Raw genomic sequence first — 144,179 nt, 5'->3', positions numbered from 1 at the left:
AGGTCTTCCACATCACCCGATGTATCTTTGAGGAGTAGTTTGATGTATCCATATTTGAAGGCCCGCTGTACTCTCCACGTTGAGAGTGATAGGTGTAAGAGGTTCATGTAGCCTCACCACTGTAAACTCGTTATGCTGTGGCAGAATTGCATTTAGATACCCTGTCCTATACCTTTGCAAAACTGAATTTAGAAGTGTGCCCAATAAGCTCTCTGTGAAAGTGCATCTAGAAGTGTGCCCAATAGCCTCTCTGTGAAAGTGCATCTAGAAGTGTGCCCAACAGCCTCTCCGTGAAAGTTTCATTTAGAAGTGTGCCCAATAGCCTCCCTGTGAAAAGTTGAATTTAGAAGCACATTTAGAAGTTGAATTTAGAAGTGTGCCCAACAGCCTCTCTGTGATTCGAGAAGTGCGCCCAATAGCCTCTCTGTGAAAAGTTGAATTAGATGTGTGCCCAATAGCCTCATTGTGAAAAGTTGAATTAGAAGCACATTTAGAATTTGATTCTAGAAGTGTGCCCAATAGCCTCTCTGTGAAAAGTTGAATTTAGAAGCACATCTAGAAGTTGAATTTAGAAGTGTGCCCAATAGCCTCTCTGTGACTCTAGAAATGTGCCCAATAGCCTCTCTGTGATTCTAGAAGTGTGCCCAATAGACTCACTGTGAAAAGTTGAACTTAGAAGTGTGCCCAATAGCCTCTCTGTGATTCTAGATGTGTGCCCAATAGCCTCACTGTGAAAAGTTGATTTTAGAAGCACATTTAGAAGTTGAATTTAGAAGTGTGCCCAACAGCCTCTCTGTGATTCGAGAAGTGCGCCCAATAGTCTCTATGTGAAAAGTTGAATTAGAAGTGTGCCCAATAGCCTCACTGTGAAAAGTTGAATTAGAAGTGTGCCCAATAGCCTCACTGTGAAAAGTTGAACTTAGAAGCACATTTAGAAGTTGAATTTGGAAGTGTGCCCAGTAGCCTCTCTGTGATTCTAGAAATGTGCCCAATAGCCTCTCTGTGAAAAGTTGAATTTAGAAGCACATCTAGAGGTTGAATTTAGAAGTGTACCCAATAGCCTATCTGTGACTCTAGAAATGTGCCCAATAGCCTCTCTGTGATTCTAGAAGGGTGCCCAATAGCCTCTCTGTGATTCTAGAAATGTGCCCAATAGCCTCTCTGTGATTCTAGAAGTGTGCCCAATAGCCTCTCTGTGGAAAGTTGAATTATAAGTGTGCCTAATAGCCGCACTGTGAGTTTAGAAGTGTGCCCAATTAGCCTTTCTGTGAAAAATTGAATTAGAAGTGTGCCCAATAGCTTCACTGGGAATCTAGAAGTGTGCCCAACAGCCTCTCTGTGAAAAGTTGAATTTAGAAGCTCAGTTAGAAGCTGAATTTAGAAGTGTGCCCAATAGCCTCTCTGTGTGTCTAGAAGTGTGCCCAATAGCCTCTTTGTGAAAAGTTTGCCCAATAGCCTCTCTGTGAAAAGTCGAATTTAGGAGCACATTTAGAAGTTGAATCTAGAAGTGTGCCCAATAGCCTCCCTGTGAAAAGTTAAATTTAGAAGTGTACCCAATAGCATCTCTGTGAATTTAGAAGTATGCCCAATTGCCCCCCCCCCTGTGAAGCTAGGAGTGTGCCCAACAGCCTCTCTGCGATTCTAAATATGTGCATTTAGATACTGAATTTAGAAGTGTGCCCAACAGCCTTGCTGAATCTAGATCTGCACCCAGTAGCCGCTCTGTGAATCTAAAAGTGTACCCCATAGCCTCCCTGTGAATCTAGAAGTGTGCCCAATTGCCTCCCTGTGAATTTGAAGTGTGCCCAAGTGCCTCCATGTAAATTTAGAAGTGTGCCCAACAGCCTCTCTGTAATTCTAGATATGTGCATTTAGATACTGAATTTAGAAGTGTGCCCAACAGCCTTGCTGAATCTAGAAATGTGCCCAATAACCTCTCTGCGAATTAAGAAATGTGCACAATAGCCTCTCTGTGGAAACCCAGATTAGAAATGTACCCAATAACCTCTCTGTGAACGTAGAAGTGTGCCCAATAGCTGCTCTGTGAAATTAGATGTGTTCCCAATAGCGAACCCTGCGAAAGTCGAATTTAGAAGTGCGCCCAATAACGACTGAAATTAAAACAACAAGAAAGCCCTCCAAATTACAGTTGAAGCTAGAATACCATCTCTGTACAAATTGAACTTGGAAGTGTGCCAATTACGTGTCCCCACTGAACCCAAAACGACAATAAGGTATTAGATTTTACTATCCATTTAATAGCTCTTAATAGCCTAATATCATCTCTGTATAAAGTTGAACCTAGAAGTGTTCCTAATAGCCTAATATCATCTCTGTATAAAGTTGAACCTAGAAGTGCTCCTAATAGCCTAATATCTTCTCTGTACAAACTGAACTTGGAAGTGTGCCAACAGCGTGCCCCCACTGCATTTAGAACTACAATAAGAAAGCCCTCCCAAACTCTGCCTAAAAAATAAAATAATAAGCTAACTTGTATTCCAGCTTACTAGAAGAAAGCCTACCCAACAGCGTAACTGTGCTGTAGCTACAACTAAATATGCCACCCAGTAAGCATATCATAGGATCTAGCTATATCTCAAACGGCCTAATATCTGCAAGCTAGTACAATTAGCACACTAAAACCTAGAATTATTGAATAATATCACCCGACCTCTTGGAACCTTGAGTACAAGACCACTCACAGCCAGTAAAACAGCTGAACTTTTAAAGTCTTGAGACTACACCTAACAGCTCGTACTAATCATGAGTGCACCCACTCCGCCAGAGTCCGTCAGAAATGACCGCCATAAACTGCCCCCACTCCCCGATCTACCTTCCCGCCCATCCCCCCTCCCAAATCATCCCACCCTCCTTTGCACTCCCTCGCCTCTCCAAACACCAAGCCAGAGGGGCACGATTGCGAGCCAACCACCCTAAGAACACTCCTCCCATGAACATCACCACCGATCAGCCCACGTTAACCATGCCAGTTCCCCTCACTATCATAGCGAGCACACCCTGCCCACAAACCCCCACAGCCTCTGCTCCCCGAACACACCATTTCCCCTCCCTAAAAACTGCACGCCTAGCCTTTGCAAGAACCGAAGCTGCATCCCTCTCCTCCCCTGACCCCCCTACCCTCTCCCACACTCCAATCGCAATAAAGAAACTAAAGAGGAACTGTACCTGGTCCCCCTCAATCTCCCAGCACTCCTCACCTCCCCTGTATCGACCCGCAACCTCTGTACCCCAATCTCCTCCTTCCCCCATAGCTTCACCCTGCCTGAAACCCCTCTCCCTCGACTTCTCATCAACTACAACTGAAAGTCCTAACCACCCACACCCTACCTTCAAATCCTCCGAACCAAACCCGAGTATCCCAACTCACGCAGCCACCCATTCCCGCCCGAAACCTGCCAACTCCGCTGCTCGCCCACTATTCCCATCGATCATCTCCCACCGTACCCCTCTCCCTCCCCAACTTCCTCTCTCTCCGCCACCACCACCTTCCGCTTCTGCTCCGAGACCAACCTCGCCTCCTGATGTGAACTGCATCCTATTTAATGCCCGTTCCGTAGCAAAAAACAGATACTGCATCTTTGACCTCCTTACCTCGGACAAACCAGATCTGGTTTTCATCACCGAAACTTGGTTCTCGAACGATTTTGCCCCAATCGCCAGTGAAGACTTCCCCCCCGAATGCTCCCTCATCCAACTGAACTGTCCTTCTAGAGGAGGAGGAATAGCATTCGTCTTCAAGTCTCTCTTCCACGCCTCAATCATCGTCAACCAACCTTCCATTCCATCCTGCAAATCTCTCCTCGTTAGACTATCCCTCTCCCCGTCACTCTCACACAGCTTCCTAATAATCTACAGACCCCCTGGCTACGATAGACATTTTGCAAACAACCTCTGCGACTCTATTGCCACCCTTCAACTAAACCACCCCAACATCATCTTGATGCCATCTTCAGCTCCAAAACCCTGATTCATTTAAAGCCCCCCACGCCTATCCTCTGGTCCGATCACTTCATTCTCTCGTTCACCATTCACTCATCCGACCGCATTCCCGCACTCGAATCTGAACCTCCGAACCTACGCAAATGCTGGAAAAAACTAATAATTGTCCCGGACCTAGCCGACGCACTCCTCCAGTCTCCACCACCTACCTGCCTACTCAACAAACAACTAACTCCTGACGCCTTTGATTCATGGCTCAATGCATCTCTGACGCGGCTCACACCCCCTGGCAAACCATCAACCTGCCGTGGCCTCTTCCCCAGATTGTTCACTCCTGAGTTGAAGATCACTAAACAACTATATAAATACCTAGAACGCAAATGGCAGAAAGACAAAACCCAGGTGAATAGGGCCACCTTGGCCCATCACCTTTACCAGTACAAGGCCGAAATCCGGAAAGCAAAAAAAGCCCACTACAACTCCTGAATCCAAAACTGCAAAAACACAAGCAAAGAACTCCACAAAATCATCTCCGAATTCACCCAACCGGCTTGCAACACAACCCTCCCGACTCCCTCACAATCTCTGTGCGACTGACTCTCCCTCCACTTTTTCACCACGGCTCTCGAAAGAACAAATACTCTAGCCACCAACCTTGCTCTCTTACATCCTCCAAGCAATTCTCCCCCCATACCGTCCACCTCACCAGATGCGACCAGTAGGCAAACAACGTTTGAATCCTTTCGTCCAATATCACCAGAGCAATTTCTAAAACTACTATCTGCCCGCAAACCATCTGGCTGGCCACTGGACCCTTACCCAGCCACAACCCTCAAAGAAATGTTCACTTCCACCTGCGCAGGTGAACACCCAAGATCCATTATAAATGCCTCCCTTTCCTCTGGTATCATTCCCGATGCATTCAAAACGGCTTATGTCAAACCTCTAATTAAAAAACCTTCCCTTGACCCTCTCAAGCCAAAAAACTACTTCCCCATCTCAAACACCAGATTCCTTGCCAAACTCATAGACCGAACGGCCTACTCCCAACTAAATGCCTTTGTCGAAGCCAACAATCTCCTAGACCCCGCTCAATCAGGTTTCAGAGCCCGTCACGGAACTGAACCCACCCTAACCTCAATTTGGGATGACCTTAAAATGACCGCAGACTCCGAGGGATGCGCGGCGCCAATCATTCTTGACCTATCCGCCGCCTTCGACACAATCAATCACTCAATCCTCCTAGACCGCTTCCACCCCCTAGGAATTCGTGGAACCGCTCTTAAATGGATAGCTTAATTCCTCAAGGATCGGTACCAAATAATGATACTCTCCAACTATACCTCCCAAGCCCGACCAGTCGACACGGGAGTCCCACAAGGAGTGTGCCTATCCGCCCTCCTGTTCAATCTCTACTTGATCACCCTCCCACCAATAATTTGCTCGCACAACATCCTGTGCTGCAACTACGCCGACGACAACCAACTAATTCTGAAACTCCTGAACTCAAATCCCAACTGCCGACCTGACCTGGCCTCCTGCCTCCTAGACATAGAGCTCTGGATGACCCAAAGCCTCCTCCTGTTAAACCCCTCCAAAACGGAAATCATGGTATGTGGCAACATGGAACTTCTTCCACAACCACTACCCTGGCCATCCGCCATGGGCAACTCTCCGACCCCCTCCAACTCAGTGAAAAATCTTGGATGCACCCTTGACTCTGACCTAACACTCTCGCGCCAAGTCAACAACGTCTCAAAGTCCTGCCACTACCACCTTAAAACCCTTAGGCGCATCTTTCCATATCTCTCCTTTCCCAAAAGACTCTCCGCGGTCCAATCAATCATTATATCAAGACTGGACTACGCAAACCCCCTATACCTCGGAGTCCACGCGTACCAAATGAATAAACTCCAAAGGGCACAAAATGCGGCAGCCAAATTGCTTCTTGCGCTTGGCCCAAGAGTCCACATCTCCCCAGCCCTTAAAACGCTGCACTGGCTTCCAGTAGCCCGAAGGGTGACTTTCAAAACCTTGTGCATCTCGCATCGAGCACTGCATAAAACTGGACCTCAATATCTTCAAGACAAGCTAAAACCCTACAACCCCCCACGCGCCTTAAGATCAAGCTCAGCCGGCCTCCTAGTCATTCCGAAGACAAACTCAATCAGGTTAGGCAGCTCATACTTCTCAGCCTTGGCCCCCACGCTATGGAACTCACTCCCACCCCACATCTCCAAGACTGAGGATTTAATGTCTTTCCGCAAACTGCTGAAAACCTGGCTCTTCCCCTAAAACCAACACATACCAAACTAACACAAACAGACCGACAGCAACTCAATGACACCAATCCATCAAACAACCGGATGCGAGAATCTGACAGCGACCCCCAATGTAAACTAGAAGGGCAAACTTAATTAAATTAATAAAGTAGAGCAAGCAGTGAAATGGTTAATAAGAATAAATCATACAGGAACAGGAAAGAGATTTAAACTCCTGAAATGGATAGAATACATACGGAGCGAACAAAGTGAATTGCGTGGATGAATTACTTAGAACAAATAACTATATAGTTTGAATGAATGTGAGAATCGAATGAATATGTAGACCGATGAGTATATGGAATGGATAAACATGTTGAATGAATGAGTGTGTAGAGCAGGCTGGGTGTGTAGAACGGAAAAGCGTGTAGAGCCAGTACAAGGCCGAAATCCGGAAAGCAAAAAAAGCCCACTACAACAGACAAGCGTGTAGAGCAGATGAGCGCGTAATACAGGGAAGCGAGTAGAACGCAGTAGTGCGGAAAACAGATGAATGTCCAGAACGGATGTGCGTAAATGGGATAAGTGTGTCGAAAAGACGAGTATGTGAACCTGATGAGTATGTAGTGCTCATCAATATGAATAACGCATGAATATGGAAGTGCGGAGAGTGTGTAGACCTAGCGAATGTACAAAGCGGATGAGCTTATAGAACGGAGGAGTGTACAGAGCGGAGGAATGTACAGAGCGGATGAGTGTACAGAGCGGAGGAGTGTACAGAGCAGAGGAGTGTATAGAGTGGAGGAGTGTATAGAGCGGATGAACGGATAGAGCGGATGAACGGATAGAGCGGATGAACGGATAGAGCAGATGAAAGGATAGAGCGGATGAGTGGATAAGAGCGGATGAGTAGATAAGAGCAGGTGAGTGGATAAGAGCGGATGAATGGATAAGAGCGGATGAGTGGATAAGAGCGGATGAATGGATAAGAGCGGATGAGTAGACAAGAGCGGATGAGTGGATAAGAGCAGATAAGAGTGGATGAGTGGATATGAGCGGATTAGTGAATAAAGCAGATGAGTGGATCGAGCGGATGAGTGGATAGAGCAGATGAGTGGATTGAGCGGATGAGTGGATAGAGCGAATGAGTGGATTGAGCGGATGAGTGGATAGACCTGATGAATGGATAGTATGGATGAGTGAGTGCGGGGAACAAAAGAGCGCGGAGGTCAGATAAGTGCGAAGAGAGGATGAGTGCATGAGTGCATAATATGGATGAGTGCGAAATGGGGATGAGTGCGTAGTGGGATGAGTGCATAGTGGGGATGAGTGCATAATGGGGATGAGTGCGTTAGGGGGGATGAGTGCATAGTGGGGATGAGTGCGTAGTGGAGATGAGTGCATAGTGGGGACGAGTGCGTAGTGGGGACGAGTGCATAGTGGGGACAAGTACATAGAAGGGACGAGTACATAGAAGGGACGAGTACGTAGAAGGGACGAGTGCGTAGAGGGGACAAGTGCGTAGAGAGGATGAGTGCATAGAGGGGATGAGTGCATAGAGGGGACGAGTGCGTAGAGGGAGTGAGTGCGTAGAGGGGTGAGTGCGTCGTGGGGGTGAGTGTGTCGTGGGGGTGAGTGTATCGTGGGGTGAGTGTGTAGAGGGGGTGAGAGCGTAGAGGTGGTGAATGCGTAGAGGGGTGAGTGCATAAAACTAGGGAATGCTTAGAGGGGGAGAGTGCGTAGAAGAGCACGTGATGAATATAGTATGACTTAGAATGCAGAGAATGTCTGAAAGGGCATATAACTCATCTTATCTCACCACCACGCTTACTCTCTCCTTACATCACCACTCAACTAGAACACAGAGGTACTATGACACCATTAGGTATAACTGTTCTCATACCAACACTCGCCGCTCACTCCACATCATTCTAAGTAATCACTGCTGGTTACACACCCCCCAGCCAGGCGTTCTCCTCAGGCCTAACACAGCCACATCCGATCTGGATAAATCCTGCCAAAACGAACACATATTCCTGACCTCTCTACCGGCACACCTATCGCTAGAAAGCAGCTATCACACAGATCCCGCACGAGCTGCACACATACCCGGTGCTCACTCGCACCCTTTTTTTGACTATCTCTACTCTCTCTACTGATATGAACTTCGGTTCCCAAGGGTGTTCAACCTACCAGCGCCTTCAGACCATACCAATGGTATATAAGGCGCTATATAAATGCAAAATAACAATAACAATTCTAATGGAGTGTCCTGTGTAAGGATTGATTTATAGATGTCAGGTGGACAGAGGTCCATTGGGGAGTCTGTGTTATTGCTTTGTTTCACCAGCTTAAGGAATGTCACTCTTGAAATTTGGGTGAAGCTTTACAGCTTGTTCTGTGGTCCCAGGGTCGGTAGTGGATGGTGCACGGCCTGATTGATTTGTTTACTTTGTATGAATCGATGTATGTGGGTGATTTTATTTTTAAAGTGATCTGCCAGATCATCGCATAGTGTTTTTAAGGTACCAGTGTGTTATTGCATCCGGGGGGATTTTTCATCTCATTTACGATGTTGAATAGATCTTTCTGGGTGTTGGTGGCTTTTGTGATTCGGTCATCGTGACATTTCTTTTTGGCTTTGAGAGTTCCCTTTCTGTATGCTCAAATTTGTTTTAGATATATTATTCTTTTGACTTGGTCGCAGTTTTTCCTCCATTCTAGTTCAAGTTTCCATTTTTTTTCTTTCATTGTATTTATATGGGGTGTAAAACATTTTGCCACTGCTTTCTTTCGTGATGGGATAAATTGCTTTTCTGGGGAGATGCTGTCTATTGTTTTAGCAATCCATTTCTGGATTAAGTCTGCATTTTCGTCTAGGTCAGTTGTGCCCATGGTTGTGCTCGATGGTTTATAGGATTCCAGTTGTTCTTTTAACTTACTGCTTTTGATGGTATTCCAGTTTCTTTTCCAGATCAGGGAGGGGGGGGGGACTTATGGTGCTGTTTGGGTACTTTAGATAGTAGTCGGATCACAAACTGCATTTGCTCGCTCCATAGTATTTGTATTGGTGAGCCAGTTGAGATCAGTTTTCTGTTGGCAAAGATTTAATTGAGAGTGTGTACTGCTGTGTGTGTGTGTGTCGCTCGTTTCACCATTTGGTGTAGTTTCACTGGCTCAAGTGATTTTTGTGAGTTTGCGTTCAATACTTCAAACCATATGTTGAAGTCCCCGAGGATTATCATGTGATCATATTTGATGGCCAGGTTTGTGATGGCTTCCATAAAGGTGTCTACAAAGGTAGCATCATAGGTCAGTGGTCTAAAGATGAGTATGAATGTGAGGTTTGTTTTTGAGTCTGATGTCAGGTGAAGGATGAGGGATTTGCAGTTTCTGATATTCAGTGGGTCACCTGTTTTCATATTCAGGTGTTCTTTGTAGACTACTGGAAGACCTCCTTCTCGTCTTCCTTTTCTGTTTACCTGTGTGCATTTGAAGTTGTTGGGTAGACATCTGTGCAATGTGACTTTGTAGTTGCAATCTAACCAGGTTTCCGTGATGAATAGTATGTCAATTCCACCACCATCGTAGATTGAGGATGTCTGTAGCATGTTTAGACACTGATCTTGCGTTGATTAGATTGCAGTGTATTTTATTTTTTATAGTGCCTTGTTTTGTTCTTGGTTTCATCTTAGAGGGGTCATGTTGGTGAGTTTCCTTTTTACTCTCAGGATGTGGGGTTGTTCAGTAGGGTCTGTTCATCACTGAATAGATTGGTTAGGTTTCATATTGGTTTCCTGATGTCTTTTGGTTCCTCTTCTTTATCTCGTTGCCATTGCTGTAGGTGCCCTTGCGTTTAGGTGATGTATGGAGTGAAGGTTCCATTTTCCCTCTTTCTCCTTCTGGGTATTTCTGCTCTATCCATGTGCAGTCCTGGTATCTCTCTGGGGTGTCTAGCATTGTTGCTGGTCATACGTTGCTCTGGTGGGTGGTCCTTTACAAGTTATGCTGTTAGGTATAAATAGTTCTGTCTTGTTTTAGAGTTTGTTCTATTTTCTATCACACTTATGTGTGTGTGTTCCGTTGCTGTGTCCATGTTTTTTTGGCACGTTGGCATGGTGTGGTTTCATTTGGTTAATTCTTTCTCTGAGTTTTCTCTCACATTGACCTGCTCTGTGTCGTGGCACATTGTGGTCCTTTGAAATCTTCTAGTTATGGGGTTTGTGTTATTGTGTTTGGGTCACAGGGGTTCTTGCACACCTTCAACACTTTTCAGAGTTTTGTTAGGGTCTTATTTTTATATTTGTTTTTTCTGGTTTCTTTGTGGGTTTTTGTGGTGTTTGGTTATTGTTGAGGGGGCAATGTCAAGGAGGGTTCTTAGGGTCTGATAGCTAGCAGATTGGATTGAGGGGGAGGTCCGTGAAGAGGCAGAGGTGGGGGAGGTACCTGAGTGTGCGCCTTAGGTGGCCTTAACCCTTGGGCTGTCCATCTAAGGTCTACACTCTTCAGGTTATTAGACTGCTGGCAGTGTGTGGCTACCTTTCTACTTTCTGCTAGTCACCCTAGTAATCCCTAGATTCTAAGTACGTTGGAGGTGGTGGAGCGCCTGAAGTTGGGGCCCGTTACTATGCAGACACCTGATTCTGGAGTCATTTTACTCAGAGAACATCTGTAATGCTAGAGAGAGGCTAGAGCTGAACCCAGCAGAGGCAGTGGAACAACGATAGCTGGAACATGGTGTGGGCTGGAGGGGAGAATGTCTAACTTCCAGGATGGAGGGAAAGATTTCTGAACTGTAGACACAACAGAAAGTGCAAACACCTAGATTCGAGATTCCTGGATAGGGGGAAACATGACTAAATTGCTAACACAGCAGCAAATGCAAAACATCTAGGTTTAAGATTTCTTGGTAGAGGGAATTACGCCTAAATTGCAAACACAACAGCAAATGCAAAACATCTAGATTTGAGATTCCTGGATAGAGGGAAAAATGCCTAAATTGCAGGCACAACAGCAAATGCAAAACACAGCGATTCGAGATTTCTGGTTAGATGGAAAAACACCTAAATTGCAGAAACAGAAGCAAATGCAAAACACCTAGATTTGAGAAACCTGGACAGAGGGAAAAACACCCAAATTGCAGACACAACAGCAAATGTAAAACACCTAGATTTGAGATACCTGGATAGAGTGAAAAGTGCCTAAATTGAAAACACAACAGCAAATGCAAAACAACCATATTTGAGATACATGGATAGAGGGAAAACGCCTAAATTGCAAGCACAACAGAAAATGCAAAACACCTAGATTCAAGCTTCCTCGTTAGAGGGAAAAACACCTAAATTGCAGATACAACAGTAAATGCAAAGTGCCTACCACTTAAATCTTGGTGAACAGCAGTGATGGGAAACTGCTAAGTAGCTTGCTAACAGTGGTGTGCTATGTTTTATATGTAAGAGGAGGGGTTAGGATTTTGCAATACGCTGATTGGTGTACTCCTCACCCAGACCACACTTACCTTAGTCGCTGCTGGTTGACAGCGGTAAGCTTCCCAGGCGAACACGGGCAAACAAGGACTGAAGCTGCTTCTTTGTGAGCTGCCCTTTGCCTAGGGCGCTTAGCCGAGCACTTCTCGGGCAGGAAGGCTGCTCTGGGTGCTGGGTCTGAAATAGGGCAGCTGGCCCAATCACTGCACAGGGGTGCAGGTGGGAGGTGGGAACAGGGAAGTGGAGCAAGGAGAGGAAGAGCAGGGGAACAGACTGCACTCTAGTGCAAAGTTAAACACACAAAAATACATTTGACTGAAAAGTGGATGGGACACCCAGCACTCACCTGTCCTGAATCCAGAAGCTAAAATGTGGCCCAGGTGCAGGTCGTTAGGCACAGGGTCCTTGTTCACAACCACGGGCAACTGGCCCAAAATCACTGTGCAGGGGTGCGGGCAGGAGTCGGGAACAGGGAAGTGGAGAAAGGAGAGGAAGAGCAGGGGAACAGAATGCATGCTAGTGCAAAATTGAACACACAAAAATACAAAATTGCACTGCAAAGTGGGTCAGAGCTCCATCACTCGCCTCACCTGAAGCTAAAATGTGGCTCGGGTGCAGGTTGTGAGGCACATTGGGCAGCTGGCCCAATCGATGTGCAGGGATGTTGGCAGGGACAGGGAAGTGGAGGAATGAGAGGAAGAACAGTTGAACAGAGTGCCCGCAAAGTTGGTCGGAGACCCAGCACTCAACTCACCGGAAGCCAGAAGCTAAAATGTGGCTCTGATGAAGGTTGTGAGGTACAGGGTCCTCGTTGTTCACAACCACGTGCAGCTGGCCCAATTACTGTTCAGGGGTGTGAGCAGGAGGCGGGAACAGGGAAGTGGAGGAAGGAGAGTAAGTACAGGGGAACAGAGTGCACGCTAGTGTGAAATGAAATGCAGACAAATACCCAAAATCGATCCGGAAGAAAAATGGTTTAAGAAAAGTGCCATTTTAAAAGCAAACATGCGAGCTGTGCCTGCTCACAGCATTTAAAATATGACATTTGCAAGGAAAATTTGCGATGTTTGCAGCCCACCTTAAATAATAAGTCCAGACAGTATCCTGCAACTTTTCCTTTTTTAAATGTCGACCAGTCCAATCTGAGATAAAAGCACTGCATTTACAATGAGAGAAAATCTGAGTTTCTATTTTTTTTACAAGATTAAGCATCAGTAGTTTGAAAACTACAGATGTTGAAAATGGGGACCTTTGCTAGGAGTTTGATAAGCCAATACAATGTATGTTGCCCTCTGTTGTGGAAATGTAAAATCATTGGGGAAAGAAAATGACTGTAAAAAGCTGCATTTTGTGAATGAAACCAAGACAAATGAAGCTAGAAGTGAACTGACAAATTGTATGCCAACTCACATCCCCCAGCAACAAGATGCAGGAAGAGATGGCTTCTTTTCGCAAGGAAATTAACCTCTTTTTAACGGATCTATAACAGCTGATGACTGTCCCTGAACTAGTTCTAGGGAAGTCAAGCCTTGAAATAAAATTCAATGGTATCCTTTTAAAACATACATCTGTCTCTGTGTTTGGGCTTAGTAAATACATATACATTGAATTCACTATGAGCAGGGGACAATAGTGGTCTCTTCTGAAGACATCACATCTCACAACCAGCCAGGCTTTCCTGAAGAAAGGAATTTGAAACCTTGTGTGACTGAATGTCTCATCTAAGGACAACCAGATCCTGGGAACATTCAAAGTTGGCAGGACTGAATTCATAAATGGCACCGTCAGCTTAACTATGGTGACTGGCCTTTCAGTCATAAATACCCCAACCCTGGATTAACAGGATGGAACACTGGTTGCTGGGCTGAGAAAACAGTGACTATCATGTAAGATTGTGTAAAGTGGAAGAGAGAAAAAAATGCATTAGTGAAATAATAATAATTTTGATATTTATAGAGTGCTTTATCCAAAGCTCTTTACATAGCACATATTTAAATACATTATTATTATTCCCCAATAAAAATTGGTACTCACTTTGTCGACCTTGGAAGGATGAAAGGCAACCTTGCCAGGATTTGAACATGCGACCTGCAGAACAAACAGATCATAGCAACGAGTGCTTGACCCGCTGAGCCATCTTACATTGGTTACACATTTCTGCTTATAACTCTTGAACGAAACCTTGTAGAGTTTTTTTTTTCAAATGTTCTGCTTCAATGTCCCTTGTAGATGGCCATGAACATGTTTTTTGAAGTTAACTTAATTATGCAAATTAGGTGGATTTGTATTTCATCACACGTTAGTGATACACAAATGCTAGTGTCGGTACTGGTGAGGCCATTATTCTTTGTTTTATTAATAATGTGTTTCAGTCAATAATATGACTTTTCACATATATGCATACAACAAAACAAAATTCAAATTGATTGTTAAACTTCCTAACCAATCCTCGGGTCATTTTATTTGATACATCTAATACATTAATAAAACATATTTCATTTAGTAATTTCAAAACGTCCATACTTAAAAAAGTTTCATGACCTGAGAAGAGTCTTCAGTATTCAGCCACTCGATCTTCTGTACAAATCATTTGAAATCGATCATCCTCAAGATTTTGACTGCTGCACATGTATCATGATAGGCATATTAACTATTCAATCTCTTTTTTTACATGGGGAGCATTCCTCTCTTATTTTCTGGACTTTGGTCTGAATTGCCAAGAGTTCTGCAGTCAATAATACATTTATGCGAAATCTCAAGAAGGAACAAGTTACTTACCTGTAACTGTTGTTCTCCAGCATGGGTCTGGCATGGATTCACATGCTCATGAATATTCCCCGTCGTCAGGCTGGGAATCCTCGGTAAAGAAAAAGCCAGTATCAGTTTCGTTTCTGATCTGTCTTTCGTAGTAATAACCAATCACTGGTCTCTGCGTCATACTGACCACAGCCAATGACTGCCCTCTACCTAAGCACCGCCTCTGGCAGCCATCTTCAGATTTGGAAGCACGTGAAGTGGCAGTATGACCAAGTGAAGAGCCGCAGAGGGGTAGGCGGGAGGGTTCGCATGTGAATCCATGCCAGACCCATGCTGGAGAACAACAGTTACAGGTAAGTAACTTGTTCCTTCTCCAGCATGGGGTCTGGCATGGATTCACATGCTCATGAATAAAGAATACATAGCAGTACACACATGCACAACCACGGGAGGTGGCAAAGGCTCAACATTAAGCATCACATCAACTCAACATTAAGCATCTTACCTCCTCACCAGGCTCACCTCAGGCGAACAGGTTGCGCAGCACTGCTTGGCCGACCCTGGACTCCTCCCTGGAATCCCGGTCGACGCAGTAGAATTTCGTGAAGGTGTGCGTCGACCTCCACGTAGCAGCCCTGCATATGTCCAGCAGGGGCACACCAGATAGGAACGCCGTGGTAGCTGCGATCGCTCTGGTGGAATGGGCTCTCGGACGGCCAGGCAGCGGTCGGTTTGCCAACCGGTGACAGCACATGATACAGCCGGAGAGCCATCTGGAGATGGAAGCCTTCGAGAGAGCCTTCCCCTGATTGACAGGTCCAAAGTTCACAAAGAGTTGTGACGTCTTCCGAAAACCCTTCGTGCGGTCCACGTAGAACTTCAGCGCTCTAGCTACATCCAGCGAGTGCAAAGTCCTCTCAGCCGGCGACGAAGGCGACGGGAAGAACACAGGTAACACCAAGGGTTCGTTGAGATGGAAGTCCGACGGTACCTTGGGCATGAAGGAGGGGTGCGTCCTGAGCACTACCCTCGTGTCGTGGAAAGTCAAGTACGGGGCCTTGCAGGAAAGGGCCTGGATCTCTCCCACTCGTCGTGCGGAGGTGATGGCCACAAGAAAAGCTGTTTTCCACAATAGAAACTTCAACGGGGCCGAGTGCAGAGGCTCGAACGGAGGTCCCATGAGCTTGGTCAGCACCACGTTGAGCTCCCACGCCGGGGCCGGAGCCTTCACCGGCGGGAACGATCTGAACAGTCCCTTCATGAACTCTTTCACCAGACGATGAGACCACAAGGACGTCCGGCCCGTGGTTCTGGTGTATCGGGAGATCGCAGCAAGATGAATCTTGATGGACGCATGTGCCAGACCAGCTTTGGCCAGCGTCAGCAGGTACGGCAGTACTTGGGGAGCCGTAATCCGTAGAGGGTTAATCTTCTGTGCGTGGCACCAGACAGAGAACCTCTTCCATTTGTGTCCATAACATTTAAGAGTCGAGGACGCCCTGGCCTTTGCAAGAACCTCTCTGCAATCGGCCGGTATGTCGTATCCTCCAAACTCTAGTGCTGCAGGAGCCAGGCCTGCAAGTTCAGCGACTTCGGGTCGTGGTGGAGGATGGCGCCTCCTTCCCTGGAGAGTAGATCCGCGTCCGCCGGCAGCTTGATCGGCGGGGACGCTGACAAGTCCAGAAGGTCCGGGAACCATATCTGCCTCGGCCACGCAGGTGCGACGAGGATCATCCTGCACCGTGACCTCTTGAGCTGGTTGACGAGCCGGATTAGCAGAGGCAAGGGAGGGAACGCGTAGAGGAACAGGCCCTCCCAGGGGAACGAGAAAGCATCGCCCATGCTCCTCGTCTGGGGAAACCTGCTGGCGAACCTCCGGCACTTGGCGTTCGTCGCCGTCGCGAACAGGTCGATCTGGGGTGTGCCCCACCGTCGGAAGAGGCGATCCACCAGATCCTGCCGTAGTTCCCACTCGTGGCACGAGCGCAGCTCCCTGCTGAGTGAGTCGGCGATGGTGTTTCTTATCCCTGCCAGATGAAACGGCACCAGAAAAATCCCTTGGGCGACGGCCCAATGCCACAGGTCCTGCGCCTCCTTGGACAGCGCTGGGGACCTGGTTCCGCCCTGTTTCCTGATGTAAAACATGGTGGTGGTGTTGTCGGTGAAGATCCTCACCACCTTGCCCTTGAGGGACGGAAGGAAGGACCTGAGGGCCCAAAACACTGCACGGAGCTCCAGGACGTTGATATGTAGGGACTTCTCCGTCGGGAGCCAGAGTCCCCTTGCGTGCAGATTTTCGGTGTGCGCTCCCCACCCTTCCAGGGAGGCATCCGTGGTCACAGTCTCCTGGTGGGCTGGGGTCTGGAAGTCCATGCCCGCCGTCAGATGCGCGCGGGTGCCCCACCACCGTATCGCTCGTCGGAAACTCTCGTCGAGCTTGATCCTTTCCTCGAAGCTGCCCGTCGTCTGGATCCAGCGCGCATCCAGGAATTCTTGCAACGGGCGCATCCGGAGCCTGCACATGGGAATGAGGTAGATGCAGGAAGACATCATCCCGAGGAGGGACTTGATGGACCTCACTTTGGCCGCGTCGGCCACCAACATCCGTTGCACCTTGCCCAAGATGGTCCTGGTCCTCTCCTCCGACGGGGAGGCCAGAAGGGACACTGTGTCGAGCCTCGCTCCCAGAAACAGTGCGACTTGCGCGGGCACCAGGTGGGATTTGGCGTAGTTCACGGAGAATCCCAGGTCCGTGAGGAGTTGGACGGTCCTTGCCGTGTGGACCACGGCGAGCTCCCTCGTCTTGGCGCGGATGAGCCAGTCGTCCAGGTAGGGGTAGACGTGGATCCCCTCGCGGCGCAGCTGCGCCGCCACCGGTGCAAGGCACTTGGTGAATACCCTGGGTGCCGACCGTAGTCCGAAGGGAAGGGCTTTGAACTGGTAATGACGCCCTAGGACCACGAATCTGAGGAATTTGCGGTGCCCCTTTAGGATGGGAATGTGGAAGTAGGCATCCTCCAAATCCAATGACGATAGGAAGTCTCCTTCCTCCAGCTGACCCAGGACGTGCTGGAGGGTGACCATCCGGAACTTCTGCGCCTTGATGAACTTGTTCAGACGTCGCAGGTCCAGGATGGGGCGCCATCCTCCCGTCTTCTTCTTCACGAGGAAGTATCTCGAGTAGACTCCGGAGCCCCGAAGCCTCTTTGGGACGAGTTCGATGGCGCCCTTTCTGAGCATCGCCTTTACCTCCAGGAGAAGTTGAGGGACGTGAAGTTCTTTCCTGGCCACGGGGGGGATGCGCGGGCACCTTCTTTGAAACTCGAGCGCGTGGCCCCGGGCCAGGGCGTCCAGCACCCAACGGTCGGTGGAGATGGACTCCCACACGCTGACGAAGCCCGCCAGCCGGCCTCCCACCGGGGTGCTTCGGTGGGGGCCCGACCCCAAGGCCGGTTCAATCCTGCTTGGACGCGGCCTTGCCGCCTTGACCTCCTTGGCGACGACGGCGGGGTCCGCTAGACTTGCCTCGTCCTCTGTAGGCCTCTTGCGACGACGAGCGGGCCGCTTGACGGTAGGAAGCGAAACCGCCGCCGGAACCTTTGGAGGCGCCCTTGCCTCCGCCGCTCCGAAAGGGCGTCCGTCGTTGCAGGACTCCAAGGGCCCGGGCCGTCTCAGTATCCGCCTTGATGGCCTGAAGGGAATCGTCCACTGTCTTCCCAAACAGGTTGTTCCCGTCGAAGGGCATGTCCAGGACTCTGGTCTGGACGTCCTGCCGGAAGTCCGTAGCTTTGAGCCATCCACGACGTCGAAGGCAAACACCGTTGCCCAGCTGGCGGAATCCAGTGTCGGCGATGTCCGTCGCCACGGTGATGGCGTGATCCGAGGCCACCTCACCTTCCTGCAGGATCTCAAGGGCCTCCGCCCTCTTGTCGTCCGGCAGAAAATCCAGCAGAGGAGCCATCTTGTACCAGAGCTCCCTGTCGTAGCGGGCCACGATAGCCAAGGCGTTGGCCGCTTTAATCGTCGTCGCTGCCGACGAGATGACTCTACGCCCCATAGTATCCAATTTCTTTCCCTCGCCGTCCGGCGGGGAAGTCGATGTGGAGGCCGCACCCCCCCCCGCTTTCTTCCTGGCTGCCGCGGAGACGACGGAGTCCGGGGTAGGCTGCGCCCGGAGGCATAGGGGGGCCGTGTCCGGGACCCGGTACTTTTTCTCGTACCGGTCTCTTCTAGCTGGCGTCGTGGAAGGGTTCTTGAGGAGGGAAAGGCCCTCATCCCAAATGTCGTCCAACAGAGGCACTGCGAGGACCGTCTTCCTCTTGGCCTCGTGCCGCTGATAAAGGAAGCCTTCCTTTTTCTTCTCCTCAGGGCAGAGTTGGAAAAGCTCGGAAGCCCTGGAGATCATGCAGTGGAAAGATCCGATCTCGTCGGGCGGAGAGGCCCTGGTGGGAGGCGACGACGGAAAATCCTCGTCGTATGCCTCGTCGTCCGTACCCGTCGCTGCCGTGTCAGTCCCCGTATCATCCCCTCGGGCGGACGGGGAGGAGGGCTGGAAGGGGCGCGACGGTTGAAAAGGAGGTGGTGGATGGATCCTTCTTTTCTTGGTAGGGGGAACACCAGAAGGTCCCGGTTCTGGATCCCCCGACGGGAGAGGTTCCTCCGTCGGTAACGGTAGCCTCGTCCTTATCTCGGAGCATAAGGACTGTATGGCCAACAAAATGGCCGCCGAGTTGTCTTGCGGCGCTGGCAGAGGGGAATCCGACGGGCGAGCAGGGGCCCCGTCGGTATCCTCGACGATGTCGTCGTCGTCACCTGCGTCGGGGTCCATTCCGACGGGCTGGCCTTCTTCCACGCCTAGGCCGTGGCTTAAGACCTCGATCAGTTCCTCTTCTGAGGTTGAGGCCGACTCTACGACGACGCCCTGCCCCCCCTTCTTCTTCCCCACGGAGGGTTTCACGGGGGTCCTATCGATGGGCACAAAGGAAGACTCCCTCCGAGGAGGCAGGGAGATTCTGGGCCCTGAGGCCGCCACCACTGGTGCAGCCACCACAGGCTGAGCCAGGGCCGCCGCGACCGTTTCGATAGAGGGCTTGGTCGGATGGATCAAGGCCTTCACCACCTTAGGTGCGCTCACCGCCTTATCCTTGAGGGAGGGGGCACTGCCACGCTCCTCCTCTGCCTTAGAGCTCGACCGGGGCCTCTCCAGGAGCTTCGCCGGGTGCTCGGCCTTCCTCTTACCCGACCCAGAGCGTTGGCTCGTGGTTGATGGTGCCGGGGAGGGTGCGCCCTGCCTGGCGCCCGCAGAGCCCGACCGTTCGGCGCTCCCGGTGCCAGCGGACTCGCGGTGCTTGGCCTTATGTTGGGCCCCCGTCGCCGGGGCGCCCTCAAAGGTCTTAGAAGACCGCTCGGATTTCTTCTTCTTCTCGCCAGACGGGCTCTTACCCTCCAGCCAGTTGGCGAGACGTTGATGGCGGTCCTTCATGGTCCGTTCCGACATGTTGCCGCAAAACGCACAGTCCTTCTCCACGTGCGTCTTGTCCTCATGAAGGCAGTAAAGGCAGAAAGAGTGTTCGTCCTCCTTGAAGACGTTCTGCAGCTGGCATCCAGGGCAGACCCTGAACAGCTTTCCGGGCGTCGAGCTTCCCTTCTCCTGGGCCATCTCCGAGACAGGGCCTGAGAAGCTTCTGGAGTCCTCCGAAGTGTAGCTCGACGAAATCTTCACCCTTGAGGGGCACAGATGAATCCGACACGGGTCCCCGTTGATCGGATGTAGGATCGGTGGAGCTTGAGGCTCTTTGACCGAAAGAATCGAAGTTTTTGTAAAAAGCGCGAAAAAATAGCACTAACGCTCGAGAGCAATAGCACGAGGATCCCAACACATGAACGTACGGTAAAAATCTGAAGATGGCTGCCAGAGGCGGTGCTTAGGTAGAGGGCAGTCATTGGCTGTGGTCAGTATGACGCAGAGACCAGTGATTGGTTATTACTACGAAAGACAGATCAGAAACGAAACTGATACTGGTTTTTTCTTTACCGAGGATTCCCAGCCTGACGACGGGGAATATTCATGAGCATGTGAATCCATGCCAGACCCCATGCTGGAGAAGGTGCTTCTCCATCTTGAATCTGGGAATTTCTTAAGTAGGAGGGCAAGACACCCTGGGGGTTATCCAGAAGTGAAAAGCAGCTATGATGTTTGTAACCACACATTGTGACTCTTGTCACCATCCAGTCAGATATTAAAATTGCCTTCTGGATTATCTACTAGCTCCTCTACTGATCTTGAACAGTTCTGTAAAATAGCCCACGCCTTAACCTCTAGTAATGAAGAGACTGGTGGCCTCTTACTACAAGGATTTTATGTCTTGAAATAAAGTGTTTTTAAAAGGATCCTTTATAAACCGGAACAATAACATCAATTTCCAATCAAGACTGACACCCAGCGAGCTTAGGTCCAGTTCCTATCTCAACGTGGCTATTGGGAGAGACTGAGGAAGATCCAGCACTTTCCTCCACAGTCCACCTTCCAAGGGGCACCAGCTTAGGTTCTAAGCTTGTGATTCCACGTCCATCCCACACAATAAAGTTGGGAATACTTTGCCCACATCGAACATTATTAAGGGGACAATAGAACATCTACAATATTTGACTTTTAGTCTCTTCATCTGGCAAATAGATTGGTCTATCTTCCGCTTAAGTCTGTTCTCTAGATTTACAATATTAGGGTGAGAGGAGAGTTTAGATCCTAAATGCATAACTTCTTTAATCTGATGTACTGGTTGTCCATGAAGTGTCCATTTAGCACACACCAATTGTACTGTGGGGTTACTAAATAATATAATATTTGATTTTGCCGGATTAATAAGTAAATTATTTCCCTCAGCATATGATCGAAGTGCAGTTAAAAGGTGTTGAAGACCTCACAGGGTGTAGTCTAAAAGTATGAGGTTGTCTGCGTATGCAAACCACCATGGTGCTTGCCTTCCAATTTGAGGACTTGTAAATGCCTGATCTTGTAAAACCTCACCTGAATCTGCCAGATAAAGATTAAATAGGCAGGGGGCGAGAATGCACCCCTGCCTCACACCTCTCTCTGTCTCTATGGGCCTAGTTAAGTGGCCCTGTACATCCAGTCTTACCTGTATGGATGAATTTTCATGGCGATAAACTATTATTGTGAGCAAACCTGATGGAATCCCCCAAGATCTTAACTTGTTCCAAAGACGTCCTCTGTTAATGGTATCGAATGGCTTGGATAAGTCAGTCAGAGCGCCATCGAAGGGTGGGTTGCACGCTTTGCACGGTTTCTCCCTTAAGGTGTTTACTATTTCAAGGATGTATACATGCCTTCCCGAAAACCTGTCTAAGCTTAATCCAATATTATACAGTTCTCTGCCCACTCTTCCAATTCTTTGAGACTGCACCTGCAAATAATTTTCTGTTTGCATCTAGAAGGGCAATCGGGTGATATTTGGCAGTATCTTATAGATTGGTATTATGATTGCTGTTCTCCAACTTGGAGGGCAGCATGTCAGACTAATCACCTTGTCGGATAGTGCCAGGAGAACTTGTCACCATACAGCAATATTTGCTTTAAAGACTGCATTTGTTAGACCATTTTGCCCCATAGATCTCGAGCTTGAGGAGTTCTTTATTAGTTGTTCTATACCCTCTCTAGTCAAGTATAATGGTGAAGGTACACTAGTAGAGCTGACTTTCTCCTCATCAGCTAGATTTCTGTATCATACTTTGAAATGATCTGACCAGGGTACTCAACATCAATTCCCCCTGTCTTTGGTGTTTTAAGAAACTAGTAGCTTGATTCCAATTCCTATATCCAGAAAGCAGTGTCTTCTTGCCCCTTAAGATCTCTATTTTCATTGTGTTGCCCTTATTGAGAGCTATTATGTTCTTTTCGCAGATCCCTTTTAACATATCCATGTTTCATGACCGAAAGCGTGTTTATGGATGTTACTATTTTTGTTCCCATGTATGAGTGTTTATCTAGGTCCCAGATAAAATCTCTAAAGATTGAGTTGAGTTGATCTTGTGACATGAAAGTCACTATCTCACTCAGATTTTTATCGATATTGTGACCACCCCTCTACACTTTGACAATCTGTTTCCCCCTTGATTCAACACCAGTTATTTTTGCCCACCAATATCTGCTCTTGACTCCCCCAGGGAGAACTTGGCGGTAACCATATTGTAGTCACTGTTTGTAGTTGCTCTGATCTCAATGCCTACACATCGGTATCTTGATAGGAATAATTGATCTATTATGTAATTCGACTGCTCATTTTTCCATGTTGGAGCCGAGTGAAGATCCCCCTTGATACTTCCTTTTTCACATAAACAGATCCCATTCAGTTAGAAAAGATCATCAATTTGTTCCCATATTTGTGTGCGTGTGAGATTTTGTGCCAAGGTGATAATAAACAGTATGCATTCAGATCGCCTGCCATTATTACACTTATATTCCCACTCGAGGACTAGGCCTACAGCAATATTTCAGACACTATTTCCAAAAGGTTTTCTGAGCCTGAACACGAGCGGTTCCAGTAGAGATTCACGATTGTTACACGTTTCCATCGTGTTTCTGATTTTATTATTATTGAGTTCCACAAGGGGCGTCCTGCATTATGGCAATTTGCCTTTTGTTCTTATATGGAGAAACCATCTATTTTGACTTCAGTCATTAACCAGCTCTCCTGCAACAAGATCAGGTCATATTTCCCGAATATTTCTGTTTGTGTCTGATCATTTGTGAAACTCCAATAACCGGTCATGCATATCATATTAATATTGTCTTTTTCTAAAGCAAAACATTGGTGTCCCTGAGTATTTGGAACACCTCTGAGCAAATGTCAGGCATCAGGGACCATACTTAGCTTCTAGAATCAAATAAGCATCCAGAAAGGCTTGCAGTACAAATAGCCATTCAACCACTAACATTTACATCATGTATCGGAGATGACATAGGATCTTGGTTTGCTTTCCCTCTCCTTCTATTTATACTTCCATTATTATTATTATTATTATTATTATTGTTGTTGTTGTTGTATTTATTGAGCATGGACTTAGCTTTGAGAAGCAACAGAGCGCTTTATAGAAGAATACAACAATACATATATATAAGGGAGCTCTTCACAGAGGTGTACAACATTACAGCTGCATAACGGAGCACTTTTCAAAGGTAACAACAGAACAGCTATAAAGCAGGGGGTAGGATACAAAGGAACACAAAGGAGGGGTACAACTGTACCAGTTGGAGGGGAGGAGAGGGGCGGGCGTTCTCTAGCGAGTCAGGTTGCGCGAGGGACAACATGATGGGCTAGGTGTTGAGTAGGAGATACTCCTTGAGAAGGTGGGTCTTGAGTTATTTTTTGAATTGTACGAGCATGGGGGCAAGTCTGATGCCAACAGGGAGGGGATTCTACAGTCTTGAGGCGCATGCAAAGAAAGCTTGTTTTCTGGTCCTTTCTTTTTTTCAACGGCGGATTTCAAGTCTGCATGTGTCCTGGCGTCTGTCGGTGCGCTGAGTTTCTTCGCAATGCAGCTAGGTGACTTGAGGTGACTGCCTTTTAGATCATGTAGCAATACTTGAAGGTGATTTGTGTGTGATGTGGGAGGCAGTGCATGCAGTGGGAGCCAGTGAAGGTTAATGAGGGCCGGGGTGATGTTTTTGTATCTGTGCAGACGCTTGATGAGGCGTGCGGTCGCATGTAGGACACTTCTCAGGGGCAGAAGGGAGACCAACGGGAGGTCTTCGAGGAGTGCATTGCCCCATCCAGGTGGGATAGGATGAATGCTCTTCAACAGGGGATCTAAAGCTGTCCGGAGGGAGGAAGGGCTTGACTTTCCACAGGAGAGAGAGCTGATACCAAGGGTATCCAGGCATTGCTTTGAATACATAGTTTCGAATGCCAATGTTTTGGGGAAAAAATGCATTGAAAAAACACATTTCTTTGTAGGTACAGGTTTTTTTTTACTATAATGGGTGTTAAGGGGTAAAAAACAGGGGTTGGGTGGACCCCCCATTAAAAAAAAAAATAGAAATGCATTTTTTCGATGCATTTTTTTTCTAAACGTTGGCATTCAAAACTATTGCATTCAATGCAATCACTAGGAACCGATACCAAGCTGTCTGAGTAGTTTTCTTGGTGATGTGTGTCTTGAAGGAGAGGTGTTTGTCTAGGTGCAACCTGAGGGACTTGGGGCAGTAGATGAACTTCGATGTGATGCCCTCAGATTTCATAGTTGATAGCCAGGTCTGTATGTCTGGGTGTTCGGTGTTGTTGGTGAGGAGTAGGAACTCGGTTTTGGAGGGGTTGAGTATCAAGTATGCACTGGACATCAAGACTGGATCAGTGAGAGGCAGGCTTTGAGCCTTTGGGTGTACTTAATGGAGTTGATCTTGACGGATTATAGCTGTCAGTCATAGGCGTATTGGCAGATGTGGATGTTGTGTGTGGCTAAGAGGGCCCCCAGCGGCTCCATGTATAGATTGAAGATCATTGGGAATAGGATGGAATCTTGCAGGACTCCACAGCTGACAGGAAGCATTGGTTTGCTAGAGGAGTCCATCTGAACAAACTGCTTGTGGTTGGCATTGTAGGACTTGAACCAGCATAGGACAAGGTTGCAATCCCCATGCTCCAATGTAGGGTGTCCATAAGCGCCTGGTGGTCTACTGTTTCGAAAGCAGACGAGAGGTTGAGCAGAATCAGGAGACAGGGGGGGCTATCCTCAAGGATGTTGAGGGCATCTTTGACCACCAACATGGTTGCTGTCGCCATGCTACATCTGGGTCTGAATCCGGATTGGTAGGTTTGGAGGAGATTATTGGTGTTGATGTGCTGCTGGAATTGTGAGGCTAACACTTTCTCAATGATCTTACCTAGGAAAGGTGAATAGGTGAATGGGCAATAGTTACCTGTGCTGTCAGGCTCCACAGTAGATTTCTTTAGTATAGGGAGGATTTGTCCTGTTTTAGGGTCAATGGAAAGGGGCCTTGAATTAGGGAGCTGCTGATGATCTCCGGGTAGGGAAGGAGAGCTTCTGTGGTGAGGGTCTTGAGTATGGATGCTGGGAGGATGTCATCTGTATGCAATGTGGCTTTGAGGACAGCTAGGGTTTCTATGAGGTCCTCTGTCATGAGTGTCTTGAATGTTGTCCAGGGTGTGGAGATTTCACAAGGAGGAACATGAGACAGGGCTGAGGATGTAGATCTGGTGTCTATGTGCTTCACCCATATTTTTTTCTTTTTTTATTAGGTTTGCTATTCAGTATCGCATATCCCAAACTCTTAATGTCTTTAAGGGCTGCCAACAATTCATTTTCACACATTTGAGTTTTTAGGCCAATTTCTACAATGTTTGTACAGTGATCATACGCAAAATGTATATAATCAATGTCATACGTTGAAAGCAGATAAAGGTCAGGGATTTCTTTTGTCATTTGCAATATTTCCTGCCTGTTCAAAATCGACTGATCTCTTCGCTCCCCCAGTTGTTCTGACCAAACTCTGAGGTGAGCAAATGCGTATCCTTTTTCTCCTTTTGAGTACTTCCTTCTTTCTCTAGGTTTATCTTTGGCACTGGATTTGGTGGGCCCGTCCTATGTAGGACCTCCTGATTTTGTGATATGTTAATAGGATTGTTCCCATTTGAAGAAACTAAATGGCAGTCATCCTCGAGCATATTACTATTTGTTGGCAGGCATTCATCTGTTGGGGTTTTTATAATTCTTGCTTCTTTTTGATTATTTTGTCCCTGCAGAAAATGGGTTACCAATGTTTTGGAGGAGTCCTCCTCACTTTATGTGGTACCCCTAATCCACTCTTATCTGCAGTGGCTTCTTTCTATGTCATTCCTGTAGCCTGTATTGTGGTGCAAGTATCGACGTCAGGTTCATGTTCATGCCTCTCGTAACCTCCACTGTGTCTGTTTGCAGTTCTGTGTCTTTCATATCCAGCTTATTTAATACATTTCCATTGTGTAGGTCAGTCAAATCTTTCTGAGCTCATTCTTCTGCTGAGTCTGGTAGGCATGAGCTTCCCACACCTCTAGATATTATATCTACATAGGTTGTGTCCTGTATTGTGGTCTGGATACCGCTGTCTTTCTTATGCAGGTGTGTCACATTTGTGTTGCATCTCACTTTATTCAGTATTGAATCTTGAGGCGCTTTATCTTGCATCTGATCTCTACAATCTGAAACGTCCCCAGCCAGAGTCAGATTTCTCATGAATTTCTGGAGTTTTCATCTGCTTCTTTCTCCCTTTTTTTGTTTTTCCCCTTGTTTTTGTCACATTTACATTTACCGCAGCTGGTCGCGTATCGACTTCAATAACTTGACCTGCAACTACTTCAATTACTGTTCATTCTGAGACTCCTGGGTCAGGTGAGCTCAATATATGATCTTCTTCCAGATGTATTTGGTCCTGCAACATGGCTGAGTATGATGGTGGTCTTATTAATGGCGCATCACTCACAATACATTGGTGAGCCACAGTGGTTGTCACTGAATGTTTATAGGATAGGCACAGCGGCTTTTCTCTATGTGATGCTGGATCTGTATTAGCCTCCATCCCCTTCGATAGTACCCTAACTTGTTCCTTTAGATCTTCCAAGGTAACAGCTATCTTGGTATGGATCTTGGCTTTTTTTATTCCTTTTATTTCCAACAACTCCTTATTTGAGGAGTTTTATCTTTATTTCATTTAATTGAAGCGCATTGGCAGAGTGTTTGGCCTCCATATTTTCTTTAGACCAAATTTAGTGCCAAGGTGGAGGGTGCTGTCCATTTCCAAAAGTGTCTCATGATATTTTATGATATGATATATGATATTTTATTTATAGCGCGCTTATACACAAGTGTTTCAAGGCAGGACAAGGCACGGGGGGGACAAGGGAGGACAAGACAACAATCTTACTGGGCCAAGTGACATTGACATTGTGCAAGTCCAGAAAGCCTTGATGTAACTCTGGTCCCGAGGATGCACTAGAACTGAGTGGCAGGTGCTCCGTCAGTATTGAGGCAATCCCATCAGAAATTCAATTTTGGTCTAATTCCATACATTCAAATTCCCCAAGAACAGAAAGGGCAGGAACTAATGGGAGACTCATGTGCAGTTCACCCTCTAGTAAGTGGGCAACTGCTTCCAATATACTTCTATCAATTACACATTGGATTTGAGACTCTTCCTAGGGGGGTTTCGTTATTTCCTTGAATTTGAACTGGCTCCAAATTTTATGAATAATTCTTTCATTTTGCTTTGGTTCTTCGTGGTCTCTGTATTCAAAGTGGAGGGGCTAATAGAAAATACTCCTGGTTCAGCATGGGGTGTTTGTCCTTTATTTCATTCAGTGTCACATTTGTGCCTGCATCAGTCTTAAGATTTTTATTTGAAGTTTTTAAAGACTTTGGAGTTTCAGGGTGGAAGACTTTTCAGGCGTGATGAGCACCTTCTGTTGTCTTCTCCGCTTTCTGCTGTGTTTGATGCTAATGGTGAGGTATTAAGAGGGTGCATATTGTAGAGGTACTTCTTCAACCTTTTTTGAACTACTGTTTTCAGGCACTAGCTCTTGTTACTCGAGATCTATATACCCATTTGCTGTCACCATTTCCTCATCTGTTTCAGTTGGCATTATCATTTCAATAGATTTTTAAATTTTGTTTAATTTGATATTATTTCTTTTGTATCTTATATTAGAAGTCTAATCATTTTTAAGATTGTACATGCAAAGTGGATGTCGAATATAAATGTTTTTTTCCTGATATTGTGCAAGACTTCCAACTTTAGCACAAGAACTGAAGGCTACCAGTACGGTAATAGTGATTAAAGAAGCAGTTTCAAGGGAGTGTCCCTGCAGTCATCAGACTCTTCGACACTGGCCTTCGCTTCAGTGTACTATCTTTCTTTAGTTTGAGCTTTAAATCAACTTTTTTTCAAAATGTACATTGAGTGCCACAAAACCCTTTCTGTTTAGCAGATCCCGTCCAATCAGAAAGGAACTTAGCAAGCAGCACTATAACTGGTTACTGTGTGTCAAGTTCCCCCTGGAGACAAGCAATTTCGCTCTCAGGGAATTTATCAGAGAGAGGATTAGATGCACTAAACCAGCAGTTTCCACCCCTTGTTTACTTGACAATAGCTCTTGGTAACAGTGCCCTTTCTTCATCAGCCTTCTCTCGCAAACTCACAAACAGGACAAGTTTAACGCTGAACAATAAGTGAGTCGTTTGAATGAATATGCTACTAGAGACTGAGCGGTTCTGATTCGGCCATCCTACTTTTCCTCTGTAATTCTCAGTGATTCTCAGGCTAGATTTATTTATCTGATAATATCAAATGTATCATTGTAAGTCTCATATAAATCCATGAGGCAAAATGCTCTCTATATTATTGCCTCAAGGCGATACTGTTTCCTTAACTTTTAGCAGAGAGCAATGTCTATTATTTTCCAGAGCTTGAATGAGCGTAAGGATGTATAGTAACACAATTGCAAATCCAATATATCAATGATGTGTCAACAATGGTTTAAAAAGTAATTCAATAAAGCACTCTTGTTTGTTTCTGATCATTTAAAAAGTATCAATGTTTCAATGCTTCAATATATGTGCTGCAGCTAATTCTGAAAGCGTCTACGTCCTAGCAGCAATAAAGTCAGAAACTCCAGCATAGATGATATCATTATAAAAACAGCATTGTTTCTCACCTGCCTCTGTTGCCCCTCTGAACCGCCAAACCTTCTTCACTTGAAGCTCACTTGCTTGTGAGCATGCGCGTGTGAGAGTGCAAGGCCAGGTTAAGTAGAGCTTGTGAAGAATGGGTGTTTCCAAGAAATTTACCAAGTGAAATCCTTAAGAGCTGGGACACACAGCAATTCACTGCCGAACTGTCTTCACTTGAAGCTCACTTGCTTGTGAGCATGTAAGCATGAGCATGCATGGCCGTGTTAAATGGAGTTTGTGAAGAATGTGGGTTTCCAGGCTATTTACCAAGTAAAATCCTTAAGAGCTGGGATACACACCAGTTCACTGCCAAACAGTCTTCACGTGACGCTCACTTGCTTATGAGTGTGCAAGTCCATGCTAAGTAGAGTTTGTGAAGGATGGGCATTTCCAAGCAATTTACCAAGTAAAATCCTTAAGAGACGGGATAAACACCAATTCACTGCCAAACCGTCTTCACTTGAAATTCACTTGCTCATGAGGCTGTTACTTTGAGATGGAAAGATATTTGTGTATAAATGTATGAGTGAGGTAAAAGCCAAAATGTGTAACTTTTTCCTCATATTTCCTATGAAGATGAAACTTGCATCATTTGTTTCACATTAGAGAGAATAAACAAATTAGCTGATTGGTAACATTATTACTTGTGGGGAATATGCTGTTTTAAAAAATGACATCACATCTGATGGGAGGGAAACCTTGTTTAGAGGTTACTCCCATTAGACTGCCCCTTCATTAATATTCCAAATGACCATGGAGGGGTATGTTTAATGTGATGTCACTCTGGGGAAACTGTCCAATCACATTTATTGATCAATTTGTTTATAGAAATAATACACATTGTTAAATAGAGTAGTTTCTGCTCTATAAAAGTTCAAACCCAAAAACAGTTTGGGACACTCGCTCACTCAATGACTGATGAAGAGGAAGAAGGAGTGAAAGCAGAATTGAAAACAGCAGAAAGGAGATTGCCTTTCATTTTGAACCTATGGTTACATTATAAGCAGAGGACTATAAGTGAGACCTAGCTGGAGTTAAAGTCCCAGGCCTTCTTCAGTGGAAGAGATGGCAGACAGGAAATGGAGGGAAGCTAACCCGATCTTGCTAGCTGATGCCCACCAGTTCCTAGGGGGAAAATTGAACAAGTCCTTCAGAGGGTGCCCACCTGTCAGTCAGACAGCCAATATAAATGCATCTGTAAGTATAACATTGAGGGGGAATAATCATGTGTCAAGCAATACTACAAAGGTAAATAGATTAAACCCTGGACACTGTTTTTTGTAAGTACTGAGGGGCGGGAGTATATAAATTGATTGTACATCCTGAGTTGTTAGGGCATATTTCAGAAGTGCATGTGTGTCTGGAGTTATATATTTGATTAAAAAAAAGGTCCAATGGTATGTATACAAGAGGATCCACTCACTGCTTCTCCTGGTGAAGACGTTTAGAACAGAAGAAGTATGTTAGGAGACAAATGAACATATAATTGAATTGTAAGGATATATATATGGGGATTTTACTGCCAGTATGCAGTATGCAATATGGAAATGCAACCAGGCCCAGTTTTTCAAACTGCAGGCATTATTTTTAAAAGCAATTAGTCTGTGGGCAATATGCAATATCTAAATGCAGCCATTTCACAGCAGTTTTCAGTAACAGCAAGTAGGCAATTTTTTCAGAACATTTAGCAAAAAAAACATTTTAGCACAGTGTGCTGTCATTTTAAAATGAAGAGGTGCACATTTTTATAAATTGGATGTTTTCATGTGTGCAAACGGCATTAGAAATACATAACTAATTAAACTGGTACTAACTTCCTTACTAATATATTAATTTCAACCCCTCTAACATTATTAATGCAGTTTTTGCGCACAATGAAATGCATTCTATGTTTTTACATGCACGGTTTGAAATTCACTTTATTTTCCATGAAGAGATGCACACTCAGTTCATGTGAGCGTTTTTTTTGTTTTTTTTCGTGGAGAACAGAAATATGCACCACCAGGAAAGGAAAATTAAACATTTATTTTGCGGGGCTGAAGTCTTCATTGTTCTAAACAGGCAAATAAATAATGCAGCACATTCTTTTATTCTGATTGATAGGGATTGGAGGTGGATGATCCACGTCAATAGAGGCTGACCTAGGGGTGATAGGCAGGATGAGTTGTCTTACGGAATAACCTACTGGCTGTTACTGAAAACTGCTGTGCACCTATTGTGCATCTATTTTGAAATGGCTACATTTAGATATTGCATACTGCTCACAGACTTATTGCTTTTAAAAAAAATGTCTGCAGTTTGAAAAACTGGGCCTAGCTGCATTTCCATATTGCATACTGCATACTGGCAGTAAAATCCTCATACATATATATATATATATATATATATATATATATCCTTACAATATGCATAGATAGACAAATGATATAATTGAAGTAATTCCTGGGTACACCGCCAAGAATAATTCTGTTATTATTTCTCAAGACAAACAGGAAAGGGTGATTATTTGCTACCCATTTTCCGACTTTTAAGACGACCATTGAACATTGAGAAAGGTACATTTCTACACATTAATGCACTGGAAACACCAGTGAAGGGAAACATATGCTTTCATTTACATAAGGGATTCACATGTGGGAATGCAGTAACTTATTTAAATAGATTTTTTTCTAAAATGCTGTGTGAAAGTAGCATTTTCATTGAGTAAGGGGAGGTATCTATTTTCAATAAAGGTGAAGAGAGAATTAGATGAATGTCTTGATTTAATTTTGTTTATAACAAATGATACTTTATTCTGGACCCTCAAGCACTTTTCAATCAATGGTGCATGTATGCCCAGGGCAAACTAAATGTACATATGGTTATTTGTGTGTTTGCAATAAATGAATCATAGAAAAAAGTTACGTGACCAGTAAATTGATCATTTTTCATTGTAGTACTATTTGAAATTGAAGGTTTATATATTTGTATTTGGTTAATATTTAAATGAATATTTAAATTGTTTCAATCAATTCTTTTTTTCAATAAATAGACCTTCGGTGCAACTCTGTGTGTTACTTGTCCCAAAAGGGGAGGCAGGCTGTGGGGAACCAATACGGTTAAATCGGGGTCCCAGGTTCGTAAAAAGTACTTCTTAAAAAAAGGAAAATTGTGTGTGCTTGGTTTGGGGTGGGTGCAAAGGTCCCCTGAAAAACCCGCCCGATTTAGATATACTACAAAACAGAGTATCACTTTTCTAGGATGTAGCAACACTACACAGTATTCTGCTATAGACAGGTCAATGTGATGGATAGTTGAATCTTTAGTTCACTGATGTGTTATGATGTTTAATACTGTTTCTTCTGTGATTCTTTAGGATACTGTGAACACTTAACACACTGGGAATTCACCTGCTGATACACATGGGGCTGAGAAGAAAACACGTTCAGAAAATTCATGTGTTTGCTTTTCTTTTCCATGTGAAAATATCTTACTTGCAAAATCATTTGAAAGCCTATACAAGATATGGAATCCAAGGAAAAGGTGCTTTACAAAGGAGAATTATCCTACAGTATCGGATAATTTAAAAGAATGATGGAAAATTGTTTTTGCATTTTTTTCTTTGATCTAACAGCACTTTTAAAAAGTACTTACATGCTGACTCATAAGTAACTGAGGCTTCCAGGGAATTAAGTGACATACTTATATCTACCCTAGAATTCCCAGCCTAGAGCCTTGCCATCTCATCATCATCTTCATAAGATGGTCCACATCTCACAATTGCAATAATATAATGTTGGTTCTACTGTATAACAGGTCGTGAAACTCTGATGTTGTCTTATAATTTTTATGACATTGCTCCCATGGGTGTAATAAAGACACTAACATGTTGTGTTCAATTTTTAGTGATTACACTGAATGGTCAGAGTTTGTGGATTTTGTAAACCATAACTTTTAATTAGCAGCAAAACAAAGTAACTTCATGTTCATCCATTGTTTTCTTTTATAATTATGCAATTACATTGGGATCTGGCTTATTTACCTCCATAGTTATAGGATAATGGCTGAATTAAATTGTGTTGATTTGAAAAACTATGAGCACACAAGGAACGCTTGCATGCATTTCGTGCGCGGTTTTATGAAGGTGCTGGTGGTGTCCAGTGATTAAAGTGCAGAACATTTGCTGCACACATTTTTCGTTTAGAAATATCATTGCACAAAAATGCACTTACTATGTATGTTGGTAAAAATAAAGGTACTGATAGCATGGTTGGAAAGGGGGAAAATGTTTATTTGGAAGGGGGTGTGGGGTGATTGGGGATTGCAGGAGATTTACATCCATATTTTGCTGCTGCACTGAATTTGAAAATGGTGAAAATTGAAAAATAAAACATCCTGCAATGAACAGACATGGAACCAGCTTTTGCACAAATTCCCACGGCAACAATTGATCGTGTTAAGTACTATGTCAGAAGTATGATAGCACAAATGTACACCGTTCACACTGTTGGCCTAGGTGTAAGCATTCAAAACATCTATGGGCAGGGAAGTAATCAGCTCATGCCAGTATTCTCAATACAGAAGCATTTTTTTTAACAATCAACCATTTTTACTCCCTTCTACATTTATAAAGTATGGATGTTGCAAAATGTGCACTTGACCATTCACACTTGGTGATTGTGGTATGTAAGGCTGTTATCTGATTTTTGGTCAGATTGGGTACACTAAAGTGCACAGTTGCATCACATAGGTCGATGAGCAGTGATACATCAGGCATGGATGGAGGTGAATTCAAACAACAAACGTGCATTCAGCAGCCAACCTGGCAAGTTCATGTAAGCCTAGGATCATTCTGCATATCATGATATATCATTAAGCTGAGCAAGGACTCACTGGAAGTTGGAAAATTCAACTCAAGATTCTTCCTTACGCTTCGTACATTGAATGGACACATTATGTGATTGATCATGTTTAATATCCCCACAAATGGGCCACTTGTTAGAAATATTCACATTTAAATGGTGCTATATTTTTCACGGTGAACGACAGATGAATTCTTGAGTAGGATACAGCTGCTCCAATTCATATTTTCTGTGTGTTAAAACACACACCTAGACACTTTTTTTTGCAATAACATGTTTGTTTGCAAAAGTGCTTACATGTCCCCCAAAAAAACAATGCCTTCAGAAATAAGCTGCTGGTACAGGTGTTTTCGTCTACATTCACATTCCTAGCAATGCATCTCTCTGGACGTTTTTTGCTGAAAGGTCTTAATCTTCCATTGAATATATTTTAAATCTGGCATTCACTAAGAGGTAACAACAGTCTGCAAGATTCTTCCATAGAGTGGAGCTATTTTTCATTTACACCTGTTAAGGGTTAAGAAGAGCTTTGTAACAAATGGCCTTATTCTTGCAAGTAAGATATTTCACTAACAAATTTCAAATGTACTCTACCCGAAAATATGTGCTGTGTTTGGAATCAGCTTGACAACAATTCTGGGCAATATACTTGAGTTTTTGAAAATACAAAAAATCTAAAATATTCACTGTACTTCATATAACAAAATGGGTATATTTCCAACAAGGTAGTGGTGAACAATAACTGCGCTACAATAAATCATAATTGTATGTGGTACACCAAACCCACCCAACAGACTTTTGGTGTAGCTAAAAAGAAACAACCAGATTCAACTCGCTGATTTGTGTGCGGTCGGTCATTACATGCAGGAATATTCAAGTTTCCTTCATCAGGCCTTAGGTGCAACGATTCATTATAATTGCATGGACCTGTTGGCATAGGTCCAGGACTCCTTCGTTTGAAGAATGGTCCATACCTTTTGTGGATGAGTGAAAATTTCCCAGAAATTATATAACACCTGTGACTCACCCAGATTTCTGTATTTGAAAAATCACAGTGATGCTGGTCTGTTAGAATGGCAATCAAACAAACTACATCTTTAAAAAAAATAATAATAATAATATATCTTGTGCTCATTTAAATACTTCACCCCAATAACACAGGAAACAATGTATGTTGGGTGCATCCTTCACATGTTTCTAACATGTAAGCAGGGCACCATCACACCCTTAGCAAAGAGCAGATTTGCAGTGTTGTTGTTTCCATCAATAACCCATCGCCGCCACATTTTACAAAAAGTGCATCTGAATTTTGAAGAAAGTTTTGCTGTTCCAGCACATGGCAGGGATTGCTGCCAAAGTCACTGAGACGGGCTTCACGAAAGACATTCAGTTGAGATGAGATCTCCATGAAGTCTACTACCCATGAAAGCCAGAGCAACTCCACAAGAGCACATCAGGGATCTAATTATGGATGGATGTGGCAAAAGCAGCGGTACATTATATGTAATTTTGGTGTCTGATTTTTGTGCTAAATGATATGCATGTCAGCTAACAATTAATTATTTCTTTTTTCTTGTTGCTGCCATTGACACCTGCCCAAATGTGCAACTTCCCAGGCACCCCAACATGCTCCAGTACTATCGGGAGATGCTGGTCTAGTATGTATTTGTTCTTTGCATTCTGGAAACTGTCGTCCTGTGTTTGCCCATAACATAAACAGGACTACATTTCCCCGAAATGCAAAGACAAGAACATGACTGGACTAGGGATCCCAAGTGGGAAAGCACATGTTGGCAAGGCATACATGTCCTTCATCTGCACTGGTGCAAAGTGAAGCCTGATTCACACAGCGTGTTTCAATGGGTGCATTCCATTGAAAAATGTGTTGTGAATCAGGCCCATCGTTTTGTCTGTACCAAATTAGCCTTCAATTGGCTGACTCAATCTGTGGTGAGAACACCAATTGCAGCATGTCAACATCGTTCAATGGAACCCCATTCCGTTCCACTCCACATTAGGCAGGCTGTAGGTCGAACTGCACCTCTTTCCTAACACCACCCTCAAAAGCTGCACGATTGAGATGCTGCGCACCCTTCAACAGACATGTGTTTAAAAAGCAAAAACAAAGTAATAAAGTTATTTTTAAAACATCAATATCTGCTACGTCGGCCATTTTAAAAATATTATCTCTGCAAGCAACCATCTTTACACATATTTTACAGGAATAAAACACACTGTTCTGATTGTTGTTTAATAAAAACAAAGTGCAGATCTTTAGTGCAAATAACTGCTGACCTGCAGCATTTAAGTGGTGTACTTGGGGTATCCCAAGTGGTCCATCAGTGTCCAGCAGATGTTCTCGATTGTTTTAATCTCCTCCTTCGGCATGTTCCTTTTCCAGATGTCAAGTTGAGTTGGGGAGATCTCCCCTTCGTAGGGGAGGTAGAACAGGTTTGTGGAGCTTGCAAACAATATTTGGTTTAAGGTAGCAGGAGACATGGGAATGCCAAGGAAGGTATAGATCCTCTCGGTTGTTTTCTGTGGAAAATGTACAATGTCTTCAAATTTGATCAGCTGGTAGTTTCTAGGCAACAACTGTCGGTTTATCCTCATGGCCGCAGCTGTGTTAGCAAACCACAGGTAGGCCAACAAGGAAACTGCACTTGATTTAGCATCCGATATCTCTTCCTTCAATGACTCAAACTCAAAGGCCAGGCCTGGGTTCGAATTGCAATTCTCAATCCCATCTTGAGGTTTGAACATTAGGGCCAAGTGCTGGGCAATTTTTTTAATGGCATAAAAGTTAGGTTTGCTATTGTAGATCATGGAATAGATCCACGCACGGGGGTCCCTCACGACGAACAGGGCCCTTAAAGATGGGCCAATGACTTCTTGTATAAAAGGTAGCTTCAATGTCCAGCTCCCACTGCCTAAGCTGAGCACAGGGCGTGCATGAGGATAGTAAACCAGGTGTCTCCGTAGCTGTCGTACGTAGTCAGCATCCTTATCAGAGCTACCTCTTGCTCTACTCCTCTTTTCAAGAGCGGGATCTCTCCTTCGAATTCTCTTCCTCTTTTCCTTACTTATTAGAGAATGCTGGGCAACAGTGCTCTTGTTAGGTTCATGCAAGTGAATGTTTTGCAAATGGAGCTTTGTGTTTTGTATGAGGGATTGGAGCCAGCCCCGCATTACAAGGAAGTGATCGCTCTTTACATCAGAGTGACTCCATTCGCAAGCATCGACAAACGAGTCGATATGGCAACCACTTTCTGGGATGGGCAGGTAGGCCATGGGAATCCTGATGTAGAGAAAATCAGTGCTATTGAAAAAGAGTTGCTTTAAAATATCAGCGCCTGAGCCGGGCAGTGAAGCAATCACAACATTTGGCTGCTCCAGTGGGAGGATGTCTGCTGCCTGTTGTGATCTTCCCTGAACATCATTTTCTTTATACACAACATCACTAGGCCACTTTGAACAGTCAGGCTGGGTGCAGGAGCTCCAAACATCCACCAATTCAACAAACCACAATGTTATTACCAGTATCAAGCCCAAGCGCATTAGTTTGTTGAAGGAATTGTAAAACCTCCATTGGAACGCTAAGACCCCCAAACTCACACACATGATAATGCCTGCAATTGCATTCACCTTAAATCCAAACTGGAACATATTCCTGGTGTACAATTTTTTTTTTTCCACAACACCTGTTCCCAGACCAAACCTGGTAATTTTCTCCTCGTCTTCTACTTTGCAATAGCCACCAAAACCAAGAAAATCAAATCGTGCACTCAGGTCATTGTATTCAGTTACCACTGAAATTAGTTTTTCAGTGTTGTTGACATTTAGGCTAATCTTTAGACCATATTTACTATCATCAACAAACTTGAGGTTTGAAACATTAGCATAGGGCCCATAAAACAAGTATGCAATCCTTGTGGTGTGGCTTCCCATAGGAAAGGTCACATTTACAAACTGCGTCCAGCGCTTCTTGAATTCGGCAGCCTGTTCCGCCTCCTGTATCCTAGCAACTGGGCTATTTCCCTCATGATCTAGCCAAATCATTTTGTAGTGGGCATCCCAGACGTCCATCAGGGCCCCATTGAACCGGTTTTGGAATCTGTAGGGTATGTACTTAAAATCAATGTCCAGATTGTGGAAGAAGGCACTGACCAAATTGAGAGGGGAGTCGTTTTGCTTCTCAATATGATCCACTACCAGTAGGGTCTGGGGATTTAGAAGTACCAGAGAGCGATAAACACTTTTCAGTTTCATCGCTGACGAATAGGCCAAAACGGCCTCGCCGCTTGTAAACATCATGTCTCCATGTTGGCTTGCGCTTACAATTTCCCCAGCTGAATCTCCAGTCTCATCATCTGTCCACCTCAACCACTGTGCACATTCACCGAGTTGGCCTTCCCAGGGGTCATTACACTGACTGGTAGGTGATGGGGAAAATACCAGCACATTATTCAAGTGACTATGTTTCGGCCCATAAAGAGCTTCTGAAACAAAAACTTGACCATTGGGTGCAAAGGTGAAGGAATTCTGGTCTGGGTGCTCGTGTCCGGGGTTGAAACTTCTCCACCCATCAATCCAGGAATATGGTTGGAAGTGAACTATATCGTAAACGGCACGGCCACCCAGCTTGCCAGATTTAAAAGAAAGAAATGTGTTTGCCTGTGTGTTTGGCAACCCAGCTCCATATGTAACGACCCCCCAGTTTGGAAATATGTGCATTTTAGCAGTACCATACTCAGAAGGAGGTTGTGGTGTTAAGCCAGCATCGTACCATAGGTACTCGGTGTGAAGAGTGCTCCAACCCTGCGCCCGAGAAGGCACCATAGGCCCATCCTTGGGCCTGTGTTTTCTGATCTGCTGTGCTAGCCAGTTGCCGGCTCCATTTTTTAACACAAACTTGTCCAAAAACACTAGCTGACTTTCTGGACCATAGAACCAATTATAATTTGAATCTGCAATGCCTACTGTTCTCTGAAAACCTGGCAAAAGCGTAGCATAATAAAACCAAAAATGCATTTTAAGCCAGTTATTTTCAAGATGATTGATGCCAAAATGGCGCTGCGCCAAGAAAACGTACTGGGTGATGGATTTGGATGAATAACTGCCATACGCAACTCCCTCGTCTAGGGACCCATCAACTACATGGTTTAGCAAAAACATGGTCTTTTCCATCACATCCACTACAGCTTGCTTCCATATGTTGGCTCGGGATTCCTGATAGAGGCCAGTGACTAAGGCCCCAGTGAGCAGCGCTATCATGTTCGTGGGCTGGTGGTTGTGGAGCAGTTGCTTGCCCCAAGAGCGCAGCTTCGAATAGTGGTACAAGTCCTCGCTCACAGTCTGTATCTTCACCAAGTATCTGTGTCTCCTGTCAGCACTGAGTGAGCGATAGAGGAAATCAAAAGCAGTGGCAAAACCAGTCAAGGAGTGGGCTACTGGCACCTCGTCTCCAGGGGCATTCTCCACCAACCAGTCCTTGTAGCTGGCCATTCGGTCCATGTACTCCAGCAAAAAGGAAAAGGCTGCTTTGTCCTCCGGGACCAGCAGGCAGTACAAGGCCAGGGGAGGCAGGTTGTTGCCATAAATCTCATTCCACTTCGAAGCAAAGTCAGCATGTTTGGGAGGCGGTAAGAAGAACGACGGGTTGGACTGCATTGTTGTTACTGCACTCTTAATGGCTCTAAATAAATGCACATGGCTGCTTCGGGACTTCTGCTTCAACGCGGCAATGTCTTCCTCGTCGAAATATAAACTTGGATGAAGACTGACTTCGTGCTGCTGAGGCCTGACGCTCGCATCTTGGAATTTCTGCGTTTGGTATCGATCGACGTCGTCTGTGAAAGTCAGCCAGTCGGAATAATTGCTGACAGAACCTTCGAAGTGAGGGAGAGCCAACATGAAAAACGCCATGGACAGGTAATGTCCTGTAAACATCAAAGCCATGATCCATTAGGCAATTTAGTCCCTTCAGGCAAACACTGCTTTTTCATAAGAAAAGGCACTTTTTTTTCAGAATCTTTACACTCTGAAAAGTCAGTGTGCTCACTGGTTTTGAAACTGAGTGCAGCCTAAGTTCAGCTAACTGTGTATTTTGGAAAGAAACATTGAGTGCAAACCCTTTGCCTTTCAAATTTGTGGACGAAGGTATTTATTGTGCAATCTAAAACTCTGACTCGAAGACTCGGGCTGCTGAATTCAACGTGCATTTTACGGAGTTTTCTTAGACAATTTGCCAGAAGGTCGTCAATCACAGTGGACGTTTAGATAAAGGCTACATGCCACATTAAAAAAAAATGCCTATTTTCAGCAGGAGTTCCAGTCCTGATGAATTCATCCAGTTCCTCAAAATGGCGTCACTGCTGAATTAACTCATGCTTTGCGTTTCCAAAAGTATGGACAGATGTGGAATGCATGAGTCATGGCTCCTTGGATTTCCTGTGCTGCAGACACATATGGACGCCGCCGCTGCCTCCCGTCTGCTCCAACAACACTATAGGAAAAGCTACTTCTGTGATCCATTGGTTTGTGTATAAAACATTGCGTTTGTGTTAATAAAATAGTATGTACCAGCAAACTGTGCTGGCTTTATCGCGTATAGTCCTTTTCTGCTCTGCCTCTGCGCAGCCGTTCCAGCCCATTGTCAGTTGCCACAGCGGATCCCCGTCCGGGTGTCTTCCAGTCTTCCCAACTGCATGGTTCTTGCTTTCCTCAGCTGAAAAACAAGAGAACCGTTTCAGAAACAAGAAATGTGAAACCATTTTTCTTAGCAATATCACAAACAGCTTTGCTAAGAATGCATCAAATTGTAGTTTGAAAACTGGCCAAATGCATACAGAAACATAATTGCACCAAAAAAGAGTGGAAGCAAACATATGTGCTGATTGAAAAAAGAATATGCATCCCAGCTGTGCCCCTTCAGCCTATTTCCAATGTTCTCATAAATCAAAGACCTAATTAACACATGTTTGTAACACAATTAAATGTACCTGGACACTAAAGGTCAATTGTATCAATTCAAGAGAACACATCTAGCTCAGCCAGCTCTACCTGTTTATAAAAGCAGTCGTTTTAAGAAGAAATCCATTGTTTGTTAAAACAGAGGTTGAGGGCTCAGTGGCCTGGCAAACTCCCCACCCACTTAAAGGATCAGTCCCGCTACAGTGGTCCCTGCACGAAAGTGTAACAAACTTGCCGAGGCTGGGATTCTTTGTACAGCTTTATTGCCATGAATTTAGGAAACCGAGGGTATCCAAACATGTGCTTTTAAAAAATGGCACAAGGAATCCAAGTCTGTGACCGTTTAATCAGGTTAGGGTGTTAGGGGACTGGCTCGTTTAAGGACATTGGAACAAGGGAAAGACTTTAGATTCTGTACTTTCCAAGCAGTGGTGCTCTGCTTGTGAAGCCAACATCATATTTTAGGTAGTGTTTTTTTTTCTTTTTTTTTTTTAAATTTTAAATGCAGCTCAGAATTTGCAGTCCAGTTTTGAATCCTAGTAGTTCTTCAACTTTCAGGTACATTATGTTACTAGAAGTGCCCATATCCAGATGAAAATTGCCTCTGTTGAATTCAACCATAGACCTGCTTCATCTTTTCACATTGGAACTACTATAGGTGTCTGCAATGTTTGAAAACATCCAGGGAGCCACAGGTTGCAGACCGGTGACTACTGTGTACACTCAGGCCTCCTGAAGAAACCGGTGAAAAGCCACGATGAGCACTAACCCTGTTTGAAGAATGATACTGTGTATAAAAGATACAAACCCATCACCCTAGCCATGAATACACTCTATGCTAGTGATTGCCAATAAAATAGAGAATGTCCTTCAAATTCGTTTGTATAACTCACAGAGCCATCTTGTCAACAGGTGCTCATAGCCTCAGAAACCTTACTGTACAATACTCTCTATACAGGAACCTCAGACCATCAAAAACATGCAATGCAGAGGGAATTCTAAGGGGGTAAGGAGTTGAGTGCCATGCAGCCAAATGCATCAGGAATGCTCTGAAGCCCAACATGTTTTTCATCAAACCTTTCCTGAATATTCATTGTCTACCTGCAGTAACTGCCTGCATCTGTTTCAATTGGGTCTTCGTCCCTCGATGGGCACAGAATCTGTCATGGTCTCTCTCCTGGATGATCTTGCTCTTCACCAAGATCGCGGATAGGTTGGGGTGTTGATTCTCTGCAGCTTTTCATACTGTGGATTATGGCATTCTGGTGGCCCGCCTGGAGCAAGCAGGGATCAAGGGTTCCTTACTGGCATGGTTTAATTCATTTCTGTCAGAGCGGACCCAAACGGTCTCACTTCAGGTTTGTCACTCTTCTCCGTTAACACTCCCATATGGGGTTCCCCGGGGGTCGTCTCTGTCCCCTCTTTTGTTTAATCTTTATTTAAGGCCATTGGCCAACCTTATTGCAAAATTGTGAGTCCTTTTCTACACCTATGCTGATGACACCCAATTGGTGTTCCGGTTGGACTCCCTGTCAACTGACCCCCCTGCTAAGCTCAGAAACTGCATCTGACATCAGCAGGTGGAAGGTCGCCAACTGTCTAAAACTTAATGGGGAAAAATTAAAGTGCTGGTAGTTGGCTCTCAGCCTGATGCCGGTCTCTGGAGCTCTCTGTTTTGGCCAGACTCAGTCGGCCCCTGTCCGGTGCCTAGTACATTGGTAAAAGGCCTTGGTGTGAGGCTTCTACCTAATGGCTTTAGGGAGGTCCAGGTTTCATCGGTTTGAAGTGCCAGATTTGGGAAACTGAAGGTTTTGAAAAGGATCCTGCCGCTGCTATCACCCACTAGTCGCACACAGATAGTCACCTCAGCAATAATGGGCTCGCTGGACTATTGTATTGGAATTTATCTGGGGCCGCCTAAACACCAGATACAGCGGCTACAAATACTTCAGAATGTGTAAACCAGGCTGGCCGTGAACGCATCCAGGCTGACCCCTTCTGCTGGTCTGCTGTGGCGAGTCCATTGTTTGCCGTTCACGGCCAGAGTCTAGTTTAAGACTCTCTGGGCCTCATTACGAGTTTGGCGGTAGCTGTACCCTTAATAAGGGCAAGGCTACCGGCAAACTCGCTACCAGCTCCGGCACCCGCGAATGGGCCATTAACGGCCCATTACGAGTTGAATGGGCTGGTAATTGCCCATTTGCGGGTGCCGGTATGGTTTGGCTCCCGATCCCCATTCTGCCCCAAAGGGCAAAATGGGGATGGGGAGCATAGTTGCGGTGCAATCACGGTGCCGGTGCAATCACGAGCTCTCGTTGCGGGTGCCGCTCTGCATGCCTGGTCAGACCAGGCGTGCAGAGCGGCACCTGCAAGCAGAACTCATAATGTGGAAGTATGGTAACAATGCCGCCGGTGGCACTATCAGCGCCGTTGTTGCCTTACCGCCACATTCGTAATGAGGCCCTCTTTGTTACTCATCTGGCCCTTTATAAGAGGGTGGCTACTTGAAAAGTAAGATTAAGAGGTACTACACTAATAGATGTCTTCGCTCATCTGCTCTGGGGCTTCTCAGAGTGCCTCAGTATCAGCACGCGTGTGCAGGCAGCCATTCCTTTTCAGTATTAGCGCTGACTATATGGAATCGGCTCCTGCTATCGCTCCATTTAACAGAGGAGTACCTTCCCTTTCGGAAGACACTTAAAACTTATCTTTTCTAATCTGTTTTTGGTTTGCATTGCCTGGACTCTTTGGGTTCCCTAGTGTCCGCCTGTAGCTTAAGCGCCTAGATGCCCTTGGGCCTTAGTTTCGCTCTATACATTGTATTACATTACATTACATTACTTTACCTACAAGTCTATTCCCACTCAGATAAACTTTGCTTCACCAAGTAACATTATTTTACCTGTATTTTAAAACTAGGTTTGTGTCCTCAAATGGACGTTATTAGATATCATCAGCACAACGTTCAATGCATTTTCCTTCTAAATTTGTCACACTCTCCCCCACAACACCATAGCTTTAATCCACAGTCTTCCCCACTCCCTCTCCCTGCGACTCCACTAATTCCACCCTTTCCAGGGTGTTCTGAAGCTTTGTGAGATATTGTACAAAGCAGCAATAGATACATACATCAAATTTCTATTACAAAAGCTACTAATGGCCCATCAGAAAACGTAACTCCTCTTCCAGCAGGCATCGTCTTCATGGGGTCGCCCCAATAGAGGTAACAATGATGGAATCAGAATGTCCCTTACCGAAGCGTTGTCTTGTTTCTGATGACACCAATATTCCAAGAGTGACCTCAAATACTCAGCAGTATACCTTAACCAACACCCACACCCATCCATACCAGCATATTGCAAAGAGGCTGATTCTCCAGTGTTAGGAAAGATTTCATATTGTAGGTAATTTTCCTTCCATGTGGCAACCCCCAAACTTTTTGCTGTTGTTTTACACCCTGATCTAGACTTTGCCAGAGAAGCGCAGCCTTTTCTGGGCTTTTGCTCCATTCTTACGGGGAAACTGACATGCCCTTAAGACAGTCAGTACCGGGAAACGTTGTTTTCCGTAGTTCTTTTCTCATGTTGCAGCTTTCGCGCAACATGGCACAAGAGGGCACTGTAAGCTAAGTTACTGCACTCTTGGGTCTCTAGTCATTCTACAGGCCCTAGTAACTCTCAATGGATTTATAACGAACTGTGCAAGTATGTCACGGACGGGACTGGTGGCAGCGATTGTTTCTTTGTGTTTTGAACTCCCTTTTGCCCTGTTAACCGTGCTTCTCGCGTTTGGCCAAAATGGGTGGCCTGGCTTCCAAAATGGCCAGACCACGAGGTTCTTTGTCCTGTCCGCTGACTGTCTTGCCCCTTCGCCTTCCCCAGGTCGAGCCGACCCAGGGCCATCCTTATTTGGGCATGTACTTTCCCGCGAAACACAGATGCTTTTGCTGGCTTCTACAGGCCTGTTGTGAGCCTCCAGGATGTGGGCTGGGATGTCTGGTCCCAATACACATCCTGGGTGCCAGAGAGTCTGGTGTGTCTTGAATGCCTCGGACCACCGTGATCCGTGATAGGTCCATGTATGGTGTGAGTGTTTTGTGAGCAGATCTCCCATTAGGCCCTCTCCTTTTTGGCGCGAAGGGAACCCTGGATAAGAGGAGGCTGGAAACACCACTACCATGTCGATCTCCTGAGTTCTCACAAACAAAGGACAAAGGAGCCAAGTATCCTGCAAATAAGAAGCTGAGTCGAGGAATCTCTGGTGACCCGCAGACGACTGCTGTCGTCCAATGAGAACCTCCGATCGAACGAAAAGGCCTGTACTGTCGCTTCGACCCTTTAGAATAGTGGGAACAACTATTCTCGGCATCTTCACCAACTCCTGTACGTAAGCCTTCGGAAGCGTCCCTGAGCCATCCAGCGGACTGACCAGCCTACACAGGAACCTTGCTCTGTTACCGCCGTCTGGCTGCTGCTGAAATCCGAGCCCTCGACACTCTCACACGCTTCGTACACTTGGCAGTCCCAGGTCTGAAATGAGAAGTGTACATTGGGCCTGGAATACAAGCGGCTGCCGAGTTGCCCTGCTGAGGTAACCATCTGTGCGTGTTCGCTGCGTTTGGGACACCCTCGACCCTGACTTCTGCTGCCGCGGAATCTACACAGCGCCGAGACGTCCCTCTGATCGCATCTGAACCTGCCAGCGAAGAAACTAACTCGGAGAAGCCTGGGTCTGCCTGCATCGGGGACCGGTGAGTAGTCAATACCCTGAACCGGCCTCCATCCTGCAGAAGCCTGTGGCTTTCCCCCGCTGTTGAAAAGCAGCACCCCTTTCTCCGTACTCGCGCCCTGCTTCTGCCCACAAGTGGAGGCTGCGCTTGAGTAGCGGAGGTCTGTTCGCCATCGTTTGTTCACGTCTCTGAACTGCCTGATTTCCCCGAAGAGACACTCCTTGGCCCGTTGGCACCCCGCGTGTGCAGGTACTTTTGAGCACAAGGCTCCACTCTTCGTAGGGCACAGACTTCCTTCTAGTTAGGTGGTCTCTGATGTCGAACGGGACCTAACGATTACTTGCACTGCCTGTTTTCCTCCCCATCTAGGTGGTCTGCATATTTCGTGCTCCTAACTCGTTAGACCCCTCGGTCTTGTATATATATTGTATTGATTGTGATGTGTTGGTTTACTTGAGTTTTATCGTGATTCTTTACTATGGTCGATGTTACAAAAGCCTTGTAATAAATGTGCCTATATTTTTAATATAACACCTGCCTGGAGTAATTTGTAAGCGTCCTTGCTTTGTGTGCTCATTGCGGGCTTTCAGTCACCCTCACCCCTCTTGAGACCTAGTCTTGACCGCCGCCATCGCTACACTGATTAGTCTGGCTTGTCCAGAGGTTACCCTGTTCCAAGAAACTAGGCTGGCCTTCTGAACCTCTGCCCCTCCAGGACAGAGTTCAGAAATCCATCTTAACATCCAGCACTTATCGTCCACCTCAAATTACACCACCATTTATTTTATACAAAGCTCCATTCACCCAACACTCCATTTTCTTCTTGATTTACAAACCAGACACTAACATACATTCCATCAGTATATTGGTCTATCTTGACACTAACATGGCCAATAACCTAACATTTCTGACACTGACAAGGACAATGACCTAACATGAATACCTAAATCTCAAATTCCTTACTTAGCCAACACATATGCTCCTCCACATGAATCCAATTCAGCAACCCATCATGTCTAGCACAAATTATTTGGCTCACACTCCTCTAGCCAGGGGAGTTGCTTGGTCTGGAAAAGACCCGGGGCTACGCTGATGTCAGAACTGTTGGGACTGGGGGCTAGCTAGTCTTTTGGTTGTAGCTCCTGAGATTCTATCCGGGGCTACAACCAAAAGATCAGGGGCTATAGCCCCCTTAGCCCCCCCCTAACAACGCCCCTGCCTCTAGCCTTGATGTAAAACAATCATCCACTTACAATATATTGTCCGACTCCAGGCCTCGAGGGCTGGAATCCTGATTCCCCCTCATTAATATGAATGAAAAAACAATTGCATACATTTAGAATCATTGTATGCAAATTCATCTGATGAATATTAATGAAATCTGAAATCTGACATGTTTCGAGTCCTCGAGGCCTGTAGTTGGCCAACCCTGTTCTAAACCCTGTTCCTTCCCCTGAACATTATGCCACATTGTGAACAGCATGGCAACTGGCTTTGCATGATGATGCTCACAGAGCCAGCCATGTTTCTACAGGATACCAATTAAGCCATTAACCCCAACCACTCAGAGAAAGCTCAACTTGCAACACATACATTGCCACAGTTTTCTTAACACTTAGTTCCATGCCCTGAAGCAGATCATAGTTTCTCTGACCTGTTTTGCAGTGACATTTTATAAACAGCAAATTTGCTTTCTCCCACTTCTGCTGTAACCACTCCCCCATATTTACAGTACCTAAAGTGACAGGAGGCCATGAAATGGCGAAGTTAGTTACTCAACGTATCACCCCAAAGCATACCATAAAGGACACTTAGACACAACGGCATGGTTTCAGAAAATTAAACAAGGACCAACGCCTGTTTCACATTTGTTGGGCTGGTCAAGAAAAGTCCCAATGATGAAGAGGGGTTCTTGTAGCATGTGCCATATTTATGACTGGGGGTGCAGCAAAGTTAGCACGAGGTTGCAATCTTACATATGTATCCTGTGTAGTTAAACGTGAATGGGATATGTTACTTTGGTGTTGTTTTTTATTCAAGTTGATACATATTAGATTTGCACGCGCGTAAAAAGACAAGTGCCAAAACCACCAAATGAAATATAAAACACAATCCAGACATAATGTGAGATGAAGGGCCTAGAGTCCAGCCAGCAAGATGTTTTATAATGTGCATGCGAGGAAGGGGACTGGTCATAGAGAACCCACTGTGAAGAAAAAATGAGAGTTATTAAACATGCATTCACACTGATAACCCTATATAGGGAATCTACATGTAGTGGGCTTTTTTATAAATGGACTAAACTATGCATATAACAGTGATTTTTTTGTTTAATGCTATAATGCTAGGTATGTAACAATACATGCAGTACCTTAACAGTATTTAGTATATCTTTCATAAAATATTTGGTCACAGAATTGTCAAAAGAGTGTCAAAACCAAGCTGATGCGCATGTGGTAGGGCTAGACGTAATAGCCTTTACTCCTTGTCCTATGCGACTTTGTTCTCCCAAACCTACAACATCAGCTTTATTCCATCATCAAAATGTTTAGAATATATAGGCTAACCCTCCCCCTCTGCCCTTTTGTGCAGAAAAATAAACAGTGAAGTGTCAGAATTCTGCTTGATACTAACCAAGCCCTCACTCTGCCAAGGACAGTTCCCTTCTATGTGTGGGAGAGGGGCATGCAAGGACTGTGGTGAAGAGCAGTAGGCATGGTAATGGAGATAATTGTTTGTTATTGCAGTGTTTATTTGATAGAGAACGTGTTTTCCTTCGAATTGGAATGAATTTGTAAAGCAATGTGCCTTTTAAAACAGTACTGAAGAGAGGGTCTCGATGATACTCCTCCTCACTCCCAGATTCATGACAGTACGAAGAGCCAGAAATGCTTGCAGCCACCCATCTTATTTTCAACCAATCCCAACTGCACCAATGGCAGACAAATACACTGAAAGGTATCCTCTCTGCCAGCTATACAGTTTGAATCCAGTACATGTCTTCACAGGTTTAGTGGAAGCAACCCGAGATCGTGGATGGAAATACCTTGATGGACAGTCTCGATTAATTGCCAAGAAGCCACGATGCTGACGTGATTAGTGGCACCACGACATAGCAGTGTTAGTCATGAAGTACTCTCACAGTCCTGCACCGCATTACACAGACACACATTTGCATACACGAAGAACATACTTACACAGTTCTGTAGCAAGCGGAAAGATACATGTACATACTGTAAAAGCATACATTATTTGTTCTCTTTAGCCAAATGCAGTAATGCAGAAACACATGAGATCCTGAACAAGCTTGCTGATGCTTTACGCCAATAAGTCTATGGAGCTACAGGAGTAAATATGGAGTCTGATAGGACCACTTACACCTAACTTATAGGTTACTTAGAATAACAAGAGCATGTAGAAGTTATATTATAAGTCTAAGGAAAATTACAGAAGACTCAAGCCACAGAGCCAGAGACAAGAAGAGCTGATTCAGGCTGCACAAAGAACCAGGCAGGCTCACAGCCAAGCTTACATTCCAAACAGTAGATGACAATGGGGGCCAGCTGCAGGGAAACTGAATAAATCCTCATATATCCAAGCTCAAGAGCTCGGTTTTGTGGTCTCTAAGCATGTGATCAAGCTTAGCTAGACAATGGACATTCACCCGTGGTGGGAACGCAGAGCCAATGCTAGCACAGTCAGATGGAGAAAACAACAAGTGTTGCAATGTCAGAGCGCAATCTCATAGGCAATGGTGGTACATTACAAGTTTCAATGCAGACACATAATCATTCACATCCACTTGAAGAGGTGCACGGAGGGCTGAGAACCAAATTGAGTCCCAAGTCTGGGGAGATCACATCTAACCAATCACAGCCTAGAAACTCAGGGGTGGAAGGCAAGTGGCAAGAACCAATGTTAAGCCCATTACTCTGCAACAATGTAATAGATAGTCTCTTGGGGACGGGACAGGCTAGCGACCTGACATGCGAGTTCCAGTAGACTAACCTCTATAGGGTACCTCCATAGGTATTATTACTCTTGATACCCAATCCTTGCTGGTGATGGGTTTTTCGGGGAAGGTCCCAGGGATGATGTAATTTGTTCACAAAAACGCAATGCACACCATGGAGAGCTGAGAAGTACTGGAGAATCTTGATTGTCTTGTATGATCAATGCTGCTCTTTGCAACAAACCACAGTTCTAAAATGCCATTGGCTGAGTCCTCCCTTTTATTCTGGGGAAGGCAGTTGGGCCCTTGGGAGTCAGGCAGATGACCTCTGGTATACCCGGGAGAAAGTACCCCAACAGTACTTAAAAAGAACATTTTAAAAAACGAACAGAAACAGACTTCACATTTAAGAGTTAATGATACCGGGGGTGGGGCAGAAAAGCCAGTACAGGCCAAGAGGGAATGTAGGTCAAGTGGAGGGGATGGCCATCAATTGTCTTTGGAGCTACACAGACTGTCCCTTATGCATGCCAATTCAGAAAAGAAGACCATGATGGCGCATTGGGAGAAAGCAGTCTGGATGAGATGGAACCAACAGGATATAGAATCATATTTGTGTTCTGCTTTAATCACCAGTGTCCCAAATGTGACAGATTGCATCTGGCAAGAATGTGATAGCCCCGGCTTTTTAATTTTGAATACATGAAATAATGTAGGTAATGCATCTCTGAAAGCATGGTCTACAGATTAGACCCCTTTCAAAAAGCTCCATGGCAAAAGCATAGCACACTCATGTGACCTGCTGCTTCAGACTCCTTCATCTCCGGCACCTGCCCTTCAGTAGCACAGGACAGGTTTAGAGGTCACTTGTACTTTCTTGACAGCTGCTGGTTGAAACACCATGTAACTGCAGAAGCTGCCTTACACTTTGGTACCTATGATCCAAAATATAATTGTGGCCCTATCACACTGGTGGCAGGATAAACTCTAAAAATAGCCCAGGTTTTGGTATGGTGACTGATAAGAGCTGATCAATATTCAAGCCACACACAATGTGATGTCATACAATTGCCAACTCTGTGCACAGGGCAGTTATTTGAAGGCTAAGTGTATACATGGCTAGCCTGATTGTGTCCACTTCAGCAAGTCAGATAAAAGGGAGGATGCTACTCTCCTTTGATTCCCTTGAGGAATGGTAACACCTCTCCTCAGGTCAAGGAGCTCTCACCGGGAGATCTTCTAGGAACCATGCTTCAAAGAGGCACACACTTAACAAAGGCAAGTTGCACACCAAAGGATATTGGAAGATGCCAGCTTGGGAAAGGGTCTGGGTTTGAGTAGCCAGCGAGGAAAGAGGGGAACTGAGAATAGTTTCAGCATTGTGCTTTACTTGGGCAACTTCCTTGCCATCCTGTCCATTCCACATGCACAACAAATCACTCTGAGGCTAAAGCAAGAATGCAAAGGCAATTTTAGACAGCAACAGGGATTGGACCCCTTACAGCAGGCTTGCTTTTTTTTCCAAAACCCTGTGGCCTTTTACCTTTATAAATAAGGGGTCTCTTACTCTTTACATGACTCAGTTTTGAACCATTTGGAAGACAAGATGATTTTTTAGGCCCTCTAATGGAAGTGCAGTCAATTCTAAAGTCCCTGAGCTGGTAGGTAAATATAGAGTGCTCCCATGACAGAGGACGTTTCTGTCAACTAAAAATCTCCACAGAACATTAGTGTGAACTGATGTGGACCAAGGACTGCACTTGGATAGCTACACTATGATCAGGTTGTACACTTGAGTTGATAGAACTGATGTTGACCAAGGACATCACTTGGATAGCTACACTATGATCAGGTTGTACACTGGAGTTGATAGAATCCCTGCAACTGTCAGCCAAGCTCCTTGGACTGGGAGTGAAGAGTAGTAAGAAGGCCACATCTTGTCCTAGGGCTTCTTAGGTGGATCTAACAGCACCATGGGAAGCCTAAAGCAGCATGACCCCTGTTTCTGACACTTCAAACTCTCCTCAAACAGATATCACTGTGTTTAAAGCCTTCAAACCACAAAAGACATGTGGTGCTGCCTTTAAAACTCATGTCAATATTTGAAGAGCTACTTGCATCCTTTGAACCAGTTTGGACATTGCATTTTATCAGCAGGACCCATCACTGCTTTGGATCGAACAACAGCTCACCGCTGTGGAGCCATTCAAATGGCTGCAACTTTGAGCAATGCATTGTACCACTAAACCCTTTGCATCAATCCAACGCAGACCGTGACTCCAAGCACTGGAAGCATCACGTTGCATGCTGACTCATAGCCACAAGCCATCTTGACCATTGAACTGACCCTGGTGGACTCACTCAACTTCACAGCTTAAATTCTGAATCTCATGGAGCTCTGCTTCAAACCCGTCTTGATGCAAAGTTGCTGGAAGGATCAATGCAACCCACCATATTCAAAGCCGGTTTAACCTGTAAAGGATAGCACATAGAAGCCTGGTCCATTGCTGTTGAACCAACCAACAATAAGGTACTGTTGAGAGGTCCAGAACCCCTGGTCCACTTTTGGATTCATGGTGACTGATAGTCTTTTGCACCGTTTCTAATAAGACATATTCTTTGCAAGTGACATTGGTGAAACTGCTTGCCTAGTCACCCCTAGTCCCATACCCAGAGTGCTATCACATACATTCTGCATTTCCTTTGTTCTTTCCACAAGGGTGGGTTTTGTTAGTGTTTTTAGTTTACATATTTGCATGTATGGGTCTTTAATTAAAGTATATTGTTTGTATAGAAACTTGATTGACAATATTGTATTTTTGAATCTTTGTACTGTTACTGTTTGAGGCTCTATTATTATCACATTCACACCCTTCTAGGAGTACAGCTTGCACTCGACCAATGTTACCATAAAAGGCAAAGGATGTATATCTCTTAACTGTGGCTGGTTCCACTTTATGATTGAGATCACTGCTTGTTTGTAGCCATGCCAATTACAGGCTTGTAGTTGAGAAATGGTCCACGGATGTGTGCAGTCCTAATTTTTTCACAACTTCCCTGCATTCTCAGCACCAGCAGTACACCAACAGCATACGGCGAGAAGGAAGAAAAGGATAGGGGAATAGGTAATAGAAACATATGCCGCTGTTAGCTCCTGTAGTCACCTTGATCATTCAAGGTCTTATTCCTACCCCATCCACTTACAACCTGTCTAACTACAAAAGCAACAACAAAATTATATTATTATTAGGGTATTTATTGAGCGTGGGCATAGCCACAAAGTGCTTTACACACATAAGGAGAAGAACCAAGTGAGGGAGGCAAATAAACAAGGGAAAGGGGAGCTAACAACAGGGGAGGGAAAAGGAGGGTAATGTGGATGTAAGGGATCTGCACGCAACCAGGCATGGTCATAGTTGGGAGTAGATCACCCAGTCTCTGGGAGGGTGGTGAGTGGAGGGTGTGTGGAGTAACTGGGGAGCTATTTCTTTAAGAGGAGAGTCTTGAGGTCCTTCCTCAACTGTTGAAGCGACGGATCGAATCTGATATTGACTGGGCGGAGGTTCCAGAGCCTTGGGGTGTAAACAGAGAAGGCCTGTCATCTGGTTCATTCCTTCCTGCACCGGTGTCTGCACATGTCCTTACATCTGGTGTACTGTTGGTCCCTGGAGCTGAAGTGCTGGACCTGTATGGGGTCTGCAACTTAGCCATTATCAGAGCATGGTTGTATCAGGCCAATACATTAATCATCCATCCAAGCAGAGGCTCAAAAGAAATTTCCCCAAGTCCAGCATCTGCAAATACTCCCTCAAAATCGTCTTGGTCTGTCACATCAGCTCCACACTCAGCCACAATGATCTAGCACCCGGCGTTCGACTTCCAGATCCTAAAATGGCTCCACCACCAGTTGAATCTATGCAGCATGCTGAGCCATACCAGACCATGTTGATTCCAAGGTAGAACCTCTGATGAGTGTCCACGCTCTTCATTCACCATTCTGCTTGTGGCAACGCAGCATAAATTCCTCATTGTTGCCACCACCATAGGTTTGTTAGCCTGCAGATTCACGTACACGTGGCTCTGCCTTCTCCATTCAGCAATTATCAGAAAGTAACCCCGGCAGTAACGCATATTTCTCTACTTAGCCATTGTGTTTACAATTTAATGAATCTCCGAGCTTGATTGGCTTCCGAATGTCATTTAAAATAAATACTAGCATATTACTCCAATAATAATGTTCATTCCCATTGATGAAACTGCACGTTAGTTTGTTGCTGCATTCAAAATTCCTAAATTAAATAAATTATCTATTTGGAGTAGACAATGCAAATAATAACGATTTTCTGAAGTGTGAGGTGAGGTTCAAGTGTCTGCTGTGTTATTTGTCGGACAATGGACTCACTTAGGCCTCTGCCGAAGAAGCTGTCTTCCCCTAGTGGATCTCCATATAAACCCTGCATAGAGGAAGATAAATCTAGGAGTATAAAATGGACCCACTAGGGCCTGTGCCGAAGAAGCTGCCTTCCCCTAGTGTATCTCCATGCAAACCGTGTAGAGAGGAAGATGAGTCTATCAGTTCACAATGGAACCACTTGGGCCTCTGCCGAAGAAGCTGCCTTCCCCTAGTGTATCTCCATGCAAACCGTGCAGAGAGGAAGATGAGTCTATGAGTACACAATGGAACCACTTGGGCCTCTGCCGAAGAAGCTGCCTTCCCCTTGTGGATCTCCATGCAAACCATGCAGAGAGGAAGATGAGTCTATGAGTGCACAATGGAACCACTTGGGCCTCTGCCGAAGAAGCTGCCTTCCCCTTGTGGATCTCCATGCAAACCGTGCAGAGAGGAAGATGAGTCTATAGTACACAATGGAAACACTTAACTTAAATCACCTGCTTGAAGTGACTGTAGGAACCTTCCTACCCTAACAAGCTCGATCAAAAGCGACACACAAACTGTCCTAACTTCTTTCATTCCTCATCTTCCAATAAAGGATACGGACAAAACGCTTCCTGAGTTTCCTGAGACATGGAGAAAATACATCATTTTCCCAATTTTCAAGATGGAATACATAATTGCTGCAGGCCAATTTCCTCGCTAAATTACAGAAGTTAGTAAATTACAATATGCATGATTTTCACCTAAGGCAATAGTAATTTGAATAGATGGTTACAAGAATCGCCACTTCACATGTTCACAGTTTGTAGATTCCAGGAAAAGCAACACATTATTTAAATGTGTTTTATTTGTTTTCTATACTATGCCAACGTATAATGGCAGAAGTGAATTAGTAGCTCAGCCTGGCAAAGTTCAGGATAAGGAAAGGTGCACTGTGCTCAAAATCGTGTCTGTAGTTTTGAAAAGTGATACTGACAGAGAGCTGCGCCATGAAGGCAAGAACACAGGGTTTGTAAAAGCCAGATATTTAAATGTTTATACCGTGATATTGATTTTGGACCGGTTTACCATGTATTATCATATTTGAAGAAATAATAGGCATGCAGCAGGCACAAGCATTGGACTGTACTCAGGGACGTCATTTCGGGGTCACCAGGGGTATCAACTGTGACCGCTGAGGTCTCCCTTGCTAACCCTGTGGTCTCCCTTGCTACCCCTAAAAAAAAAGATATATTTTTTTTTTCTTTTTTAAAGAGGATCCTGCACTGAGGCCAGCAGCATGTGGCTCTTTGGGCCAGCAGCATGTGGCTCTTGTTTTTGGAGTGGCTGGTTTTCTGATAGCTATAGCCATCAAGATAGCTCATTGGGTTGAGGGATCGCTGCTGCAATGTGCGTGTGATCTGCAGGTTGCAGGTTCGGCTCCCGGCAAGGTTAACTCAGCCTTTCATCCTGCTGAGGTTGATAAATGAGTACCAACACAGGTTGGGTGATATTGTATGTATATTTGTTCTATATTAAGCGCTTAAGTGTAAGTGCTATATAATAACACATTATCGTTTGGGCTTGGACGTCTACTTGCATTTACAGTAATTTGGTAAATGGGCCTATACGCGCTGATATCAATGATGCATATGATGATCCATTCTTGTATGAAATGTATATCACTTTACAGTGATATCTTAACCATATTTTTCATAGTGTACTTAGAAACAATGCTATGTGATGCCACTTCCTGTTTTGGTAAGGGTTGAAAGGTTGTGTTGAATCGCTTCTGGTGATGTCACTTGGCGGGGTGGGGTCAAATGACATCACTCCATGAGATGTCATTAGAGGTCAAGGGTCGTGTGATGTCACTTCCGCTACCCATGGCATTTTGGTGAAATGACGCCCCTGATCTGTACTGGATCATGTTTCCATAACACCTTCATTGCCAAAGCCATTTCAAGAATCACTAGTTCAGAGAACTAGGAGGCGAAAGAGGGGTCAGGTACAATCACATTCATGGGCAGATAGAGATTGCGATAACGCTGCTAAGAGAGAGAAAAGCAAAAAGAGAAAAAAACCTGGGTTTTTGGTGGTGCCCCTGGTGCATCAGCAAGGCAGAAATGCCACCCAAAAACAACGAAAGAGAAAATAAGGACTTGAGGATGCACCCAGAAGCTGGCACAGCTCTATTGAGGAAGGGCCTATGCAGGGGACAGGAAGTGTAAGAAAACATGGAAAAGCAGCTGTGAAAGACAAAGATGGGTTGGTGTTTGAGGACATCGGGACACCACCATGTTTTCAAGGGTTTTGGCAATTCAAAAGAGCCAGATAGAAGTGGTGCGGAAAGGATGCTGCATTATAAATAAAGACTGTCATCCAGGAATCCGGACAGATGGCCCTGATCCACTGACATCATTTGTCACGTTCTCAAAGCAAATGCCATCTATCTGTCGAAGTACTCAGGTAATGCCAGTAAGGGCTTGCACAAGGGATACCCCACAATGGCCCATTTACTTCATGGCAGCTAACCGGGGTGATCGTGACCTTGCCCCCTATCATGCCCATCTCTCTGCAATATCTAACTTACTCCCTGTAGGGGTGGACCCGTCTTCACCGTCAGTAAGCATGTCACTATCAAGCAACAAGGCCTCCATGAGAATGTGGAACCAGGGAGCATGGAGCAACAGAAAAGGCTGCTGAAACTACAACTGCCAGCATGCCTTGAAAGCTAGAGCAGATCAGCGGCCATATTGGATGGATTGCAGGATAGATGTGAACATCAGTCAGAATCAGGCTCCAGGCAGGGACACAGTGCTGGATGGGTCTCATCATGGAGGCATTGGCCTTGGTGTCACTTTCAGGGTTTGACAGGCACGGAGGTTTAGATAAGTGAGACATATTATTTGCATACCTTGCCCTTCTTTAACAGAGAAAGTTTTGTGTGACTATGAGACATTGCTAAGGGAGCAGTGGTTATGAGGCTTAACTGAATCCTAAATAGTCATGCTCAAATCTTCTGGTGCATAACCTGTGATTAAGGAAAGCAGCTGAGTGCTAGTTGACCAACATCCATGTAGTAACCTGCTACAATAACCCTGTATGCACAGAGGGATGAGAATGTGCTGGGAAACTGAGAACATATCTACAGGGAAGCACGAATATTGGTGCAACCACATGATGTGTGATCAGACAGGTGATATTTTATAGTAGAAAGGGAATAGGTGCTATAGGTGAGCTGTGTGATTTCGTGTAGTGTGTGAAAACAGTGGTCGTTTGACACTAAAACGTTTATAATGTAAGCAGGCTTAAGGCGAATGGCACCAGGGCCAGCTCTGAGTGAAACCAGCAACCACAGTGTTAAGCCCTGACTGAACATTGGGGAATTAATGTTCAAATGAGTGCATGTTAATAATATATGGCACCTCACCATAATGTTTCTGTGAGAGGAAAGAAACACGTAGGTAGTGTACAGCTGTCCCTACGTTCACCTACCCTCCTCATTATACACAAGATCCTAAAACCTCTTTCTGGTTTCCCTACTGCCCTTTACACATCAACTAGTCTCCTAAACTTCTTCCCCAAAGGGGGGTCAAAGAGCCTGTTGTTGTCCTATTGCCAGCACCAAGAACTATAATGGGGCATTTGTGATGCTTGCTAGTCCTGTTAAGATCAATGGAAGCACAGCCTTGCAACTCACTCATGTTCTACCGTGTAATACCAGCTACTCATGCCACACTCCAGCTTCAGATGCCAAAGAGCACACACGCATCACATTCCAGCGATTGCAATACAATAACCAGGTACCAACATTATGCAGCAGGTATTCTCGTCAGATGCCAGAGAACACCATTATCTTATATTACAGACATACTGCCTGACTGATTCATGGATTATTTGCGCCGAAAAAAACTGGAATTGGGTGTGCACCATTCTGCCTGCAAATCCCCATTTGTTAAACAGGGATTTGCGGGCAGAATGGCGCCCAAATCCCGTTTTATTTCGGCGCAAATAATCCATGAATCAGCCTCTGTGACTGTAAACTGCACCTCATTAGGTTCGCAACGAGAAATTCATATTGCCCATATTTTAAAGGATTTTAAGGATGTTCGGGGTGGATGGCTATGTCAACGCATCTTTTTAGAGAAATCTCTTAAATGGTCTCTGGCAGCTATATGTTTTTTACAAGAGGTGCTTGCGATTTCTGCAAAGAAAAATTAGTGGGTACAAATGACCTATTGAGGATAACGTGAATTGTTTAGCCGTGTGTGGGGGATTGTATTTTAAGTTATGTGTTTTTATTTATCTAGGAAATGTTTTATCTCATCCTGATGTTTGAAATGAAATGAATGTAATATTATAATTTACTTGTTTTAATGTGACAATTCCTAGTGAATTATATCACAATAAAGTTTTTTTAAAAAGAATATTACAGATAATACACCCTCTAGAAAGTCTAGGATGTCTATTGGCTTGCATCCAAGATAATATCTCACGATTTAGGCACTTCCCGCTGCCTCCATTTCACGAGTTAGAATCCTGCCCGCCCCGCTTAGCCTTCAAATGGTAACAATTGAGAAATAAAGGTACCCCAGTCTGCTTTTGTCCCGGAGACCGACATTGTAACTCTGATCACCAGACCCAAAGTCGTGTGACTTAACAACTACACCACTGCAACTTCTGGTGAGAAGTGTTAATATTCCTGTCAGGACTGCACTCTGCAGAACATATTCAGGAACAGCTTTACAAAGATGCACACCTTTTCTCCTGTGCTTGAAGCATTAGAAGAAACTCCTCCTTTCTTTAACAATGTATTAATCTCCTGAAATGTAAATGTTAATTATGGGGGTTAGGGCGGGGTGCTGAGAAAAATCCCATGAGTCGCCTGCAACTTCTGAGCGTGCTCCTAACCGCCCCGCGCCCTCTCACCCCGTCGCCCGTGGCTGGTAGGATCCTACATATTATTTCCATTTCCTGCACTGAATCTGCTGCGATTTCATAACACATAAACTATTACCGGAAGCGGTCGACGGCCATTGACAGATGGAAAGGCTGAGGCAATGCTGTCTGTATTCAAGCCTTCAAACAGATGTGTGCATACAGACCTCTGCAGTGACTACATTAATACACTGTGCTAGCTCAGCCACATCTTGCTATTAACCCCACTTTAGGAGACATACCACATGGCAGGCCTGATTTACAGAAGCATTTTACAATGCCACAATCCCATTGAAAAATGCTTTGTAAATCAGGCCAGTCTATTTTCCAATTCAGTGACTATCAAAGACCTTAAATAACTCATAACTTCCAAGTGATCATAGGTTATAAGTCAGAGACCATCAGTCAGTCCTGTTTTCTGGACCAACAGAACTATGCTGTCTGGAACTCACAGTTCGTTTTGTTTTTCCAGTTATAGGTATGGATCCAGGAGGCACAACATTCAAAATGCTGTTTGGTAAAAAGTCCCAACTGTCAGAAGATTGCAGGGCCTTTTTGGCAAGTACACTTTTCACCAGCAGATTTGGCATTACTACGGAACTCATCTCTTAATACTGTGTCGGAATGAGATGCTGTAGCTGTCATAGCTCTTTTACATATCTCAATGTTTAAAAAAAAAGTCTCGGCCCTTTTATATTTGCCACTAACCTCGAACTTGAATTTAGGATTCAGGAAATCCGTGTAGCCAGTTTTCAGTAGACAATGAACGCCAATTAGTTGTTTTGAGAGGTTAAATGGTTAATTATCCTGTTGCAGATAAAAAATGCAAACATGCAATTGAAAGGTAAAGTGGGATGAAGTACGAGCACCAAAGGGCAAAGATGACTGACTGTCCAAGCTAACCATGCCCCTCGATGCCTTTTTAAAGCTGGGATAACTTTAATTAACATCGACTTATTTTTCTAAGCATGCTGGCTGATTTAGACATATGTCCATAGATTACGAAGATAAAATATCAGTCTCAAAGTTAAAATAGTTTGAGCCTGATTTACAAAAGCGTTTTACAATGGTTCCAACTCATTGAAGAAATTAGGTGCAAATGATGTCCCTTGTCTTTATTGGTTGATAGAAGTTTCAAATGAGAAATAATACAACTATGCGTAGCAAACCCTAGACAAGAGTTGTAATTAGTGATTACAGAACAACAACCAAAGTATCTATGATCAAGGAAATGACTCTAAGTTTATTTCTTCAACCATGCCTCTAATATGTGGGGGATTTCATGCTGAAACTGCAGGTTACTCTCCAGCTGCACATCATTAAAACGTGACGCACAGTGGAAAATTGAACATGACATAAAGACAGACCATCAAAATAATTGAAGGAATTGAAAATGGCGCATGAGGAGAGGGTCACAAAGGACAGCAATAAGATTTGATTGCCTCTTTAAGTAACAACCCTTTCACCATTTGCTACTATATGTGAGGAAAGATATTCATTTGCATGCATCGCTCTGAGTGATGAAATGTAACTAGAAATAATGAGGTGGTCACCATTTTTGCTTCATGAGACCCAGATGAGATAAGAGAAAGAGAGAGACAGAAAGAGAGAGAGAGCATGTGTGTGTGTGTGTGTGTGTGTTTGTGTGTGTGTGAGCACGCGTGCTCATATGTGCATGTTTATGCACACATATGCAAGGTCATAGATATAAGAGTATTTATTGGCACTTTCATTAAATAGTGATCACTGCTGACACCATAGTGAGTTACTATAGTCCATACCTGATCTAGACACATGATAATGTCCTGCATCCAGGGAACTCATTTCACCAAAATGTTAGGGGTAGAAAAAGTGACGTCACACAACCCTTGCCTGTTGCTGACATCACCAGAAGTGAATTCCTTAGACCCCCACCCCCAAGTGACACCACTCGAAGTGTGGTAATGTCATTTGACCCAGGCCCCAAAATGACATCACAGGAAGTGATGCTCACAATCTTTCACCCTTTGGCAAAACAGGAAGTGGCATCACGTAGCATTCTAAAAACGAAAACTGGTTGGAAACCACACAGTTATCCAGACGCTCGCATACTGCTCTCCAAGAGGAACTTCTAATCAATAGAGGATAAATTACTGTGAGTCTGATGTACTTTCGGAATCCTTAAGATAAATCTTTCAATGCAGAAGTTATGCACAAAAGTTCTAGAAGCTTCTTACAATGAAGAAAACATTATTTTCATGACAGAACAGTAGAGGTAGTCATCAACCTCATGTGATCGAGCTCATATGCCAATTCATTTCGGAGATAAACTCCTTCATCAAGGCTGTGCTGGTGTCCTAGGATTTCCTCTAAAAGTTGTTGTGAATTGCAGACTCAAGTGGAATTTATACAATCAGTGGTGGCCACCTCCTTCCTTTCATGTATCACATAGCATTCTTCCACAGTACACTAAGAGAAATATGGTTACAATATCATTGTAATATGATATACATTTCATACAAGACTGGACCACCATGTGTAGTGTTAATATCAGTGTGTATAGACCCATATTACCAAATTACTGTAAATGTAGGCAGACGCTCAAGGCCAAATGATGCATTGCTGTGGAAAGAAAAAACATGTGGCTGTTGCAAGAAATGAAAGAAGGTGTGTCAACAAATTCCACCCTTAGAAACCGATCCAGAACCAATCAATTCTACAGTCATCCCCTGTCAGGATATACACACAAAAATAGATTGTAGTGTATCATCTATATTTAAAGGTGGTAGAAGTCTTTTGAAGCATTTTCAGTTGTTAGACAGTTTTCACATAATTAGTGTGGTAAGGAACAGAGAGAGAGAGAGAGAGAGATAGAGAGAGAGAGAGAGAGAGAGAGAGAGAGAGAGAGAGAGACCCTCATTAATGTCCTCCCGTCTGGCTCCAAGCCACATGGAGACTGAGCCAGCATAATGAACCAAGGCCTGCCAAAAGCCCACATGCCTCACTAGCAGTTGTGTGTGGTCCATGGTGGCTGCACAAATATGTGCTGTGTTCCCATTAAAGAACATACTCATGTTTGTATTGCACGTAATGCCAGTAATGATACATTAGGAAAACATGGCCAAGCTGCCTCTGCCAATGCCAGTAGCCCCTCATAACCAACTCATGTTGGCTTTGCCATAATAATTATCTGACGTCAGGAGAACAGCAGCATTGGCATGCAGAAAGCAAGTGGCACAGGAGCATCTCCCTAGGGATATCCAGCCAAGCACATTTTATAAACACAGTCACCACATATAATAATTCATTTAGGGATAGGAAACAGGGGAGACACGTTCAGCATTATATACCCTAAGGGAAAGGCATCCTGCCTGATTTACTTTTCGAGCCACAAATTAATGTCCAAGGGAGCTTTAGATTTCATGGTAGAAATGCGTAGAGGAGCAGCTGTATACCTCTGCAGGAGATTCCACCCCGACTTCCCTTTATACTGGAGACATGAGACTCTGCAGTGTTTAAAACCAGCTGTTGTGCCAATACCGCAGCAAGTGTTTGGAAGAAGATACCCATTAAGAGAACCATATCAAATGTATCCCCGTAGTGACAATAACCTGCGGGAGGAACTCCCTGAAGGAATATGAAAAGAACAAGAGCTAATGATGTCATAAGAAAGTGTGCACGACGTATCAAGACACTGGCTGGTGATGATCTGTGGATCCTAGAGGGCTAATCGTGAAGTAAGGATCAAGTGAACACTCAAGTATAAAAGAAGAAGATTGCACATGCACAAAGTGCTGCAGAGAACAACCGTTGAATAAATGTACAGATGCTGAAACACAAGGTAGATGAAGTCATCATAGAAGCTAGCTATAAGTAATGATTAGAATGCAGACAAAGCCACCGTTGTACAGAAACTGGACATATATATCATTAATTGAGTAATCCAGAAACTATAAAGCGGGAATGGAAAACTGTGTTGCAGCAAGAATAATAGGCTCATGGAGCTACATGCCAAGGCTGCCTGGCCTGGAGTCAAGATGGATGAAGCCAGGTCTGCTATCTATTCTCAAGAAGAACAAGTATGCAGAGCATGAACCTTCTCATGTAAGGTGCAAGAAAGAAGAGAACGGATGCTAAGCTTTAATTCATTTAGAGAATTTAGAAAGCTGAAAAATGTACCAAATCATGGTCTCTTGTCGTGTGAGAAAAGGATGGAAATAGACCTTGAAGTTGGAGTTTCAGACATGATAGTGAGTGCATTCCCAAAGACAAGGATACACTGCAAGGCCAAGTACAAAGACAATTTCATGGCAGAAGACATGGCTGATGAGAGATGCTGGGCTAATTAGGTGGTGAGGTAGTTTCATGTCCTATCTCTCCTTGCACCTGGGTCTGGGCTTACGTGCTGCTAAATTAATCAACTTTCTCAGATATGGCACAAGCATGCCAACCAATTATATCAGTCCATACAACAAAGAACCTTATAGTTTGAAGACCAATGAGAAATTGTGTATCTAAATACTTCTGAAGTTAGATGTTTTCGAGGTAGGCATAACATGTCCACCTGATAACGGACATCCAATAACGATTGTAGCTACTATAGAAATGTATACTTAGATGTCTCCCGTAACCAATTCTGACCCTGATAGGTATTTCACTATTGCCACGTAGTACAGCATCATTCTGATGCATTATTTAGTATAAAGTCTATGTTTTGTGTGGAGTTCATGAGCGTATATCCATTGATGTTCGTTGTAACCACCCTGTTTTAGATAATTGTTAATAAAACAGTACTTTGCCATCTTCCTGAGTTGGTTCCGTTATTTGGACTCAGAATTATCTGGTGTGATCCCATCCATTCCATATGCATGTTCCTAAGGGCCATAAGCTTACATAGTAGCAGTACAGATGTTTCAAGATCAAAACCAGTTTGGCTCCAGAATTTCAGGCGATTGGGCATCCTCTGGCATTAGCTAGAAGATCACAGAGTTTCCTGTGGAGAGCGGCTGAAAGAAATAAACTTGAAAGACTAACCGAGACAGTGGGCAGGTCCCTCTTGGTAGAAATCCCTGCTCAATTTCCACGGGCGCTGTGCGGATGGAAGACAAAGTTGTCAGATTTATGGAGGAGTCGATACCGAAGGACTCGAGTTGATTAACAAATGTAAGTAGACTAAGGGAAATGGCAATCTAAAGGGACGGGATTGTTATATTTTGAGTAACAGGAAATCTTGTGTAGATAAAGAAATGGCTATGAAATCCTAGTTGAAGGGAATTAGAAGAAAATGTCTCAAACTCCAACGGGAGTATTAATGAAAAGGGAACACGCACAGTCAGGACTATGAAAGTTGACGTCTTAAACCCTGTATAGGGTAAAATAAGTAAATGCGAGAGAAGCATAACCCTTATTATAAATGGTTAATAATGAAGGGAAGGTGATCACTGGGGTCATTAATTTGTAGTGTGTGTTTATTTTAAGTATTATTTGATGTGTGAAGTGTCAAGAAGTAATGGAACTATGAAAAGTTGGAAGTAACAGTGTTTGAAGTTATGGTGTAGTAAACGATAGCTGCCAATAAAAAGACAGATAGGTTATTGACATAAAAGAGGATTGAGTGGTGATTGATGGTGCTTGCTCAAATTTGTTCTTTTAAAAAAATTGAAGGTGGCGATTTAAGATAAAATAAAATGTTTAGTTGACAATCTGACACATGACCACATATGTGGGAAATAAATTAGAGAAAAGGCTGTCAATTTTAGAACTTTGAAAGATGTACCAAGAGGAGAAGGAGGACCCGCCACCGGAGGAGTCGATGCTTAATCAACATAAGGGGGAGGGCATTGATCCCTCAGTTCCTCTTACTTTGTCCGAGATTAAGAATGCAACTACAGAAGAGATAAGAGTTTATCCTTTAAACGAACTGAAAGCAGGGGTTGGGTATAGTAACCTAACATATGTACTCGCCGACAACCCAAAAGAGAGTAAATGATAGGACGATGTCTATAGGCCTATATCAAATAAGAGAGAAAGAGGTGAGAGGTCAAATATATGAACAGATTTAGAGCGAGAAGTTAAGTGATGGAAGGGAGAAAAGGACACGGCTGACAAGGTAATGCTCGTACAGAACAAATTGATGGGAGGACAGATATTACTCAAGTTAAATGGGAAAAGAATTGCAGAGGTTATGCAGAGAGAAGATAAGGACTAGCAAGAAAAGAAGGACACGGACTGAGAAAGGAGACTGAGGGAGGATGAAAAGGAAGGAAAAGCAGGGATAGACAGGAACAGATATACAGGGAGGAACAAGAAAAGGACGAAAAATGGGCAAAGGAACAAAGGAAGTATGACAATATACAAAAAGGGATAGAAGAAACGGATAGGAAGGAACAAAAGAGAGAGGATAAAGAAGCACAAAGAGTGAAGGGCAAAAGATTACAGCGAAGGAAAGAAGAAGAACAACAAAGGCAGGAAGTGAGTAGGGAAGAATGAAGGCGAGGAAGAGAGGGTAAGAAGGGATGCGAGAAAGCAAAGAGAAGTGGACGAATAAATAAAACAAAATAGGAGGCAGCGGGGTTTGGATGCCAGTTTCATCCATAAGAAATTCATGAGACCAAGCGAGAAAATATGATGGGATAGAATAATAGAGATCCCCCCAATAGAGGGAATAATGCCAGAGATGTCTAAGGTAATACGAGAAGAAGAAAGAGATGATGCAGAAAGTATTGGGGAAAGGATTGTTAAGGTATACCAACAACTGAGGCAGGATAATGAGTATAGGACACGAGGAAGCGATGGGCAATCCTCAATATCAAAATCAAGGGTTGAAGAGGAAAATATGCTCACTAGTGAACATAGAGCATTGTCCTTAAGTAGGTTAGATATAGACTGAGAAGAGGAGGATAGTCCACCATTTGGGGTTTAGCAATGTCAGACGAAGAAAGAAAATTGGGCTGTGGGGCAGAGGCAGAGTGTGCTTGAATGCCCCTAGGAAACCTTCCAATGGACAAAGAAGTGAGATGGTCAGATCTGGAACTCCCTAAAGAAAGAACACCAGATCCAGTATCATATCCTAAGCTTCCCGAAAAGACGATCATGTAGTGTGAAAGGAAAGTCTCCATAAGCAGGTTAAAGTCACTACCAGCAAGAAGGCGGATAGGGACAACTGCCCCTGCTATATAAATAATTAGTGGGATATGACTATGGGATGGGGTTCTCACAGTTCCCCTTGTTAGAGAATGGGGGAGCAAGACCACAATACATTCCATGGCCACAGATGGATAAGAATAACTTAAAATGCAAGCTCCCCAGTTTGACTTCAGGGTGGGAAATGGATATATGAATTAGAGAAAATGACAGGAGGAAACAAGCTGGCGATAGAAGACATAAAAGGTCGTCTGGCAGCTATTCTTGGGGAAAGGGCTGATGGCATATGGAGGCGAGCAGGGTACGCAAGTGTGACAGCACAAAACACAGCGTATGACGGAGCGCCATTTAATAATTGTAGAGTAGATGTTTGGAGGGCTCTCAGGGTACACTATCCTGACACATCGGATGTGGGTGCAATTATGACATGAAAAATGAAGGCAGGTGAAGACCCTTTTGCTTATATTCAGGATATTCAGGCACTATTTTATCATATTTTGTGTCAGGGATTTCCAAAACCAGTACAGAGAGAGATGAAAAAAAGTGGGGATGGATGCGATGCCATGGGCTGAAATACAGTTAACAATTGTGCATCATTGTCGGTTATTATGAGAAAAGCAAAAAAAAGGATGAGAATAGAAAAAATTGAGGAAGCCAAATTAGTTCAAAAATGTTTTGCAAAATTTGCCATAGAAGGGGCGGTACTGACCAGTGGAGATGGATTGAGAATACAAGAAGCAATAGGTACATCAAAGGTGAATAATTCACTTTTAATGGATGAATGTGGGTACAGGTTTGTGCCATGAGGCAGAGGTGTAGGGTTTAGGGGAAGAGGAGGCGGAGTTCAGAACAACCAAGGAAGATTTCAGAACACGCAGAATGAGAGTCAGAATGCTCAGGGAGGTTATAAGCAAGGAAATTACCAAGGAGGGTTTGCCAGACAGCCACCCCCAGTGTGTTGTAATTGTGAAATAACAGGGCATATTGTGTGCATATGCAGGAGCCGAGGGAGTGCACAGAATGGGCAGTTTTCAAGAGGGAGGACAGCTTATCCACCACCATACAGCACACAAATAAGGGAAGGCTTTGCCCAGGATCACACATCCTATAAGGCACAGGCACCACAAGTACAGCAAGCACAACAGCAGGGGCAAGTACAAATGTACCACCACCAGGGCAGGTCCAACAAGCCCCTATGAAAACACAGCAAAACGTGAACATGGTTTATATACTCACACCTAGGATAGGGGGTGTCACTGTGGTAGGAGCAAACCCTTTCACAGGGACAGGGATGAGCTTATAGCCTCAATAGGGCAGCTCACAGGGTGACTTGATGTGTTCAGTACTATTTGTGACCCGGACCCACAAGAGGAACCAAAGGTCGATGTGACGATAGGGGGCAAATCCTTTTCTTTTTTTGTAGACACTGGGGTGACTCGCTCTTGCAAAAGGGAGGGGAAATATCCAATGCCAGGTGCTGTCATGAATGTCCAAGGGTTCTCTGGAGATACAAATGTAGTTCCTTTTACTGATAAGTTACTGGTTTCTATAGGGGAATGTGACATGTCCGTGATGGTTTCATTCACTGATCAGGGAATAGTGTGCTTGACTACAGGAATACACTACTTAAACGTCGGAAGGTTTATAATGGCATTCACAGGGCAAGTGGCTCTAAGAGGCATCCCAGTAGATCCGGAGGTTTTCCTATGTGGAGTGAGCATTTTGTTGACATGGCTTTGTGGGCTAGTAGGGAAGATTGTGAGGATACCTGATGAATTTCTATTTAGACCACAAATACCTATGAATGAGGAGGAAGGACAGACACACTCTTCTTATAGAGTTGGAAGCAGCTATAGTACAAGGTGAGAGAGCTATGCTTGAAGGGGTAGATGAAGAAGGTTGATCATGGAGAATGGTGATAGCTCTTGAAGAGGGGTATAGGTTGGCTGGCATAACAGATGAAGATATGTTCAGAGAAGAGCATATCGATAACAAAGTGGTGTTCTTTATGAGCATTACATACTGGATATACAGTTAGAGAAAAGAGAAATCCCAATGCGAATGGCGATAATGCAGCAAAAACCAACATTTTTCAAGGAAGATCTAGAAAAGGTGCCATGTGTCCTGTGGATCACAGATCTCTATGACATAGGCTATTGAAGGGAATAGGGGAGGTTAAAATAAAGTTTAAACCAGGAGCAATTTTACTCTGAGCAAAACAGTACCGTATGTCCCAAGAAGCTGATGAGGCTACATTACAGACTATTTCAGCACTGATGAATCAGGGTATCCTATTGCCACCAGAAACATCATGCATTACTGCAGTGTATCCAATTAAAAAATGTAAAGGGGGGGTCAAGGAGATTTATCCTGGGCCTTTGGCCTCTTAATCAGATAGTAGCGGCAGAGTGTCCTTTAGTTCCTAATCCTGTGACAATATTGTGTAGTATCCCAGTTGAAGCTCAGTATTTTACTGTGATCTATTTGAAAAATGCGTTTTCTCGATTCCGTTGCATAAGGACTCGAAAGACCTGACTTCCTTTATGTTTAGACAAAAAAAGACTAAAACATACTCGCCTTCCTCAAGGGTATTGTGAGTCCCCATTGATTTTTAACAAGGTCCTACAGAAGGATATGGGTAATATTGATCTTAAAAGTGCATTGATACAATATGTAGATGACATATTTATTCGCAGTACAACAGAGGATGAATGTAGGCAAGACTCTGTCTAATTGATAATTATTTTAGCAAGCATATAAGGAAGACAAGGAAAAATTACAGTACCATCAGGAAGACGTGTTGTACATAGGTCAGTTGATCTCGCATGAAGGAAAGAAGGTGACACCTGAAAGGGCTCAGGCAATTATAAAGACACCAAAACCTAACACAGTGAGACAAATGCAGCAGTTTCTGGGCTTGTGAAATTACTGCAGAGCCTGGGGGTTTGATGACAGCACATATACCAAGCCAATTTTGCAAGTGTTAAAGAAAGCAAACATTGGTAATGAAAAGATAGAATGGAGTGAAGAAATGGAGGAAGGATTTGAGGAGTTGAAAAGAGCAATTTATACAGCTCCATTTTTAGGGATTGCCAACTGTAGCAAGGAAATGCATTTATTTTTACACACAAATGGGGCAGTAATGACAACAGTGCTCACACAAACGACAACATTGGGGTACAAACATTTGGCATACTATAGCAGTATTTTAGATTCAGTTATGAGAGAACATTTCCCTTGTGCACAATCTTTTGCTGCTGCCACATTTGCAACTGAGAAGTCTACAAGTATTGTCATGGCTGTTCTATGACTCTTTACATGGAGCATGACTTATTTGCCATTTTAGCGAAATTGAAGGGCATGTTAACATCCTAAAGAGCGTACACAGTAATGATTTCCAATTCTGCGATTAAAATCATAAGATGTAAAATAGTGAACCCAGCCATGTTTGTAGCTGAACCAGTAGAAGAAGGTGATCATGTGCATGACTGTGCACATTATTTTGATTTTTATGATGATATACCCCGTGTGAAGGAGAATGATTTGGCGGGGGTGGGGGAATTCTTTTTTTTGACGGTTCTTTGAAAATTGACCAGATTAGCAGGGAAAGGCATTTCGGGCTCCGTAGTTGTAAGGCACAGATTAAATGGTGAATTTGAGGTGGTAGCGAGTGCAGGACTACCGTCACACTTTTCAGCAGAAGCAGCAGATTTAGTAGCGGTTATTATCGCACTTGAGAAACATGAAGGACAGGAAGTGACAGAGTACAGTGACTCTGCCTATATGACATCAACTGTACATCAACTGTACACACACGGCTGTCACGTTGGAAAAGGAGGGGCTATCTTTGCGCAGGTGACTCCCCAGTACAACAGCGTCCTTATTGGTGTGATGCTGGAAATGCATTGGAGGGACAAAGCCTCCATGTCCTTGTCCTGTACTCCCTTATCATGTGTGTTCTGTGATGTTCTCTGAACAGGAGTCCAGTTGGGACTCCTGGCAGTGCAGCTCTTCCTCTTTTTGGTTGTGGTGAACAGAGACTCTTGGTACACCCTTATGGCACCCATGGGAGGGGGTACAACCCTGTACCCATAGTGTATGTTTTTGGGAACCTGTGTGTGGCCCACAGGGTATGGGCTGGTTGCATCCTCCATTTTGGGATACCAAGGCCCTGCCATAGGAATCAGTGGATTCCTGATAGAAGGCATGATGGGCCCCTGTGGTCTCTTGGTTTCTATTGCCTGTTACCTTGTTTTCCCACAGTCCTGGGAAGCTCGGACTATGTCCCTTACCCTGACTGGCTGTTGGGTGGAAGAACTATATATGGTATTGTGGGGAAGTCCAGCCAGACTAGCTAGAGCCTTTCCAGTGACTGTATGTTGTGGATACACCTTTGGGTTGGGACCTGAGTGAATAGAGTGCGTGACCAATAAGCATTCTATGTTATGGGTATCTGGTTTCTGTGTGTGTGACACAAAGAATGAGACAGCCCTGCCTGAAACTGACATTAGTGATGTGTGGTGTGCTGAAATGCTGGGTGCTTGCCCCAATCCACATTTCTTGTTATGGGTGTCTGGTTGGAAGTTAATAGCCTGAATGTCTGTGAGCCTGATTGGCTGTCAGCCTGAATGAATGCCCTTCTGTCTGATTGGCCAACTGAGCTTGACTCAGCAGTGTGATAACTTGAAGCTGCTTATCCTTGAAGCCCAGCAGGAAGAAGAAGAATTGCTGCTGCTTTCCTTCAACCCAATCTAAAAGCTGTCGAGTCTGTTGAGGACTGATTCAAAAGAGGACCTGGCTAGGAGACTTGTCCCCGAGCTACGAGGGAACATCGTGCAAAAGCCGAACTTCATCGAGGTACCCTTGAAGACAGTCCCAAAAGGCTGTTGAGCGGAGAAGGGGTCCGTCAAGAATTTTGAAGTAAAGCACCCGTACATCGAGGCCATCAAAGTCCATTGTCATCGACCGGGGTTCTGAGGATTTCTGTAACTGCTTGAAGCCAGTCGAGTCGTGTTGCCCAGAAGCGGGGACATCTTGATGCTGTGCTGCTTGACAACCGGAGCCGCAACGCTCCACCTTGCCTAAGAACATTGAATGAAGGGCTCCCATGCCATCACCGTCGACCGATTTGTCCAACTGGAGAAAGTCGAGGTCATCGACAACCGAGGAGAATCCACAGGTGGGTTTCCTGCCAACTGACGACCACAAAGACGCCGACAAGTGAAGATCCGAAATCCAGACCGTGGTCGAGTCCCGATCGCCAAAGCTATCCCGATGCCCGCTGCAGGGCCTACGTTCATCAATGAGTCATCTTTGCATCACCGAACTCTAAGCATCGAGTTAGACCACACACCTCATCTTCACATGAGTTACACGATCGATCGTCAAAGAGCACCACTAAGGTCGAAGCTGCAATCTCGATGCAAGTGTTCATCTTTTTTCAAGGAATCTGGACGTCCTGTGGCTCCTGCTTTAAAGGGAGTCCACTCTCAGGGGATACATCATCAAACCATTGAAGTAACTCTTCTAACTCAGATGCATTGGGGTTGTTAAACATATTAACCAGGAAACAAGACTCTTTCAACAGTAATTAACTGGGCTTTTTAATACACTTTATTACAGGTTGCCCAGATGGGGGATCCTTACTCGGAACTGCCATTAGGTAGAGGGGGTCAGAATTCTGCCATTGTTTGTCATCCTTCCTATGATCTATGGTGCTACACATTGCTGTATGATTTGGATGCCATTACAACTGACAGCAGTTGATGTAATTTAAAGGAGTCAATAGCTAAAAGTGGTACCACATAGACATTGTATATATTTGCCATATTAGAATTGCAAGAGTACAAAGTGTGTTGTTAATTGATGTATATATCTTGAACCTTATTTTTATATAGAGAACTGTGTTAGCTCATAACATGGTATGTTAACATTCCTTTGTGTGGGCTTGGTGTCTACACTGTACTTAGGAACCAGCCTGCATCACTGCCTGAGTGCTTAATCCTTGGCTGATTGTCCATTGCTATCGCATAGGGAACCTTGGCTGGGGTGCTCTGTGCTTCTACTCTGCCATATAGAGGGCAGGAGTACAGATACCCCATCCAGTCTTTACAATTAGACAGGCTCATTAAGGCACTACTACTCCCAGTAGCCATAGCGGTCGTAAAATGTGCAGCCCATACTAAACTAACAGACCATTTCTCCTGGAAAAACAAAGCCGTAGACATAGAAGCCAAAAGGGTTGCATATTCCCCAAATATTTCAAGTTTTGATACTGAAGATATTAAAGAAAGTTCAACTAGAAGCATGTTAGTACAAGAGTGGTTCAGGGAAGAGCCCCACAAGAAGAGCAAGAGCTATGAAAACGAAGGCGGTGCTCTTTATCGCCCACGGAAGCATTATGGCAACTGGAATGCACCGGAAACCACTGGGAAGCCAGTGATGCTGGTGGCATTATTGAAAGTTACACTTGAACAACTGCATTACCCCACGCATATAACCAGAGAAAGTCTTGATGCCACCATTGCAGAAGGCTGGTTTGTTCCTAATCTACTGAAATATGTTGCAGAGTTCATGGTGAATTGCATCGTGTATTAAATGTTTACCGCTGGGCATACACTGAGAACAATCAGAGGAGTAATACCTCGACAATATGGGCCATTTCAACATTTACACGATATGCTGCAGACATGTGATTTATACATGTATCTATTAGTGGTGGTGTGCCCCTTCTCTAGGTGGATCAAAGCCGGTCCGTGTGCACACCCTGACGTCATTTGTGCAGCAGAGTTTTTAGTGTGCAAAGTCTTCCAGAGGTGGGATGTGTGCGAAGTACTGAGATCTGACAATGGGCCACATTTTGTTAATGAGTTATTCGAACAAATAGGGCTTCTATTGTGTATAAAGCACACGTTTTCTTCGCTGTATCACCCGCAAGCGAACAGAATATGTGAGAGACTCAATGGCCTCCCCAAAGAGAGGATCGCCAAGATTAAATTGACTTTAAGGAAAGGGTGGCTATATTGCCTAACCGTAGCCTTATATGCCCTTCAGAATAAGCCACGTTCTGACTACCACCTCACCCCTCACAAGTTAGTGACAGGGTGTTGCATGAGAATGCCTCTTATGCCTCCATCTAGAGTGAGGAGCGATGCCCAGAGTGTAGCGAAGATTCTAGGTGCCAAGATGCACGATTATTTGACATGTGTGACTGCAAGTGTTTCTTTCATTTCAGATCAAATCAAGCATCAGAGGGAAGGGTCAAGGAACACAGAACCTGACAATCCAGCGACCAATCCAAGTGAACTATTGCCACTGTCAAAGTTATATGTTGGTGACTTGATACTCATCAAGAATTTAACTAGAAGATGGCAAAAACCTAGGTTTAAGGGCCCCTTCGTTGTTGAGGAAGTCTCCCCTTCTGCAGTTAAGGTAACAGGAAGATGAGCTTGGCTACATCTAAGTGACGTGAAAGTTTATAAAGGCAAGACTCTCCCTCCAGTGGTTGCTGACCTAGAAGCAATACAAGAAGAAGAACGATAAAGCAGCGAGTGATTAGCACATATTTCTTTTGCACTGAAATTCAATGGACACTCCTTATATATTTTAGCAGGAAAAGAGAAATTCCAGAAGCTGAAATGAACTTTTAGAAATGTATTGAAGAAATGAATAGTGCATCTTAAACGTCAGTTCCTGATTGATAATTGGAAGAGAGATCACTAACCAGATTCATTTTGTGGAGAATATTTGTTTTAATTGATAAAATACATGATACCTAACAACTGTGACACACATCGGAATGTAGTTGGTATCTTTGTGTTTATACGTCAGTCTTACCCTGCTCTTATCAGACGAGTCGTCGATATCCATACTCATTTTTGCAGGATCCTAAAAATGGTACAGTGATAAAAAAGACTCCTCATAGCCATAATTGAACAGATTGTGCAGTTACAAATGTAAAATAATTGAATATTTGTATTAAAAATGATTTGTGAGGAGGATAATGTGATTATAGAGGGAGCACAAGCTCAGCAAGCATTGGGATGGCACAACAGGTTTCTCCAGACTTATATGCATAAGTTACATATGGATTTGTATTCTCTTTATATTTTTGTACCTTACATTTCACAGTCTCTATTATACTAATGGTCCCATTGAAGAAAGAGCTCCTATGATTTTCCCTAATCAGAGTACAAATGATGACAATTTCTTTGATCTCTTTGGGTATGTTAGACAACACAAAAGGGATGCAGAGGAAGATAATCAGTGAATAAATACTTATCTTGATAATTCAGCTCACCTCGGGAATAATATGTGGTATCAGCACATGAAAAAGGAAGAATTGCTATGTCTGCTCTCTCATCCCCCATGCCTTGAATACAGTAAAGACTTTCATTTCAAAGGAGGTGTCGGCATCTGATGCAAAATGCCTCAGCCATTTTGCAGCATGTACTACTCAGGGACTATTCCAAGGGAGTTGGGCAACTCTGCGATGGAGAACAAGACCGTTGTTTCCATACCAAGATGACTATATTAAGAGTACTCAGATGGAGAAGGAGCCTGGATGGACAGACAAAATGCTTGTGTATCCTGCAGCAGGAAAAGATAAGGTGATCATTGAGGAAATGAAGAGGATGAACTGTTCTCATATGACAGAAGATGCTTGGACGAGTTAGCACGAGTACAGGATGGGAAGTTGGAATGATGCCCTGTACAGCTCATGTGCCAAGGAAGGAAGCAATACGAGGAATACAGAAGGTGAATGATGAATGTCTGAAGTCGTGGGCCAAATATTTCAAATTACTGACATGGGTGGAGAATGAATCAGGTCCAGTAGCCATAGTTCCATTAGTTAATGTGACAATGTGTTTCTGGGCTCATGGAAAGAATTACGTTGGACAAAATAAAGGGTGAAAAACCACAATTGACGTTCTAGGAATGAGAAAAGGGACAGCTGTTTTAATGGATTGAAATTGGCCCTGCGGATCTAGAGCATACATGAAATTGCCCTGAAATTGGGGTGCAGTCTGTTCATTGGTGTTCGTCCATGTTCCAGCATTGGTGATTCCTCAGAGCGATCTGAAATTTGATGAGTTCCCAGAAGTGGATGGTCATTTGAGAAGAAGAAGATCACTCAAACTTCGAAGGATGAAAAGGTAGAACCATTTTTCATCCAAATCAATAAAGGTATATGAAGCTATTCCTGGTGAACACAAACTGTTCAGCAAGACTGCTATGATAATGACATATATATTTACAAGGCATAAATAAGTTTTCAAAAATTGATTAGCAGATTTAGCTAATTAAATCTTTTTTGATTAGCAAACAGACCCATTTGATTAGCAATTTTGTACTGATATTGTTAGTGTGACCAGAAGTTATTTGTACCCAAGACATGAAATGAGCAACAATACAGCAATTTTGCGTACCACTGAAATAAGACATTAGTGAGAGGAGTCAGGCCTTGTAAATTCTTCAGCTAGACCTGCAGGTCGGGTAACTTAGTTTACCTATTCAACCTAAGAGAAATGCACTCTACCCATAACAATGGAGGACAACAAATTTAAAATGTAATTTTCTGTAAAATGGTGCATATCCCACCGAACCCATTTTATGTTTGGAACACTGCTGCCACCCAGAGGCCAGCCATTAAGAGTGAAACTTTTATTTGACATTTACTGCAAACAAAGTAAATGTTAAATAAAAGTGTCAAACATCTCATGCAAATGCTACTTGCCCTTCATAAAAATCTACTTGACTATGCGAGTGGGCGAAAAGACTTTGCAAGCCATAGATGAGTGTCTGTAAAATGTAGAAGGTTAGTTGCATGAATTGCCACAAATACATAAGATAGAAAGGCTCTGAAAACAGTTTGGCCAGATGTCTCCTGCAGGTGGTAATATATAATACAATCAATCATAAAGCAAAGCGAGCTCTGGGTGCCAACTAGTGTTTGGTATTGTAGTAGATCTCTAGATGTACTGACAGGATGGAGTTATTGATCAATACTTTGCGTAAGCCTCTAGTTTGCTTTGTATATTCTTTATGTAATAGGCTAGAAAGAGACTAAGCAGAGTGAATTGCATAGCAGGTAGAGAACTGGGCAAACTAGGTGGAATATTGCAGTTTGTGGTCATCTCACTTTCAGGGTACCTGGTATAAAGCAACAGAGTGATTATATAGAATGTCAAGGAGTATAGGGTTCGCTCATGGGAGCATCAGTTGCAAGATGTATGCAACCTGCAGGTTACATAACTAGGTTTGCCATCAAAAGCATTGGATGATGTGATCATGTACATTTTCAAAAGTGTTCACTCGTCAATATGATGCATCTTCCCCAACAAAAAAGTATAGTTCACACTATGCAATTGAGATATACTAACCTAAGCTTTACTGGAGATGCAGTGTTTTACAGTAGCAATACTGTATTAATGCATTATGTAACAACTTATATTTTAGGAATGAATTGCATGATTGTCTTTAAAAAAAAAAAAGTTGACACATAGTACCAGACAGGATATTGAAAGCTTAATAAAAGTATCCTACCTATCACTTCTGGTTTGCAATTATTTGAAAAATAAATTATTGCCTAGCACTCTCACACATGCCTTTGGCACTTAAGAGTGGACGAGATGATCACTGCTGCACTTTCTCTCCATTAGCACTTGAAGTGAACAGAGAAAAGAGATTGAAGGCAGCACCGAGGACAAGAAAGGAATGCAGGATGATCTGTTCTTTAATTGAAGAGTGTCGAAAGAGAAATCATATCGTGTCTCCTATTGTAATAAATATATTAATATTGGCCTACGCCAAGCTGCTCGAAAGTCGCTTGCGAAAGAAATCCGTGTTGCAAGGTCCTGACCTTAAATCCATGTAAGCTGCCATTTTAGTTCAAACCGCCATTTTAGGATTCGCTTTGTAAAAGTCACCCTGTGAGTTAAAATGGTGGACGATGTCATTCCAGAATACAACATGGCCGTCTTGACCTCTGTACATAGCTAATGTGTAACTTGCCTGCAGGCCACTTGTCGAGGTCGTGAACTGAGACCTTGTCCTTCGTTGACCTATGTGTAGAAGGATTACTCGTGCAAAGAAACAAATCCACAAGCATATGTTGAAAAATGTATTCAAATACTGGACGAAGAACATATGTTTAACTACATTGTTTAATGTTTGAGAAGGCCTGCATGGAAAATCTTAGAATACACAGTTATTTCATAGGCTTGTTGATACATGTATTAAAGGCAAAACCAGTTATATGCGGTTGTTCGAGACTTGGCACGAACCCTAGATTGGTGATGTATTAAAAGGAATATTAACCCGAAGTGGGGCTGGACATCGTGCCTATCGAATTTATAAAAAGCGAATGCATTCTAATGTACAACGTCTCTCACTGAACACACTGAACCACACTGGAGTTCGTTGTGTTGTACTGATGGCCAATAGCTATCTGATTTTGCTCTGTTTTTTTAACTGGATTCAGTATAAAATAAAGTACTTTGTATGTTCCTTTGTAACCCGTGTTCGGTGTATTTCCTTTTGGGGTACTCAGCCTCGATATTTTGATTTTGTTTTCACAGTTGGCGCCCGAATAGGGACCCTCAAGATTGATGCCGGATTGTTGAAGGTTGACGCACGCTATCGGACCGGGATCGGACGGTGTGACATAAGGGGCCCCCTGAACGAGACGCGACACCTCAGCAGCGCTGCACGACCCGATCCGTGGACGATAAGCGTGTGGTCCGAGACGGCATCTTGACGAGGGTCCACTTATCGAGGCGGGCAGATTTGCCGAAATCACCATACACGAGGTAAGATTAGTTAGGTAAGTTCTTCGATCGACCTCCTTAGGTTTGGTCAGGTGAGTCGTGACCCGATTCTTAATTTAATCCGGACAATTTGAATTTTGGCGCATCGTATCTGCAGACACAATTATTGACCAGGTAACACCAAGAAGTTGAGACATGCCTGGGAAATTGTCTACCTGCTTTAGGGCATTATTCCGCAGTGATAGACAATCCATGGAATGTAGCTGTCCCGCACCACAGGAGGGGTTACCAGCATGTACTATGTACTGTAAGCATGGCATTGGAAGTATAGTGTTTAATGGCATTTGGCACAGACAAACCAGACATGCCTCCGAACTTCAGTGGCCAATCAATGGTAGTTTTGAAATACCTCGTATTGAGTATTTAGAGTCAATTCTATTAAAGAAAAAGGCTAGACCTGCAGCATTTGATGTTTTGTAGAATTGGAAAAAAGAAGCGTTGCAACAACTTAAAAGTAGAGAGAAGCATGCGAGCCGTCACAAGACGAATGCCGAAAAAGCACTATTGTATGACCAAGATAAACATTCTGAATCGACTAGAAATATGGAAAGGGCCTTCTCACTCGGTATTGAGAAAATCTATCCTTCTAAAGATCTTCATGTTTCTGATGAGTTTATAGACAAATTATTAAATGAACGAAGGCCTGGTGCTTCTGCGCCACCTCCGTATGCACCTCTTCCTGCTGCTTTGCCTCTTCCTCCTGTTATTCCTGCTCCACCTGTTGTTGTTCCTGATGTTCTTGCTCTGCCCAATGTTCCCCTTCCTCCAGCTCCCCCACCTCTTTTTATCGCACCAGTTACAGTACCTCCATCGAATTTGCCTGCTCCCTCTCTTCCAAGTGGTCCTGAGCCGTTTGTAATCGATCGAGGTGCAGGGACAAAGGTTGTCACTTGCAATACTGTACCCCCGGAGAAGAAACGTGAGTTAATTGCATGAGCTAAGCATTGTATGGAGAAGGATGATCAAGCTAGCGTTTTTGCCACACTTTGTAATATGGATAATTTTCCAGAGAACATTTTTTTTATTGAAGGTTTAGGGATTCAGTTATGTATAATGTGGGGAAGATTAAATAATACGGACCTTCCGCAAGGGTTAAGGGATCTAAATACTCTAGCGCTTTCTAGAGACACTGTGGGGAAGGTAAATGAGCATGTCGAGAGGTTGTTTGGGTATAGAAAGTAGTTAGAAAAGTTACAGGATGAGGATGACGAGGAGGAAAATAAGTATGTACAGAAACGGTTCCTTCCGTGTCATAAATCGATATCAGAGGAAACGCGAATTTGTAAGAAAGACGCGATTAGATGGATTTCAGACATATCGATAACCCCAGTTGAGGCATATGACACATACAGTCAATATACGCTAGAAATGCAGAGGAAAGTGATACAGGTAATGGTAGGGTACCTGCAGGATGAGTGTGTAAAAAGGAAGATTAGTTGTCCCACAGAGTTATTGAGTATTTACAAAAGAGCTTTTTCACTTGACACTTCTTTGACTGCTTTAGCGCTCGATTTAGCTCTGCTGCTTAGTAAGCGTTCGGAGTCACCTACTTCTCAGTTGTCTATGAGAGAGATCCCTCCGACATTCATCCCAAAGGTCGAGGTTGCGGCCGATGCTGCACGGGGTATAGTTGCTGTGGACATTCCTGCGCATTATGCATCGCAGTTCGTTCACGTCCCGTTTTCAAGGCAGGAAGTGAATACTATTAGGCAGTCTATTCCTGATATTAGGAAAAATCCAACAGGGTTCTATAAAGAGATAAGAGTCTGTTTTGCAGTCCTCAGTGTTCACCCTAGGCAACATTGATTTGTTGTTTCCTGTACTCCTGCCCGTCGATTTATGGAAACAAGTTAGAACTATTGACGATGTACCCGGGTTGGGAGATACATGGCTGAATATAACTAGACTCGATGGAGAAAGGCCAGCTGGTGAAAGACAGCCTCAGGTGATATTAACTTTGCCTGACAGAATCGTTGCTAAATTAAAAACCATAATTCCCGAAAAGAGAATTATTTGGGTCAAGCTTACGGCCTGTGTCCAAGGAAAGTCTGAGGGTGCTACCAAATTCTTTAATCGGTTCTAACAGGTATTCCCAGATTTCAGTGGACAAGATTTAGGCACAGAGTCTGGGAAAAGATTATTTGTGGACAAATTTGTATGTGGATTGCTGCCTGACATCCAGTCACAAATTATGTCTTCTGAGAGCGCTTGGCAGGCGAAATCACAATCAGAAGTACTGCACATGGCTCAGTACTACGAGAACCGTGTCAATAATGAAAAAGATAGGATTGAAAAATGAAAAGGCGATTTGAAAACTAAAGTGCTATTGCAGCAAATTGTTAGAGGCCCCAGAGGGGGTAGTTCTCAGGTTAGAGGTCAGTATGTCCCGCAGGGGAATGTGCCCTTGGGTCCTGTGAACATTAACCAGTGTACTTATTGTCGTCGAGAGGGTCATTGGCGAGCACAATGCCCCGTCCTTCAACAAAGGTCAAATAATACATTTGGAAATATGGGTAGGCGATCCAGAGGTCGACCAGGTTTAGGGGGCCGTGGTAGAGGTCAATTTACACAGGACCCTCAGCAACCTTTTTTGCAGGACAATCAGACTCCGAGTGTGGACACCAGGAACATATTTGATCATCCTTCCGCTGCATATTTATCTGAAGAGCTTCCTTTTGATGACATTCTGTTTCGTTAGGATTGCCCGAAGCAGGGTTTGGAACCTACACCTATTCCCGTCAATCAGAAAGGTCCCTACATTGAAATAGTGGTGGGAAATAGGAAACATTAGTTTTTGATAGACACTGGAGCACAGAAGTGTTCCATTGATCATTCACGGTTCCAAACATTCCACTGTCAGGGCAAACCAATGTTTCTGTAGGGTTTTTTGGTACACCAGTTGTTTGTCCGGTTTCTTTGTCAGTACCTATTTCTTTGGGTGCCTTTACAGACCATTGTCCATTTCTGTTGATTTCGGGTTGCGGAGAGAACTTGCTAGGGTTGAATTTGTTAAAAGAATTAAATGCAGTAATTTATTGTTCTCCTGATGGAGTACGTTTGACGATTTCACCACAGCAATTTTCTGTCTCGCAATTCTTGACTAGACATTTGCCTCCAGTATTCACTAATGTACAGAGAGCTTGTGGGCTGTCGACGACAATGATGTCCATGTTTTACAGATCGAACCTGTCAAGATAGTTTTGAAACTTGGAATTTAGCTGCAACGCATTCCTCAGTATAAGATTTCAGTTGAGGGCGAGCAAGCTTTGAAATGCATTGTTTCTGATTTTGTGCATCGCGGGGTGATTGAAGAAATTTCAGGGAGTTTGTGTAACAGTCCGATTTTACCCGTGTACAAGAAAGGCGATAATGCAATTACATTCCGTTTCATAATTTATTTACGTGCCATTAATAAAGTTGTGGCACCACAATTTCCAATTGTGCCTGATGTAACGACAATCCTAACCATGATTCCAGCTACAGCTACTTACTTTAGTGTTGTGGACCTAAAGAATGCTTTCTTTAGTATTCCTATAGACAAGGATAATAGATATTTGTTTGCGTTCATATTAGGGGGGCGCTCGTTCACATTTACTTGTGCACCTCAAGGGTACACGGAGAGACCTAGCATTTATAGTAGGGCTTTGAAAGAACAACTTGATACCCTTGAATTACCCTCTACCTGTACTTTGCTTCAGTACGTTGATGATTTGCTTCTAGCTGCTGACTCTGAGAGTGCCTGTAAGGAGGGCACTGTGTTATTACTTATCCATCTAGCTAAGCATGGTCACAAAGCTTCGCTTAAAAAATGTCAATATTGTTGTCAGGAGGTCGCCTCTTTAGGCTATCTCCTGTCAAAGGAGGGAAGAAGATTGACACCTGAAAGAATAAAACACATTTCTGGCATGTCTGTCCCAAATACACAGAAGGAAGTTAGAGCCTTGATAGGTATGGCTTCTTACTGTAGGTTGTGGATCCCAAATTTTTCACTAGTGATCAAACCGATGTTGGCTTTGACAAAGAAGGGCATTTCTTCGCCATTGCCATGGAACGTGGTAAACCAGCAATCATTTGACTTGCTTAAGACTGCATTATGCTCTGCACCAGTTTTGGGCACAACAAACTATGAAAAGGCCTTTGTGTTGTTTGTGCATGAATGTGATGGATGTGCTTTGGCTGTATTAACGCAGGAACATGGAGGGAAGAATAGGCCGTGCGGTTACTTTTCTTCCGCCCTTGATCCTGTAGCATGCGCTTTGCCAAGATGTTTGCGAGCTGTCGCTGCTGCTGCCGCGTCTGTAAAACAGAGTGAGGGAATGGTCCTAGGCATGATCTAACCCTGATGTTGCCTCACTCTGTAGATGTTCTACTGAACCGAACTCAAACGCAACACCTCACTTCTGCACGGTTGACAAGATATTAATTGATTTTGTTTGCTCCTCACATTCAAATTAAGAGGTGTTGTGTTCTTAATCTGGCTGAACTCCTACCTTTCCCGCAAGATACTACTTGCGGCGATGAAGTGCGACATGATTGTTTGTATACGACCGAACAAGAGACAAAGGGTAGAATTGATTTGAAAGATACTCCCTTGGATAATCCGCAAGGAGAGCTGTTTTGTGACGGCTCCTGCTTCAAACTTCCGGATGGTACATCCACAGCTACTTATGCGATCACTACATTGAGCATGGTTGTGGAAACTAAGAGAATCACGCATAATTCTGCGCAGGCTGCAGAGATTATAGCATTGACCTGAGCTTGGGAACTTTCCGAAGGGCTTACAGTAAATATATATACTGATAGTCAGTATGCCTTTGGGGTGGTCCACAACTTTGGGAGACTTTGGTCAGAGAGAGGGTTCCTAACTTCGCATGGCACCAAAATTCAACATGGCTCCCTAATAGTACAACTACTCTCAGCGCTTGTGCTCCCTACTCAGTTAGCCGTTATGTAATGTGCAGAACATCGAAAGATTACAGATGATATAGGGAAAGGGAATGCTTTCGCTGATCAGATAGCTAGGCAAACTGCTACCGATCTCCTTACGAGGAAATATGTTTCAAGGGAATCTGTAGATCCTTATGTAATAGATGAGGGTGTTGGGTCTGTAAGGGATATCCAAGCTGATGCCATGTTAGAAGAATCCAAAAGGTGGGCTGAAGGCTTGGGGAAACTTGATGATGACGGGTGTTGGGTGGACATAGTAGAAGGGAAATGGCTACTCCCTGACGCGTATGTCATGATGATGGTCATCATGGCTCATGGTCCTACGCATTTATGTGCCCAGAAAATGACAAAAATGTTAGAGAAAGTTTGGGTAAATGACAACATTTCGAAAATTGCCCAGCGCTACGTCCGGGAGTGCATGATTTGCCTGCAACACAACGTGGGAAAGGGGACAGTAACTCCAATGGGTAGTTTTGGGCCACCCTCTGTCCCCTTTGAAGTGATCCACTTTGATTTCATTGAAATGGAACATTGTGATAATAAGAAATATGTACTGGTGGTTATCTGTGCTTTTATTAAATGGGTTGAGGCTTTCCCTGTTAAGGATGCTACAGCTATGACTACTGCAAAAATCATGTTAAAAGAATACTTCCTGCGGTTCGGTTTGCCAAGAGTTATCTGGTCGGACAATGGTCCACATTTTGTCGCTGCTGTAATTCTGCAGATATGTACAGCATTATGAATTGACAAACGGTTCCATTCGGCCAGACATGCTCAGAGCGCCGGGCTAGTAGAAAGACACAACGGTATCATCAAGAACAAGCTTGCTAAAACGTGTGCCGGCATCAAACTAAAATGGCCGGATGCCTTACCGATCGTGTTGTTATCCATGCACACAACCCCTCAAACTAAGACTGGGCTCTCTCCATTTGAGGTGGTAATTTGGGAGATCTGCCAATATTCGGAACCTTCCTAAATGTAACTCATTAAGAAATGTTGAAAATGTATTACTTTCAGATTATTGTAGTCAATTGACTAAAAACCTGTATTTGATTTATCACCAGGTACAAGAAGCTTTACCTTTGCGATACGAGGGCCCGGGCCACAGCATACGGCCTGGAAGTTGGGTGCTCGTCAAATCTTTTGAGCGCTCCTCTTGCCTCGCGCCTCGCTGGCTTGGGCCCTTCCAAGTCCTGTTGGTCACCCAGACAGCGGTGCGGGTCGCTGGGAGAAAGAACTGGATCCACGCGTCCCACATCAAGAAACTTCCTCACCCTGTGCCACACGTTACAGTAGAAACAGAACCCCTCTATGACACTGCAACCAATGATCCCAAAGCAGTAAGTAGCACTGAGAGTGAGTCGGAGAATCTCTCTGAGCCCATGAGGCTTGGGGAAGCTGCCATTTTGTCTCCACACACTCCACAAATTTTGCATCCGGAAACTGCTATTTCGAATTCAGCACCTTCACTTGCTTCCGACACGTTGCTTCCAACAGGAAGTGACGACATATTGTTTCCGGATCAATCAGTACCGGGAAAAGTGAGATACAATCTACGACCACGAAGATAGACTTACGGCATGGTTTTGCTGTGCATCTGATAGACTTACGGCACGGTTCAGCTGTGCATTCAGAGAAGGAAAAGAGTCATCGAGGGCTTGCTTTTTGCCCAAATTTGAGAAAGGGGATTCTGTCGGCTAGGGTTGTGGAAGGACTAAGAAGTCGCTCGACCGGAAGGTCGCCAGCAACAAACTTTAGAGTATCTGTTTGAAGACTACGATGTCCGCCACTGCTACCACTCGTATGGGACTTGTAAATAAGGGGGTGACCACCCGGGACGATGGACAAAATGCCTGGGCCCGAAAATGTATTGCTGTATTTTTATAATGATATTTGGGTTTTTAATAGTCACTGTCTTAGGATTGTGGTACCTCGAGGAAACTCATTCTCTAGAAACTTTTGTTGCCTACTGAAAGTGCACCTATTGTTCCTACTCCCTTTGTACATTTGCATACACTATCCCCTAGGGATTCTCAGCACAGACAAAGGTACCACAATAACACTTTACTGCTTATCATGAATGCTACACATGCCATGTTTAATAAATCTAACTGTTGGGTCTGCTCACATTTACCACAACACGGGGATAAGGGGCTAGGTTGGTATATTCATCCTTTACCTTTGACAATGCTTGCTATGCCTCTCTTATACACTGTTCTTTAGTCAGTGGAATGATAGCATCTCAGGGAACTTTGATGGCACCAATTTGAATAGTTTTGAGAAATGTGTGTTGACTCCCCTGGGATGCTCGCTTTTCACAAACAGGAGTAAACCGAATGTTGCTTCTATTAGGCCTTCTGATAAACTGTCTCGTCCTTTCCAATAAACTGTCTCGTCCTTTCCAATCTTTGATTTCCTTTAAGATGGCTCCAATAGTTAATAAGGATGCCATGCCTCCTTCTTACACTGTTAACCATAGCCCCGATTCAGTTTCTTTTTGCATACAGAGGAATGGAACTCAGTCAATAGGAAATTTTCTAGGTTGTGCCAACGTTGCATATTTGACTAGGGAAAACAGACCTTTGTATGTAGGCGAACCTGTCTACTTTGTCTGCGGTAATGTAACATTCCCATGGTTGACCAGGGATTGGCAGGGAACCTGTTATTTAGGGATCCTGTTACCTGGGGTGTTTATAGCTAGTACAAGAGAAGTTTCGAAGGCTCATCCACGGCGGGACGAGAATTGTGACACCCCAGCACAAATCTTGGGAGATATGGCTAAATCAGTTGTGCCATTTTGGGGGCAGATAGCGAATTCAGAAGATATCAGAAAACTAGCGAGAGTACTGGAGAGAACCATCAACCGGACCACGGACATATTCTATAATATGATGTTAGAACAAAAGGCGATAAGATTAGTAGCACTCCATAACCGAATGGCATTAGATGTCATTTTAGCTGAGCGTGGTGGAGTTTGCAAATTAGTGGGGTCCGCTTGCTGTGTTTTCGTACCAGATTCCTCCCCAACTATCTTCAAGGCAATACAGAATCTGCACGTCCTTAGTTCAGAAGTGCATGTTCCCGAGGGAAACTGGGATCTAAGCGCTTGGTTCTAGGACTTCTTGTGATCTTAGGGTTGGAAGGTACTTTCGGTCTTACTAATTATTTTGGGAATCCTGTTGTTTCTTTGTTGCTGTATTCGGTGTCTACCTGGTATGTGTTCGATGCTAGGGCGATGTTGCGCACAAGCGATAGGTTTGATAGGGCATATGCCCCGGATAAGACTTCCAAAGAATATGTGTTGAAAGATATTTTAGCAAATGACCTAATGGCAATAGATATTTCTGATAGTGATTCAGGGTGCATGGACGATGCTGCATGGAGTTATTTGAAACGAGATCCAAAGTAGTTGTTAGCACTTGGCATAGGCCAAAAGGAGGGTTTGTCGAAAGAGAAATCATATTGTGTCTCCTATTGTAATACATATATTAATATTGGCCTACGCCAAGCTGGTCGAAAGTCGCTTGCTTAAGAAATCCGTGTTGCAAGGTCCTGACCTTAAATCCATGTAAGCTGCCATTTTAGGTCAAACCGCCATTTTAGGATTCGCTTTGTAAAAGTCACCCTGTGAGTTAAAATGGTGGACGATGTCATTCCAGAATACAACATGGCCGTTTTGACCTCTGTACATAGCTAATGTGTAACTTGCCTGCAGGCCACTTGTCGAGGTTGTGAACTGAGACCTTGTCCTTCGTTGACCTATGTGTAGAAGGATTACTCGTGCAAAGAAACAAATCAACGAGCATATGTTGAAACAATGTATTGAAATACTGAACGAAGAACATCTGTTTAACTGCATTGTATTAATGTTTGAGAAGGCCTGCATGGAAAATCTTAGAATACACAGTTATTGCATAGGCTTGTTGATACATGTATTAAAGGTAAAACCAGTTATATGCGGTTGTTCGAGACTTGGCACGAACCCTAGATCGGTGATGTATTAAAAGGAATATTAACCCGAAGTGGGGCTGGACATCGTGCCCACCGAATGTATAAAAAGCGAATGCATTCTAATGTACAACGTCTCTCACTGAACACACTGAACCATGCTGGAGTTCGTTGTGTTGTACTGAGGGCTGATAGCTATCTGATTTTGCTCTGTTTTTGTAACTGGATTCAGTATAAAATAAAGTACTTTGTATGTTCCTTTGTAACCCGTGTTCGGTGTATTTCCTTTTGGGGTACTCAGCCTCAATATTTTGATTTTGTTTTCACAAGAGGACAACTTAAACAGCTAACTTTGCTACACAAGTGCCCATTTTATTAGCAGACCTACAGGATTGCATAGCAAATTGCTATGCAACACTGCTTACTTTATGCCTTGTATTTATGCCTGGACTTCAAACAGCAGTGAATGCAAATGGCTACGGATTATAAGGTGGGAGGCTCTGCAGACAATCAATGCTAATATAAAGGGATTCAATGCCATAAAAGAAGAGCTGGGGGCCATATGACTGATGACCCTCAGGAACTGGTATGTCCTTGACATGATCACAGCAAAGGAAGGAGGTGTTAGGGCCAAGATTGGGCCATCATGTCGCACATTTATACATTGTCACGACAGGGAGAATGGGACCTTGAGGGAGGTCATATTGATGTTGACAGACTTACAAACAAAGATGGAGGAAGAAACAGATGGCATTGAATATGACAGCTGGTTCGCATTCCTGTTCTCATGGATTCCTCATTGGATAGAAAATGTATTCAAGTTTCTTGGAGCAATACTGGTGCTGATCATGTCTGATTTCTGGGTAATCAGGATAATAATTGCACAATGTCAGAAAACATCTAAAAAAGGCAGTAGGAATGAAGATCATGATTGATGCCAAGGATGAACCAGATGCCAAGGAGCCGACTGATGAAACCGTCAGAGATTACATTTAGACCAGCATTGTACCACATGAAGGAATGAAGTTCTGGTACCCAAAGGATCATGAACAATACGTGGGACGTTGGGTCTATTGTACCCCAAATGGACAATGTAATTACATGACCTGGAGTGAGGATGAACACATTAAAATGGCAGGCACGTTGAGGCGGGTAATGAAAATATGGACACCTAAGAAACACTTCTTCAAGATAGAATACAAGTAATCAGAGTATTGGGGGGGTGGTTAAGGTCTCGACCAGAGGGGGGAATGTAGAGGGAGAGCTGTATACCTCTGCAGGAAATCCCGCCCCCTAACTCCCCTAAACTGGCGACATGAGAACATGCCGGGTTTGACACAAGCTGTTGTGCCAATACCACAGCAAGTGTTTGGAAGAAGATACCCATTAAGAGAATCTTATCAAATGTACCTCCGAAGTGATGATAATCTGCGGGAGGAACTCCCTGAAGGAATAGGAAAATAAGAAAAGAAGAAGAGCTAGTGATGTCATAAGAAAGTGTACACGACGTCTCGAGACACTGGCTGAAGATGATGTATGAATCCTAGAGAGCTAATGGTAAAGTAAGGATCAAGTGAACTCTCAAGTATAAAAGAAGATTACACACGCACAAAGTGCTGCAGAGAAAAACCATTCAATAAATATACAGATGCTAAAACGAAAGGTGGATGATGTCATCATAGAAGCTGGCTAGAAGTAGTGAATAGAATGTAGGCGAAGCTGCCTTTGTACAGAAACTGGGTAAGTAAGCCAGAACCCATAAAGCAGGAATGGAAAACTGTGTTGCAGCAAGAACAATAGGCTCATGGAGATGCATGGCAAGGCTGCCTGGCCTAGAGTCAAAATTCAAGAAGCGAGGTTAGCTATCTATTCTGAAGAAGAAAAAGTATGCGGAGGATGAACCTTCTCACGTTAAGGTAAGAAAGCACACAAAGAATGCCAAGCTTTAAGTCATTTAGAGCATTTAAAAAGCTGCAAAATGGACCAAATCGTGGCCTCCACGTGAGCCACAGATGGAAATAGAGCTTGAGTTCCAGAAATGAAGGCGAGTGCCCTCACTCCTGTGCATTCCCAAAGACAAGGCCAAGTAAAAAGACAATTTCAAGGCAGAAGGCATAGGCAATGAGCGATGCTGGGCTAATTGGGTGGTGAGGTAGTTTCATGTGCTATCTCCTGTATCTGGGTATGGGCTTACTTGCTGCTAAATTAACTGAATTTTCCAGATATGGCACACATGTGCCAACCAATTATATCAGTCAATTTAACAAAGGACCTTATAGTTTGAAGACCAATGAGAAACTGTGTATCTAAATACTTCTGAAATTACATGTTTTTAGAGGTAGGCGTAAGTTGTCAACCTGATAACGGACAGCCAATAACGATCCTAGCTACTATAAAAATGTATACATAGATGTCTCCCGTAACCAATCCCGACCCACGGTAGGTTTTTCACTATTGCCACATACTACGACGTCACTCTGACACATTATTTTGTATAAAGTCTATATTTTGTGTGGAGATCATTGAGAGACTGAGTGTACGTCCGTTTCCATTGATGTTCGTTGTAACCTCCCTGTTTTAGATAATTTTCAATAAAACAGTACTTTGCCATCTTCCTGAGTTGGTTCCGTTATTTGGACTGAGAATTACTTTAGTGTGATCCCATCCATTCCATTTACACGTTCCTAAGGGCCATACGCTAAAATGTGTATTATAAAATAATCCAAAATCCAAAATGGGAAAGGGGGAACATGTATAGTAAGTAATGGACAAATGGTGGAGGACGCACGATGGTGTGGCTGGTTAGAAGTGGTGGGTTAACAAGAGGTAATGATTATGTGTTATTATTTAGTCCTTACATCTAAGCCCTTTATATAGAACAAATATATGTACAAAATCACCCAATCTGAGCTGGTACTCATTTATCAACCTCAGAATGATGAAAGGCTGAGTTGGCCTTGCCGGGATTTGAACCTGACACTTGCAGATCACACACATACACACATTGCATGAGCAGGCGGTCAACCCACTGAACTATCTTACAACTGGTGGGGAAACAGGCAAGAGCAACCTAAAAATAGTGGGTTTTACAGAACACTTTCTGTGAAAAATTGGGTAAAAAGCCACACAGTTTACAATCAGTTGTGTATGTTAGCACACGAAAAAATCCAATAGATGCAAGTCTCCATCAGTGCACAAGAGCTTTTTCCAACGTATATTCATGATGTACTTGCACCCAATACATACCAGTATAAAAATATGTATTTGCTGGCTACCGTATGAGAACTTTCTCCTGTTGACTTTGGCGGTTAAAAAGCCATGCCATGGTAAAAATAAAAATAAAAATTCTAGACTGGTGTCATCAATGTAGACCAGTCTAACTACATAATACAACTTATGTTTGCTTTTTCCCAGTCAAAAATAAATGTCATGGCTACAGTAGCACCCCCTCCCCTAAATGAGAGGCTAACATCTCCTTCACATAAGCAGATAGGCACACACATACTCATACAGCACACTCGCTGATTGACACTCATACATACAACACACTCTCTCATTCACCAGCAAATTAATGCAGCAGGCAACTGCTTGCATGCATGATAAAAACACACAGACACATTCATGCAGGCAAACTCATCCAACCCCCTTGCTTGAACGCATAGAAACAGTGCATGGTTTCTTTTATCTGCTAAAGATGAGTGCATTTAGGAACGGGCTGAACATAAGAATAAAGCATCGGATAAGGCTGAAAATGTCAATTTATTATCACGCACATAAATTCATAATCAGATGAAATGGAATGTGTTATTAAGCGCTGCTCGAAATGCAAAGAAATTGGGCCATACATGCTTGCATACATGGCATGTGTATTTGTTTTGATAAGGCATGGAGAGGATCGGCCCGAGGAAGGCTTGCTGTAAGAGGAAGTTAACACTACTGTAGTAACAGGCATTAATGAAGTATGCGATTTGGAGAATGGGCACGTTTTTTCACCTGACACGATAGCGGTTATTTTCCACCTTAACAGCAGCTGCTGTACATTTCAAGAAAACCAGTCTGAAACTGCCATCTCAGCCACCCTGTAATGATGTACAATGTGTTTTTAGATACAGTTGAAATTCGATCCCCAGAGCAGTTTTCTGTCACACATACACTATTGTGACACAGCTGGACATTATCAGTCTCAGCCTGCCAGTATACTTTAAAACCAACTGCACTGCTAATGCAGCCAGTGGCGAAATCCATTCCTCAGTCATTCACACCCGTCAGCAATGGCAAGGCCATAACTCTGGGAGTAGCAATGGTCTTTGGCAAAGACAGGCCCACACTGCATACACAGAGGCTATTTATCAGTCATGGATCCTGAACCAGAATGAGGGAGGGCCCCTGGTGTCCGGAAATATCCAGGAGAGGGGGGAAACGTTTAAGGAGATGCGAGCAGTCAAAGAACCCGATGATAGCATTTGTACAGTTCGGCCTGGTGTTGGAAATAATCAAGTTCCGATTTGTGGAGTGTTGTGATGCAAATCATAATTGGACTATTTTTCACCAACACGGCATGTGACAGCTGCACTTCATTCTCAAATCCCATCCCAAATCTCACTCCCCACCTGCCCTAAGAGTCTTGCAGCATAAACAATGTTTGGTTCACTCACTTAGCACTGTATTAGTTTAACAATTGTTTGGATTGAATAGTCTATTTTTGTATTTTACTAGCCTACCTCAAGTTGCCCGTGGATGCATCCACTTAGCTTTAGTGCGCCACAACATGCAGGTGGCCCGGCTGTGTGGCTCCTTCCTTCCTGGTCAAGAGTCAAGACAGCCACAACCCCGGCCCAGCTCAGAGTCAGGCAGCTCCGCAGCTTGAAGGCCCGCCCACTCCTGAAAATATCTAATGCAATTGGCTGTTGAATAGCCAATGGATTTTTGACAACTGTGACTGATAATGATAGCCTCAGCCTCGCCTCAAAAATATCAACAACAGCTGCCACTTCATGAGACCCAGTGGCACCCGCCGCAGAGGCACAGCCCAGGAAGCCAACTAAAGTGAAAAAACTGATGCAAAAACGGAAACACTGCGTCCGTTTTTTTCAATACAGATAGGGGTCGCAAAGGCCACGCCAGGGGTCTCAAGAGAGACCGATGGGGTCACAGCTGTGACCCCTTGCAACCACCACATGATGTCTCTGCTCCCATTTTTGATAGTCCTTCCAGGTGTATTTACACTCAGGTGTTTTGTATTTTACATACAGTAAAAAATAATCTAGAATGGAGGGTTCTTCCACCATCCTATACCACTGAAACATTCCATTCTTTTTAATGCTCACTATGCTTGCCCTAGGACATGCTGTCCTATCCTCTCTGCTCATTATGCTTGCCCTAGGACATGCTGTCCTATCCTCTCTGCTCACTATGCTTGCCCTAGGACATGCTGTCCTATCCTCTCTGCTCACTATGCTTGCCCTAGGACATGCTGTCCTATCCTCTCTGCTCACTATGCTTGCATGCTGTCCTATCCTCTCTGCTCACTATGCTTGCCCTAGGACATGCTGTCCTATCCTCTCTGCTCACTATGCTTGCATGCTGTCCTATCCTCTCTGCTCACTATGCTTGCCCTAGGACATGCTGTCCTATCCTCTCTGCTCACTATGCTTGCCCTAGGACATGCTGTCCTATCCTCTCTGCTCACTATGCTTGCATGCTGTCCTATCCTCTCTGCTCACTATGCTTGCCCTAGGACATGCTGTCCTATCCTCTCTGCTCATTATGCTTGCCCTAGGACATGCTGTCCTATCCTCTCTGCTCATTATGCTTGCCCTAGGACATGCTGTCCTATCCTCTCAGTAATAACCAGATCATGCATTCATCTTTTCTTTCTGTGCCACTCCTAGACACTGCACCCGATCTCACAATCTCTGTTCCTAATATGCGGTATGTAATGTATCCCTTAGTTGTTCCACATCGAGGGTAGTGCAAACCCTGCAACTGCATCAACCCCTCCTTCCATAAGTACAAACTTTTATGGACAGTTGTCTCTATGAACACTTGAAAAATATCTGCGCAATCAACCCTCGCCCGCAATCAGTATTCATAATGTATTATTCCATGTGCAGGGCCCGTGGAAATCAGATTTCTCTGCTTTTTGATCAATGGTCAAGGGTTTTCTTTTGGCCTGCCCATTTATGCTAAGCGTTGGCTGGTTTGCTCCTAGCATGTCTTTCCCTTTTCATTAACATTGCCATTTCCCTTTTGGTTCGCTGTCAACGACTTCTTTCGCCAGGAGCACCTGCAAAATGTACACCGAGCTTCCCTTCAGATCGTTTTTTATTCCTGCGTTGACCATAAGCGTGAGCCCAAAGACTAAGACCAGGCAAGTCCTGAAAACTGGTGAACAATGCAACTAACTGCACAAAGGGTTACAGTTCATAATGGCACAACACTTGCAACATTCTGTACACTTTGAACACTTCGTAAAGTGCCAAATGACAAGCCCTTTGGAAGCAGACCTTAGATGTGCCTTATCCTCCATCGAAGGTGTGGCTAGGTGGTACAATGGCATAACCCCATCGTAAATGCATCACAGACCAACTGAGTGTCCATCATGCATGCAGTGGAGGATGCTTGATATGAAATCCGGTGGGGATGTGGAGAGCTGGAATGAGGTGCTCACTTGGGTAATAATGTCTACACCCAAGCCAGTGCAGGAATCTCTAAGTGGCAAGGTACCGTGACAAAAGGACATCATCAAAAATGTCAAAGCAAGCAAGCACGGGAGCAAAGATTGATTCGTTTGCACGTGCATGCATATTAACAGCTGAGTTTGTCACAGACTGCATCTCTCCTGAAGCTGAGTTGTCTGTCAATCATGTTACCCCTATAACATCATTAATCATCTCAATAGGTAGCACAATCCCGGCTGAACCTGCTTTTGTATTGTATTGTATTTTATTTTATTTTTATAGCGCTCCCAGCCCTGAGGCATCTGGGCACTTTTCTTGCAGTGACATATTATACATTTCTGACAATTACATAATACAGGTTAACAGGGAAACATTTGGACAGAATTAGATAATTGTATTTCTCAGTTTAGAAATTCACTGTTCGGGCGGCAATTAAATGAACCAAAGCTGTATAACTCTGTGTGTGAAGAACTAATATGATGATCAAGTAACACATACTCCTGGCCTATAAGCTAAGGTCCCCTACATACTAGAATCACCCAATATGGGAACTCGTGACATGGATGGACTGCTTTAACCTTGGATGCTATTCCTCGGATCCTTTCCCCCTTTTCCATCACGGCATTCCACGCTTCCATGCAACTCTCTGCTTGCATAGCTGGTGTTGTTTCTATCCCCCTGAACCTTATCGAAGTAATCTGCATGCACCTTGAAGTCAGGATTACGTGCATGAGACACTCTTACCATTCACAATCAAACAATGAATAGATGAGGACATGTATCAATAAAAAATAAAAAATAAAGTCGAAATAAACAATTTAAGGAAGACACATTTGGAACTACTAGTGGGCCTTCTGCAAAGATGTGACTTTGTAATTTCCAAAATGGCTTCCATATTAGGAGCCTGTTATTGACTCTCCTCAAGGACACGAGGTGTGAAAGCGCTAAAGCATTGATTGAACGTCCTGTTACAAAAGCCTGGGCTGCCAAGTCACATTCCTTGGATGCCAGTTGCACCTGTCTGCCTGTCCCCCATAGACTTGTTGACATTTGTCACTACTCGAGCCATGGGCGATAATGGCCCAGGTTACTAGTATACATCGCATTCCGGATGTCAGAGGTGATCGTCAAGGGCTTCGATTTGGAGCTTTAGTGGGTTATGTGGACAAAGATTGTGGAAGCCCTTTATTATTTGTTGTGCATTTGTTTCATATAATATAACCTTAAGCATCTTTACAGGAAAAGAAGGAAAACAAAAATAGAATTAAATTAAATGTCTCAATATCTAAAATCCTATTACATCATCCCTATAACAACACTGCATAACATACATTACTTCAGTGATTCAATTGGTCCATTCGGGTCACATGTCATCATGAATCTATTGATGATCAATCATTACATATAGACATGCCATTCTATCAAAACATAATCATGAATTTCATTGACAAGTAAGTCACAGAGATGCTGTGTATTGGATCACCCCTCAACCATACTTAATGCCTTCTTCCAGACAGAAATAGCTGCGCCAGTAATCGCTAATGAAGTGGCCCCTATCCGTGTGCTCCAAAACTGATCACACTGAACAGCCGACATGTGCAGAACTAGAGATTGATATCCTTTTTGATATTGCACACTTAGACCAGGACAATGCCTTAGTACATGTCGAGATGTATCAATCGCGGAATGGCATATTATGCATGTCCTCTCATCATAGGGTACTTTACTCATGTGTAGGTAATATGTTGAGCCGCAAATAACAAATTAATCTTCTTAGATCTTTATTACAGATTTTAACCATGGTAAGTGGTGTGTTTATTTGTACTCATGCCTTGTCTGCTGTATTCCAGATATCTCTCTTTCACGTCAAGCTTAGATGCGGTGCACGCTCTTTCCCAAACGTATGTCCGCTGTTTCAGCTTGCTCCATATTTCAGGAGCGATCCTGTCAGTAGCCGTGGTGGAATTAATGTCCAATGTCAGGTCGACATTACCACAGTGAGTGTGGGCAGTAGCTTTTAATGCAGACAGAAATTGATTGAGACATAGAGCCTGCTACCTGTGGGAAAAATGTTCCACCAGAGTCTCAGTATTAGCCAGGTCAGATATGAATGTAAGATATAATTTATAGCGTTTAAGGTACCAGATAGATCGTAATGAATGTATATACAGTTCACAGTGGAGAGCCTCCACCAGTACTGCATTGGGAACCACAAGATTCAACGTAAGTATTTTTCCCTCAAGATTTTCCAGCCAACCTACATGGGATTCTGATAGCAATTCAAGGACATACATTAGCTCAGGAACAATGTTGGTGGTATATACAGTTAGCAAACCTTCAATGTTGTTCCCACCCTGTCTGGCCACAGAGCGTTAAATCTCGAGCCATTTTCACATCATATTGGTTTTGACATATTCTTCGTAGTCAAGACTAGCAGGAATGGAAGCCCATATATGTATTTATTTACGACTTGCAGGGTGGAATTGTTAAGGTTGCAGAGAAAGAATGTTTGAGTTTGTTCTACCACCAATTACAATTCCCTTTGTCTTGATGAAGTTAATGCCAAGCTGGTTGGCAGACGCATAGTCTTGCAAAGCATAGATAGAATGCTGAAGCGCAATCTGTTTACAGTCCATGAGGACAGTGTCGTCCGCATACATTAACAAAAGGGTAGGCTCCGTTCAAATCCATGTTGGAAAATTGCGTATGCCTCCCAGAATTTTGTCCACATCATGCACATAAAGGATGAACAGCAGGGGTGACAATACGCACCCCTGCTTTAGCCCAACATTAGTTCTGATCTGAGATGAGATGTCACCCTCCGGGTTCAAACAGACAGACACCGTGGTGTCTTGATACAAGGACATAATAAAATAAAGGAGTGAAGAATCCAGGCCCCATTGGCGCAATTTGTTCAAAGCAAAGGATTTAGGAAAATCCATAAAAAAACATGCATACAATTTCCGCTTGCTCACTGCAAACTCAGAAGCTAGATATTGCAGTATCTAAGTGCTGCGTGCCGTGCTCTGGTTCCTTCGAAAGCCTGTTTGGATGCTCTTTAGATGGCCACTAGCTTCAACCCAGGCGTTCAATTTCCCCAAGATCACTGAGGCAAACACCTTAGAATTTGTGTCCAGCATGGCCAGAAGATTGTAATTGGAGGCGTCCTGCATAGCGCCTTTCTTATGCACAGGGATCAATATGGACTCTCTCCAACTATCTGATATTGTTCTGGTAGATATACTATGCCTGAACCAAAGTTCCAAAATCCCGGCCCAATAGTCAGGGTTAGATTTGTACACTATATTCGGAACAGCATCTGGGCCACACGCTCTGGAAGCTCGTAATCTCACAATTATCCCTCGTGTGTCCTCAAGATCAAAATCCGATATCAGTATCAAATTGTCTATAATATGCATCTGCTCACTCATTTCAGCTTGCACATTTATATCGTCATAATAAAATGACAACGTAAGAGTGAGCAAAACTGACTCAGAAATAGAATTGAGCTCCTTGCTTTTGTGGTCAGCCAGATTAGTTCAATTATAGGTCAAGAACTTGTTGTTATCATTGGAGTGTAAGATTTTGAACATGTATGTCCAATTGGCAGTAAGTAGGGAGCAGTTATGATGGCAAAGCCAATTTTTATATTTGGTGAAGAGCCTTGTATTGGCAGCACTCCACTCAATGCTGGACAATTGTTTGGCCTGTCTGATCACAGCCCTGTCTCTGTGGTATTGCTTTCTCCTGGCATCTATTGAAGTATCAAAGGGAACCCACACTTCGCGCCTCTGTGAATTAGCCACGCAGCACAGCTTTACCAGAGCAAAGAGAGAGGGTATGGTCTTATGCATATCCCAACTGTGGCACACTGTGCTGTGGATGTATGCCTGCTCGCCCGGCTGCACCAATGTGACACCATTCTCCCCCGGCAGCACTTCATGTCCTGTGAGGGAACCAGCTAGTCGAGTTTTCAGGGGGTTACATGAGAAAACTCAACCAGTAATTGCACCCCACGTGAACAATCCATCATGTAAGCGACTGCACTTAAATGCACAGGGACATTCTAGCCAGTAATGGGGATGGACTAGCAAACATATCCTGCACAACAGGTTTTCAGAGCCGGAAAATGTTCCGAGAACTCTTTCCTCCCAGTCCTATTTCAGTAGCCAAAGGTGCAGCACAGACGCGCACATCGTGTGGTGTACGCCATTTTGTAGCAGCACGCGCTACACGCCCAGGTCAGGCCCAGCCAGGGGTGTAACAGTAACATGTGAAGAAAACACTGCTCCATGATCTCTCGCACATACCTCATTTATCACTGTAATTTGCAACTTTTGAGCGTCACGGTTGAGGCCGATGCGTTGTACCCCCCCGGGGGGAAGGGACAGAGAGTCAAATACAACAATCTCCGGAAAGCAAACCAATGGGAATCGGAGTAATATTTTTGAAAAACGTCATGTCCGAGAGATACTCCACATCATGGCAATTATCTGATAAAGTTTGTCCACAAAAACATTTTTGATTTTCTGAAACCAGTACGGAACACGTGTTCACAGTCTGCCTGGGAATGTGCATTTCTGAGAGTGTGTCAAGCTTCGCAGTTTATTTATTTATTTTTTAATCCATGCAAAGTAGGTTGAGACACATTTATACGGCAGGCGAGAAAGTGCGGAATTCGAATGCCTCTCTCTGGATTTCGACTGCAAGAATGGGGCGTTAAACAGCGCGTGTCACTTATTGAAAAGCGGCGGCCTCGGTCAATATCTCAATGGGAGTCTGGGCGGCCTGAGTGAAGCGCTGCACTTCCGTTGCCCAATTGAACTTCTGCCCCATTGACGGGGCATCGAGCTTAGGCACCGTGACACAAGTCCACATAGTTCGCTCTGACACAAAAAGTCAACGGAAGTTCATTATTCCATCATCGGAGGTCTACATTACAGAGGGGGGTCTGACAAGTCCAATTGCAACACTACAGCATGGACGTGTTTGCAGTTTGGCCAACAGAAACGCAAAGAAGGTGTACAGGGAACATCAGTAGGTTTGGGACACATGCGCCATGCAGACACGCAGCCTCTGCTTTGGCATGGACCCTGGAGACTTCACCATGGTAAAAACTTAACGTCCTCTGCACATCTGCGGGCGATGGCGTCACCGTGTCCAAAGCAGTGGTTTAAGTGAACGAAAAGAAGTAGGGCAACTATGTTCCCCACTGGCCTGCGCCCCCCAAACACATGTGCCTGCTGTTCAGGGCAGTGCACTGAAGTGCAAGTTTCATCTTCTCCCTGCACTTTTATTTTAAAACAAAACCATTCTGGAACGGTTTCTTTTAAAAATAAAAGTATAGGAACAGTAAAACTTTTTTTTTTTTTTAAGTAGAGGAGCACCGCTCCCAAACGCATCTGCCCACTTCGACCTCTGGTCCAAAGGCTGGAACAACACCAGCATGTGCCAGAGGCCCAAGGCTGACGCTTAAAGTGGGCCCCAATTGATATTAGATGCCTTTTGATGACAGTCTGTGAGTTGCCCGCAGACACCTAGACTGGCACACTGCTTAGCTACAGACTGAGAGAGTGCTATCTAGGGTTCTGGGGTTCCAGCCCGGAGAGAGCATCTCTCCCCGGGATCCCACTGGACTGTCCACTTCCAGAAGGCCCTGGCTATGCTGCATCCGTGCCTAGCTCAAACACATCACATTGCCTGCAATCCAGCCCCTTTCTAGAGAGAGGCTCAGCTGGAACACATTACTGAATTGCGTGCGGCCACGAGTTGGGGGTAATTCCCGTAAAAAGCTACGGAGAGATGCAACAGGGAGGCTGCAGTCGTGTACACGGCACTGCAGTAGACTGGCTCTTAACGCTCACCTGTTTCCTTGGAGACGGCTCGCCAACTGATCAGAATTACTTTGAACGCCACAAGCGGTGTTTTTGGAGAACTCTCTTGCCAGCCAGTGTTGGAGCTGCTACCTCCTGCCAAACTGTCTGGGTGCATTTCTGAGCGCACGGTCAGCCTTGCCAGGAAGTGCGCATAGAGGAGGCGAGGGGGACGCCCTGGTGCTTGAAGGACTGGTCTAGCAGGTTAGTAAGGACTGGTGTCGCTGGTCAACGGCGAACCATTGGAAGAAGTTATGCAGTGTCGAGGTGCTACTTGCGGGGGCTGTGAATGGCCGTGTGCCCCATGGAGTTCTCCGATTGCGGGAAAATGTCACTATTTGCACTTCTAGAATGTGAGTTAGTTTGTATTTAGTTATTTGATGCCCAGGCCTATTGTTCATTCCAGTCCACCCTTTAGCTGTAGGGGAGAGGGATCTGGTTCTCGAATGTGACTAATTCTGTAAGCGCCCCCCACCCCCTGCCAGTTCTTGATATGGGACCTGAAAGTGAGAATGGGGACCCAATGCCTTAGGATGAGGTTCAGCCACAGTGTTCTTCCGAGGCTGGCAGACAAATTAGCCTTTTTTCAGTCTGCCTGGGCCACAAATGTCACATGCAGAGTGGCGGGAGTAGAAACTTAGAAGTAATCATAACCACTGGCAATTGCGCTGGAAAGCCCCCCCCCCCCCCAAAACGAGTTGGTTTTAAGCCAGCTGTGCCATTACAGAAGGAAGCCATATACAGTTTAAATTTGTTCTCAGATTAAAGGAACAGTGGAGACCAAATTTGCCATTTCAGACGTGCCTTAACCTGCACACGTGGCGAAGGATTACGCATCCTAGAGACTTGGGGGATGTGCCACCCTGCTAACACTGAAACCCGCTGTTGCGAGTGTTTTCTTCAACCGTTCGTAGATGTGTGCCAACCATGGCAGGTGGCACTGTGATTGGGCTATTCGGACCTACACCCAGCTGGAGGGGGGACTTTTGCTGTAGGATGGAGGAGGGTGACACTGTGGCTATGTGATCCTCACTGGACGCCCGCCCTGAGCGACAGGAGTTGCCTGCACCCTTAATGCCGCGTGTGTCGGTGTGTGCCGCCGTGCGTGTGTGTATAGAGCGGTGGGGGGGGGGGGGGCGTGGGGGAGGGTTCAAAGGACTCCAATCACATGGCGATTACCTGGCGCGATTCAAGAGATGACAGTATGTTCTTGCGGTAACAGCCTTGTGCTGGGGGCATGGCCTACAGATGGTACCATAATAAGATCACCAATTAAATCCAGTCTTCCCACCGAGCCGTGAACTTTGACATGCCTTTACATCTTAGGTGTATCAGATAAGTCCATGCAGGTGTGTGAACTTGGCCTCTATATGTGCTTCGGTGGTGCTTACATAACGCTGGATGTGGCTCTGTACAGCGTTGTATATTGTTGCCAATGCACTGAGCAAGCAATCAATGGCAGAGAAGGCGATTGGTACAATTGTGTTTTAAAAAGCAAGGGACATATAAGTCCCCCTGCCGGGGTGTTTGCATGGTTCTTATGCCAATGCGTGTACTTGCCGAGACGCACCTTAACAAGCAGCATTGTCTTTGCTTCTGAAATCAGTGGATTTTGGGAAATCAAGAATCGCTCTAGAACCATTCTTAAAGAGCGTTCCATGTTCACTTTTATCGCAGAAATAGTTGAAAAATAAAGGAGTCTTACTTTAAAAAAACCCAAGAAGAAATCCTTGCAATGGTTTGGTTGCTGCGCCCTGGGGTACTGGAGGGCGGGGTCGGGGTAGGGGAGTATTTAGAAAGCGGATACGGAACAACAGGCATCCAGACCTGTTGTTCAATTCATTACAGATGTGCCCGTGGCTGAACGACTCCTGCAGATCCCCCCTTCCCCGTCATCCCCCCCTCCTTCTGCCACCGCCCCTGGGACTGATGAGGGCTGAGGAGAGCTGCTAGAAGGCCGCGCGGGGAAAGCGATTGAAAAAAAAAACCCGAAGAGGGGCGTGTGGGAGAGTTGGACGGATGAATGAAGAGAGAGGCATCGACAGACAGACTCAACATCCCATCGAAAGACAGACAGCCAGACAGACTCAACATCCCATCGAAAGACAGGCAGCCAGACAGACTCAACATCCCATCGAAAGACAGGCAGCCAGACAGACTCAACATCCCATCGAAAGACAGGCAGCCAGACAGACTCAACATCCCATCGAAAGACAAGCAGCCAGACAGACTCAACATTCCGATGAAAATAGCCGCTTAATGGAGCCATCCCCGGGAGCGGCTGCTTCTCTTTAAAAGCAGTGCGTGCTTTCTGAAGCAGAGTTACTGCCAGATAAAGTCATTCCTTTCCCTTAAATAGCTTAACAGGCCCTTTCAGCTATGTGTTAGTGTTCCTTGTACGTGTTCCCATATGGCCCTTTACCAAAAACACTGCACAGGGGCGGTGCCTGTGTTGAGAGCAGACACATGTCAAGGGCTCTTCTAAAATGGGTCCTTTTAAAACACACTGGACACCTGATTGGTGAATGAAAACAGTGGTGGTCTGGTCAACAGGGCATTGTGGAGATACACCAGTGGGCCTGTATCCCACGGGCCTGCTGTGTGTGGGTACCCTGGTGTTCTCCTCCTCGTGCCGCCATCCCAGACAGCAAACCCCTTCCCGCGTTCTCTCCTCACCCCATGCTTTAAAAGCAAATAATTAGATATACATCTGCCAGCATGTTCTTCCTCAATCTCAACACATGTTTACCATTTTTATTGTAGCTTTACTTTCTTCATGCTTATATATGGCCAAACATGCTTTAAGCTGCAGTGTTTGAAGCCACTTTTCGAAACGTTCTTGGACAGAGGTCTCCCTAAATCTTAGTGGGGTTTGGCGTTCTCGCGCGCAGTGAAATGTGAAGACACTTTACAACGTTGTTCCAGGTCCACATGTTGTTCCTGGTCCAGCGCTGATCGAAAACATGTGACGTGCGTAGTACAGAGGTTTAGAGTTACTGGGAGTGAAACTGTAAGAATGCTGAAAGGGAAAACGCATTGAGGCTCCAGAAAAGGGGGGCTGTTTTTCTTGCAACTTCAGCTGTCTTTGCTGCACTGTGCCTGGGCCTCTCAAGTTGTCCCATGACAGCCCTATGTCATTTTGTAAGTGTTTATTTAATTTTAGTTTGGGCTGTTAGGTGTCGATTGAGACACCTATAAGTTGAAACGTGTGCATTAGAGTACAGATAGGGAGAACTGGCATATGTGGAGGGAAGCACAGCTTGTAGGTGTTTGGTAATTTGCCCACCTATTGAGCACCTGTGGCCAAGCTAATCCCTATGGCCATTCCCCACCCAGTTGCTGCCCCTTCCGGCCCAAAACAACTCCTTATGGGAACTCTTGGAACTACCCTTTTAATCAAGCCTTTCCATCAAACCTTCCACTCAAAGTGACTGTCAGTGTTTTTTCAAAGCAGTCTTCTCAGACTGTAGGGCCAGAATCATGGAATATTTGTCCGGTTCAAAGTGAATTAGCACTGCTGAAAAGTGACTTTGCACTGCCGACACAAATCCTGATTCAGGGAACGGTGCAAAGTGAATTTTTGCAGTGCAAAGTCCGGGCAAAGTCAGCACATAGTCATTTTTTCAGCATAAAATGACTTTGCCCGATCTTTGCACTGCAAAATACACTTTGCACAGTTTCATGAATCAGGGTTTGTGTCAGCAGTCACTTTTCAGCAGTGCTAATTCACTTTGAACCGGGCAAATATTCCATGAATCGAGCACTTAATGAATTAGGTCCCGATTCATGGAATTATCTGCACGGGAAATAGGGTACTTGCGTGCGCAACTGTGCGAAAATCTGCTTTTGTTGATTCATGGAATCGAATGTGCAGTACTTTTCCTGGACTTGCGTCTAGTTCATGCTGGCTCAGCACGTCTGTGCGAGTCATCGAGGGTCTTGCTTGAGACTCCAAGCAGTGCTTGGGTGTGGCTTGCAAAGAGGGCTGTGAATGTGGCAGAGCACCAAAAATGAGGAAGAACTTGCGAAGAAGTGGGCGTTCCAAGGGACAGCCTGCAGGCAGTCCCTCGCATGCCCACAATTGCATGTCGGATTTCGGGGTGCATGTACTCAATCAGGGTTCCGATGTAACTTAGGGGTACGCATAAGCAGTGTAGCTGGATGCAGGAACGTTTTACAGGGGTTTGCATGTATATTTCCTGAGCTATTGCTGAGTTATGATTTTTCATGCGCATGTTGTCGGGATGCCGGGTACAGTTACGGGGGACCTCACACAGGGTCCTTGAGTAGCAGCTCTGCTTACCGGGGACACCATGCAATGTTTGAAGGGTGCGTGTAAGGTAGCTGTTCTGGCTGTTCATGCTTTGCGTGTGTGCGTGTTGGGGCGTTCCCACCATGACTTGCGAATACGGTTACTTTGTGCTGTTAATTCCACAAATACACGGGGCACACATTTTAATTTCTGTGCGCAGGCTTGTGCAATATCCTTCTCGGCGCCTGGCCCTTGCATGATTTCTGGGCACATTTCTATGAATGGAGTTGTACACCGGCTAGTGGTGTAATAAAAATGTCTTAACCAGGTCTGCCAACAGCCTCTCGATTTATAGACAGTAGGCATGTCCTTAACTGAAGTCCTGTTAAAAACAAGCGTTGGCAAAGTCACGTGTTTTGGTTTGTGTGTACATGTTAGGCATGTGCCAGGCACTGCTATTAGATACCCAGGTACAGGCACCATTTGCACACCTGCTAAGATCAATGGCCAGTTAATACCACTACGGCTGTGCCCGGCAAGTGTCTTTCCCATGCATAGACAAAATCCCACACTGGTGGCATTGCCAATGCTTGTTTCATGTTGTTATATTCCCCGAGATTTGTTTTTCCCTAATGTAAATGCAGAACTGCATGCACGTAAAACAAAAAACAAAAACAGACGGGGTGAGCTGCCTACATCTGCCATGGGTCAGGCAAGTTGAGAGCTGCGCTATGAATGAAGTACACGCATGGCCTAAATCCCTTCCAGCTTCAATGGTAACGCTCGCATGCGGTTTTTATAGTACACATCGGGAAATGACGTTAGCACGGCAATCGTGCGTGCTTATGTCTCCCTGGCGTATGCCTTTCTCGCTTAGCTTTCTGTCTCTCATGCTTTGCAACACAACGCAGCTCTCTGAATATTTGCTTGTCCCGGGCCATCCCAACGTGTATGCACCGGTTACTGTCATGCTATAATAGTACTGCATGCGCTTTATAAAAGAGAAACGCGCGGTGTAGTTCACTAGCACATAGAACACACACGAAGCCCAGCCACCGCAAGGGGGCAGCACAAACCAATTACGGTGGTGCCTGTTACAATAAACTTGGATTTTAAATGGAACCCTACAAGTTGTTAATGCAATAAAACATATGTAAAATCCATTTCTATTTCACTTAAAACAAACCCTGCCTCGCTGCCACGGGCGCTGCGAGACAGCCACACGGTCAGCCTGGGCTCGAAATCAGCAAACGGTTCATGGAGCTGGTTAAAAGCTTCGAGAGAAAGGCTCCCTACCTTGTTGGGGAAGAGTTTGCTAGTTCCAAAATGCATCCAAACGGCGCGTACATGTCAGCAGCGACAAACGGGCATCTGTAATGGGGACGCATTTGGCATCTATGCCAGGTTGACAGGACCTGGGGAGACGCGTTATCTCTCTCTCACGCCAGCCTCCAAATCCTCTTGCCTTCCGGAGCTGTCATTTCCACCTGAATACACAAAGCGAGCGGTTATTAAATATGCAACTTTATTGCGAGTCACTGCCGTGTCCTCGGACTCGGATTCTGCCGACGTCTTCGCGGTCATGGACACATGCAGTATAGGCGCATGTTAGAGGCGCCGTCGGTCTTCCGGTATCGCGGTCCGCAGGCTCACCCGAGAGGCAGCGCTTTGCAAATAAACGCAGGCAGGCATCCGCACCAGATCCGGGCGCCGCAGTCCTCAGATGCTCGCAGGCTGGAGGTCGCCCTAGGCACAGGCTGATGGCATGCAGTGCGGCGCAGTCGTTGATGCCTTCAGAGCAGATCGTGCTGCTCCAGCGGCCGCTCCTCCTCGCAGGGCTCGGAGTGCAGAGGCAAGAGAAGTACGGAGAGAAAAACGACAGCGAGAGGTAGAGTGCGGCTCTGACAAGGGGAGGGGTGGAGCTGAATGAGTACTTACTTGCACGTACCGCTAGCAGTCCCCCGGATCCTAGTGCTCAGGTCACTAGCAGGGCAGCCCGGCGGATGCGTCATTGCACGACCCCCCTAAGGCGGGGGCTTGGCACACTTTCATGTGCTGCAGGCGCTTCTTCTGAGCTGAGGAGCTGGGAAGTGGGCGCCTCGCTCTTTGGGAGTCACCTGAAACAGAAGCCCCGTGTGTGAACATCATAACATACTTGTCAACTCTTCAAAAGTGCAGGATGTCAAGTCGAGATACTCAAGTTTATGTAATTAGCTACACCTAGCCTATAGCCATAGACCACAATCTTCTTTGGCGCGTTTAAGCCAATGTATATTTATGGAAAAATGGCATTGATCCCACTAAGCCAGAGGGCCCAAAACGATTTTGCACGTCCCTGCTCGCATAAGATTTTCTGCGCGCTCTGTGTATTCAGGGCGGGGCTCCCTTCTGTGGAGTAACCTCCCTCTCTCTCTGGGTCTTGAGCAGGACCTCCTAAAGTTCAGAAAAAAACCTCAAGACCTTTCTCTTTACTTCTTCCTTCTCCTCCTCTCTTCCCCGGTAATCTTACAGCATCGTGAAGGATGTGCTGGGCCCTTATGTATCCTCGGGGCTCTGACCTGTCCACCCCCTCACTTCCTTCATCCCAGCCACTGTCTGTTTTCACTGCACTTGCTTTGCCCCAGGCCCCGGGCCGCATGAAATGCGGGACGATAGAGGGTCTGGGAGTTTAGGCACGGGGTGGGGGAAAACGGCGCGAAAGCGTAGGGAGGGGCGTCCGAACGGCGCCACAAGAAACAAAATCCAGGAAAGGGCAGGAAGCGGCACCTGGGAAGGTGCGAAATATAACAGCAAGGGGTCATGGGGTCATGGGGGTAACCCGGCCGCCCCCAAGAAGGAACAAAAGGCTGTGGGTGTATAAGTAAGCCAGGAAAAGGAGAGGCGGCACAAACCAGGTAAAGAGCTCACCTCTCTCGGGTAGGCTCTTAGTGCCTGGATAAGGGGAAGGAAAAACGTTTGCCAACCAACCCACCCTACAATAATAACGGAAGAAGAGGGGTGCAGGCAGGAGCCGGTACGCCAAGTACTCTTTCAGTACACGGTCCAAAAAAGAAGGAGCAGGCAGAAGTGGGAACGCCGAGTACTCTTTCGGTACACGGTCCAAGACATGTTGTAGGCGGCATGTGCCCAGGAACGAAGGCCCAGGGATAACAAGGACTCAGGAGGAGCCTTGGGCAACTTCGGGACTGGACACAAGGTGCCCAAAAGCATATGGCAGTGTATTGATTTTTGTGTGTTGTATTTTCTGTAAGAAAATAAAATGCCTACGGCCTACAACTTTTCCATACACATAATTTGTCTGTGATTTATTACTTAGGTAGTGACCTGGTAAGAAGAGCAAAGCGAGCCCACACTGCTCAGCCTAAGACTTAGGGAGTTTGCACTTATGTTCCTCTTCTCTTCTTAAGCACTTCACAGCTAGCACTTCTCAATGAGCACCACAGCACCTTTCCCTTAACTCCTGCACTTGCACGTTCTGAACACTTCTGAACACTCACAAGGCATAGTAGGTTTGTCACCCTCCCTTTCATTCCCATTGTTTGTAATATTAATTCAATTATTTATTTATCGCTGTTGTAATTCATTGTCTTCCTTCCCCTGTCCCCGCCCTATTTCCCTGTGAGCGCTTTGAAACGGTTTTTGCTAATTGTGTAAGCGCCTAACGAATGACCAATAAATAAATAAAAATTGTTCCTGCAAAGTAACCCTTTGCGAAAATTGCATCGGGAACGCCCCTACAGATAGCAATTCCTGCCGCATATACAGACCTTTGTGCACTCCTCGAACGAGAAGCAATGCACCCGGCAATACTGCACATGTACCCCTACAACCAAGGCGACCTTTGACTGGGGATTTCCCCGACGTGAGGTTGCACATTCTCATCAGTTAATATGCTTGGTTCAGCGCAGTTGTGGGTGTGCGATTGACTCGCTTGGGCCCTCGACACACCCACACTATGTCTTGTTCTTCCTCATTCCGCATGTTCCGCATGCTCCTTTGAGCTCTGCATAGGCCCAACCCACCCTCTGCGTGGAGTCTAGGTCAATGGGCTCGACTGAAAGCAAGGACACGCAGGACCTGCAGGGAGGCCCCGCTGTGTACAGGTTTTTCCTGCAAAGTCGATTCCATGAATCAACAAAGGGGGGTGGGAGGTTTACGCACTGAATGGCCAGCAAAGTCCAGATTTACCCCACAAAGTATTCCATGAATCAGCCCCTTAGTGTTTGAAGAGTACAGGCAGTGTACCGTTAGATACAATACAGATAAGGGCAAGGGACAGTGCACACGTTAGGGGAAAAGGCAGTCAACTGAGAGGGTGGTGGGAGAAAGTACTGGGGACGTACTGATGGACATACCTATACCTGCACTACATGAATTACTTAGAATATATGAATTACTTTGATTTGACAAAAAATGATGACTTGTTTTATTTTCTTATATGATGCATTATTTAGTAGTTTATCATGCTGTAAATGAATATCTCTATTATCCAACTAAACGCTTTGCTTATTTGAATCCTACTTTTCCATGTCACAGTCCTGAAGCATTGAAGGGTTGTCATGCCAGAGACAGGTACCCATTCAAGTGACATCATGTTAATTAAGAAAGTGCCCTAAACCTAGTCCCTTCCACAAGGATGAGCAATAACACACACCCTCCCAACCAATTCATCCTAGATAATACCAACCTAAGAAATCCAAGGCTTTAACGAATACATTAAGGACAAGTGGCAAAGACTCTGAGGAGGAAGTATATGATTCTGAGTAGTGAGCATTACAATGAAGTAATCTAGACATTACTTTGTCACATATGTTCCTTGTTCCAGTCCTATAGTTTAGAGGATATAGTAAACATCTATATTTTACTTAAGAAATAAAGATATAACTGCGAGGACAGCTCAGGGGAATGTTGTGTGCCTGTTCAAGTGGTTGGCATCTCTGGGATTCTGACATGTAGCATGACACTATATAAATCACCAATAATAAGAACATTTGGAAAATATACTGACTACATGCACTGTAGTGGAAAGAAACACCACATGTTGAATCTATAGCACTCATGAATCAACAGGCAGTATATGATGGTGAATGTTTAAGACACTCGTGGCCTGGTCAATAAAAGACAACGAGGAAATCCGTTTTTTTGAAAGTCTACAGTGCATTCAAGTACTGTTCTACCAACCTACTGACATAGCAGATGAGAATGTCCAGGAGAAAAAGTGGGCAAATGTAATTGCAGATGAAGATGAAACTGAAACTTCTGTTCAGGCAAAAAGAAAGCAGACGTGATCAAAAAGTAGTAATCTAAAAAGCAGAGAGAAAGTAAACATCAGAACACCAAGTTCACCAGATCTAGTGCTCACTGTTATGGCCACAAAAAAGGAGAGATTAAAGTAAAAGGAGCAGACTGATACCCAAGAAAAAGGCCCAAAGGGAGCTTCTTGCAAGGAACAGCTAATAACGCCAGTGGGGCAAATGTATCTACATTTGAGGTCTGGACATGAAGAATCTTTGCAATGAGTGAGCAGCATAGGGTTTAATTTAAAAAATCCCATCCCAGGGATCTCTTATCACTTTCGTGGTCAAGAGTCAAGACCACTAAACCTTGTTTAAAACAATCAAAAAGGAATTTGGGAATCCTCTGAGCGTCTAAGGACACTGGATGGTGCCGTGAAGCGTCTGCACTTGTGCACTATTGGGAATTAACACATTTCCCTGGATGACACTGACCCCACCCTACCCCAAACCCCAGGGACATTTAAAAACACTCCCAGAGATCGAGTGCACATCTCCATTTAATCCAGGTCCTCTAAAGGACGAGAATAAAAACAATTTAATGCTGCTTGCAAATTATTCTACCCCACTCTCTGGGACAAGAAACAATGTTTTGGACTTGAGTGCTTTGATTTGTTTCAAAAGAATAAATACATTCTATATCTTCTAAAAGGTTTGAGGAAATTAAATCTAAGGGCTGTTTTCACGAAAATAAGATTGAGTACAGAGGGCATCGATGAAAATCTTTGCTGACAACAATGGAGTTGTGAGAAGAACCAACAAATCAATGCTCACTTTGAGGCTATTATCAGACTGTGGTGGTGGTTGCAGTGTAAGTTCTTCATGTCAAAATTGTTGTATTTGTGACTTGTTTTGGGATAAAAGAGACATCATGTCGGAAGTAGGAGTGTACAATTACTTGTACAATCCAAATACATTTTGCCGCATGATGATTGTATTGTAGGGTAACGTCCCAACAACCCGACCGACAAATAAAAACTCTCTAGGGAAAAAGGCTTGGTGCACTCTTTTGTGAGAAGAACAAGAAATGTATTTGTATACTAAAAGGAAATGGTGACGGTGTTATAAGCCAACATTTGCAGAGCTCTCTCTCTTTTCAAAGCAAACAGCACGTTATAATTGCAAAAATCATCATATATGACATACAATATGCAGTGTTTATTCCCCACTCTCTTTGGCTGCCATCTATATATATACTACTGATAACATATGGACCTCCAGTTCATTGGCCTTGTCTTGTCTGACTCCAACATCTTCACACGTGGGAGACAATCTCTTCACCTTGGGCTGCTATTAAATGATTGGTCAAGTTACTAGAATCACTGTCCTGCCCTCAGGCCTAATCACATGATGTGCACCTGGCCATCAACATGAGCTCAGTGAAACACTTTGAGTTCAGTCTGGTCCTTGCGAATAAAGCAACCATCTTCTCATCACCGACATACAGGGGCCCCCACCATGCCTCCGTGTCGCAATCTTATAAAAGGTGTCATCATCCTTTGCTCTCCCTGGTACCAACGCACAGGATACGGTATCCTCTGACCCCCCCCTTATCAGCTGCTCCTCCCAAATGCAGGCTTGGGTTTACTGCAGGTCCCACTGATCAATCTAATTTGTGAAGGATTTAGATGGTTTGCCCATGAGCATCTGGTAGTTCAAATGGAATGGCCATTATCCTGGGGGGCGCTAGTGTCCTAAAATCTCTACTGGTATTTTGGCAGCTCAAGACCTCTGCCCTGGCTCCCATGAGTTTGTCCTTCACTACCGGCAGCAGCCCTACTGGTATTAGATCGCTCACATTCCTTTCTAACTTTGCAAGGCTCTAACAGGATACATTTGTATGGGTGCATGTTCACTACCTCACCTGTGGTGGGGGCAGAATATTCACGCATGCAGCCTTGTATTTCTGTGTTCTCAACACGGCCTGTGAGGGTCCAGGCCTAACTTTGTGTGTGTGACACTTCAATGATTCTCGACATTGAACAGGGATTTATGCTATGCGTGAGGTGTGAATGCAGTGTTTCTGCCTAGTGCTCTATAGGACTGCACCTTAAAGCTATAAATACTCATATAATGGACAAGTCCCACACTATTCGCTTAACCCACATGCCTCCTCAACATCCTCTATATCCGCCCATGTGTATTTCCCATGTGTTAGCATATTTTCCAAAGCCTGAATCGTTTGGAAGGGGCCGTGATCAGAATGTGCATCCCAACATTCCCCCCCTTTGGTTAATCCTCCATTAACTAACACCTCCCATGCCTCCTTCTATCCGCTTCATCCTTAGGGATCCACACCTTACATACGTGATGTAAACTTCCACCATCTCGGGCATACTTCTTCAGCGTGCGTGTGGTGAGGTAAATACATCTTCCGTCACCTGCTAAGTCAACCCAATGTTCTGTGTAATTATCTGGGCCTGGTGGGGGTAAGGTCAGGGTCCCTGGGGGGATCAGTGGGCCTTTCGATCCTGACCCTACGTGGCTTATGTGGGTCCTCCATCTGAACCTGCCTATTCTCTGTACCCGAGAGAGACATTCCTGCCCCAATTGTAACCATCATCATTGCACTGTTTGCGATAGTCTTGGCACAACATTGAAAGACCATTTGACACATGCAGAACATCACCAACAGGAGCACTATGATAGGGACCATTATCTTCACCACTGCTCCAAGTCATGTCAGTGCCAATGAGAACAACGCCCCAAACCAAACTTCAGCCTGTGCCCCAGCTTCCAAGTCCGTCTTCAACATGTATAGGGCCTCTATAATGTGTGTTAGGGATCAATTTTCTGCATCATTAGGAGGGTTGTTTGTGCAGCAAGAGAGTCTGATAACTTTACACACGCCCCCTCCATTTCTGTCAGAAGGTTCAGAACGTACCAGTTCTGGAGAGTCATTAACCCTATCACCCACAACTCGCTCTTGATAGCATTCAGGCCTTGTTCAGTGTAATTTGAAAACCGGATCACCTCCCACCTCACGATATGCAGCCCCTTGGCTTTTGCTACAGCTTGAATACCCGGCACCAGAAGGGAGGCGAAGAACACTTCTGTTTTGCATACATACAGCATTTATCTGAAATTGCTTTCAGTAATTTGGATGAATCTTTAGACAGATAGTACAATCTCCTTTTCCTCAACTGTAATGAGCGCTTCTTCCTCATTGTCTGCAGGGATTGGGTTGGGGCCTTGTTCAGTTGCCCTACTGCTTGTACTGCTTGCTTGGGTGCAATAGTTAGATGTGTTTGGTGCACCACAAGAATGGCTGAGTACAATGTAGTCAGTGCACAGGTGCCCCCATGATGGTAGGAGATGCAGGTATGCTTGTTGAGCGCATACCCAATAGAGGTCCATAAGAGCCACTGTTCCTTTAGCAAGATCCAGAATGAACAGTGTTTTATTGCATTTGACATTATTCCCAATGGGAACTGTCCCATATATTCCAAAACATAATTTGTATTCTTCAATTGCTTGCACTTTTGCTGGAACTTCCTGTGTTTTTATCCATGTTAATTTTCACACGCACGTGGCCCATATTGTAAGACAGTTCTTGTTGACATTCCATATTGCTTCTTCTCCGAATCCGACCAAACCCCCTGACACACAACTCACTACCGCCTTTTCCCATCTGTGTGACAAGAACAGCACTCCTTCCAATATGAACAGAGGTTGAGGTTTACATTGAGGAGCACTATATTCTTTTACACATTTGTCTCCGTCCTTGCCTATTAGTACAACTTGTACCTTGTGCCCCTGGAATAAACTGCCAACCCCACACAGTTCCAGATGAACCAAATACGGGGCCTCTAAGGGTTGGATCTCCTGGGGTATTAACATTTTGGGCATCCCTAGTGCACAGGGGATTATGGTGCAGACATAACAGCTCCCGTTATACCTCTGTTTCCGCACTGATCACATGTGGCTGTACCACACATTATTAAATTCTGGGTGGTGCACATCAGACATTGTATCAAAAACAATTTCTTTGTATTGGGCATATTCATTCTCTTCATCAAATCCCCTTTTGAGGCAGAACTTCAACTGCCATTCTATTGTTTCTTGTATACCTGTTCTCTAATTATTCATTACAGTAGTCATGAAATTATGAATGGGTGTTGAGGATGCCAAAAATTCCCTATTTCCACACCCCCCTACACACACACCCTTTTATATCCTAACCATATAAACTGACTTGTCAAATACAAAAGTATGCCCAACAGGAAGCCACAGCAAAGATAAACAATAAACGGAGTACAGCAATAGTTGTAGAATACTTGGAGCTTTTTAGAGAAGGGAAAAGTAAAGTGTGTAGTAGCAAAAGAAGAAGGCATTATGAAAAAAATAAATGTAAGACCACAATAATATCACATGTATATTTAGTCAATAAAACAATGACGTTAGTATGAAAGACCTCTTGCAAAACATCAACAATTAAACATGAATCCTTATTATATTATAATAGTGAAATCTACAAAATCATTCAGAAATCCATAAAAAACAATCAGACAGTATATTCGCAGAAGGAGATGGGGCATGGGATGCTTTTCTGACATCTGAGACCTTCACCTTGACTACAAATGGAGTGGCATTCACTACCATGTAAGGTCCTTTATAGCGTTGCTCACTCAACCTGTGGACAATATTTCTCACAAAAACATCACCCCCTGGTTGCAACTGAAGCGATGATGAGCTCACAGAATCTATCTGGTACAGCATTATTCTCTTCTTCTGCTCATCATAGCGCTATCTGTCGAGAAAGGCATTTAATTGATTTTGTTAATTCAGTTAAGTATGTCTTGAATTCATCTCCTAAAATAGACATAGCCCTTTGAGCATCTGAAGCACCCCGCACAGGTGATAGTGGCATATGCATACGTCTCTCTGTCACTATCTTGTGAGGGGAGAGGTGATGGTCTTTACAGGGTTGAGTTCTCAAATTGAAAAAGGCCAGAGGCAAGCAATGGACCACATTTGGTCACACCTAGAAACACTGGTGTCGCGCCTAGAAAAACTTGTGTACCGGCATGTTATAAATGCCATATCATATCATATCATTTATTTCAAGATTAGTACATAACTTATTCATCCTCTCAACAATACTGTTGGCCCGAAGGTGAGAAATAGCTCACATCTTGTTTTTCATTCCTAAAAGAGCCTCAATTTCCTTACACAACTCATTGAAGAAGAGTGTGTCGTTGTCACTTTTAAGGGTCTCACACACACCCCATTAGGAAACACTTCTATCACCAGGTACTTGGCCACTCTTTTGGCATCAGGATGTGCACATGGACCAGCCTCAATCTAACGTGAGAGGGGTACACCACTACTATGAGTTAGCGGAAGGTATTGCACCATTCTGCCATGTCAGCAAAATCAATATAGAGGTCTCGAAAAGGACCACTTGTGCAGTGCCGTGTGCACCATAAAGTTCTCAATGTATGCCCTGTGCTGTACGTCTGGCAGGTGATGCAATTTGATGTAAACCCGGTCAATAGTTCCTGTAAATTTGGCATATACCAATCCTCCTGTATATGCGCAGTGATATGCTGCTTTGACACATGCGAGGGGTAGTGCAGCTGAACAAATGTGACCAAAATGAATTCTTGAGGCATGACAACTTTTCCCATACTTACTTGCCTCATACTAGGTCAGTCGGGTACTGTACACACCCCCTCTTTTGTCACAGCAATTTCTCACTCTGGGGTTCTTGACCCTACAATTCTAAAATCTCAGTGATAAGCAGTGCAGTGTAAGGAATTTGTGTTTTAACCTGCATGCTAACAAGGGCTAGGTGCTCAGAAATGTCTGGTACTGGCAGATATGTGACCTGCTTGGCAGAAGTTCCTGCTTTTTCATTACCAAGGGAAACACTATCTCTGCCATTGGTCTACTTGATGATTGCAGCAAGTTTCGGCTGAGACAGGGCGTGAATTAGTCTGTCCAGGAGGGAGGCATGCTGTACTGGGGACCCATCTGCTCTCCGAAACCCTCTTCTCATCCAACTTGACAATTCTGAATTTACGGTTGTTGTCACATAAGCCAAATCAAAAAAATCATCACTTGGCACACCTGTGCTGCCTCCAGCACATCAATAAGAGCAATCAATTCAGCCACCTGGGCTGAATATTGCCCTGGCAACCTTCGCTTAATGAATACCTTATAATCTCCACCAATCAACCGGAACACTGCTGCCCCAGCATGTCACAGTCCTGTCTCTTGGTAAGTTGTGGATGACCCTTCTACAAAGAACACCTCCGCGTCATCTAGGGTGTAATCTTGTGCTTTGGGTATGCCATCCTCCAGGCCTTCAAATGTGGCACAATCATGAACATCGTCATCGTCAGTAATGGGTTCTGTCAAGAAAGTGGCTGGGTTAAAATCTTTACAGCAAACAATGCGAAAAGATAGCCTGGAAAGAATAACTTTATACCCTGAGGCCCTCTGTGTTGTCAGTGTAGATTTCGATCTCTGAATTATCACAAGCACAGCATTTTCCACGTGCAGAGGTACTGAGCACCCCATAGTAATTGCGGCTGACTTCTCAATAGTAAGAGCAGCTGCAACTAATACTTGTTCATGGGGGAACTGTCCTTGCATAACTGAGTCCAACATACCGCTGTAGTACGCAAGAGGTTTATGACCCACCAAACTACTATGTGTCAATACTGCTGTCATCATCTGACCATCAGAATGTAAAAAAATGTAGAACTCTTGTGTGTGATCAGGGGTTGCTAGGACCGGGGCAGTGGAGATTACATTTTTAAACTCCTCAAAACTAGTGATCACCTCATCAGTCCAAATAATGGTATTTTTTCATCCGCTGGTCTTCTTTAAGAGCCTACAGCAGTGGTCTAGTGTATGATGAATAGTCAAAAGTAAAGGCCCTACAATAATTACATAGCCCCAGGAATATTTGCATATCCTTAACTGTTACTGGTTGGTGTGTGCTGGGCAGCGCTACCACACATTCTGGTTTCACCCACTTATTGTGTACCAAAATTAGTTGCCCTAGGTACTGCATCTCCTCCTGACAGTACTGTCATTTTGCTTTATCCACATTGTACCCCTAGTCGGCCAACAAATGTAATAGTGCCAATGAATCTTTGCAACACTGTTGCTCCGTGACACTGCAAACTAGCAGACTATCTACATATTGAATGATAGTACTTAGTACCTGGATTTTGCCCAAATCCTGATGCAAAACCCTTTTGAAGATACAAGGTGAACCGCCTTCCAGCAAACATAAACATGGTGAGATATGCAGAATCTGGATGTAATTGAACTGAGATAAAGGCATTCTTGAGATCCACTACAGTGAAGTGCTTGGCCGCAGTAGGTATGTTACACCATATCATGGGAGGGGTATGAGACCACGGGCAACTCTTCCTGTGCTATGACGTTAAGAGAACGCAAATCCTGAATCATTCTCCAACTAGAGCCCTTTGTTTTTTTCACTGGATGAATGGTCGTATGACATGGACCGTTAGATGGTTCTATGATGCCTTGATGTAGGAGGGCCATAATCATATATCCCTTCTTCTGCTGCTTTGGATAGGGGATAATGTTTCACCCAGGGTAGTACTGCGCCTTGCTTCAATGTGATGTGTATTGGGGTGATGCTACGCAAAAGCCCTACATCATGGGGATTATTTGTCCACAATTGGTGGGGTACGCAGGACAGGTCTTCTTTGGCAAATGAAGGGGCACTCACTACCAATAGAAATGGATATGGGAAATGTTGAAATTGAATCCTTATTTCACAAGAGACACACACCTCTAATATTATGTCCCCATCATTATCTCTGTTCTCAAACAGCTCCTCATCCGTTATGTCTTTCAGGGGCTGAGTTGGGTCAATAGACAGAATTGTGCGCCATCCCCCTTTTCTGGGTCTGTTGCTACTAAAACAATTCTCTCCTTCGACACCAACAATCCCTCTATGTCAAACATGATAATTGTCCCTGAAACAAGTTCCTGAGGTAGAGCTGGTCTGAATACGAATCTGGAGGGCACCCATCAGTACTGGTTGGCCACCTGGGGCACTGCGCTACAAAGCACTTTGATCCCATATATGAACAAATCGGGGGCTACTCCCCTCACCACTGCTTTATTCCCAAGGAATGTATAATGAACGTGACTCGTGCATAACACATTCCTGGGATCAAATACACAACTCCTCTTTCAGTGAAGGAAATGGGAGTTGTTGACCAGGAGAAAAAAAACAGCTTGTGGGAATCAGGCATCACACGTTAGGAAAGGAGCAAGCTTATTGTGCAGGGCAAATCCAACTTGTGTAAAGATGCAAACCCTTTTGTTTTGCCATTACTTGTTGTTTAATGATCTTTACATGTTCCTTACTTCTGTCCTTCAATCTCTATAATACACATTCCCAAAACTGCAGACTTAGTACCACACAGCTATGTTTGCATTTTACCACTTTCATGGGGAGTCAATCAAAGCTCCTGTTAGCTGTTGGTTGCAAACCAACCGGGCTCCCTGGCTGTTGTCATGGGCTAAATAGCTCCCAGAACCAGGCAATTTGGACCATGCAGGCCCAAGGAAAATGCACCTGGGCACATGTCTCACTAACACCATTGCATGTCTCACCTACCTTGTCTGCATGCATACACATGCAGTCTGTGAAAGGTTACCAACAGGACAGTCATGAAAAGTCATGCATGGGGCAGGGAAACCTGCCTGCCATGCCCTTCACAGTAGCATACAAGTGTGTGGCCACAATTTTCACAGCTAGGCTCTGGCATCTAATTTCACCAGTAAATCCTACCTCTTAAGAAGCCCTCTGCCTTCCTTCCTCTCCGGCAAACTATTGCCGGATCTCCATCACTCCTCTCATGGGCAAACTCCTGGAAAAGCAGACCATCTCCCAGCTTAACCTACATACTGCATCTGTTGGTTTCCATGACCACCAGTTTGGCTTCAGAGCAGCCAGAAGCACAGATGCTGCTCTCCTGAACACCTGTGAAAACTTGCTCTCCAATCTTGACTCTAGCCTTCCTTCTGTCCACATTCTCCTCGATCTATTCTCTGCTTTTGACACGTTTAACCATTCCATCCTTGTTCAATCGTCTCTGTGGTATCTCCAGTTAGGCCCTTGCCTGGTTGACCACCATTCTCACTGATCGACCCTCCCAGGTCCAACTTGGGTCTTTCCTCTCCTCTATCTCTCTCTCTACTTGTAGTGTTCTTCAGGGGTCTAACCTCTCTCCCTGGCTCTTTAACCACTACCTGGCACCTCTTGCCAACCACATCTCTACATTCTGCTCTAACTTTCAGTGTTATGCAGATGACACCCAGCTCTCCTTCAGGCTCCCCCAGCCTCTTCTGTTCCTTCTCTCATACCAGACTGTCTGTCCGCAATTCACAAATGGTGTGCCTCCAACAATCTCCAAAATTAATGCCAGTAAGACTGAGATCCTCCTCATTGGGACACCTGCTTCCACTTTCCCTCTCTCACTCTGGCTGCCCACCTTGGACCCTCTACCTGCTCCTTCCTGTGAGGCTAAGAACCTTGGTGTCATCTACGACTCCAACTTCTCCTTCTCCCCTCACATCTCTGACGTCTCTAAGAAGTCACACTATCAGCTGAACCGCCTCAGAGTTATTCTTCTTTTTCTCACTTTCCCCCAAAAGCTCACTGTCTCAAGAGCCCTGGCCGCCTCTAGGCTTGACTACTGCAACATCCTCTTTCTAAAGCTTCCTGCCTCTACTCTTTGCCCTTTACAACTTATCCAGAACAGGACTGCAAGACTTGTCCTTGGTCTCAAGCCCAGACATCATATCTATCCAGCCCTGAAATCTCTCCACTGGCTCCCTGTGGCTGACAGGACCTCTGCATCGTCCACAAGGCTTTCTAGGGCCGGAGACCACACTAAATCCAACTTTCTCTTCCTAAGCATCTTCCTTCTTGAGCCCTCTGCTCATCCACCTCCAACTCTCTCAGGATCAGATGTTTTGCCAGACAGAGAATGGGGGTAGATCTCTGTCCTCGGCGGGCGCCTCGCTCTGGAACATCCTCCCTGCCTCTCTCAAACTTGAGCAGGACCACCCAAGGTTCCAGAAGCAACTCAAGACCTTCCTTTTTGCTTCTGCTTTCTCTCTCCCTCTCCCTTGTTAATGTCCCTGTCTGCTGCACATACTGGTTACCTAGCCACCCACTGAACCTATTGGATGAGGCACCTGAACAACCAGTTGATCTTGCACTGCTTCCGGGCCCCAACCACTTAAGTGACTGTATCAGCAAGCCTACAGTCCCCTGACTCTATGTACTTATGAGACACCTCCCGCAGCACTTATGAGTTACTTTGCAATCTTCCCTCCCCCCAGCACTTTCCCCCTCTAACTCCTCCTGCACTCGCGAGATCTGAATGACACAAGGCCTAGCAAGTTCATTGTTTTGTCCTGCTTCTGTCCTCCCTTCCATGTCTTGTTGCACCTACTAACAATTGTGTGTAGGTGTTATAGATGACATATCATATCATATCACACCTACTCTGGTGCCACAGTAACAGCATGGAGTAGCCCCTCAACCTCCCATGCCACATGTCTGTCACACAGGGAGACAGCTACCACAGAGTACATTGCTTGCACAAAGTGGGGTCCATGGTTCCCGGCTGCAGACAACTCTGGGCTAGCTGTCAGTCAGGCCATCAGGAAGGCCTGATCCAGCTACTTGGGCAGTTAGACACGGCCAACGGAACTCGACAAAGGAACAGATGGACATGTGGCCATGAGGCAGTGCCAGCAATAGCACCACTATCCAGGGTCTAGCTTTCAGTCACCAACACTGTGCTGGGGTCTACCAGTGGCAGAACAGCATCTGTGGGTTGAGCCCCATCAAAAAGACTTGTGACCTTTGAGCGGTGCTGGGAAGATGCCACTTCACGCCACAGGCCCTTTGTTTGCAGTTGTATGCACAAATGGCATAGTGCACTGTGGACTTCCCACATCACTCGATGTAACCGAGGGACTCCTGGACATGTATTGAGGATCCACACAAGTACACTTCCTGAATGTTGCATTCTGCCACCTCTTTTCCGAGAACATAGCCAGGTGACAAATGCCCAGGTGGTCACACTGGGATGAGCCTCACACCATTGGGCCTGTCTGTTTGACCTCAGTGTCAGTGGATGGGCCAATAGTAAAGGGTGGGTGTCCCTGTTGTTCATGTATGCACCAACAGCCCAGCTGGATGGGTGCAAGGAAGAGCCTGGGCCCAGGGACTTATCTTGTAAGAAGGGGGTGGCTGCTGAACATGTTCACACCACCGTTGTGGTGAAGGGTGGCCTGCCAGCCTGTGGAACTATCATCGTTCTGGACTGCAGTTGACAAACAAGCTCATCTGAGAAGTGCAAGGGCATGGGCCATGTGGGCCCACACCCACTGTGTGTAGGCCAGGCCCTGTGTCCATGCCACTATCCCTGTACTCTCACATGACCACCGTGGAACTGCTGGGCAACCCTTCCACAGTACTACTTGGGGGGGGGGGAGAAATACTCATGTACGGTGTCATCACCTGAGGGGTCATGATCTGAATTAAAAACTGGCACAATACTGGTGGTATGTTGATGCTTGTCTCAAGGGCCATGGCTGGACAAGCAGTCCAACCCAAGATGAGTGTGCAAATGAACCTGTGGATTGCAGGGAGCCAAATGGACAGGATGGCCTACTGTTGCAGTCCAAGTCATCAAGGGTTGTTTAATGGGCTGGCACCCTCCTGTTGCCAACTCAGAAAAGCGTCCCCAGCAGGCAAAGCTCTGTTAGCACATTGTGTGGTGAATGGCCCCTGTCTGTCTTGTGGATGTGCAGAGTCTGAGTATGTCAGCGGAAACCAAGTGGAGGGCAGACAGGACTGTTACACACTGTCAACAGTAGGCCAGAGTAAGGTGACTTTGCCAACTTGTAAACTGTGTACTGTAGGTGTATACACAACAAGATTACATACCAGATTGTAGTCCATCCGGTCCTCTGGAGCCGGTCAGCTCTCTTGGCCTACCATGCATACCCAAGGTTTGCCACCACATGACCGGGCATTCCAAAGGATCACGATGGTCACATGTGGACCACGGACCAGGCCCACTGGCAAAGCCCACCCCTATCCTGCAGCGTGGACCCAGGAGGCAGAATACAGGGGCGGGCAGTGAGTCTCTTGCTAGGGTGGCCAACCACTGAATGCATGGAAGCATAGCTCGTCTGCCATACTGCTGCGAACACATTGGTGTTAAGACACCCAGTTGTATGCAGGATCCTACAAGCCCGTAATGATTTGACTATGCACAGCATGGCCATGCAAGCAGGAGGAGAGGTCTCACAACACCTGCATGGACACCTGCCCACCCAATTATATGTAGCAACATTCATCCCTGACAGCTTGACCTGTAAGCATGCAACACGTACAGGCACACATTTCTGAAGTACAATCGCTCATGCTGTTGCCCCCAGCACAAACATATGGCCTGATCACACGTCAACTTTGGCTTCTCATGGAGTGGGATGACAGATCACATCCCTGTCCCTGAGAGGGAGGTCAATATACCAACATGACATTTTCAGACATCCATACACACCTGTCACTGTCAGCTTAAGAGTGTTAAGAGTGTAGACGGCTTCACTTGCAAATGTGCAACCCATAGAGGTGTCCTGCATGCATGCCACTCACATGGCCACAACATCATTGCCGCTCGATGGTGAGGAGGATATAGCATACATAGCACCCCCTAAGGCAGGCATGAGCTAACTGGGTTATGACAATGGGCTGTGGAGCTCTGGTGGTGGAATAGAGAGGTGTGAGTCCCAAGACAGCAGAATAGGTGGTCACAGGGCCTTACAGGCCAGCCACAGGAGCACAGGCAATGTCTGGACAGCAGGCACTCCAAAGCAGTAGTGATGGGCCTCAGGCACTTACACTCGACCAAGCAGCAGCAGATGGTCAGGTGGGAGGCATTACGGGCAGGAGGAGGCAAATAAAATGGTGAAGAGGCAGGAGCATGGTCTTGTCGCTTCTGATCTTGAGGCAGCGTGGATAACAGAGTAAGGGGCCTTAGCACCTAAATGACGTGCTACTCTCTGTACACAGCATGTCTGGTGGCAGCACACGCAGTGACGGGGAGATTTATGAGATGCAACATGCACTTGTAGGTGTGTGTGAAAAGTCACGGAGATGGAGGATTTTAATGATTGTAGACACACCTCTACACATTGCATACTACTTTCTGGGGTTTCCGGTGCCTATACGGTATAGCGTACACATTTTGTTTTTCTGTGAGGCCCTCTACACATTGCATACAACATCTATTGGGTTTGGGGTTCCCATATGGTATCACAAATGCAATTCTTTGGTTGTGAGGCCTCTATGCATCGCGTACCACATTTATTGTGTTTGGGGTGCCTATAGGGTATGTTTGGGGTGCCTATAGGGTATTGCATATTCTTTTTTTTGGTTTGGTTGGCAGGCCCTCTTTGCATCATGTACCACATATTATAGGTTTTTGGGTGCCTCTATGGTAGCACATGTGCATTTTATTGCTTGGTTGGGAGGCCCTCCACACCTCAGGAGTGCATTTCTGGGGTTTGGGGTGCCTTCGATACTTGCAGGAACACTCATTTACATTGTCAATCACCTTGCTTGTGTTTTGTTGTGTTGTAATCTTTTTTGGGGGTGCTTTTAAGTTTGCATGCACCATGAGTGGGAATGCGCTGATAGGGAGAGGATCAAGGAGTTGTGAGTACACATGTACACCAGCCCCAGGATGAGAACCTGGTGAGTCTCAGCCCGCAATGACCCAGCACCTGGACGAGCACATGGCCGAAGGCCCACAGGTGGCCCAGCACCACAAAGGGCTCAACCCATAGGCCCTTTAAGCGAGGTAACAATTTATTGGATGGATGGGGATGCCGAATTTACACTTACATCAATAATAAGACAGATTCAGTAAGTTGGAAAAACTTAGCTGTTTTATTTGCAATTGTCTAAAACAGGGAGTACAATGGACATCAACGGAAGTTCGCTCAAGTCTCTCAACGTTTGGCATGAAAAATACACATTTATAGCGAAAACAAGTCATCATTGACATCATACTGCGTGGCAAAGGAAAAAAATACTTAACTGGGATTGTGGTTGGTCTATGTGGAACATCTAGATATACTTTCTATTGGGGATAGGATTATGATTGGGTCTCTATAATCAGGTGGACAACTTATGCCCACCCCTAGTGCAAGTAATTTTCATTGTCATCAAATACACAACTTTTAATTGGCTTTCAAACTATAGGGCTCTTTGCTGCATGGACCTCTACAATTGGTTGGCATGCTTGTACCCTTCTGGAATATTCCACTCACTAGCAACACGCAAGCTGGTACCCCAGGTACTTGTGGGTGGACTTGGCCATGCCTTCCCACCATAATTAGCCCATCATCAATCATCACTCCTGCTGTCTGCCATTCGAATTGTCTTATAACTCGGCCTTGCAAAGTATCACTGCGCCTGAGAATAAAAGGGAGTGTAAGCACGCTCTTATCTTCAGTCTCGATGTAGCTTGCCCAAAATCTATTTTCATCTACACCATGTGACAGGAGACCGTGTTTTAGCTCCTTGTTCGTATTTAATACTATTAAATGAATAAAACTTGGCACTCAAAGTGTTTTTCATTGCACCTCAACAGGAGCTCGCCTCGCTTCTCACGTTCATTGTATCTTCTCGAACAGATAACCCGTTTCTTGGCGGCCTCAACCCTTGACACTGGGCCAGACAAGCATTCTCGATTCTTCCTCCATCTTTAGCCATATTTCTTTGCTACATCACACTTTCAGCCCTTTTTGCTCACAGGGTCCTAGTTTGCTAAAATACGATGTGGAACATCCAGATTCTATACACATGAATATATATTGGCGGCACCGCCTGCAGTCTATTCACTACGTATAGCCAGTCTTCATGATTACTTAGTCTACTTGCGTTGCAGCATCTATACAATTATAAAGCGATCTGCATTTTCTTCAGTGCTCTTCGCACGTACAATCTTCATTCCACACATCTAATTTTATTCAATTCTTTACTTCGTCATCAGATTCTATGATGTCTATATACTTTCTTGCTTGGCATTTCTTCTTGGTGTGTCACCTCTGCTTCATGTGATGCCACCAGTCTCTTGCCTTTGTCACCTCACATTTCTTCAGGGACCTCCTTTAAGAGACTGTCATTTCTCTGTGGGCACATCATGTAGGGCTTTCTTAATGGATACCTTGTTTTGAGCATTCCCTGTGGGATAGGAACCATTATCGGCGTCCTTCAGGTCGCAATTTCCGTCTTCCAACATATAGGCAAAATAGGGGCGAGACCTCTGATAGAGGCATTTGGATCCTCCTCTACACTCCCTGCTCCGGTTGATTCATCGACCACTCTCCCATCAGTCTTCACATCCAGGCATCCTAGTCTGAAAAAGTGCTTCTTTGGAGTCCATATATTCATTACTCCTTTCAGAGATCCTGCTGATTTTACATGTTCATCAACCCTCCAGGTCATGTGACTACACTGTCCATTCAGACTGCAGTAGATCCATCTTCCCTCATACTTCTTGTGGTTTCTTGGAAACAGGAACTTCATTCCCTCAGGTGCAAGAATGCTTGCTTCTATATATTTTCTGATTTCTTCATCTGTCAGCACTTTGGGTCCAAACACAGACTCAACTTTGGTCATGATCTTCATTCCTACTACTTTCTTTGCCGTCTTCTTGCACTGTGTGATTATTATTCTGATCACACAGAATCCAAACATGATCATCACCAATAGTGCTCCAAGAAATTCGAAAATATGTGCCATCCATTGTGGGACCCATGAGAAGATTGATACAAACAAACCGTCATCTGCAATATCTTCTGTTTCATTTTACACCTTGATGTGCAAGTTTGTAGCATCATTATGGCCTCTGTCAAGGACCCATTCTCCTTCATTGTGAGAAGGTATGAATGTGCAACATGATTCTCCGATTTAGGCACAAGCACCTCCATCCATAGCTGTAATCATGTCCAGGACATATCTATTCTGCAGGGTCATTAGTTTTATGGCTCTTGATAGCGTTGAATCCCTTTATGGTACTGTTAATCATCTGCAGAAGTTCCCATCTGGTAATCTGTAACCATTTGGCATTAGCCATTGTCTGGATTCCTGGCATGAAGATAGTCGTGAATACTGCAGCAGCTTGACTTAACAACCTGTGTTCATACGGAATTGAATCAACACCTTCTATGGATTTTGATGAAAAGTAGTTCTCCCTCTATTTTCGATTAAGAAATCCAACTGATCTCCTCTTCCTTAGGTGAGCATCTGCTTTTGGGAATTCTTCAATGCTCAGGTCACTCTTTGGTATCATCAATGCTGGAACGTGAATGAGAACTGTGGAACGCAGCCCTCCCCAGTCCTTGGCAACTTCATATATGCTCTGGATCCACAGGCCCAGTAGTGGTCCATTATCACTACTGTTCCATCCTTCATGCCTGGTACATCGGAAATTTGGCCTCAATGCTGATTCATTCCAACCTTTCTTGTGCCATTGTTTCTGAAGCACAGTTCTGCACTAGCTAGAGGCACTATCTGCAACGGTCCTCCTTTATCATCAACCCATGCCAGCAATTTCAGAGTTTCCAGCAATGATGCTTGCATTCTTTTTCTGCAGTATCTATCACTGGTTCATGGAATCCTGTTAGTGCTAATGCTCTACATATAATCAGGGCTTCAGCCCATCCTTCTGGGGTCAGCACTGTTCCCTCGATTTGCAGCTGACCTCTCTACTTAAATCTTCGTATTTCTTTGTAGTTCTTTCCTTAACAATTGAGCACTTTATTTTCTTCCCATCTGATTCCTGCTCCATTTTTACCAGGCTGTTCATATCTTATCACGTGATCTCTTGTTACTGGTCTCTCTGTTGTCTTTAAATCTTGCACATAGTCATCCTCTCTTGGGGCTGTCTTCTTAGTCACCCATACCAAGGATGCCGTTTAACCCTGGAACTGACCTTTCGTATGGCAGTGTGCAAGGTGCGTCAGGCAGTGAGATTTCTGGACTGCTACTTTTATAGCTATGAATATCTTGGAATTAACCATGGCATAAGGTATGAGAGCACAAAGATAGCAACTCTCCTTTGATGTTCTCTCTCCCATCTTTTTTATGTGCTGATACCAGGTAATTACCAAAGTGTGCTGTGTTGTCTACATCATTATTTAATTCAAAATCATCATCCCTTGTGCTTCTCTTGTGTCTCCCTCTTGCAAAGGGAGTGCTAGCATAACACTCATGAAGTATATCAGTAAAGGTTCTTCCTACAGGCGAGGCCATTGGCACATTCGCTTTAGCAATAAGCAACCTCACACGAGCCACTGGTGTGGGGAAAATCACAAATGGTCTTGGCCTTTCAGTAATAGATAAGTCTGTGAGAGTCACTGAAGTTGGAAGAATCAACGGGACTTCTATTTTGCTTGGACCAATGAAGTAAACAGTATGGATCAACAAAATCAGGAAAACAATAAATGCTGAGCATGCATATATTATGCACCAACACATCAATCCCTACCATAAACGATTCTCACACGTCGTTCAGTTTGCTCACTTTCCAAAACAATACAGTTCTCAAAATTCCTCATTGTGCCTGTGTACTGCTTTAAGGAAGGTAAAAACCTTTTTAATCAGACAACCCTGTTAAATGGTCAGGCAACTGTAGGATTTGTTCAACTGTCGCTGTAAGCAGCTTCCTGATTGCAGGGCAATTTTTAGGATCATGCAGAAAAGTGTATATATTATTACTGCGCACAACAAGAGCAGGATATGCTCAAAGTATGAAAACAAAAACAGCGGGAAGTAGGCTATAGGTATCAGCATCTGTTAAGATGATTGAAACAACCAAACAGAAACTCAGTGAGGAACGAGTCTGGAAACTGCTCATGTTTCCAGTGGTCAAATTCAAAATCCAGGTTTGGCATATTTAGTATGTCAACACTTTCTAAGGTCCAATACAAAGATTCATGTGACTCAAGAACTGGGTTTGCACTCCTTCTGTAATATCTATAAAGAGTGTCCGGGGTGAGCCACAGTCCAAATGCACACTTGCATTTATTTATTCAGCAACCTTAGCGTCCTTCTTCCTCGTCATTGATCAGGTCTGCACTTGCTGAACTTCTTCTTCTTGTCTTGTTTCCGAATCAATAGTTTGGGGTGCGTGGGTCTCACCAGCATTTGGCTTTACATCACTCAAGTGATCCAGGCGCATCTATCTTGGACTTTTACTGCTGAGGGAGTAATGTTTTCTGCTATGTAGGGACCATTAAAGCGTGGCTCGTGCCACTTCTGCACACTGCCTTGAACCTCCATCAACTGTGTTCTCGACAAATGATTAAAGCCTTAATTTAATGTCATAATAGTCACTACGTTTTCCTTTACATCCGGAGAATCAAAACTTGAAATTTCTGGCGAATACCCAACCCTCTTGGCATCTTCATCCACTGCTTCATTCGTGCGAGAGATAAAGTCAGTTTGCTTAGTATGTGCTGTGCATTTAACTATTACAATGGCTACTAGGAGTTGTTATGCCTTAATAAGCCTGTCCAATAATGCTGCGTGTTGCACTGGAGTGCCATCCATTCAGAGGTAGCCCCTCGTTTTCCAACGTGCTAGCCCTGTGTGCACGGTTGACGTCACATAGGCGGAGTCACTGTACACTGTTACCTCCTGCCCCGCTTGTTTCTCAAGTGCGACAATAAGCGCCATCAATTCTGCTGTTGGTGCTGAAAAGTGAGACGGTATTCTTGCACTTGCTACCACCTCAAATGCCCCATTGTTGCCACAGCTAAACCTGAATGCCTTTCTCCACTAATTTGATTGATTTTCAAAGAACCATCAATAAAGAGAATCCCCCCTGCTAACGCATTTTCCTTTAAACGCAGGATGCCATCATAGAATTGCTCGCAGTTAGTGCAATCATGCACATTCTCACTCTCTACCACATGCTCAGCTACAAACATGGCAGGGTTCACTATTTTGCACCTGACTATTTTGATTGCAGGATTCGATATAACCACCTCTTATGCAGAAGCTCTCTGAGATGTCAATGTACCCTTAGGTTTTTCCAAAATGGAAAACAAAGCATGCTCTACAAAAAGTGTCATGGAGCACCCCATCACAATATTAGTAGACTTCTCTATTGTGAACGTGGCTGCTGCCAGCGACTGTTCGCAAGGAAAGTGCCCTCTCATAACTGGATCCAGAATACCACTATAATATGCCAGAGGTACCCCAGTGTAGTTCTCTGTATAAGCACCGCTGTCATGACTGCCCTATTCATGTGCAAAAATAAAAATAACTCCTCGTCATAATTGGGAATTTCTAAAACTGGAGCTGTACAAATTGCTTTCTTCAGTTCTTCAACCCCTCCCTCCATTTCCTCAGTCAATTTGATTTTTTCCTTATTCACTTGTGCTTTCTTCAGAGCCTGCAAAAGGGTATTGTGTATGAACTATAATCAAACACCCATGCTCTAACATAGTTGCATAATCCCAAAAACAGTTGCATGTGTTTTACTGTGTGCGGTTTTGCTGTTTTCATATTCGCCTCAGCTCTTTCAGGCGTGACCCTTTTTCCCTCATGTGAGATCAACTGGCCTATGTACAACACTTCTTCTTGACAATATTGCAACTTCTCCTTCTCTATCTTATATCCTTTGTCTGCCAGGATAGTTATCAACTGAATCAAGTCTTGTCTAAACTCATCTTCTGTTGGCTGCAAACCAAAATATAATCTACATACTGTATCACAAGGCTTTTCAAATCAATATTGCTTAGGTCCATCTGAAGGACCCTGTTAAATATCGATGGAGACTCACAGTACCCTTGGGGCAACCAATCTTTTTTCAGTTTAGTTTGGCAAAACGTAAAGGACATAAGGTCTTGGGAGTCCTTATGCAACGGGATGGAGAGAAATGCATTTTTCAAGTCAATCACCGTAACATATCATGCCTCTGCTGGGATACTACATAATATTGTTGCCGGATTAGGAACTAAAGGAAACTCTGCTTCTACAATCTGTTTAATCCGTCTCATATCTTGTATGAATCTCCATGACCCTCCCTTAGATTTTTTGATAGGATACACCACTGTATTACACCGTGAGTCTGACGTCGCTAAAATACCTTGTTCCATCAGGGCTGATAAAGTCTTAAAAATAACCTCATCCACCTCTCGAGACATTGGGTACTATCTTGCACGAGGTAAAATTGGTCCTGGTTTCAGCTTAAACTTAACCTCCCCTACTCCCTTCAATAGGCCTATGTCATAGGGGCCCGTAGTCCATAAAGAGTTGGGTACCTTTTCCAATTAAAATGCTGAGCACTGCCGCACTAATACTATTCACAATGGGATCTCTCTTTTCTCTATCTGGATCTAATATGTAATACTCATCTCGAATGTCACTTCATCATGCGATGGATCATCTCGAAATATGTCTTCATTTGTGATGTCAGTCAATCTATACCCTTCTCCACTGGCAATCACTGTTCTCCATGGCCTTCCCTTGTCAGATGTGTACCCCATAAAGAAAAACCTCTGGCTCTAATGGCCTTCCTCGCAGAGCCATTTGCCTTGTAAATGGCAATATAAATTCACCCACATTCATATAATGTATCCCTGGAGTAGAACACACTATGCCTTCATCAGTAAAAGAAATCGTCATATTAAGTTTCGTCAGTAAGTCTTTTCCTAGAATGTTAATCGTTGTCGGTCTTGAATACAATAATGGAACAGACATGTCACACTCTCCTATGGAGACTGGTAATTTTGTCAGTAAAAGGAACTCGACTTGTAGCTCCAGAGAATCCTTGCACATTCATGACATTTCCCGACATTGTGTATTTTCCCTCTTGTATACATGAATGAGTAGCCCCAGTGTCTATTAAAAAGAAAAATATTAAATTCCTACTGTCACATCAAGCTTGGTTCCTCTTGGGGGTCTGGTGTCACCTCTAGTACTGAACACACTAAGTCGCCCTGTGATCTGTCCTATTGTGAATACATATTTATTCCCTTACCCGTGAAAGGACTTCCACCTACCACAGTGACACCCCTACTCTAGGTGTCAGTAACTGTCCCGTATTTGCATTCTGCTGTATCTGCATGGGTGAATGCTGCAATTGCCCTTGTGGGGGATTCAATGGTGCTTGCTGTGGCTGAAATGCCTGTTGCATTTGCGGTGCTTGTGCTTGATACACTGTCTGATCTTGGGCAAAGCCATCTCTAGCTTGTGAGCTATATGCTGGAGGATAAGCTGTCCGCCCTCTTGAGAATTGCCCATTCTATATATATCCTTTGCTTCCACATGTGCGTGCAATGTGCCCTGTCATCCCAAATGTCCAACATACCGGTGAGTTCGTCTAATTTGCCCCCCTTGGTTAAATCCTCCTTGCATATTCTGATTATCATTCTGCATATTCTGAAAACCGTCTTGATTATTCTGAAAACCACCTCTTCCTTGTAGTTCATTCCTCTGCCACGTGGCATAAACCCATTCCTGCCTTGATCCATTTGGTGCTGATTATTCACCTGTGATGCACCCACTGTTTGTTGCATTCCCAATCCTTGTCCACTTGTCAACACCGCCCCTTCTATGCGTACTTTGACAATTCTTTCTGAACTAACTTGGCTTCCTCAAATGTTCTAGCATCTCAGCATAGTCAGATAAATATCCTTTTTGCCAGTTGCAGGATATAATTATTTCGGATTTGATTTTTTCTTAGCCAGTTATCACTTTACTCACTTTTCTGGGTGAGGCAATTAATATATATAGTGTTCACTGAAAGCTATGGACGAAGAATTTCCTGCTACCCCTAGGTGGGGTCGACATAACCTTCCTCCTGATGTTGCAACAAGGGACGAGACCCCGACTTGCACCTCTACTGTGACTCCCCGTAGAAGGAATAATGCTCGCACAAAGCGCAAAAAGAAGTTTGAAACTCCAACTAGAGTATCTTGCTATTTCTGAAATATTGGACACCAATAAAAATACTATTGGTGACATTGGAAAGGACGCACATGGTGTCTGTGCTTCCCCCTGCACGCATATACTTAAAGCATTTAATATTACTGAGTCGGATGCTACAAATATGGAGGGCTATAATATCGAGGATGCTTTAGCCTTTCAGAAGCACACAGGGTTTGCCGATCCGGGGAGCTTGTTGTCTTGGTGCCAATTTAAGGAAAATATGTTGTTAGACATCACAGCCTGCATGAACTTTAGAGATTTCCACAGATGGATGTTACGCACTTGCTCCAAGGAGCACACGCTAATAGGGCTTTTTCAGCAAAAGCCTATTCAAGTGGCATCTGACTGTTCTGAGAAAATGTCTCAAACCTCTCCTTCTACACATGGGGTACAGAAATGCTGTCAAACAGACAGTGGTTTGCTTTCTACAACTGGCTCTTCCCGGCAGGAAGAGTTAGCTATGCCTGCTCTGATTTCGGCTGTAGTATCTCCACAGGCTGCTATTAAATCACCACTTTCCATCCCAGGTACAACTTTCCTTAAAAAAACAGTTGAGCTAACTGTTAAACAAATGCATTTTAGCTCCTCGCATACAAGGAAGAAATCTATGCCCAACATCGAGAACAATGACATCAAAGCCTTTGTATTGGACCAGAGGAACTTTGTCATAACCAATGTGGGGAAAGAAGAAGGTATAGAGACTAGAGACTCGTTACGTAACAAGGTTCTTGCTTGGCTTCGCCAGCAAACTGGACCTGGAGAGGTTAGAACTCTGGACCTGAAGTTTGCACGAAGGGTGGACCTGAGTAACTGGTGTTCCTAGCCATCTAGTGACTGTGTTTTAGTTGGATGCGGGCTTACCAATCTCCTGGTATATCTTAGGCGTTGTAAATACATCCCCAGGGGTGGGTAAAATTGCAAATTAATATTTTACACCCCCTTCTCTGGGCATTGTTAGTCCCCATAGAGTTTGGCTATAAGCTCCTTATGGAGGTAGTCAAATTGAAGTAGTTATTAACTGTTACAGTCTTGCTTGCTTTAGTAGCTGTACCATAATCCCTCAGAAGCATTGTTCTTAGACCGCGCTGCTCAGTTAGACTAGTGCCATTTGGTTACTGTTAAATGTGCTTTTGTATGTATCAGTTGTTGTGACTACTATGTCTGCTCTTGTTCTTTTATGTTTTATGTAATGCACCTTGATGCCTACGGGCTTTGGCGCTATACAAATAAATAAATAAATCTACCCTTTTCTTATTTTTCTCTTGCAACACCCAACAGTGATGCACTATGATCAATTGTATTTCTGCTCAGGGCTTCGCTTCCATTCCCACTAATTTCTTAAGCTGTCTCTGTACCTGCTCTGGCAATCCCTGACATAGAATGTGGTAAAATACTGCCACTGTCTTCCCCCACGGCTCCCATATTTCAAGAGTCCACCATACCTGAATACTTTGAATGTAAGCAAGCAGATTGTCATCATCTTTCATTTTATGTGCCATAATTGCACCCATATCTGATGTACCAGGATACTGCAACCTAAGCGCTCTCCAGACATCTCTACAATTATTAAATGGCACTCCATCGTGCACTGTGTTCTATGCCGTTACACTTGAGTATCCTGCTCTCATCCAATTGTTATCAGACCTTTCCCCAAGAATGGCTTCTAGGAGCCCCTTAATGTCCCCTATTGCTAAACTATTTACCCATGTAATTTCTTTCAGTTCATAGTTTACACCTTAAATTATCCTTATCCATGTGTGGCCAAGGAATATACGGTGGTCTGGCCCCTCCTTTCTCCAATAACGGGAGCTGCGTGAACCCAAATCCACAATCGCTCCCATCGTCTGTGTATCCATAGTGGGGACAATGGTTCCTGATCACCTTCTTCCCGGCAATGACCTCAGCCTGCTCACATATGGTGGTGGCCATCCCTTTTTTTTATGCGATCATCCATTAGGGCCATCCCTTTTCGTTATGCGATCATCGTTTATGTCGTTCTGGATGTGCTACAGGATCTGGCATCCTATCTTTAGGCTGTTCTAGATCAGACCATCTCACTTCCTTGTCTGGCTGCAGACTTCCCTCCGGTCCGCATGCACCTCTCCCTCTTCCCCATGGAAGGTTTCTCTTTCTTTGTCTGACATATCTAGTCCCCAACTAGTATGGCTCTCTTCTCTTTCACCCTTATCTAAAGTAAGCCTGTCTAAGGACAAGGCTCTATGCTTGAGACTGAACGGTTTCTTTCTTTCCTTCATGATTGGAAGACCAGGGACTGTTCTCCCTTCCCTTGGCTTCCCGGGTTTGCTACTTTCTCTTAAGTCTTGATAGAGTTTATCGATTCTCTCTCCGATGCTCCCTATGTCAACATTCTCCTCTAGGGCTACCCTAGACAGTCCTGACATTGCACCCTGTGATGGGAGGAATTCCTCTATTTTGCCCAATGATATTACTGGACTTGGTTCCATTAACTCTTTCTGAATGTGATCAATATCGTGCTCCCTTTGTCTCCTTTTCTGCTCCATTGCTTCATCTAACTCTGTTCGCTTTCTCATTCCCATCTAACTCTTTCCTCTTCTTGTCTTTTCTTTTCCTTTCTTTCATTTGCTCTATGCTCTTCTTCTTCCCTGTGTCTGTGTATTCTTTTATCCCTTAATTCATGTGATTTCTCCTCTTCTTTCTTCCTTTTTTGCTTATCTCATTCTTCGATTGCTCTCTGTCTGTTGTCATATTTTCTTTGCTCCTCCACCCTTTCTTCTTTCCTTTGCTGTTCTTCATGATACATCTGTTCTCACCTCTGCTTAATCTTTCTCTTATGTTCATCCTCTTTCAATCGTTTTTCTCGTTCCCTGTCTTTTCTGTCCTGCTCATCTTGATCTTCTCTTTGCCTGACTTCCTCAATACTTTTCATATCAAGCTTGAGCAATATCTGTTCTCCCATCCATTTGTTCTGTACACATGTTACCTCATCAGCTTTATCTTTTTCTGCTTTCCATCTCTTAATTTCCCATTCTATCTCTGTTGATACATTGGATCGCTCACTTTTCTCTTGCCTATTTTGTAAGACCTTAAAGGTCTCCTCTTTTCTCTTAGTCATCTCTGGACTATCGTCGCTGTTATAAGCAGGCGGTTCGTATATTGGATTAATGTACCCCGTCACCGCTTTTAGTTCCTTCAAAGGATACACTCCTGCACTTTTGTTTACTTCAAGCAAGGCAAAGGGAGCAGAAGGCTTGACACGTTCCTCCTTAAACTGATTAAGGATCCAATCCTCAGGTGGTGGATCCTCTCCCTCTTCCTGATACATTTTCGAGAGCTCTAAAATAGGTAACCTTTTCTTGAATGCGTTCCCTGTGTACGCAGCATGCAAGTAGTTTGTCATGTGTTGCAACACGGATTTTGACGGCGAAACCCCTTGTGAGCATGGCATGAACATTTTGTCTGCTGTGCCCTATACCCATTCCGCTATATACTGTTTAAGCTTAGGTGCGTGTTTTGGCAGCGTCTTACACAGGTGCATCAGTGGAGTAATATCTCCCATTGTGATGAGTCTCAATTGACTGTCAATACTTATGGTCATTTACACAGATACGTTTCAGAAAAACAAAAATGAGCACGCTCCAACCTTCGCTGCTTAAAGCCTCTATTTCACAATTTTCTCATCCTACTTTTCAGACGGCGCCAACAATGACCTAAAATAGGTTAAAACTTTTTTGTTCTATTTCAACTTGACACAGTTTACTCTTGTCGCTCTTCAACATCTTTTTTCATTTACAAAATATAGAGACAGACAGACTAGTCGACTTTTCACATATATACCATGGTGCTCCTTTTCTCCTAATCCCAAAAATACTCTGATTGAAGATTGACTCATTCCCTATCATAAACCTATTTATGTGCCACCTATTCATACCCAGACTGGGGTTTGAAATGACTCCTTCTAAACCTGCCTTGAGGTAGGAAACCGGGATCTCAAAATGCTCCTCATTTTCTTTTAAATGCTCTTTGTTATTTTAAACAACCCCGTATTACTTTTGTACGTTATCACCATCCCATCCCCTTAATTTGCCATTCCCCTCAATCTACTCACCATTCGCTCTTCAGCTGAAGGCCTTTGGTATCGTCTCCCCTCCTCCGATCGACCACCCTCGCCTTCCGTCTGCTCAGCGCCTGTGATAACCAGAAGGGATTTCATCAAAGAGGGACCCGTCACAACTATATCGATCTTCTTGCAAGAAACTTGTGATCTGCCGGCTAGATGTTGGAGGGTGTCTGATCGTCCAAAACAATGGAGACCTACAGGTTGAAGGGTCTTTTCAGAACCATCCTCTGCTACCATGTGAACCCGTAGGCCTATTAAGTGAGGTAACAAGCCCATTAAGCGAGGTAACAATTTATTGGATTGATGGAGATGCAGAATATACTCTTACATCAATAATAAGTCGACTGTTGGTAAAACTTAGCTGCTTTATTTGCAATTGTCTAAAACAGGGAGTACAACGGACATCAACGGACGTTCGCTCAAGTCTCTCAATGTTTTACATGAATAATACACATTTATAGCAAAAACCCATCATCATCGATGTCATACTATGTGGTAAAGTAAAAAAAAACTTAACTGAGATTGTGGGTGATCTACGGGGAACATCTAGATATACTTTCTATGGGGCGTAGGATTATAATTGGGTCTCTATAATCAGGTGGACAACTTATGCCCACCCCTAGTGCAAGTCATCGTCATTGTCATCAAACACATAACATTTAATTGGCTTTCAAACTATAGGGCTCTTTGCTACGTGACGCTCTACAATTGGTTGGCATGCTTGCATGCTTCTGGAATATTCCCCTCGCTAGCAGCACGCAAGCTGGTACCCCAGGTGTTTGTGAGTGGACTTGACCATGCCTTCCCACCCTAATTAGCCCATCATCAATCATCACTCCTCCTGTCTGCCATTCGAATTGTCTTCAGTCTCGATGTAGCTTGCCCAAAGTCTATTTTCATCTACACCATGTGACAGGAGACCGTGTTTTAGCTCCTTTTTTCATATTTAATACTATTAAATGAATAGAAATTGCCACTCATAGTGTTTTTCCATTGCACCTCAACAGGAGCTCACCTCGCTTCTCTGTTCATTGTATCTTCTTGAATAGATAACCAGTTTCTTGGCTGCCTCAACTCTTGACACTGGACCAGACAAGCCTTCTTGATTCTTCCTCCACCTTCATCCATCTTTCTTTGTTGTGCCACACTTTGCTAAAATAGGACATTCTATACACATGTATATGTATGGGCGGCACCGATTGCAGTATATTCACTATGTATAGACAGCCTTCGTGATTACTTGTGTTGCAGCTTCTGTATAATTATAAAGAGATTTGCATTTTCTTCAGTGCTCTTCGCACATACAATCTTCATTTCACACATGAAATGTTGCTAATTTTTTTACTTCGTCATCAGATTCTATTATGTCTACATACTTTCTTGCTTGGCATTTCTTCTTGGTGTGTCACCTCTGCTTCATGTGATGTCACCAGTCTCTTGCTTTTGTCACTTAACACTTCTTCAGGGACCCCCTTTAAGAGACTGTCATTTTTCCGCGGGTTATGTCATGTAGGGCTTTCTTAAAGGATACCTTGTTTCCAGGATTCTTCGTGGGATAGATACCATTATCAGCGTTGTGCATGTCGCAATTTCTGGCTTCCAACATTTAGGCAAAATATGGGTGGGACCTCTGGTAGAGGCATTTGGATCCTCCTCTACAGGGCAAATAGGGCCAAGAGGGGACACCCTGCAGATCAGGAAAAGGCACCACCCCATGATCAGGCACAGGTGAAGGAGAATGGGCCACCGAGGAAGAAGCGCTTCACCAATGAGGCGCTTGAAATCATCATGGTATATGCGCTCGAACACCATGGGGATCTCATTCACTCGGCCGGCAGCACCTGAACTCCCTCCCGTTCAGCGAATGAGGATGTGGCAGGAGGTTACAGACCTTATAAACACCTGTGGTGTGGAGAAGTGTACTGCTAAATAGGTCCACAAGTGGATGGATGATCTCATTCGAAGGACTAAGGATAAGTTCAGTGGCAACCTGGCTTCTGCCCAGACCACTGGAGGAGGGTCACAAGATGAGAAAGAGCTGACTACATTCCAAGAGGTCACATGTGGACTGATCAGCAGTGAGTAGATGATTGGTATGGGAAACATGGACGCTTATGTCAACAAATCTGGTGAGTGTCATTTGGGTGTATCTTATCTCACATGCTCATATATATGTTGGAGTATAGTGGCTGTAGTTGGCAGCCATCCATGGGCCCTGCATGATTGCTACTATACTTATGTCACATTACCTGTATTCAGGGAGGTGGTTGTGTGGTTTCCATGCATGGTAAATGTTGGTGTCAGAGTACACATCACTGTGACCACAAAAGTGATGGGTGGAAGGTTTCAAATGAATCTGAACCACTGGCAACCTTCCACACCACCGTTTTTTAGCCCGTCTGTGCCATTGTAAAAGGGGTCCACCCATGTGCAAATCAGTCAGCTGCCGTCACAAATGGTAGCAGCCCAGCCCGAACTGCTAGGCCAGGTCCCCTCTGCAAAAGGGCACAAGGGCGAAACATGTTTGGGGATGCTTGTGGTCTCGTGCAGAAGGGATGTGGCCTATCAGTTCTGGCTGGACTGCCCCTTTTGGGGTGGGGCCAAGCCTGATTGGCATATGGTCTTTCCCCTTCTGTAATGGCTTGGCAGGCAAAGAACGGTGGTCTGGAGGGTTGCCCAGAGCATTGCCAGTGGTTAAGATTCATTCTAAACCTTCCAGCCATCACCTCTTTGTTTCTGCAGAGTACACATCACTGTCTGCTGGATTTCACTGTTGTGCCAGTATTTGTATATGGGGTAATGGCATACCACCCAGTTCTCATTGGACACATTCACAGTGTAATTTATGCATATTGGCTATTGTTGATGCTAATCAAGACTCACTGAGAATCCCAGCAATGTGTGCATGATGTCACAGTTGAAGAGGGAAAATGGGATGATCCCTTCCCCCGATTCTCGTCCAGACCATAGCCTTTGACATCACGACCCAAGCACCCACCGCAGGAGGAGTTCGACCCGCTCACTGCCGCCCCGAATGTGAAGATCCATCATGGCCACGCCCCGCATACCCAGGCAAGCTGCGCGTCCTCCCAACATCGGGCTGGGACCTCGGGTGGAGCTGACACAGACCATATGGACCAACTCGATTAGACATCACCCACAAACATCGCCATCATTAGAGATGCCATGAAGACATAGCCACCAAGCACATGGATCAGACACACACCAACCACACGAAGAGCATACTCAGTGCTATGACGGAGAGGACCACTCATACTCACACATGCATCGTTGTTATTTTTCATATAGGCCAACATAGCCAAAAGAGCTTGTGTATATGCTTGCAGATGCTTACTTGCTACTAAAACCATGAAGATGTATCCCTGTATGTGGACTAGTGCATAAGAACCCTTATCGCCCCTTGCGACCCCCGTATTATGGACTGTATACCGCCACCCATGAGCTAGGCCAAAGTAGGCCGCAAACCAGAGTCCCCAGGCCGGAGCAACTCAGACGAAGCTGCAAGGTGCTGATCATGCAGAACGAACCCTGACGAGAGCCCCACAGCCAAGGCCACGAAGTTTCAATTTACACGCTGCTCTTCCCGCGCCAAGGTTACACCTGCTACTGCTAAACGCTCCCCAGAGACAAAATACAAATCAAATATCCGTAATTCTGCTCCAGCCATGGTCTCCCAACACGTGACCAGGCCGACCTGATACGATGCCAAGCCCCACAGACCAGAGAAGCTCTAGGGTCTCACGTCTGGGACACAGACCGCAACAACGAAGTGACAAGTTGGACGCTGACAGCGATGGGAAAGGGACACCCAACAGCCAGTAGTCAGACCTGTCCATTGTCCTCCACCGACACATAGTCATACATTGTTGCCAGCACCCGGTACACCGCAAGCTGGGAACAGCGATGGTCTCAGGCTTGGGGGCTCATTGGTGAACCAATCAGAATACAAGAGGCTTACCACTGACGCCACTATAGTTTAGCCAATCACTAATTTTCCCCCTTGTAACAATTCTCATGTAGCAACTATTAGGGACGACCCAAGCGTACCACCTGACCCCTTCTCTACCAATAACGTTTTCCTCTATACAGGTCCATACTGACCCTACCACTCGGGGAGCCAACCCGGGATACGGTTAGGTTTAGGGGCTAGTTTTCCCATATGACGCATGTAGTTGCGTCATCTGGCTAGAAAAAGGGCCTGCGAGCCCACCACAAATGAGATGTTTCCTGGATACCTGTGATCCGAGAACCTGTCCCTGTCTGTTTTGTGCAATAAACAGCAGTAACTCTTTGCTCTTGTGTGTGCCTCATGCTCCTTTGGGACGTGGGAGGAGTTGGGGCCTCCCCAACCCTGGAGGTCCACGGACGGCCCTGCCGACCACTGGGAAATTACCCCGACAAGTTTGAGGCACTGCTGAGAGTGGCGAGATAGACCCCTGCGAGGCTGCTTGCATCAAGGTTGCCCGGCAACAAGGCCCCCTTTGCCGTTGCCCCCTTTGGAGGACTGCAGGACCATCTCAGAACTGCGAGACAGCCGGACAGCGGAATCAGGAGATTGGCCGTCGGGAGCCGACTTCAAACGCGGTTGGCGAGTGTCCAGACGAGGGGAGGCGGCGAGCTGATTGGGAGGGGTGCCCGCAGCCGAGCGGCACCGGCAGGCAAGAGCACAATGTGAGTATGGATGAAGGAAACAAGACTTGTAATACAGGGCTAAGAGTAACAAGCCAAGCACATGGGGCCAAGACACATGCGTGTGACAATAAGGAGGTAGCGATAACACAAGTACAAGGAGACACGGAGAAGACATGTGAGTACATTGACATAGACTTAGAAACTGTAACAGTGGGGGGAAAGCACCCAAGTACAAAATTGACATTTTCAGATGGGTTTTGCAGTGAGGAGGAAGAGGGATCTTGCGGAGGACGAAGTGATGGAAGTGGGGAGGGGCTAAGTAATTATACATAACACCCACAGACTGCGGGTCGTCATGGGAGTGAAAGACACAAAAAGAAGGAAAGACAGGAAGGGAGGGCCAAAGACAAAAAAGAGAAGGGACACAACGACCACTGACACCACCAGCACAGCACACGCTGTATGTTAATAGGCTTAGAGACTTCCCAGGACGCAGAATGGAGGGATCAGCCACCTCACACAACAAGGATCAGATGGGTTAGCAGAAAGGACATAAAGGCATAGGAGATATTCGGCTTACACAACACATTACTGACTTTCTTGATGAATTTTGTGACATGGAAGAGGAGAGCGAATACACGCACACATCACCACACAGACGCACGCCAGGGGAGGTAGAAGAATACACACAAATGCCATTACTAGATAGAGGAGGGGAAAGGCCACAATATTTCCCATGGAAACATGCAGACAAGGAAAACATTACATGTAGATTACCGTCCTTGAGCGGAGGGGCAGGGAAATGGATATATGAAATGGAAAAGCAAACTGCGGGACAAAAGCTAGCTGTGGACAATGTCAAGGGGTTGTTAATATGCATATTGGGTGACGCAGCAGATGACATTTGGAAGAGGGCAGGATTCCCAGGGGTGACAATCAGTGACACGTCGCATGATGGGGCACCATTTGAAAATTGTAGACACGCAATATGGCAGGCGCTGAGGGTACAATATCCAGATACTTCAGACATAGGGGCAATAACGTCATGCAAAATGCATGAGAATGAGGACCCTGTTGAGTACATCCAGGAAATTCAAGAGAAGTGGCGCCTGGAAACGCAGGAACCGTGTACCAGAACACTAGCAATATTTTACCACATACTGATACAGGGGCTCCCAGAACCAGTACAAAGGCAGTTAAACAAATTGGTAGGAATGGAAGCAAAAGCATGGCCATAGAGACAGCTAACAATAGTGCACCATTGTAGGATATGGCAAGAAAACATGAAACAGAAAGAGGAAGACAGAAAGGCTAGAGGAGGCAAAACTGGTCCAGAAGAAACTGTCAAAATATGCCATGGAAGGTGCGCTAACAACAAGTGCCACTCAGGTGACAGAAGTACCAGCCACACAAACACCAGCCACTGCACAGCAACAGCAACAACTAGCAGTACCACCACAGCAAGCACAGATTATGACACAACAACTGCAACCACCGCCTCCATACACAGCCCAACACATATACGCTCCCCCGATGGGGGGTGGATACACGCAAGTAGGAAATGGCTACACAAACAACTACAGGGGGAGGGGTGGGTTAGCAAGAGGGAGGTGATTTGGACCAGCAGCACCACAGCAAGGGGGAGGGTTCCGAGGATACAACCAATATGGACAGCAGGGGTACTCAGACAACACTGGAGGATACCCGTGGCAAGCCCGAGAGCCTCCAACGTGATGGACATGTGGGCTAGTAGGACACGTATCACGCACATGCAGGGCAAGACCGGCAAAAGCAGGATGAGGAGAGCAAGGGCAACAAGGTTAAAATGGGGACAACACTACTATCAACAGCCACAACAGTTGTCAGAAACGCAAGCGCAACAAGAAATGCCACCACAACAGCAGCAGCAAACATACACAACGCCCCCTACACAACAAATGCAGTACCAACCAGCACAGCAACAAGCACAACAGCAAATGGCAATGACACAACAACAGAACGTCCAGACAGTACAACAGCTCACACAAATGCAGGACAATAAACAACTACCCACAGACACGCCAATACAACAGACGCAACTGGGAAAGGTGATGATACTGGGTCATAACCCATACACAGGGAACAGACAATCACTATACACCCAATAGGACAGCCCATAGATGCCCTTGTTGTGTCCCATCCTGTCGGTAACACCTAACCCTGCGGAGGAACCACGCAAAAAGGTGGCGATAGGTGACAAAACATTTTCTTTCCTAGTTGATACAAGGGCCACTAGATCCTGCATTAGCGAAGGGAAGTTCAACTTGTCAGGCGAGGCCATGCACACTCAAGGATTCTCTGGGGCTAGGGGGCTGGTTCCTTTTATTGATAACATCTCCTTAGCTGTCAGAGATCACAATCTAGCTCTACCACTGTTATATTCCAAACCATCACCAGTAAATATACTTGGGAGAGACATTGTGAGCAGACTGAACATGACTATATCCTTCACTGACAAGGAAATAGTATTCTCTACACCAGGCATACACGTGCTCACCGCACTACACATACTCCAGGCTTACTGTGGCAAAGCAGTGGCAAGGGCAGAGCCAGTGGACGCGGACCTCTTCCAATATGGAACAGACGTGGCAATAGCATGGCTACCAGGAATTGAGGGCAAGGTGTGGATGAGACCAGCAGCGTACCTTTTCAGGCCAAAAACACCCACTAGTGAGGAGGAAGGGGCAATAATATCAGTGGACATTGAGAGTATTGTAGCAACCAGTGACTACATTGCAGTTCACACCCAGGATGGGGAAGGGAAAGCATGGAGAGCAGTAATAGCATTAGCTGAAGGATGCAGGCTGAAGCAAGTGTCAGATAAGGAGCTATTGTCAGATGAAGCAGGAGATGGGGAGATGGTGTTCTAGATGAACATATATGTCTGGTTGAGGGTGACCTACAAGGAGGTAGCACAGAAAATGGCAATGGCACTAGAAGCACCCATCCCTACCCAAGTACCCTTCTACGAGGAAGACTTACCCACCTCTCTATGGACTACTAGTCCCTATGACATGGGTTGCATAAAAAGCCCCAGAGGAGTGCAAATAAAACTAAAGAAATGTGCAATTCTGCCCAGGGTGAAGCAGTACCCACTATCTAAGGAAGCTAATGAGGGGCTCTACAAGACAATAACTGCCCTAGTGGATAGAGGAATATTGGTAACATCAGAATGAACGTGCAACACTGCAGTGTATCCTGTGCGCAAGGCAAAGGGAGGGTCTTGGCGTTTCATACAAGATTTGAGACCTCTTAACTACATTGTGGAAGCAGAATACCTGATAGCAGCTAACCCAGCCACCATACTGTGCGGAATACCAGCAGAGGCATCACAATTTACAGTGATCAACCTCAAAAATGCATTTTTCTCAATACCACCGCACCCCGACTCACAAGATTTAACAAGTTTTACATACCGCAACACAAAGTGGAAACACACTAGACTACCCCAAGGATACTGTGAGTCACCATCCATCTTTAACAGAATAATACAAATGGACCTAGGAAACATAGAGATGGAAAGCACGGTGCTGTAGTATGTAGATGATATCATCATCTGCAGCACCACTGAGGAAAAGTGCAGGAGGGACTCTATAAATGTGCTCACAGTGCTGGCTGAGAAAGGATACAAGGTCGGCAAGGGTAAACAGCAGTACTGTCAAGAACAAGTGCTTAATATCGGGCAGAACATTTCACAAAAGGGAAGGAACATTGCACCACAAAGGGCACAAGCAATAAAGAATACACCACAGCCGCAGACAGTAAGGGAATTACAGCAATTTCTGGGTCTATGCAACTACTGTAGAGCATGGGTCTTTGATTACAGCTCATACATAGGACCATTGCTAGAGGCCCTCAGGGAGGCACAGAGGGGGGCAAGGAAGTTGGGGTGGATAAGAGAAATGGCAGATGCATTCAATGAGCTCAAACATGCCATTTCAACGGCACCAGTACTAGGTACCCCTAATTATGAAGAGGAATTCTACATCTTCTCACATTGTGATAGTGCAGTAATGAAAGCAGTGCTAACACAAAAGACAAGCATGGGACACAAACCAGTGGCATTTTACAGTGGCCATGTGGATCCTGTAATGATGGGCCACTTCCCGTGCGAACAGAGCCTAGATGCAGCAGCATTTGCAGTAGAAAAGTCCTCCTCAATCACCATGGGATGCTCCACTACACTGTACGTGGAACACGCCCTCTTTGCAATTTTAAATAAGCCAAAATCCACACTGACTACCCAAAGAGCATCATCCTGTCCAGACCTGAGTTGAAAATAGTAAGGTGCAGATTTATAGCAGAGGAAGTGGAAAATGGAGAGTATGCACATGACTGTGCACATGCAATTGAATTCTACTCATGTACCAGAAAAGTAGAAGAGAATGCCCTAGAGGG

General features: G+C 44.7%; 1 protein-coding gene across 4 annotated transcripts; it reads right to left on the bottom strand.

The window, feature by feature from the left end:
* Window positions 1–33,452: 33,452 nt before the first annotated feature.
* On the bottom strand, window positions 33,453–105,785 carry DSEL (dermatan sulfate epimerase like). 4 transcript variants are annotated; one of them, XM_069620788.1, is made up of 2 exons: window positions 105,602–105,785; window positions 33,453–40,771 (listed from the first exon to the last, which is right to left on the bottom strand). In XM_069620788.1, the coding sequence occupies exon 2, from the start codon at window positions 40,000–40,002 to the stop codon at window positions 36,349–36,351; it is 3,654 nt and encodes a 1,217-aa protein (XP_069476889.1). In that variant the 5' UTR covers window positions 40,003–40,771; window positions 105,602–105,785; the 3' UTR covers window positions 33,453–36,348. The 4 variants fall into 4 exon arrangements, with proteins under 4 accessions (XP_069476889.1, XP_069476887.1, XP_069476888.1 ...); XM_069620786.1 differs by lacking the exon at window positions 105,602–105,785 and adding an exon at window positions 104,960–105,519; XM_069620787.1 differs by lacking the exon at window positions 105,602–105,785 and adding an exon at window positions 99,403–99,526.
* Between the last annotated feature and the right edge of the window lie 38,394 nt (window positions 105,786–144,179).

Source organism: Ambystoma mexicanum, chromosome 5q (genome assembly GCF_040938575.1).
Source record: "Ambystoma mexicanum isolate Mex_15411 chromosome 5q, UKY_AmexF1_1, whole genome shotgun sequence".
Taxonomy (NCBI): domain Eukaryota; kingdom Metazoa; phylum Chordata; class Amphibia; order Caudata; family Ambystomatidae; genus Ambystoma; species Ambystoma mexicanum.
The sequence above is the reverse complement of the archived record's forward strand: the minus strand, read 5'-3'. Positions and strand labels throughout refer to the sequence as shown.

Coding starts and splice junctions, on each gene's coding strand:
- DSEL (XM_069620788.1), bottom strand. CDS start 40,002: ATGGCTTTGATGTTTACAGGACATTACCTGTCCATGGCGTTTTTCATG.